This window comes from Prunus mume, linkage group LG8 (assembly GCF_029339155.1).
Source record: "Prunus mume cultivar Tortuosa linkage group LG8, ASM2933915v1, whole genome shotgun sequence".
NCBI lineage: Eukaryota > Viridiplantae > Streptophyta > Magnoliopsida > Rosales > Rosaceae > Prunus > Prunus mume.
The window spans coordinates 22,450,955-22,595,133 of record NC_142705.1 but is presented as its reverse complement, the minus strand read 5'-3'; the positions used below and the strand labels follow the sequence as shown (position 1 = coordinate 22,595,133).

At 39.1% G+C, this 144,179-nt stretch overlaps 7 protein-coding genes, 1 long non-coding RNA gene and 4 pseudogenes across 9 annotated transcripts in view; 9 read left to right on the top strand and 3 right to left on the bottom strand.

The window, feature by feature from the left end:
• Nucleotides 1-4,823: 4,823 nt before the first annotated feature.
• LOC148915078 (uncharacterized) lies at nt 4,824-6,517 on the bottom strand (annotated as a pseudogene).
• A 1,874-nt stretch (nt 6,518-8,391) lies between these two features.
• Nucleotides 8,392-10,954, top strand: LOC103342305 (disease resistance protein RPV1-like). The gene is made up of 2 exons (XM_008245916.3): nt 8,392-8,990; nt 9,925-10,954. The coding sequence occupies exons 1-2, from the start codon at nt 8,533-8,535 to the stop codon at nt 10,706-10,708; spliced, it is 1,242 nt and encodes a 413-aa protein (XP_008244138.2). The 5' UTR covers nt 8,392-8,532; the 3' UTR covers nt 10,709-10,954.
• Nucleotides 10,955-30,352: 19,398 nt separating this feature from the next.
• Nucleotides 30,353-48,579, top strand: LOC148915077 (uncharacterized; annotated as a pseudogene).
• A 15,444-nt stretch (nt 48,580-64,023) lies between these two features.
• Nucleotides 64,024-74,119, top strand: BPM4 (BTB-POZ and MATH domain 4). The gene is made up of 4 exons (XM_008245917.2): nt 64,024-64,637; nt 69,193-69,538; nt 69,677-69,956; nt 73,671-74,119. Exons 1-4 carry the CDS (start codon nt 64,249-64,251, stop codon nt 73,937-73,939), a joined length of 1,284 nt encoding a protein of 427 aa, XP_008244139.1. The 5' UTR covers nt 64,024-64,248; the 3' UTR covers nt 73,940-74,119.
• Nucleotides 74,120-77,457: 3,338 nt separating this feature from the next.
• On the top strand, nt 77,458-86,265 carry LOC103342307 (cationic amino acid transporter 4, vacuolar). Its single transcript, XM_008245918.3, has 14 exons — nt 77,458-78,019; nt 78,832-79,033; nt 79,370-79,454; nt 80,281-80,421; nt 80,522-80,640; nt 80,728-80,824; nt 80,943-81,115; nt 81,222-81,288; nt 82,509-82,667; nt 82,822-83,089; nt 84,221-84,329; nt 85,257-85,369; nt 85,691-85,766; nt 85,899-86,265. The coding sequence occupies exons 1-14, from the start codon at nt 77,866-77,868 to the stop codon at nt 86,053-86,055; spliced, it is 1,920 nt and encodes a 639-aa protein (XP_008244140.1). The 5' UTR covers nt 77,458-77,865; the 3' UTR covers nt 86,056-86,265.
• A 15,695-nt stretch (nt 86,266-101,960) lies between these two features.
• On the top strand, nt 101,961-109,820 carry LOC103342372 (cationic amino acid transporter 2, vacuolar). The gene is made up of 14 exons (XM_089043569.1): nt 101,961-102,554; nt 103,085-103,286; nt 103,459-103,543; nt 104,089-104,229; nt 104,333-104,451; nt 104,540-104,636; nt 104,727-104,899; nt 105,002-105,068; nt 105,275-105,433; nt 105,856-106,129; nt 106,784-106,892; nt 107,153-107,265; nt 108,740-108,815; nt 109,331-109,820. Exons 1-14 carry the CDS (start codon nt 102,383-102,385, stop codon nt 109,485-109,487), a joined length of 1,944 nt encoding a protein of 647 aa, XP_088899695.1. The 5' UTR covers nt 101,961-102,382; the 3' UTR covers nt 109,488-109,820.
• Nucleotides 109,821-116,267: 6,447 nt separating this feature from the next.
• Nucleotides 116,268-118,116, top strand: LOC107881836 (uncharacterized; annotated as a pseudogene). Its single transcript, XR_016122509.1, has 3 exons — nt 116,268-116,384; nt 116,952-117,745; nt 117,856-118,116. The product of XR_016122509.1 is annotated as an uncharacterized LOC107881836 (transcript).
• A 2,092-nt stretch (nt 118,117-120,208) lies between these two features.
• Nucleotides 120,209-120,994, top strand: LOC148915076 (secreted RxLR effector protein 161 pseudogene; annotated as a pseudogene).
• A 2,605-nt stretch (nt 120,995-123,599) lies between these two features.
• LOC103342308 (maltase-glucoamylase, intestinal protein) lies at nt 123,600-126,466 on the bottom strand. The gene is made up of 4 exons (XM_008245919.3): nt 126,298-126,466; nt 125,977-126,211; nt 125,810-125,868; nt 123,600-123,904 (listed from the first exon to the last, which is right to left on the bottom strand). Exons 1-4 carry the CDS (start codon nt 126,328-126,330, stop codon nt 123,734-123,736), a joined length of 498 nt encoding a protein of 165 aa, XP_008244141.1. The 5' UTR covers nt 126,331-126,466; the 3' UTR covers nt 123,600-123,733.
• A 473-nt stretch (nt 126,467-126,939) lies between these two features.
• LOC103342309 (cytochrome c oxidase assembly protein COX11, mitochondrial-like) lies at nt 126,940-132,018 on the top strand. The gene is given in 10 exon segments (XM_008245920.2): nt 126,940-127,147; nt 127,277-127,374; nt 127,827-127,957; nt 128,063-128,381; nt 128,479-128,531; nt 128,885-128,957; nt 129,728-129,832; nt 131,660-131,740; nt 131,816-131,889; nt 131,891-132,018. Coding segments are annotated over 8 exon segments (813 nt in total). The 5' UTR covers nt 126,940-127,147; nt 127,277-127,374; nt 127,827-127,874; the 3' UTR covers nt 131,916-132,018.
• A 559-nt stretch (nt 132,019-132,577) lies between these two features.
• Nucleotides 132,578-137,024, bottom strand: LOC103342311 (axoneme-associated protein MST101(2) protein). The gene is made up of 5 exons (XM_008245922.2): nt 136,888-137,024; nt 136,050-136,264; nt 134,157-134,227; nt 133,203-133,289; nt 132,578-133,123 (listed from the first exon to the last, which is right to left on the bottom strand). Exons 2-5 carry the CDS (start codon nt 136,198-136,200, stop codon nt 132,872-132,874), a joined length of 561 nt encoding a protein of 186 aa, XP_008244144.1. The 5' UTR covers nt 136,201-136,264; nt 136,888-137,024; the 3' UTR covers nt 132,578-132,871.
• Nucleotides 137,025-142,079: 5,055 nt separating this feature from the next.
• Nucleotides 142,080-144,179, top strand: part of LOC103322623 (uncharacterized) — a 2,211-nt gene continuing 111 nt past the window's right edge. Inside the window, exons 1-4 of the long non-coding RNA XR_016122956.1 lie at nt 142,080-142,342; nt 142,619-142,674; nt 143,347-143,691; nt 143,837-144,179. The exon at nt 143,837-144,179 is cut by the window's right edge and continues 111 nt beyond it. This is a non-coding gene — a long non-coding RNA (uncharacterized LOC103322623). The remainder of the gene's footprint in view (nt 142,343-142,618; nt 142,675-143,346; nt 143,692-143,836) is intronic.

Here is a 144,179-nt window from a genome sequence, read left to right as displayed (position 1 = left end):
AATAACATTCCAATTGGATTAGGCCCTCAGTGTTGCCTATGGTAAAGTTTGATATGTTGTATAAAAACCACCCCATAAACTCCAAGTTTCATGTTCGTGCGCTCACACGGTTTTATTATCCAAATTTTGCACATGCAAGTGAAACCCATTGACTACAAGATGAGCCTCTTGACCTCTCCAAATAGCGCACAAGTTGAACAAAAATTCATACAGAGAAAACAAGGAGATGAGTAAAATAAGCCTCCGTAGCGGTGCGGCTGAGTCAGTGAGGTCTCCATGCCACTCTCAACAGTCACCTTCAAGGTATCGGTGGGAAATGGAAGACGCGAGTTCAGTATGTTCACGGCTGTGCTACTGTGGGAACGTTGTCAAACGCATACATCCTGGACGGTTTCTCATCCTGGAAGGAGGTTTCAAGTATGTGCAAGGGTAAGTTTATTTCTCTGTAAGTTTGACCTAAAATTTGGCATTTTCGTGGATTCCAATTGTGATGTTGCTCCTCTTTGTAACGGAAATATTGTTTCCGTTTATGCAGAGGAATGGATGTATATTTTGGGAATGGGCTAACCCAGAGATGTGTGATAGATCGAAGCACATAATTCCAGGCTTGCTTAGGAAAATAAACCGCTTGGAAGAAGAAAGAAACGCTGGAAAAGGGAAGATGAAAAACCCATGGTTTTGGGTCTCTGTTTTCATGTTTGGAATGGTCATTTATTTGTTGTGTTCCAAATGTAATAGGAGGTTTGTTCATCTACAGTTGGCAGGTTAAAGGTGGTTAGGTTATGGATGTAATGGAAGAGGTTTGATGAATATGGTGTTAATACTTTGTTCTATACTATACTTCAACATTTTAGTGGAACCCATACTCATACTAATGCTAGAATACATGATCAACTGAGTAATCTGAAATGTTCTAAGCTGTCTGATTTTAGATGGTATACAGATATTTTAATTTGTAGAGTCATGATTCGTGAAGATAGTAATCAACCGTTTTGGAAACAAAAATTCATTACCGCGCTTCCAAACTTATTCGGCCATAAAAGAAGAACTGAGTTCAGCAATGAGAAAGGTGAAATTGATTGGAATAATTTAACCTATGGAAATATAATTAGTACAATTAACCAAGTTGGTATGAAAATGTGGGTACCTATGAAAATTGGTCGACAAATACAATCTAAGCACAAATCTGCTAAATATGAGTTAGGAAACTTCTGTCAACAATATGGTCTTACGTGAGTACCTCCGTCTAGGAAAAATAAGTCCACTTACCCGAGTCACATTAGGAAAAGTCGTCAGTACTCGCGAAGAAAACAAGCCTTTGAACGGAATAAAGATAAAGTAATATTGGGATTACCCTTTATAGGTTTAGTATATCCGCTCTAGGTTGAACATGATGGTGTTAGTTCTATTTATGTAGGAGAAAGACTCAAATTTGATTTTTTGAACTAAGCTTGAGTTACCTAACTTCAGAATCCTTGGAAAAAATATAGTTGCAAAAACAGTTAGTATAATTCAAAACAAAGATCGATAGTTGAAATCTCTTCAAGAAGAAGTTAAGTTTAAAATAATATACATTCGAACATTTGAAGAACAAATGAAGTCTGATATTTGTTGTGATCTTCCTAATGCTTTTTGGCATAGTCATTTCTCTATAGTCTACATTGATGCTGTTGTTATCTTCTCTGAGTCCATAGAACATCACTGGAAACATTTGCATAAGTTGCTTCAGATAGTTAGCCAAAATGGTGTAGTTGTCTCTGCTAAGAAAATGAAGTTGTTTGAAACCAATGTTAGATTTCTTGGTTTTAACATAAGCCACTCCCAAATTCATCAAATTGACAGAGTCATCCAATTTGCTGACAAATTCCCTGATCAAATCATTGATCAAATGTCCTAATCAAATCTTATAATACTTTGTAATTGCCCCAGCCGAGGGTTAGGGATATTGTTTCGGCTAACGAACCCAAACATTTCCGTCCAGATCGGATGAAAATAATTAATATACGAAAGTAAGTATTACACCGAACCACATAAAACAAAACGGCTACAATGTGGGTGCCCCACAAAAAATTGATATGGTTGCAACTTTGGCCAAATGAAGGATATTTTGTTATATGCATGTACAAAACATGTCAAGTACAGAAGGTCAATAACCGCATTGTCAGAAAGGAAACGTGAGTACAGCCCTTCTATTATGGAATACAAGTATCTTGGCGAATTACGCTGAAATGAACACCCTGCAACATACTACAAAATCACCACCCTTTATCGCCATCTGTACACAAAGTCGAAAATGGTGCCATGTAAGGCTAAACATCACATTCATTTTCAGGATTGACAAAACGACCAAACAGCCTGCAACTTCGTGACATACATGTACGGAATCTGTGATGTGAATATGAGTATGAACCTGGAAGGACCACCTGCATAAGAAGGCCAAATGTGCCGAGAGTTAGCATTCATAGAAAGGGAAACTTGAACGTCTTGATAATTGGAGCAATTTTAATAAGTAATTCTTTTAACCTTTCATAAACAACATGATACAAGTTTTGGATGATACACAGTCGGAGTTCAGAACATATGCCATACTTAAATCAGATGCCAGTTGCAAAACATGTACATTACCATCTACGGTGTTGAAATCCCCTAATACCCTAAACTTTGATTAACAACAGTAGGCATTCGTATTCATAAAACTTGGAAAAGTTGCCAACATACTGTAAGTTGTCTGAAATGAAGATTGAAAGCACAACTCTGTACGTACGACATAATTCAAAGTAGGTAAAGAACTAGGCAATTCAAGGCGGTCCTTAATAGTGAATTGATATGAGGTCAGATATGGACTTTTACCTCATACATAGGCCTCTCCCCTGAGAGCCTCGATTGCAAGCTTCAATCGGTAGTAGCCAAACTTGGCTGGGTCAATGGTATTAAAAGGAATGCCAGCACTGAGATACTCAATAAATTTGACGGTCATAATGCCACATGAGGTACTGTCCACCCGAGAAGTATGAAGTTAGAAGTGCACATACTGACAACATGCACAAAGTGCTTTAAATGAACACAGCTTACCCATCACTTTGCTGAGGAACATCGGAAATTCTGCAAAGTGTGAATGGGTTAAACGTTGACATGTCAATCCCCTTTCTCTTCACCGCTTCAACCTCCGATTTCTCATAAAACCTCATGTCATACAACACCTTTGCAAGCGTCTGGGTAATAGGCTCCATATGTCGAACAGCATTGTGTTGGAGGTAAAAATAGTATACGAGTCATAGACAAGTGGCGGATGTCCGACAAAGTCAATTTCTACAGCCACCCAATGGGACTGTCGAACATTATACGGGAGATAGACCTTGCGCACTTTCGTCCATGCTTATGCATAACCATGTAGCCATGACCCGCAGACAAAGTGGTGTATATTTCTGAGGTAGTTAGGGAGTGTCAACAAATGCGTTGAAGCAAGTTGTTTCCTCAGTAACTTGTTTCGAATTGGCGGTGTAAATGGCTGTAAAAATTGCTGCAAACAATTGTGAAAGACACGTTACATGAACAGGATCCAATGCACCAAACACAGCCAACAACATTACTCCTACCAATGCAACAAATTCAATGACACATAATATGAATACAATAATACCTGCAGACAAAACTCGGCAGTTGTCCACTCCGTTCCAAATACTTGAGGATGAGAGAGTTGTCTTTTGCGTATTAGAAACATGGCCATGTCAAGGTGCTGACATTTCACAACACAACAACGACCTCAATATTAAAAAAAAATGGACACATACTCAAAGTGATCAATTAAGAAATTTATCGAAATAAAGCACGGTTCAAAATTATTACCCTCGAGCTCATCCATGCAGTTTCATCTACAAGTGTGTAAAAAAAATCTGCCCCAACTTCAAATGGTTCGAGCTCCAGCTCCGCACTACAAAAAAATAAACTTGCAAAGGTAAATTCAACAAAAAAACTAATGGATACCTTGCATAATATGACAATGACACACACACGAACAATTAGCTACGTAGATATTGTTATTGTACATGACTGCATACATCAAAAAACATGTATATTGGTTGTGCCAAGTTACAAATCCTAACCTGATGTCACTTTTCCAAGCCTTGCAAACTTGTATCATAGCCTTCACATCGTCCATGGCCACGGGTTGTGTTGGATCAAAACGGGCCTCAGTGTCTGTGCATGAAAACCGAGTCGGCCTCTTTTCCCGGGAGGATCGTGAATGGACTCAACAACGCGTTTTGCGGGCCGCTTCACCTTGATGCATCCTTGCCTTCGTGATCGATTTATACTAGTTTCCATGGGAGGCCTCGCCTTGCGTCCCACCCCCTGAATTTCTTTCTTATTCCAATCCTCTAACAAATTTAACATTGTTTTACAAATAACTCTGTACCCTTCCCTATCTTCCGGACTAGGAAGGAGGGGATCTTCAAGACTAGGAACATTCACATCTTCAGAAGTAGGAACCTTGTGAGGTTGTTGGTCCACTTGTTTGTCACCAACTGAAGTGTCAATTTCAGCGGCTTCGACTTCCATGGCTGGGAAGCCTTCCACAATATTAGCAGGACTTCCGCTTCCCTTTCAGCCCCTTGTATATGCATGGCTGGAAAAGCTTCCACTCCATCAGCAGGACTTCCGCTTCCCTTTCAGCCCCTTCCACTCCACCATAGACTATTGCTTCCATTTCAGCCCGTTCATGTATGCATGCCGAAGGCTTCCACTCCATCACCTGCAACTTGTGCGTCCATTTTAGGCCCTGCTGAAGTCGGAGTAGTAAGTTCATTCAAGGGTGACATTTCATTCTACCCTCCTTCATTCATCTGAGCAGTACACACTTCCTCATGCCTTTCTCCACCACATAATTTTTTTAACTCCTCCATCTCCAATTTAAAATAATGTTCCACTGAAGCAATTGTTAGGGTCAAATCCCGAATAGCCTTTTTATTTCTGTCACACTCCTTCTCATGCTTCAAACAGTTCTTGTTGACAATAGCTTCCAAGTCACGAACTCTGTTCCTAAGGCCCCGATTTGAACTACGTAGCTTTGCCAACTCATCCTTAGTGCTTTCTAATTGATGCTTCAACCTGCCAAAGTCATTAAAAGACCCTTTGCCCTGCATAAAGTTATAATGCAACAGTTAGAAAGCTTACAAAAAATAAGAAAACTATTTCCACTTATTTCGTATCGCATTGTCTACATTTTCACAACATTGGAAAAAGGTCATGCTCACCTTAGAAGAGGAGGGAAGGGTAGTCATTTCCTTAACATCCGCCTCTTTTTCTTCACTAGAAGTGCTGGTTTTGTCTTCGCCCTCATCCCCAAACAATTGAACAATTTCTTCATTGTTCTCATCATCACCCCAACTCCAGTAAGGTTGTTGCTTCTCAATATCAGTCGGCCTGAGAAGTTGCACATCAACCTCCATTTGAAACACATCTAATAAATCAGTGAACTTTTTACTTGTTCCTAATCATAACATGAGTAATACAAACTGAACTAACCTCAAAGTTTTCATAAACCTAACTCATAACCTCCCGAAAACGGGCCACCGTGTTGCTTCTCCAATGTAATATTCGAGGGATGTGTGTATTGTCTTCATGGACCGTGAAATGCAATGCTTCCAATGCTGGGAAGACTTCAAAAGCCCAAATCTGTTGACAACAATCAAACATCAAAATCTGTACATGTATTTAAATGAACTAAAACATTGTTGGATATGTGTTCACCTAAAGAGCGAAGCCAAACTCCCTTATGATGTACTCTCTGGCTCTACTGCATTCCATTCTTGTCTGCGCTCTCTTCTTCCCACGTTTGTTGGGCTTTTTTCTATTTTGAGGCACCTTCACTCGTTGGTAATCAGGAGAAACTGCCCTCAAAAGTGAAGCATTTGTCATCGCATATGACACGGCACCCCATGGATACTTGTCAAACTCTTCTAAGTCTTCGGCCAACTTCAAATAGCGCATGTCAATAAGCACATGCTTTTCAGTACCCAATAGCACAAAAATGGCAAAATAGACCATTCCAAGCTTTAACGCATCGTCATCATCTGTGCACTCGATGAAGGCAGTGTGTAGGTCCAAAAGGGTGGGAGGTTTATTGCTACTTGAAGTATTTTCGCTTCAAGGAGCAGTTTTCATTTGTCGCCTTCGGAATGAAAGGGAGCTTTCCGAACCTTAGGCCCGTGATGAGGCAAAAGTGTTGGGCTGTGAATTGTATCAACTTGTTACCCACAATGAATTTTATCCCGTTCACCTGTGTAACTGTCTTAGGATCAGCCTTCCTCATCAACAGCCCGTGGACAACTTTTGAATTCCACTTCAGGTCCTCTATCAGTAATAGATGACCAAAACAACTCCCCTCGAACCTCTGTAATTGCTGCGTATTGAACTTCGCCTTTATTGTTGTAATGGCGGTCCTTGCGTGTGAAAGGGCAAATAGCTTTCCTTCGTACTTCTCATCCTCAGGAATCATAAGCTTTGCTTTACAAGCCATTATAGAGTTCCCTGCACAACAACATCATACATATGGATCATTGGTTACCCATATTTCATACGTACATTACTCAAACTAATACTTTCAAGCCATTTAATATATGTATATACGTATGACAAAACCAGAAATGTTTTGAAGCCTCTTTTCTACTCTCCAACTCTCTCCACACTCTGCTGTTATCTACATTCCCTTCTACAAAATCTATATTCGATTCCATCCAAAAACCAAATACCACCCAAGTGTGAAAACAATTTCATGAACCACGGATCCACTTTATACAAGGTTTTGGCGAAATGGCTACAACAATTACTCCAAATGCATCAATGCGTACTAAAATCTACTCATTACCATAGTCATATACATGTCTACTCATATGCAATACAGTAGCACACATGGAACATCAGTATTGACAGTTATGGACTCTGTGTACAAACTAGACACGTCAAAATGTTACTGCAACTGCAATTGCTAAACCTAGCTGAATGAACATGAAATTTCTAAACAGATACTAAAGCCCAAAAAAAATACCATTTTCAGACATATATGAAAAGCTGCAAGCAAGGAATAACAACAAAATTTAGTAGGTTTTATAGCACAGGGAAAAGAAACATCCCACGCCAACTTACATTAGTATTTCAAATTCACATAATTAACCATTAAGACTGGAAGGGTGCAAACTATGCTACTAGGTGCTGAAACAGCAATGATACCAACAAATTTACTTATGCATTATTTCTCAAGAGCTAATTTAGGGCCTAGTGAGGTAAACCTGTGTTATAATGGAATAGCCATTGCCACCAGAATAAATTCCCACACTAAATATGCATCATCAAATGGAATTGAAAACACGCATCACAAACGAACCAATCCCAGATGACAAATACCAACTTGAGGCACTTCATCGTCCACAGAGCAAAATCAATACACCAATACAAGTTTCATCCAAGCATGAAATAATTCACAGTTAAAATAGATTATTATTGCAATCTCTGTAATTACTAAACTTCACAACATCAGTCATAGGTTACTGAAATTATCCTTCTCAAATGAAAATTATACAAATGCACAAACTAGTCAATAACAAATACAAAACCAACCTTAGAATCACTCGTTTTGTGCACAGAATCGAATTAAATCCCAGCAACACCTACTGAGAAAATCGCGATTTTTGTCTCTGACAGGATTGAGCAGGAGGAGGAAGTATGTGAACAAAGTCTGAATCGAAACCAAGATTTAGGGTTTTTTGAGGCTCTAAAGGAGCAGAGGAGAAGAGAAAGACGTTGATTTAAGACATGAAAAGAGAGGGAACTAAGAAATCGTTTAAGGGAGAGAACATTTAACGAAGAAACCCTCTCTTTCACCGTCAAGAACCGCCTCACCAAACCCTAACATTGACTGCAGAGAGAGAACGAGAGAGTCTTTAGGTTTTAGGGACAGAGAGGAGACATAGAGTGGTGGTGGCGGCTGAGAGAGAAAGCGCTGACAGAGGAAGAGACGACCGTCACAGAGGCCTGAGAAAGACGGAGAAGCCACAAGTGTTAGGTCGCCAATCCATGGCCAATAACTCCCCAATAGATATGTTTTTATATGGAGGGCACTATGGTCATTTCACGTCTCCAAGAGATTATATTAGAATACAATTTGTAGCCTGATTATTTCAGCACACTATTTTTGAATTGTGATGACACCAGCTTATTTCCCTAACTATTTAAAAAGTCAACGGTCTAACCTAGTGAAAAGTGAAAAATGATATTGGCTTAGAAGTCTTCCCCTGACACTTGGCAATGTTTGTGAAAACCCTCTTCCCCTTCCCCTTCCTAACTTTGGCCGAAAGTTATTGAAAAAGGGCCTTAGGCGGGGTTACGCTTTGTTCTTTTTCCTCGAGAATTCCTTGTAGTTTCCAACCGACGCAAACAAAGAGTCAAGTCAAGTCAATATATATATATATATATATATATATCCCAATTCTCGTTCATCATCTTCCTCAAGCAATTAAGCAGCCTTCATTCAAAGACATGGGAGAAGCTCAAACTGGATGGATGTTCGATGTGTTCGTTAGTTTCAGAACTGAAGACACTGGCAATAACTTCACTGATCATCTATACACTGCTCTGGATCAAAAGGGAATTGTCACCTTCAGACACGACGCACTTGAGAGAGGAAAACCCATTTCCACAGAAATTCAGAAATCGATCAGAGAATCGAGGTTTTCGATCGTTGTCTTCTCAAGAAGCTATGCTTGTTCAAATCGGTGCTTGGATGAGCTTGTGGGGATCCTTGAGTGCATGAAATCAAAGGGTCAGACCGTTTTCCCAGTTTTCTATGACGTGGATCCATCTGATGTGCGCAAACAGAGGGGTTGTTTTGAGAAAGCTTTTTGTGAACATAAGCAATATTTCATGGACAAGGTGGAGAGCTGGAGGGCTGCACTGAAAGCGACAGCTAATCTCTCTGGATGGGATTTGAAGAACAAGTAAGTTGTCAGTTGCAACTATTAATTTAATTATTATTTTATGCGTGTTTTAGTATATCAACTTATCAAACTTTGTACATCTGGGACAGATATTTCTTTTGAATTGTCGATATGAGTCCTTCAAGGATCAAATCAAATTTTCCTCTGTCATATGCAGGCATAACTTCTTCCTGTGTTATTAAACTGAATATCTGAAACAGCATTTGGTGGTTTGAAGTTAGTTGTGTTCATGCGTTGTCATGTAATTAGAAGAGCCAAAATGTCATATTTTAAGAGAGAAAACAGGCAAAATTGTTATTACAAAAAGACAGTATCTTGTGAAGCTCTGTTGAAAGCGGTATACATGGTTTTCAGAAGGCTGTTATGAACATACTATTCCCAACGGATACCATGGCTACATTGAATCAATCAATGGGATGGTTTCAGATGGCTTTTGAGAAATTTATTCAAACAGAGTTTTTGGGTTTTGGACTCAAATTCTGTTTTCAGTTTAAAAATTTGGATTAAAATAGAATACCAAATTGCCCCTTACAATTCCCAACTGATACTATGGTTATGATGAATGAAGCAATGGGACTTCCATCTTTTTGACATCATCAATATGCCCATTCTTGTTTTGTCTCTTGTTATTGAAACCATATGAATTGACAAGACCAGAAGGTCTTGGGTAGAAACTGAGGCCATTTTTGCTTCCCAAGTGCAATTTGAATCCAGCTTTGTTTGCTTTATATACTTTCCTTGAAAAATTACAAAGCTGCTCTCTACAAATCAAAGGGCATACATTATATTTGAAATTGCAGCTCCCTTCTTCCCTTCAAATTTTCAGTCTCAGTGAACAGAACTAAAGAATACTGCATATTGCATACTGTTTCTTTGACAAGTTATGGCTCATTTTTCACTCCTCACACGAACTCCTTGTTCTCCTTTTTTTCAGGTCCGAGTCAAAAGTTATCCAAGAGATTGCTGAAAAGATATTCAATCAATTGAGCCAAGAGGTTTCAAGTGTGCCCAAGGATTTAGTTGGAATAGATTCCCTCGTCAAGGAAATGAATATGTACTTAGATACGGGGGTGGATGATGTTCGCATTACAGGAATCTGTGGGGAGAAAGGAATAGGCAAGACAACTATTGCTCAAGCTGTTTTTGACAGTCTGTCTGTCAAATTTGATGGTAGCAGCTTCCTTGCCAACATAAAAGAAGTTTCTGAAAAACAAGGCCTAGTTCCATTACAGGAACAACTTATTTCAGAAATCCTCATGGCAAGGAATATGAAGATAAGGAATGTTCATAGAGGCGTCAATACAATCAGAAACAGCCTATGCCGTAAGAAGATTCTTCTTGTTCTCGATGGCGTGGATCGATTAGAACAACTAGAAAACTTAGGTGGAAACCGTGATTGGTTTGGTGCGGGAAGTAGAATCATAATAACAACCAGGGACGAAAACTTGCTGAGCAGATATAGAGTGGACAGAATATACAGAGCAGCGAAGCTGAATCATGATGATGCTCTTCTGCTCTTTTGCTGGAAAGCCTTTAAGCAAGGCCGTCCCCCAGAGGATTATGCAGGACTATGCAACCTTGTTTTAGATCATGCTAAGGGCGTCCCTTCAGCACTTGAAGCTTTGGGGTCGTTCTTGTTTGGTAGGAGTTTGCCCGAATGGCAAGGTGCCGTGCATAGACTAGCTCAAGTTCCTTGCACGTGGGATTACTTAAAATGAATTTTACCTTTTTGTTTCTTAGTATTGGATGAACAAAGTTTGTATAATGCAAATAGTAGTCAGTAGTGGATCGTAAGACTTCCAATTGATGAGCCTCTGATATGTTGTTTCATGCATCGTTTCGTAAATGCGGTCTGGAAACTGTTAGCCAAGACATATTTGTAAGCTACCAAAAACATATGTACATTATATTTGTAAATCATTTACTTGGTTTGCTGTATGCTTACAGTACAGCAATTTTAGAGAGATTGTAGAGGCTTGATGGAAAAGACCTACTTAAAGAATTCGTATCAAGGCGTCTGTACAAGAAGAAGATATTCAGCACAACTAGCTATACACAGGCCAAAAACCAGAAATAACCTTGGAATAAATCTACTTGAGGATTTGAAAGAGATAGTCGCATCGCCTGCAGAGTCGGCACAAGTCCGGGTGTGGAACGAATGCCGCCAGTTAGATTATTTCTGTCAAAAATCCTGCATAGACAAAAGTACTGCCAAGGCAATAATCACAGGGGTTTGAACCCCTCCCCTTCCAAGTTCTGTAGCCACTTAACCACCACACTAATAATCACTTGGTGATTAGTACCTATGAAATCTCGTACTTATAATTGTTGCGAGCTGTTTCTCGAAATAGAAATTAACATAATTATTTATAGTTTTATATTGTTGTGCAGTTACTTAATTACTTAATATAATTTATTTCTTTCCTATTTAATCATTTAATGTTATTGATTATTTTATTATTCATTATAAGTACTTACAATACTAAATTCCCCTTCAAATTGTTGCTTAATTACTTAAATTTCTATAATCATTTCTTTATTTCCTATTTAATTCTTCTTTGGATAAATTTATTTTTTAAGCATGGTAAAGTGCCTAATTTTCATGACAAATCAAGTTGGTTTACATCTTTAATTATTTTTTAATTTTTATAAATAATAAATATAAGAACGTGTACCATGTCCTGTGAAATAAGGTTACTCATGTATCTTACCATACAATTTATATAGCGTAAAATATTGTACTAAAAAATGATAAATAAATTACTAGGAGGAGTTTAATTCTCTTTCATTAATTACTCCAGATTTTCTAAGTCACGGAGTTTGTTAGATTGCAATATAATCAACTTAAATCACTCAAACCCACTAGGCAATGCATGTTCTTCCAATTTTTTGTGTCAAAATAATAGATGATTGGCTAAATAAACTTCTTCTAAAGTTTCATTAAAAATTTCCACGTATTTATAACAATTTCCGTGGTTTTTATCTAATTTTTATCGATATCGATATTTTCTTGATATTTCCCTAGATATTTCTGTGTTTTTGAACTACCGATATTTCCGAAACCCTCGATGTTTAAGACCTTGGGAGAGACTATTAGACATTCATTTTTGACACACAACAACTCATACATTTCTTATTGGGTTATCTATTGTAGACATCCCTGAACTTGGCCCTCAGTTGCAATTGGGTATGTGAACTTTTTTTGAGGCAATTACATCCGTTAACTCGATAAATAGTTCCAATTGGGTCATACCATCCAAGTCTGTCAATTTTTCTGTCAAAATGAGGGGTTAAAGCCTCCTTTTGAGTTGCAAAGGTAATTGTTTTAAGGGTTTTTAATTGTAGACGTCCCTGAACTTTGCTCCCAGTTGCAATTGGGTCCATGAACTTCTTTTTGAGGCAATTACATCCTTTAACTTGACAAGTAGTTCCAATTGAGTCCTGCCGTAACAGAGTAAAAAGGCTAAAAACTTAGAAACCACAAAAGACAGGTTTGAGGCAAAAGTCGAAAAGCGACGGCTCGCGAAGAATTTCTCTATCTTCTTCACGCCGGTGGCGGTGGTTTCAAAGGTGTTGTTGGATTTGTCACGTCGACCAATGCCGTGGCGTAGCTGGCTGCTGTGGTGGTTTTCATTTTGGCTCCAAGGGCGCCGCCATAACAAAGGAGAGCTTAAGGGGATGGGGTTGCGGGTGGGTTCTGGATTTTGCAGGTTGGGAGATTGGGGGTGGGTTGCAAGTTGGGTTGGGATATGGGTTTTGAGGGTGTGGGCTAAGGTGGAGGGGGAATGAGCTATAAGAGGGAGGGAGAGACAGAGAGGGAGAGCGAGAGAGAGAGGGACAGATTCTGTTACGGCAGGACTCAATTGGAATTACTTGTCGAGTTAAAGGATGTAATTGCCTAAAAAAAAAAGTTCACGGAACCAATTGCAACTGGGAGCAAAGTTCAGGGACGTCCACATTTAAAAACCCTTAAAACAATTACCTCTGCAGCTCAAAAGGACGCTTTTACTCCTCCTTTTGATAGACAAATTGACAGACTTGGACGGTAGGACCCAATTGGAACTATTTATCGAGTCAACGAATGTAATTGCCTAAAAAAAAAGTTCACGGACCCAATTGAAATTGAGGGCCAAGTTCAGGGACGTCTCAGTAGATAACCCTTTCTTATTCTACTGTGTCATGTAGGTAAACCAAATTGCATGTGTTTTCTCCATATCCTCCAGCTTTACCTTGTAGCAAATAGATGGTTTAATAAAACTTACAGATGTATCCGAACCATATGTGAGCTGAATAGTTGAGGTGAAATTCTGCCTGAGAGCTGATTATTTGAAAAATTACTCTATTTAAAGTAAATAAGGGAATTAGACGGGCATAAAGCGAAGGTAGAAGAAAAAGAAATTGAATCAGCTTAGGATTAACTAGAGTTGACATAAATGCAGAGTTCCACTGAAACTATTGTTCTTCAAAGTCATGCCAGCCGAAATCGGTGAAGCCTCCTACCAAACGGCAAACTTTTCACCCAAAGGCAATGAAGCCCAACTTTCTTTGACCTTGGACTTGGTCGAGGAGCGCCGAATGCAAGCAAACCTGAAGAACGAAGCATACAAACAAATCATTTCCCGATATTATGATTCAAGAGTGAAGCCTTGCTCTTTCTAGATCGGCGACTGGGTCATGCGCAAGATATTGCTTGCGACCAAAAACCCAACAATAGGAAACCTCGGCCCTTCTTGGGAAGGTCCATATGAAATAGTAGGCATACTCCGATCTGGGAAATACTGATTGCGGGACACAAATGGCGAAGACCCTCGGTCACCCATGGAATGTCGAACATCTCAAAATACTATTACAAATAGAAGTACCTTAGTCAACAACAAGTTAAGTTTTCGATGTCCGCTTAAAATGTGTAGTGTATCATCGGTACCAAAGTCATCCATGTAGTCCTACCATTCGGCATATCAAATACCTTTGGTATTTATACCACTAATAGCCTCAACTACCATTAGGCATGTTACTTCGTTTATAATTCGTTATTAACCCTTGGTAATGACCAAATGCAAATACCTTTGGTATTTATACTAATAAAAGCCTCAACTACCGTTAGGCATGTTACTTCGTTTATAATTCGTTATTAACCCTCGGTAATAACCAAATGCAAATACCTTCGGTATTTATACTAGAAAAAGCCTCAACTACCCTTAGGCATGTTACTTCATTTATAATTCATTATTAACCCTCAGTAATAACCAATTATAATTCGTTATTAACCCTTAACTATTGTTAGGCATATTACTTTGTTTCCCTTCGGTATTTATACAAGTAAGGGCCTCAACTACTGTTAGGCATATTACTTCGTTTACAATCGGTCATTAACCCTCAGTAATAACCAATTATTGGCCATTTGGTTATGCCATTCAAACATTCGCGAAATAAATAAATAAATGGTTATAAAACATATAACAACTAAGTAACGAAATTTATAAAGAGAAGCCTTTTGGCAGAGATTACAAATCAGACAACGACATTAATAGGGCCGTCACAAAGATTCGAGGAAACACCTTTGGTAGATGGCTTAGGCAGAGTGTCTTCACCCTCGTAGTCTTCCACCATTTCCTCTGTGATCCCCTTAGGCTAAGGAGGAAAATTAGCAACGAAGTTGAGGTTGAGCTTTTTCCCAGGTTGAAGATCTTGAAATGGTAGATCAAATCCACCATTTCTAAGCCCACCTTTTTGTCAAGCAGGATTGTGAAGTCTTCCGAGGATCAGTACTGGTTGATCTCTTCCTTCACTACGGCCTCGACTTCTGCACCCCTAGACCGTTCATTCTCCTTTAGCACCACCTAGATAGCCTACTTCGCTACCTCAGCCTCCTTAGCTGCCTACATTGCCGCTTCTAGATTCGCCCTCATCTCTGCAAGTTTATCATCAGTTGCCTTCACTTGCGGTTAGGCGACCTCTTTATTTTTGACAAGATTGGCGTGATCCTGTAGCGCCTTCCCAACCTCGGACACTTTGGAGCAGCAATCCTCGTACATCTTCTTAGCTCGCTAGGTAGCCATTATGGCTCGCTTCATACAGAGCCACATGTCCATAGATGCCTACCAAAATAACATATATATATATATGCATCCGAAGAATAGCAAAACGGCAAGAAGAGACTCACTGAGGCTTGGAGATGGAAGTCACGGCCAGCCTTCTCCCAAAGGGACCTCTTCGGCAGCTCCTCAATCTTAGTCAAGTCCATTTGCGAACCAACGATCATATGGTTGGCAAACTGAATCGATTTCAGAGGGCAGCCAATGTTGACCAGATCGACAAGCTGATCGTCATTGTCCTCAGCAACGAAGATGGCCTTCAAGTGGTTCGACACTCGAGGTTTCTTTGGCAACGGAGCCGTATCTATGTCAATAATGGCAGGCCGCTTACCGATGACTTGCTGATAGGCCTCCCGAGTGATAGCCAGCTCCTTGGCCTTCCGATTTTGGCCGTCTAACTATTTGAGACTCTCACCCAGAGTCTAGTTCTCCATCTCAGACTCCGACGGCTCCGCCGCCTTTTTCTTTCGGGCGAGCCACTGCCCTTCGCTAGCGCCCACCTATCGAGCCTTGTTACCCAGAATAAGCTATCTATTTGACAACCCTGGCCTTCGTCATTGCAAAAGAAAACACCATTTGGTAAAGCAGCCCATAGAAAACAAGTTAACTACCGAACGGTAATGACGGAAACTTACTTTCTTCTTCACCAACAAGCTTGGCCTTCACCAAGTTAGGAGTAAGGAGAAGATCGGGATAAACCCGAACTGCAGCTAGTACTTTTGTCCTCGCCCGCTCGACCTTCTTGATGTTCTTCTTGGTGAGGATATGAAACTGAATGGGCTTGTCATGGGGGATTCCCAATCACCGGACATAAGCACTTGCCGATTCCTCTACAACTTCTGAGAAGTCGGTACACTCCTCACAAAATGCCCTTGGACAGAGGCCTGGAGGCATTTGGCTTGAACCCAGCCTCCATGTCCCGTGCACTTGGACTGGGTTGCACTATAAAGGTATAAGAACTGTTCATAAGACGGCTCCCCTTCTTTGGCAAGGTCGAATGCTATAATAGCTCCCAGAAGCTCAACCCAGGGGGTTGCAACGGCAACTGAAGCCCAAGCTTGAGGATGTCCGTGAAGAAGGCTACTTCACCATCCTTGGGGTTACTCAAAAACTCGGTAAGCCCAGGAATTCGACACGGTACTTGGCTAGTTCTACCTCGGTAATCTTATTCGAGTCCAAATAATCAACCCCGAATAAAAGCTCCTTAGGCGGCCTCATTGGCACTCTAGGGTTCCCTTGTTGCATTAGGGTGACTAGGGGCCTCCAGGAAGAATCGGCAGCAGCTTCCCCACAACCTCATATGGAGGCCTCCAAATGATAACTCACATGCCGATCTAGCACTCGCGTATCCCTTATTAGGAATTTGCAGTATTGGCTTGTGCTGGCACAATCAATACTGCACGGAATCGTAGCCAATGGCATCGCCCCCTTCGTTGGGCTTACATTACCCCCATGACGGAAGGTACAGCCTTGGTCCTCTCTTCGATGACCTCAAATTCGGCATCCTCACTTTTGGCACTATCAAGGTCGAGTGCCTCATTATCGATTTCCCACCAGTTGTCCAATGATTCTCCATCCAACGTGTTAGGTTCACTCTCAAGATGTGACTAGCTATTGGACATCTGCAAATGGAAATAAAAGGGAAACTAAATGCCATGCAAAGATCAAACTAAGGAGTCCTATGGCTATCGCTAGCTATGACAACTAGACTATCGAACGTTCATCATGATCACATATGTGCTCATAGTCTAGTTCAGGAGAAAAACTTTCCTGGCACGGTGGTGTCAAGTCAAGCATTACAGCTCAGTATCCCTAGCCAATGAAATGCTGCCAGTTGTGAATTATTTTATTTCCTTTCCATCTTCCCTTACCGCCCTCCCTGGCCCGAAATCCTCCTTGATTTTTTCTCCTTTCCCTTACCTTCCGATTCCTTCTGGCCTGCAACCCTTCTCCTTCTCCTTCTTTTTTTTATTTTTATTTTTATTTTTCTGGTTTTTTACTTCTATTTACATCTTACCTTGCATTCTACCTAGCCTGCAACCCTCGTTTTTTTTTTTCTGGTCTAAAACGTCAACACTCCCCTCCCTTTTTAATCTCAATTCTTAAGTCACTATTCCAACTAGTGTTGTGCGGTTGGACCGCTAATACCGCAAACCGTAGGTTTCCGACCGATATTTCTGGTCGGTAAACCGTTGACTTTTTCGGTCAATGACCGGTTGCGATTGGGCGACCGAGCCGAAATGCTGCGGATGCGGATGCGATTGCAGGATACCAAAGCCGTCGACAACCGTAACCGACCGATATATATATATATATTAATACACATGCTGAAGAAACTAGAGGTTGAGATCGACTCTCCCTCATTTCATTTCATTCTCTTCGAATTAGAACCCTAGTCGTCTCTGAATTTCCTCTTCTTGTCTTCCCTTGAATCTGAGAAAAATAGAGGCCAAAAACCCCACCAAGCCAGGCCAAAAAAAGGAGAAGAAGAGAAACAGAAAGAGAAGAGAGAAGGAACGAAAGAGGAAGAATAATAAAAAAAAGAAAGGAAAGAGAGAAATGCAGAACAAAAAAAAAAAAAAGAGAAACAGAGAGAAAAGAGAATGAAAGAAAAGGAAGAAGGAAAAAAGAAAAAGGAGAGAAATGTTTCTTTCTGCCTTTACGTTTTCTTCTCCCTCTCTTGATATTCTATACAATATTTTAATATTCTAGTGGGGAAATAGGGAAATGGGTTGATGTAATTAATTTTAAATTCTAAATATTAACAACTTTTGATGTTCAAGGGATTTTTTAATATTTTAAATGGATGTTAATATATCCCCAAGGTTTCCTGTCAACTTTCACTGCCCAAGGCAACAAAAAACCACGAGCCTTCTTCCCTATCTTCTTCTTCCTCTCTCTCTCTCCCCTCCCTTTTCTCTATTTCCTCTCTGGTTCTTAGGTTAATAACTAAGTTTGGTTTTATTTTTTAAATTTCTCTCTCCCTCATTCTCTGTGTTTGTGATGAATCAAAGTTATTTCTCTCTCTCTCTTTCTCTCTCTCTCTCTCTCTCTCTCCCCCTTATTTTTTTGCAGTTTTGTTATACCAGGTTTGGTAATCGATCGATACCGCAGCTACCGACGATAACCGGCACCTCCGTAACGTCTTTGTGCGGTGCGGCGTTGGTTTAGATTTTGGCTAAACCGCGGGTAGTCTGGTCAAGATAGTTTCTTTGTTTCAGTGCGGTTACCGCACCGAAAACACCCCTACTTCCAACTCACAACGGTAAGTGAACTCTCAACTAATTGAGAATGGGGAAGAAAGCCACAAAAAGAAAACCAATTTCAAGAGTGAATCATTACCCAGTAAAATAAACCATAAAAAATACAGACATAAGAAATATGAGGAGAGAACTATGATTTTGGGGGAAGGGATACTATTTTTTCATATGAAAAGAAGAAATTACAAACAAAAGCCCCAAAAACGTGGATGGCCAACACAATCAAAACGCAAGAGCAACAGTTTGGCATATAATATTTTGTATTTTACTTTTAAGCTTGGGGTTTTGTGTTTTTGGGTTACAAAAAGCTTTGGATTTTACAACCCAAATTTGTATTCCATAACAAAAGAGGAGAGTGGCAGAGGTATTGCTGAGAAGGGAGAAGAGCTTAGTCTGGACGAAGGAGAGAGAGAATTTAAAGGGGGAGGACGTTGAAAGTTCAGACGAGAACAAAGGGAAAAAAAACAACAAAGGAAGAAGATTGTGCGATAGGGCGAGTGGAAGGGGAGAGGGAAGGAAATAAAAATTATTCACAGCTGGGCATTTCATTGGCTAGGGATACTGAGTAATCTTGACTGACACCATCGTGCGGAAAGTTTTTCTTCTAGTTCGAGGCCAAAAAAAGGTACATTTAATCGAAAAAAGGAAGCAAAAGAGCAACATACCTTGTTTTTCGCGATGGATTCAGTCACCAAAAATAGCTCCGCCATATGCTCAGTCGCCAGAAATTTCTTTATCACTGAGGAGTGCTCATCGAAAATCGCCTCTTCACAAATTCGCAAATGGCTCTCAAAACACAAGTGATCCCAAAATTCGAACCACCTCCTTTTATACTGAAGGCCCAACTGGTTGCCTCGATAACCCCAACCGAGGCCATCATTACTTCATTCATCACGCGTGCTACTGACACGCCACAGACGGAAGACTAGGCATCATGTTATCACGATTTCATTTCTCAACGCGCACGACGAACGCAGAAGACTAAGGGTCATGCTACCTACATATGTAACACCCCAACCAACTTTATCTCTGTATGTGTGCAGCAGCAAATTTCTGGCTGCGATTTCATCGCCGTCCAGTGTCTGATTCAAACGAAATTGGTTACAAAAGTTTTGTATCGATGTCCTCTATCTAACCCACCCATTTTCCCAACTCAGAAACCCAAGGAAATTAAGCTGGAACGACTGGAAGTTCAGATGATTTTCTAAGTTTTCGTTGCTATTTCCATTCAATATACCCATTTTAGCCAACGATTTTGGCTTCGATTCGGCTAGTCTCTGACTAGTTTTTGGTTGTGGTCTAAGAACAAAACTTGTTCCCTATGTTAGTCTGAACGGGTTGGTATAGGTTTTGTCCGTTTTGGTTGAGATTTTCCCTTGCTGAAATTTTCTCAAGACACCCAATCAGTGGTGGCAGGTGGCGATGCATGTGCCTTGTTTCGGTGATTGTTTTTAGACCTAGAATGATCCCCACGTCGTCCTAAGCACAACGGTATGCTTGGATTTAAATTTGATTACTATTTGACTATCGAACGAATATCACGCCTATTGTTCTATATTTTGGTTCGATAGGTTCGGATCCTTCGATCAGTTCCAATTTCAAGTATGTTATTGCATGTACCTCTAGGATCATGTAGGAACTTTTGAATCGAAATCGGAGGTCGTGGGCCCCGCTGGCCCTATTGACCAATATGGAAAGTTTGACCATTCAGTTGACCATGAGTCTTCCGAGACTGTCTCATTTTTCGGGAAGTGCTAGAATGACTTTATAAATCTTCTTAAGGGCACACTTTGAGACCCGAGAACTAGAGTTTTGAGTTGAAGTTCGTTGTTGGGTACGTTTAATAATTAAGTCCGTTTAATTTCTTGAATAGGTACCACACTTCGCGTACTCCAGAGCAAGAGCCCTCTAAGAGTTGAGCAACATTGGACTTGTTGTGAGTTGACTTTGTTTTCAAATGAATATTATTTTTATATTGGCAAGTGTATGCACAACTGTGTTTTGGTCGGGTTTGAAATGTGATTTGATTGGAAATTGGTTTATTTGGGGTTAATGAGATTATGGGATTTCCAAGGGTTATTATTTATTTATTATTATTATTATTATTATTATTATTATTATTGAAGTATATGGATTTGGGTTTCGGACTGTGGTGATGTTGGATTTGGGATTTTGGTTATGTTTATGAAATTTGATATATTTTGGGATATGGGATTTATGTGGTTACACAACATTTGTTGTACCTTCCCCTGGTTCGTTATGGAAAGGACGATGGAATTATGGAAAAGAATTAAAGTTGGTCTTTGGGACCCATCAATGCACACATATAATTTTTGGGAGTTGTGTCAGGATGTTAGTCTACGTTTATGACTGGATTCAGCCGTATGTGCGATGTAGGTCCTGTCGTGCTTGCTGGGGGGCAATAATCCCCTAGTTGGACTACTCATCCCTAGCCACATGTATGATGCAGGATCTTGACGTGTGGTTGAGAACAAACAATCCCCGAGTTAGATCATTTTCCCTAGTACATATCTTGTTGTGGTGAATGTGTGTACGTGTCTATATGTATATATTGGTATATATGGATTTATTTTTAGGTTGAGGTTTCTTGGGCATGTGCATTGAGAGTAATCTACACAGGGATGAACATTTGAAATGAATTTCAGAATTGAGATGAGATATTTGGAAATTACTTGGCTCATTGTATTTTTACAATTGTTGCGGGAAAAAGGATTTTGAGTTTTGAGGATTATATTTCATATTAACTAGTTTACTTTGGTAATGTTGAATTTACAGTTTTACAATAAGGATTAAATTAACAAGTTTACATTATTATTTTTTTAAAACAGAGGGGTTATTTATGTTGAATATAAATGGTGTTTAATGCTTGTTATCGTCCACTCACATTTTCTGTTTTACTTCCCCCCAGGTTCTAGATAGCTGAGGTCAAGACCACCACGTCGAGGCATCATCGATATCTGCTCCGTAGGAGTGCTATTATCACTATGTACATTATTTTTCCCCAAGTTGTAAACTTAATCTTTAGTTGCTCTGTTTGCTCGTTTGAGTTTGGATAGAGGGCATAAAGCCCATTTGAATAGTATTAACTGTTGTGTGTGCCTTTACTTTGTGCATGCTGGAAGTTGGGTTTATTCTGGCACTTGTTTGCAGTTACTATAAGTTGGGAAATATTCCAGTTATAAGGGAGACTCTGCCGAAATTTTGGTAGAAGTCGAATAGTATATCAGTTTAAATTGGGGCTAATGAGCTTTTTAGTAAAGTGGGTCCGACATCTTCCGGATGTCGGATAGGAAGCAGGGTTCGCCACGGTTCGGAGGGAAAATCAGGGTCCTGTCAATATAACCATTTGGGAGTTTTTAACCACTACCGTTTGGCACCGGATATCTATCACCTTAGAAAGCGGGCTCGGACGCAGATACCGTTCGAGCATCGTCACTACCGTACGTCACACATACTTGTATGGCCCATCTATAGCCAAGCATTCGATGACGTACGAAACACCAGCATTGTTGATAAAGCATTCATATGTCCTACCCCGTAGGGAGCACTGGTCAGAATACCAAAGTTATCATAGCGCCCTACACCAAGTAACTTCTCTTAGCAAGCTTTCAATTGGTCAGGATACTGAAGATTAGAGCAAGGCCCCAACTAAGAAGATTCTCTCATATGGGAACTTGGGGAACTCTTGTTTGCACCATATATGACCGATCAATAAGAAGATCACACATGGAAAATAGGGGCCATGGAGAGAATCGATGAGAGAATCAATTAAACTGCGCCTTGTAGATACCATCGGTAGGAAGAGCGTTCGACACCCCTGATTGTCGAATGCAATGCAAGAGACCCATTTTATCTATCATTTCTCGCTGGAACATGTGGAGCCACCACAAACAATATCCACAATCTCACATCGAAATTTCACTCAAGATGCATACCTCCCAAGATCTATAAAAGTGGGCACAAGTCCCAAAAAGGAGGTAACTGCTATATTCAACATTGGTAAAACTAGTTAACCATGTCATAGGCTCAGCCTTTGTCATACTGCTTGTTTAGGTGTCTAAAGTAAATTTATGCTACTAGCTAGCTGAAGGCAAGACACTATAGAAGGTGCTGTAAGTTCTGAGTTCTTATTGTAGTCGTGTACTGAATGTGAATATGGAAAGGATTTCATGCTTCTGTATATCTTCTTGAAAGGATTTCATGTTTCCCTACTTCATACCCATCTTCTATTTATTTATTTTTTTACCCTTTTATCATGGAAGACATGGATTTAGAACTATTGAAAAAGCCAACGTGGTTTAACCTAGTGAAAAAGACATTGACTTAGAAGTCTCTCCCTGACACTTTGGCATTGTGTGTGAAAAACCACTGCCCCTTCCCTTTCCTAACTTTGGCAGAAGTCTCTAACTCATTGAGCTGAAAGTAATAAGAGGCAACAACATTTAGTTCTAGATATTCTCAACAGCAAAAACTACTCATTTTTTTATCAAATGAACTGTCGCTTCCCTTTGTTTTTCCAAGGAAAGACTTGAAAAAGTATCAACATCGCTACCTTGATGGATATGATCAACCATTTTGACACAAGCCAGACAGGCTTGGTAGGAAGTTCATCTTTAGTAGATCAGACACGCCTACATCCCCTCAAGACTAGACTTGTCTACCTTGGGATCAACTATTGGCATTGCAGAGGAACCCTTCGCCTCAGCAGATGACTCTCTCACCTTCTTAGCCGCCGCCATCCTCACCTCTGATGGAGTTAACGAGGATGAATCAACTCCATGCTTGACTGCTCATCACTTAACAGCTCGATTGTGATGGTTGGGCTGATGAGCGACCTCGATTCAATCTCCATCCCTTGCCGGTGTACACAACTCGAACTTCAGTGATGAATTCTAGCATCTCTTTGCCTCTCAGCAGGTGAACTAGTTCTCAAGCGGACCACTTCACGGAGCAGATCATGGTTTCCAAGCTTGTCAGCAGGAGGCTTGAATGGAACGTCCTGAACGTCCCGAATGTTTAGTAGATGAAAGGGGAGCAGCTCTTACTCGTGTCTTCACACAGAAGGAGCCTTAGTTCCTTCCTCAACGGAGACACATCCTTCGCCCGCGAAGTCGCAGCTCCATTTCTTGAAGACTTGACATCGACCTTCCTTTTTTAGGGCGGTTTGGCATAACACTCCTCCTATTCAATAGGCAGATGATCAAAGTCTGGACAGTTTTGCATCCATGTTGCATCCATGTCTTAACATCCTAAGCAAGGGGTAGACCACCAACTTCCTCTCGATACTCGCTCAGCAGCCACCGCCGCTCCAACCTTCTCCAGCTGCTAGTCACGATGGCAACCAGTGGGGTCCCACCCAATTGGTTCTCGCTGAGAAAAAGAAAAGATGAAAGACAAAAAATAACATACGTGCTCGACTTACCTTGGGATGCAAGGCAACTCGTCTCTTCGACAAGTAGTTCAAATTCTCCAAGATCTCTTTCAGGCTAGAAAGTAGAGAAGTTAAGTTTGCGATGTGAAGAAGAGCGAAGAGAAGCCATGTATTTATACAGGTTTAGCATCCTAGGTCCAGAAGGAATCCCAAGCCCATTCCTACTGGGAACCCAACTCCAAGAAAAGTCAGAAGCCCACTCCAATTGGGAACCCAATTTGCAAAAGAAGTCCAACTTACTGAAGAGAGCGTAGACACAGGTGGAGAGCTCGAAAAATAATTTCATCTCCTATATGCTACACAAGGGCCATGTAGAAGCTGGGAGGCTTTTGTGGGAACAAATATTTTCGTCTCTAATCACAAGATGCCATGTGGATAAGAAGAATATCCCTTAGGTTAATTAATTGAGCCATTTGGCCAATTAATTAATACTAAAAGTAGGGATAATATCTTAAATATGGGACATTATCTTTATTTAATAAGATAATACCACCAATTTAGATATTATCCTAATTAAGAGATATTATCATCATCAAATTACGAGATTTGATCCCAATCAAATCCCTAATGGACTCAATCTCTACAATTTGGGGAAAGAATAAACTCTTTCCTAATAAGAGTTTTATTCTCTACCCTAGCCTTCGATTCTTCTATAAATGCATGGCTTCATTTATCATTCAAGGTAACTCTAAACCTAGCTCCAAAACCCTGCAAAAATACCAGAGATCTCCCTCCCCTCTCTCTCCTAGCCGACGACAGCTCTATTGCCGCCGGCCATATTGCTCTCATCTCTCTACTTTTGTCTCTCCACATGGCTCCGGCCACCCACCTTAGAGAAATCTCCGTACCCTTTTTAGCTATTGTTTCACCTAGAGTCAATCGAACTAACTTAGGCATCGGAGGGCCTTTAGCCAACACCCCCCGGGTGTGGTCTATTTACTCCCTTTTTTTTTACAGGAATCAAGGAAGAGGGAGAAGGAAGATCAAAGGGTAAAGGATCTAGAAGCGAATATTCTCCTGAGAGATTATTTGCACAAACAACAAACATTTTGTTTTGTTTTGTTTTTTTTACTAGTATTGGTTATATGTTAGTGTTTTAACATTATGAATGGATAATTTTTGACAAAAAAAAATGATTGGATGATTATGATGTGGCATCCTCATCATATTAAAAGTCAAACATATTGAAGCACAAAAAATTCAAAGCAGAGGATCTAAGACCTTAAACCAATTACCAAGAAATTACAATTTTTATTATAAAAGAAACTCAAATTAAGTAGAAATATTTTATGGGAAGGAAAATACAATTCTTTTTAAACAAATTGAAAGGACAATCATGTCAAAGAAGGAAAATAGAATGCGCTTCACGCGCTCGGCTCCTTCTATTCCTTTTTCACGTTTTTCTTGCTGCTTCTCTTTGTGACCGTTACCACCGCTCAAGGTGGAGTCTGTGATGCTAGAGTTTTGTCTTCTCTGCCAGTGTGGGTGGCTCCGTCAAGAAGGGCCCAGAGTTGCTTTGGTGAGAAGAGAGCTCGTACTCAGGAGATGATGGATGTTGGTGGATTAGATTCAAATGACCCTTCTCCCCTTTTGCCTCCAATTTCGATGAGCTTCAAAGATAAGGTTTCTGGGGATTTTGGCATGGCTGAGGATCAATTGGTGATTGGTGATGATGATTTTCTCATCAAGCAAAGGGAGATTACTTCAATCCAATTTTTAAAAAAGTTAAGAGCTACCTGTATCGGCCATGGCGCATGCTGTAATTTTAAGCTCATGGGTCGGCCTCTGTCTTATGTTTTCTTGAGGACTCGTCTTCTTCAGAAGTGGGATCTTAAGGGTCCGATGAGCCTAATCGATTTGGAGAATAATTATTTCATTGCTATGTTCTTGTTAGTGGAAGATATGCGGTATGTTTTCTCGGGTGGTACTTGGAAAATTGCTGGGTAGTATGTGGTGACCCAACAATGGAAGCCTGGGTTTAATGCCAAAGAGGAAAAAATCACTCATATGACTGCTTGGGTCCAGATTAATGGCTTGAATGTGGAGTATTTTCGCTCTGATGTTATGGAGAAGATTGGGAATCTTATTGGTGCCACTGTAAAGGTAGATGCTCGTACCATGAATCAAGCTCGAGGTAAATTTGCTAGAGTCTGTGTTGAACTTGATTTAGCTAAACCTCTACCCCTTTCATTGAGGTGGAAGGTCATTCTTATCGGGTTGTGTATGAGGGAATTCCATTAGTCTGTAATGTGGGTGTTATGGTCATGGTAGAGACTCTTGCCCTGTTATATTGCAAGCCAAAAAACAGGAGTCAAATTTAGGTCGTGCTAAGAATATGGAGGTTAATATTTCAGATAAGAGTGGTGATCTCAATGTTAATAATCCTATTACTAAAGATGTCGAGATTCCAGCTAAGATGCATGGACAATGGATGTTAATGAAACCAAGAAGTTTTAATCCAAAGAAGGTGGTGAGTGATTTAGGAAGGCTTCTGAGTTAGGTAAGTTGAACTCAAAGGAATCTAGGTCTAAGGATGCTAATATCTTCTCTGGGTCCAGGTTCAATGTTCTTTTTTAGGAGGATAGTGGAAAGGATGATATGTTACTCCTGTTAGCACAATGGGGAATGTGAAGTTTGCCATTCCTTCTGGTTTTGGTTCATCTTATAAGGCTAAATCTTATGGAAAACAACCTTCTCATCCTCGTGAGTCTTCACCTTGGGTTTTTAAAAAGCCTTTGAAAGACATCACTAATGCTTTAGTGTCCAAAGTGGGAGGTGTTGCGGTTAAGGGTGGCCCTAATTTGAGGAAGCCTTGTAGGAATGAAGTGGGGGTTAAACTTGTTAATGCTCAAGGGTTTGATACTGTGAGGCTGCAAATCAATGGTTCTAAGGTTCAAAATGACGTTCGTGGGGTTTTCTCGTTCAATGTTATTGGTTCTCCTTTTGATGATTCTTCTTTAGGCCAGGCTAGCCTGGTTAATAGTCATGACCCACCTGATATTAGCCAAACAAAGTTGTATGAAGCTAAGTCTTCTAGTGTGAGTATTGCCTATAATGATATGGATCAACATGGGATTTCACTGGTTTTGGTGTGTCTGATGTTGGCCTGCCTACTGGTATGGCTTGTGAGCATGATGTCTATGCTCTTGAGGCAGAGCTATTGCATATTTAGGATTTTCCTTGAGTTCTTCCCTTCTTCCTTATTTTATTATGATGATTGTGTCTTGGAATGTGAGGGGTGCTAGTAAGGATAGATGTACTAGTACTATTAAGGATCTTAAGAATATTTATGCCATTGATATTTTTGTTGGGCTTGAGCCTATGATTAGTGGGCCTATGGCTCTCAGAGTAGCTAAGATTTTGGGGTTTTCTCATTACCATATTGTGGATGTTGTTGGGTTTTCGGGGGGTGTTTGGCTTTTGTTGAATGGGAGTTATGTCATTCTTAATGTCATTGCCCACTCTAGCCAATCCATTACTGCTCTTGTTTGTTTAGGGACTCATTGGTGGTTGCTCACTGTGGTTTATGCTAATCCTTGTCCTCGGATTCAAGAGTCTCTTTGGCATTATTTTGATGGTCTTGCTCAAGCTTCTAACCTTCCATGGCTTGTCCTTAAAGATTTTAATGACATTGTGTGTGCTAAGAAGAAATGTGGTGGTAATTTGGATAATGGTGGGCAAAGTTTCATTGATTGGATTGATCATAATCATCTTGTTGACTTAGGCTTCTTTGGAGCCAATTTCACTTGGTGTAACAAAAGGAATTATGAGGGTATTATTTGGAAAAGACTTGATAGAGGTTTATGTAACATTGAGTGGCGGCTTTTGTTTCATGAAGCTCATTTATCTCATCTTCCTAGGGTTAATTCGGATAATTGCCCTCTTTGGTGAAGTTATTGTCTAATCATGCCTCAGCCAGAGCTTTTTGCCTTTTAGGTTCCAAGCTATGTGGTTCATCTTGATTTCTCTAAGTTCATTTATGATATTTGGAGTTCTAGTGAGGGCCATGCTACTCATAAATCTATCAGTATTATTCATTCTCTCTATCATTGGAATAAGCATGTTTTTTGCTGTCTTTTTCAAAAGAAAAAGAGACTTTTAGCCAGGCTTGCTGGTATTCAACGAAAGTTGTGTTTGTAGTTTAGTCGTTATCTCCGTAATCTTGAGGTTGGGTTGACTAAAGAGTATAATCTCATTCTTGATCAGGAAGAGATGCTTTGGCTGCAAAAATCTTGAAATACTTGGCTGAGGAAAAGAGATCGAAAAACTAAGTTTTTTTCATCTTTCTACTATCATCAGAAGGAGAAGGAATAAATTGGAAGGGTTGAATAATGTTGAGGGAGTGTGAGTGACTGAGAAAAATGGTATGAAGCAAATTGTTTGTGAGTATTTTCAAGGATTGTTTAATGTTTCTGTTTTGACTGGTGAGTATTCTTTGCTTCCTCAATTGTTTTCTCAGCTTGGTTGTGAGGATTTAGCTATTGGAGGTCTTAAAACCCCTAGGCTAGATGGTTTCCTTGCTATTTTTTATCAGAATTTTTGGGATCTTTGGTCTAGTGATATCATCTCAGTTGTTGAAGATTGTTTTATAACTGCTTCTCTTCCTGAGCATCTCAATGATACCTTGATTGCTTTGGTTCCTAAGGCTGAAAGGCCTACTTCTGTGCCTCAATTAAGGCCTATTAGTTTGTGTAACACTCTTTACAAGGTGGTTTCTAAGATCCTTGTTGCAAGACTTAGACCTCTTATGTCTAAGCTTGTTAGTCCCACTCAAGTGAGTTTTGTGCTAGGCAGACGTATTACTGATAATATTGTTGTGGCTCAGGAACTGTTGCATAAATTTAAGATTTCAAAAGGGAAAAAAGTTGCTTGGAAAATTGATCTATCTAAGGCCTATGATCATCTGAGTTGGAATTTTATTAGGGAAGTGTTTTGGGAAGTTGGCATTAGAGGCAGGATTCTTGAGCTTCTTATGATTTGTATTAGTTATGTCCAGTATAAAGCTATTCTTAATGGTGAGTTAACTGAGACTTTTATTCCTAATGTGGGATTAGGCAAGGTAATCCTCTTTCCCCTTATATTTTGTCTTGTGCATGGAGAAAGTTTCTCATCTTACTCATCAAAGAGTTCAAGATAAAATCTGGAAGCCTGTTCAGATTTGTCAAGGGGGTCCTATGGTGTCGCATTTATTTTTTGTCGATGATCTTATCCTTTTTGGTAAAGCTTCATTACTCAAGCTAAAGTTATGAAGCAGTGCTTAGATGACTTCTGTAATCTCTCTGGTCAAAGGGTTAGTTTTGAGAAATCTATGATTTGTGTTTCCCCAAATACCTGCTCTGATTTAGCTCGTCAACTTGCTTTTATTAGTGGTTCTTCTCTTACTGATTGTCTTGGTAAATACCTTGGGGTTCCTTTGATTCATAAAAGAGTTACTAAGGCTACTTATTTTGAGATCGTTGATAAGGTTCAAAGAAGGTTGTCCCCAAATACCTGCACAATTTCCTGTCTCTATTTGTGATAAACTTGATCAGTTAAATAGGAATTTTTGTTGGGGCCATATTGCAGATAAGAATAAGGTTCATCTTTTTAATTGGGATACTGTTTGTCAACCTAAGACTGTTTGTGGTTTGGGAATCAAGAAAACTGCTTGGATGAATCAAGCTTTATTGGCTAAGACTGGTTGGAGATTGCTTCAGAATGATCAAGGCCTTTTGTCTCAGATTTTGAATGCTAAGTATTTGAGTTCAGTTCTAGTGTTTGGAGGGGTGTTTTATATGGTGCTAAGCTTCTCCCTCATGGCCTTTAATGGAGGGTAGGTTCTGGTGATTATATTTTATTTTGGACTGATTCTTGGTTAAGCTGTGGTCCTCTGTAGAGTCATGCTCTAATTGATTTATTTGAGGAAATGCTCCAACTTAACGTAAGTGATTTTTTGGAAGATGGTTGTTGGGATATGAACTGTTTGCAAGAATGTTTGCCTGATGAGATTGTCCAGATGATTTTAAGCATTCATGCTGGGTTCTTTAGGAGTGGTCTGGGTAAAATAATTTGGAAGTGTACTCCAAATGATGATTTATCTGTTAAGTCAGTTTAGAATAACATTTTCTTAAAGAGCTTCTGTGGCAGTGAGGTTTTCTTTGGAAGCTTAAAATTCATCCTAAGATTAAAACTTTTCTTTGGCTGTTGTGCCATAAGAAGTTGCTTATCAATTATCAAAGACAAAAAAGGGCCTTGCTTCCTGTGCTCCTTGTCCCAGGTACATTTACCCTATAGAATCTATTGAGCATTTAGTTAGAGGTTGTTGTTGCGATATGGATATTTGGAGTGGCTTTGGGTGTAGTGATGAGTTGGTTAACTGCCATGTGAGTGATTTTGATGTTTGGCTTTTGCACAATCTATAGTTTAAACGAGTTGTTTGTGATAATTTGCTTTGGTCCTTAGCTTTTGTTGTATGTCACTGGTTCATCTGGAAGTGGTGCTGTAAAGTTTTTTTTTTTTTTTTAGGCTAGTTTTGTTATGTCTTCTGAGCCTCATAAGTTGATTCTGCAATATGCTATGGACTGGTTTATAGCTTGTAAGCCTATGCTTAGCTCCCTTAAGAAGTGTGTCGTACAGGTGCATTGTCATGCCCCTCTACCTAGTTTTGTTAAGCTCAACACTAATAGGAGTGGGAAATCTGATTCTGGTGCTATTGGAACAGGTGGCTTGATTAGAAATTCTACAGGGGATTGTATTACGGGCTTTGTTGTTAATCAGGGTGTTGGTTCTACCCTTGAGGCTGAGTTTTGGGGTATTTTTTGGGGGCTTTATTTGGCTTGGGATAGTGGTTGCAGACATGTTGAGGTGGAATGTGATTATAACTCTGTGGTGTCTCTTCTTACTGGTTCCATTGCCTCCACTCATCCACTTTTTAGCTTGATAGATTGTTGCAAATTGAAGATGCAGCAGGATGTTTAATCTTTTTTATTCTGGCTTTCTTGGCCCCATCTCACCAAAAAAAGGACAATCATGTCTGTTTCATTTATTTAGGCACATAGTTTGGTTATTATAATGATCTACCGAAAGGTTTCCAAAACCAAATAGTAATACTATGACTCTTAGATATATGGTTCAAAACCTAGCACATCAATTAGTTTAAGAGAAAGCTAACTACCTATAGCTATCGCGCCTTGTGAGTTTGTTGCTCATCTACGTGTGGGTTTCAAGTTTCGTCTGATGAGTTATTGGGATATTATCTTCTTAACAAGGTTCGTGGCACATCCTTTATGTTTGAAATGTTATTCCATAAGTAGATCTGTATGGTAAGATAGAGCCACGGGATATATGGAATGATTATGGTGGACACAAATTAGCAATAGGTGAAGACCTTTATTTCTTCACCAAATTGAAGAGCGTGAAAAACAAGGATTCCTGTGTGGCTCGTACCATAAGGTCCGACACATGGAAAGGTGAGAACTATTTAGGTGTGTGGAAACAGTTTCATTATGAAAACCCTAAGGGCTTGTTTGGTACACTGTATTAGACGCTGGATATGAGTAAATAGTCCATGTCAAGTGTTTGGTGTCAACTTGTATTATTTAATTACCTGACTATTTTATACGGGTTGAGCTTTTAATACTCGCCTTACCTTACTAACTAATACAACTCACACACCCTAATTTAGATAATACATGCTTAATTATACAGCTAGGGAAAAAGAACACACACGTTCACATCTTCTCTTCTCCCTAGGGTTCTTTTCTACTATCTTCTCCAGGGTCATTCTCTTTACTTTTCTCTAGGTATCCATCTCTCCCTCTCTCTCATACTCTCTCCAATATGCGTCTTCTCTCTTCTCTTTCTTTATATATTTCCTATTTTATTAATTTTTTGTGGAAATTAGGTTATGAGTTTTTCCTTTTTGAACTTTTTTTTCTTGCTATATTGGAACAATACATGCGGCTATGTATCCAACTCAATAATCAAATAATTATCATGTGTGTTTGTACCATATCTGACCCGCCACTCACGTCATTACACGTGGAAAGTAAACGAGGTTCAGATTAGCTCAGTGAGCCATGCCGAAAGGTCAATCGGCATACTCCACCGATTCATACGTGGTCGTCAAGTCAGTAAGTGACATTGACCGACTCACCGACACCAACCTTCGGACGCGATGCCGGCGACGATCGGCACATCGGACCGATTTTGACAGATAACCTCGGAACTCCTGCGGAACACAGCCGGGCACGCGTGTCGACCGTCGAAGACACTCCCATGAGTCCCACATCGAAACTAAGTACTAAGAGCATCACAAATGCTCTCTATAAATAGAGCCCCTTGGCTCAGCCAAAAGGTAAGACTGTTTACTTGACTTGTGCTTTCACACTGTCAATAAGAATTGCTCTAGGTCACTAACTTTGGCATCAGAGGGTCTTCAGCCGGCGCCACACCGGTGTCTTAGGTTTCACCTGCCGTTTCTTTCTCCAGACCGATTCCAGCATTGCATCTCAAGGAAAGACATCACGGATTGAAGGTTTCTCGGGTCCAAACCATCCACATCACCTGTAAGTTAGCTTTATTTCTATCTGTTTAGTTTTAGTGTGAACAGATTTGCACCGTCTGTGGGAATTTCTATTGACAATCAGCCCATATCTCATTTTCCACCTCATTATGGACCCACCTTCGCCCCTTGCGACCGATGGTCTTATCCTTGGCCTCGCCAGCAAAGCAAACCCCAGCATCACCCAAAGCCACACCACGAGTGGAAATGCCAGGTCGATAGAACACCTTGGAGGATAAGATAGAAGCCCTGCAGCGGGAAATGACAAAAATGCAGGAACACAACGACATCCTTTCCTCCAAATGGATGACACCGAAATAGCTTCACGAGCAAGCAATCACACTCGCCCAACCGCAAGACGGTTTGGAGCAGACCTGCGGCTTTGCGAGAGCAATCACTCAAAAGCGTGCAAACCCTAGCGGTTAGGAGAGAGAAAACAACCGGTCATGGCGGGCCATCGGTCTCGAAGGCTGTTTGTGCCCTCTCCGCAGGAACGCCACCGGGAATATCGAGTTTACTCGACCGTCGCATAGCAGACTCAAGCGATCGGCGTAGAGGAACGGTGGAGTTCCCGATTTCGATCCAAGCGAAACTCAACGATCGACACCTAGACTTACTCGGACCGAAATCTCCTCTTCGTCGATATGCTATGACACGATCGGTCAGAAGAAATAGACAAATCCGACTACATTCCAACCTCTCTGGAGCAGACGATCTCATGCCAATCGATGACATCAAGATCATCCCGACGAGAACACCGATCGGCTAAAGAAAGCAATCGGTGAAAGTAGGTCTGTCGAAACTCCGACCAAGTGACGGGCTGCGAAACACAAAGACACGGCGTTAAGCCTTCCAAGCGGCCCCGGGCGTGAACCTTACGCAACAACCTCCCTTCTACCGATCCTACCATCGCCTTCTTCTTGAGAAAGTCACCGGATCGAGGAAGAAGCGAACCATATTTGGACACCAACACGGGAAGGTATAACCAGGGCCGTTCACGGCCGAATCCGAATCTACCGACATGAGAAGGAGGTCCGGGCACTCGAATATCATTCTGCACAGGAGTAGAAGATCTTGTGACACACATTCCATACCTTCCAATTGGCCCTGGGTTGCAAAGGGCTCACCGATGAAGGCCGGTGTCTACTATTTCCATCCACCTTGGTGGGCGGCCCAGAATTAGTTCTATCAGTGGAGCCAGTGCAGTAGACTTTTCCGATCAATTAAAACAAACTTTCCTCATTCATTTTATGATACAGACCGATCACCTTTACTCTGCCGATGACCTTTACATCATTCGGTAAAGAGACGACGAGCCTCTTTGGGAGTCGCAGTCAGATTCAGCCATGAATACTCTTGGTGTCCAGAGACCGACGATCGAGCAGCCATCGACGCTTTCAAAAGTGGCCTCAGAGCATCTCAATTTCGCTATTTGGTCCACAGCAGCAATTGGACCACCTATGGCGAATTGATGAAATAGGCAGCCATTCACGCCAAGGTGGAACAATTCAACTCCAAAGGAGTGCCTTAGGCACCTCCCTGCCCAACAATGAACATAGGTCAAGCCCCATCACTAACCTATGACCGTTTCCCGCCACACCAAATTACAAATCAAGCTCCCTACTGAACGGTACCTACCTTGTCTGCTCCTTACACAACAGGAGACAAGCGAAGGATGATTTCAAGGTCGGCAAGATAGAGGCAAACTCAATAAGGAGCCGAGGATCGAGTCAATTTTCGAAGCCCAAAAAGGGCCCGACTGAAGAAGTCTTTACCTCGATCAACTCAACTTACGAACATGTCCTCATGGCCGAAAACCAGATGATTCCGAAGCCAAACAGCCGGAACTCCCTCGGCATGTCGACAAAGATATCTGGAGTATTCTGCCGCTACCACCAATACAATGGCCACGATACTGAGTCATGCATCACCCTCCGAAAAATTGTTGAAAGGCTGATCAATGAAGGCAAACTAGACCAGTATCTAAATGCACATCCGGCCCCCGAGCAGCTGGGCAATTGGCAAATCAACATGATCAGCGGCGGTACACCGATGGCTGATTCTAGCAACGATCCGTCAAAATTAGGTACGCGCCGTTCGCTCCCGCAGATCCTCAACTTCTGAAGGCGCAATAGCAAAATCTGGCTAGTCGGATAGGAACCCATAACCTTCTCCGAGGAAGAGGAGAAGGGCATCATTTTTCCCCACTCTGATCCCATGATTGTTCGGGCCGACATTGTCGATTTTGACGTAGGTCGAATCCTCGTTGACGTTGGAAGTTTGGTCAACGTACTCTTTGCCGATGCCTTCGTAGGCCTCGGAATCAAACACCAAAGCCTCAACAGGGATATCACCCATCTTCTAAGCCTCTCAGGTGATGTTGTGGGTGTCAGCGACCTTATAACGCCATCATCGGTGAGGTCCGCCCTCACCCAAATAAAGGCCATATTGTCACCGCATATGTTCTTGCTAAAATTCCTAACGACTCGTATCGGCCAAGTCGAGGGGACCAAGCGAGCGCCGCATATGTTATGTGTCATCTACAAGGGAATCGGTAACCGGGTATCGGGACGAAAAACACCGAATCCTGGTGCGTCTCGGTTGACCATGCCGAATGGCTAGGAAGGGAATCTGAGCGTCTGATGACTCTCGGGGACGAAGCGTCACGCCACAAGCTCTACCTATCGAAGAACTAGAAAGCGATATCCATTTTTGACACGCAGAGGACGGCGGTCGGGATCAGTACCTCCCTTAGTCCGTCTCTTGGACCAAGTTCATAGCCTTCTGCAGGCCAATTCGGAAGTTTTTTCCTGGTCCTACGACGACATGCTTGGCATCTCCCCGGATGTCATCTGCCACAAACTCAACACCTCCTCTTCTTTCAAACCGATTCGATAGAAGAGACGGTCGTATGATATCGAACAGTATGAAGCAATGAAGATCGAAGTCGACAAACTTCAAGCAATCGGCTTCATCCGTGAGGTAACTTACCCTATCTGGCTCGCTATTTCGATTTTAGTAAAAAAATCTGATGGAGCTTGGCGAATGTGCCAAGATTATTGTAACACTCCGACTCCAAATTATTCCCTATTTTAATTTAATTAAGTGAATTTACGGAATTGCCCTTAAGGTGAGGGTAATTTGGTCATTTTCTTATCCGAAAGGATTTTGGGACCACGGGTGATTTGGTTGCGTAGGTGGTTCTGAGATGAATTCGTAGACAGGCTGTAGGCTTGAATCGGTGTTATAACGAAGTTTTGGCGATCAAATTACTCTCGGTGGCAAAACCGTAAATAATTCAAAAAGGGTATTAGTAAAAATCAGATTTTTCAATTTCACCTCACTTTTTCTCTCTCTCCCTCGTGCGTCTTTTCTCTCTCCCACGAACTCTCTCCCCTGTCACTGTTCACTCGAATGGAAACCACCCGCCGCCACATTCGGCCACCCCCCTCGAGACCGGTCCCGTTTGACTCGTAGTGAAGTCCGGACTGAACCACCCGATTCCCCACCGGACTGGTGAGGTTCTTCCTCTTTTCCTTGTTCTAGCTGGCTATTGCATAGGAATTGATCGAATTGCTGTTTTGAATCTCGATTTTGGAAGCTAGGTTTTGGCCGGATTTCAATGCGAAATTCGGCCGGTTGCCTTCCGAATTGGGCTTAGCCATAGTTGAAAAAGATGCTCCATTCGTCGAGTAGTACCTATGGTAGGAAGGGTGAGCAGTGGTGTGGAGTTTTTCCGTCGCCGAAAATTTCTCTACACACCCACGCATTGCCGACGCGTGGGCAAGAGTGGGGGAGCTGAATTTTGTCCTGATGAGATTCTTAGGTTGTCACGAGCACGTAGGATTTCGCGGCTCTCAACTCCGAGGTCGTTTGACTATTAAACAAATTATCGCATATTGTGCATTATCCGGGTTCAATATATTCTGACCGTTGGATCGTTTCCAAATTGAAGTATATTGCTCTAGATCTTCCTAAGATCATGTAGGAATTCGCGGATCGTGAATCGGAGTCCCGGATGTTCCGCTTCAATAACTTAAAGTTTACGTTTTACGATAACCGTCCGATCGTGCGATCGTAAGCAACCTAACCGTCCGTTTCGGACCAAACTTGCAGGACGTGCATTTTAGGCCTTCTAAAACCTTTAGGAACTCCCGGATTGAAAAACGGAGGTCGTGGGTCTCGTGGGCCCGGTTGACCCGATTTGAGAAGTTTGACCGCCCGGTTGACCGAATGTCTCCCGAGGCTTTTCCATCGTCCGGTTTGGGTAGTTGGACCTTGGAACGTCTCTTTCCGCGTACACTCACTAGAAACCCGGCAAAACTAGGTTTTTAATTCAAATATTCTATTTCAAAGCGCTTGATGTTAATCGCGTGTTCGTTTTCTGAAATAAGTACTCCAACCACGCATACGCAGCAGGAGCCCTCTCAGGGTCAAGCAGCATGGGACTACTTGTGAGTGGACTTTGTTTTTAACTAATGTGCATGGTTTTATGATGGGAACATTTATTCATATTGTTTAATGGTATATTTGGATATATTATTATTTATTCAATGGTGGAAATTGATATTTTTATGAAGTATTTGCTATGTATGGGGCACTTGGGGTACTTGGGTTGTTCAAATGAGTTTGTGGGAAGGTTTGAGTTTTGAAATATCTATTTGGAGTGCTTTAAGCACTACCCTATGTACCTGCCCGGATTTGGAACTTGGTTACGGATACTTGGACTTGTCGGAACCCCGGACACCCTTGATGGGATGTTGTTGTAGACCCTGGAATTGGGGTAGTCGCGCGTAGGGTGGTTTTTCAGGCATACAAGCTTTGAGTATCTCACCTGTACGTCTGGTGAGAGTTAGTCCCCAATTGGACGGCTCGTTCCCTAGTCACATGGTGAATTGAGGAATGGCTCTGTCATGTTGACTAGTCAAACAATCCCCCGGTTGGATTGTTTCCCCGATACAACTAAATGTTGGTTATAATTATATATATCTTATTATACATATTTATACATATGAATATTCATTCGTTCTTATTTCTCGGTAAGGATACTTCCTCGCCTGTCGTGCCAGTGGGTATGTTTTCGAGAGTTTAATCTTTTGGGACTTTTAAGTTTTGAATGGTGGGTTTGTGAAGTGTTGTTCACGGATTTCGGACTTGGTATCCGGTATTATTTTAGTATATGTTCATATACTTGCTTATGATGATTTTAAGATGCATTTGGAATTCTTGCATGATTTTCTAACGGTGGGGGTTATATTACGTTGATTTATTTGAACTGAACTTTATTTTTGTCCACTCACAATTTTCTGTTTGCGCCTGACCAAGATGGTAGTGAGCTCCGAGGCCAGATCGGGTGCTTCCAGACCTTGAGTCTTTGTAGGGACTCCTTCATCTTTCTTTTCTAGTGGAACTCTGTTTATGTTGTATTTGAATTTCTTAGATATGCTCTGTATCGCCCGCTTAGGGTTTGAATTGTGAGGCCGGAGGCCTTTGTTTATAAATGATTTAACTACTTTTAAAGCATCTTTGCTGGTTGCGTTTATTAGCTTGTAAATTTTGAGCGAGGTTGAAGTTTGGGAAATGTTCAATTTACAGGGGAGACTCTGCCAAATTTTTGGTAGAAAGTCTTGGTCTTTAGTAAGTGGGCCGGCATCGGAGTAATGTCGGTAATTAGGCGAGTCCGTCCGGTTTCTAAGGAAATTCGGGCGGGTCTTGTCAATTATACGAATCTAAGCAAGGCATGTCCAAAGGATAGTTTCCCACATCCAAGAATTGAACAACTAGTGGACGCCACGGCCGGCCATGAGCTCCTCAGCTTTATGGTAGCCTATTCGGGCTACAACCAGATCTTCATGCATCACGCCGATCGAAAACATACGGCATTTATCACCGATAGAGGTCTCTCTGCTACAATGTTATGCCGTTCAGCCTGAAGAATGCGGGGCAACATATCAACGCTGGTCAACAAAATATTACCCGAACTCATTGGCGCTTCGATGGAAGTCTCGTAGAGGACATGCTAGTCAAAGCGGGGCGCCAGCGATCATCTTGAACCTCCCCTCATGTTCGGCACCTAAAAAGTACAACATGCACAACCCAAACAAGTGCGCCTTCAGCGTCTCTTGGCCGTCCACAGGCTTCATGATAAACCAGCGAGGCATCGAAGCTAACCCGAGAAAATTCAGGAGTTACTAGGCGTGTAGGTCGAAGCGAAGAAGGATGTTGAGCTTCCTTGGTGAGTCGCCGCCTTGGCCCGTTTCATATCCAAAGCCACCGACCGATGTGCCCCATACTTCAAAGCTCTCAAAGGGAGTAAAGCGGGGTAATTTGGACTTCCGAGTGTGACTGAGCGTTCGAGGATCTTAAAGCCTACATGAGTAGAGCCCTTCTCTTTGTCCAAGCCTCTTCCAAGAGATAACCTCGTCATCTACCTCTCGATGTCGGCAACGGCATTGAGTTCCGTACTCATTCGTAGACCGAACGGCATTGAGCTGCCCATCTTCTATAGAAGCCATGCGCTGCAGGACGCGGAGCAACGGTACCCCCAACTTGAAAAATTGGCCTACGCTCTCGTTCTCTCCACGCGCAAGCTTCGACCCTACTTCTAGGCTCACACCGTCGAGTATTAACCAACCTGCCCCTACGGCAAGTCTGCGGCGGAGACATCGGGATGACTAATCAAATAGGCCATTGAGCTCGGTGAATTTGACATACGTTATCATCCCCAGCTTGCTGAAAAAGGACAAGTTGTGGCCGATTTCATTTTGGAACTCACACTTTCTTCTGAAACCGATCGACCCTACCACGGAACCACCCTCGACATCCATGGAGACACATTCGGCTGACCATACATTCGATCCCCACAATTCTTCCTTTGGACATTATCGTTGTGACTCATCCAATCAACAAGGCAGTGGCGCAGGCCTAGTCCTCAAGACACCAGACGACACCACGATCGAATATGCCATCTGTTTTCAATTTCACACTTCCAATAATGAAGCCCTCATGGCAGGCCTCCGGCTCGCTAAGACCTTAGTTGCCCAACGGCTGACGATATGTAGCGACTCCCAATTAGTCGTCAACCAAGTGATTACCGAATTCGAGGCAAAAGACGAATCCATGGCGGCCTATCTCGCACAGACCGCCGATTGCTCGATCGAGTTCACGCATACCAAATCCGGCATATCCCCATATCCGAGAATAATTATGTCGATGCTCTCTCAAGGCTTGCTTCGCAATCGGCGACCGCGGGCGACGCCAGCCGGTCGAAGTCCTTGCTCGAAAGAGCACTACCGAAGCCGAGGTAAAGCGTCGTCGGTAGAACCCTAGTTGGATGGATCCAATCCACACCCACCTCGCTGATGGCACGCTTCCGACTGACAAAATTAAGGCCAAAGCTATTCAACACCGATCAACACGATACATTCTCTTTCAAAACAACCTCTACCGACGCGGCCACTCCTTACGTTTACTACGATGTGTTACTCCACAACTGGCGGGGACTATATCCTGCGAGAAATTCACGAAGGCGCGTGTGGTGACCATTCGAGATCCCGATCTTTGGCCTTCAAAGTTGTTCGGCAAGGCTACTATTGGCCAACTCTCCACTTTGACGCTGTCAGGATTGCAAAAATGAGACCAGTGCCAACGCTTTGTCTCCATTCCAAAGCTACCGGCCGAACCACTTACCCCAATAATAAGCCCTTGGCCATACGCGCAATCGGGACTCAATCTCATCGGCCTAATGCCCCAAGGCAAGGGACAACTCAAATTTGCAATCGTAGCTGTCGATTAATTTACAAAATGGACTGAAGCCGAGGTGCTAGCAATAGTCACGGTTGATAAAATCAAACATTTCATATGGAAGACCATCATATGCTAGTTCGGCCTACCAAACGCAATCGTCATAGACAATGGCAAGCAATTCAACTACTCCTGTTTCTGGCATCTGTGCTCTCGATTCAACATCAACATATTCTTTGCATCTCCGGCACATCCACAATCCAATGGATAAGTAGAGGCCATCAACAAAATTATCAAAAAGACGTTGAAAAAGAAGCTCGGAGCAGCCAAAGGCGATTGGCTTGTAATACTACCGGAAGCACTATGGGCCATCAATGCCTCATACCGAAGGTCAACAGGCGAGATCCCATTCTCACTTGACTTCAGTACCAAAGCTGTGGTACCAGTGAAGGTGCATGCACCCACATGTCCAATGGCATCTTACGATCCCAAGCAAAATGGGCACCAGCTCACCTTAAATCTAGATCTCATCGATGAACACCGATCACAAGCATAGCTTCTGAGACACCACCTACAAGCGTGACGGCTCGGTATTATGACTCACGCGTCAAACATCGATCGTTCAAGGTGGGGGACTGTGTTCTGCGTAAAGTCTCTCCAGCAACGAGAGACCCTACCAAAGGCATTCTTGGCCCCTCATGAGAAGGACACCTATCGATTACGTGGTTCTGATGGTCAAACCCTTGGCCACCCCTGGAATGTTGATCATTTAAAATATTATTACAAATAAACCCACATTCGGTTAAAATTGTGGACCCTTTTTTTCCTTCGACATCATTATTTACTTTTCTATCCTATGCATTCGATTACGCCTTAACGATACCGACCCACATACACTATCTACGACAAGCATGCACTTCTGTGACTACGATGGAAATACCAAACCGATCGTAAATTAACTACAATAAGAAGCCACAGATGGGCAATTGTCTTAACAAAATTGGCCAAAACGGCCGAATTGTTCAAACATGACTTATATTACCCAAAAAAAAAAAATTGTATCAAGGCGTCGGAGGATCAGCGGGCATGGTCTCAGGCGATAGCCGAAGGATCTGGCACCTCGGCATCGCGATCGGTCGACGGCTTGGCAGGAGGAGTGTTTTCTTCCTCCTCACTACTTGAATCCGACCCACTCGAAGAATCGGCGTCCACGTCCTCATCAAGAAGACCATGTTTAAGGCGAAGCCCATGTTTGAAGGCATTGGTGAAGACCACCTCACCATCCAGATTGCCGAAGGACAGGCGCCTTGTGGTCGAGTTCTCACTCACCTCGTGCGAGCAGCGGCGCCAAAGTGGTCGAGTTCTCACTCACATCTCGTGCGAGCAGCAGGCGCACAGTGGTTGAGTTCTCACTCACCTCTCGTACCAACTGGTTCGGCTCTTGCTGTAGTTTACTTCCACTCTTCAACCTCCCCTTGGCTTGGGGACTTGGGGGACTACATGATCACCACCATCGGCATCGACGGAAGATGCTCGTGCCCGAGTCGAGAATGCCAAAGCTCAAGGACACAAGCAAGCCCCTAACCAAGAAGTCCATTATCGATTGGAAACATTGGGGACTCTTGTTTGTATCATATATGTCCTGCCACTCACGTCATAACACGTGGAAATGCGCGAGGCTTAGACCAGCTCGATTAGCCATGTCGAAGGTCAATCGGCATACTCCACCGATTAATACGTGGTCGTCAAGTCGGTAAGTGACATTGCCGACTCACCCACACCAACCTTCGGCACGCAATGTCAAGCAACAGTTAGCACATCCGGCCGATTCGGCGAGATAACCTCGGAACTCCCTCGAGAACATGTCAGGGCACATGTCGACCGTCGAAGACACTCCCATGAGTACCACATCGAAACTAAGTACTAAGAGCATCACAAATGCTCTCTATAAATAGAGCCTCTTGGCCCAGCCAAGAGGTAAGACTGTTTACTTGACTTGTGCTTTCACATTATCAATAAGAATTGCTCTTAGTCACTAACTTTGGCATCGGGGGGTCTTCGACCTGCGCCACATCGGTGTCGTAGGCTTCACCTGCCGTTTCTTTCTTCAGACCGAATCCGAGCATTGCATCTCAAGGAAAGATATCACGGACCAACTTCTCGAGTCAAACCATCCAGGTCACCTGTAAGTTAGCTTTATTTCTATCTGTTTAGTTCTAGTGCGAACAATGTGGCTCTGTATCCAACTCAATAATCAATTAATCAGTTAATGTAATAATTAAGTAATCATCACGCGGCTGTGTATCCAACTCAATACAGGTTGCTGAGTTTTTCTTGCGTTTTTTTCTTTATGTATTTCATCTTCTCCAGGTATCCAACTCAATAATCAAATTATCATCCTAAGTCAGGGATTAGAACGGCTCTATGTTTTCTTGCTGTATTTTTTTCTTTCCTACTTTTGGTGCTTTGTTGGTTGTTTTCTGGTTATTTCCGTGTTTCTATTGTTGGCTGTTGATTCTCTTATTGCCTACTTTTGTTGGGCTTCAATATATTCTTTAAAAACAAATTATATATATCCAAATTATATTGTCTATATTGTCTATATTTCCACTTAAATTATCAAAGATGTTGATGCCTAAAATTGGTTCAACAGAAAGATGACCTCTTCGAGATCAAGGTCGGGCAATTCTTCCAAACGAGGTCGGCGTGACCAACCAAGTCGTCCTCCAGAACCTGCGAAACAAGATAGCTTCAGTGGGTGACACCGGTGTGGTGCCGGCCAAGGACCCTCTGATGCTTAAGTCAGTCGAGTGTTTGAGAGTAAAATTGCACAATAGGTTATAGTGCTTAGAATTGCATACTTTTTACGGAGGATGGCCTTAGCCTTTTATATCATCCCAGACGACCTAATCCTTCTCGGAGTGGGACTCTAGAGCAAACCAGCTCTCCTCGAACTAGGACTCTAGAACTCTATTTAGATTGGCGTCTTGGTGATCCCAAAACATCCCAACTTCCTTGGGATTAGAAGTCCTTTGAGTGAACACCACGTAAATCAAACTCATGTGCACCAAGGCTGAGCTCAAATGGGCCCACGAGTCCACACGGGTCAGGGTGGAAAAATATATGGTGACCAGGCTCAAGCCCAGCCCGACCACTAACACCTTGGTCTAGCCCAACTCGACCACTAACACCGTGGTTTGGCCCAGCTCGACCAATAACACCGTGGTGTAGCCTAGCTCGGCCTAGAGGTATTTTACCTTTTGTTTAGACCAAAATTGACTTTAGACCTTTCGTCTATATGAGTTCGATAGAAATATAGCTCGGACCTTTTGTCCATCTAAGCTTAGCAAAAACTGAGCTTAGACCTTTCGTTTATATGAGCTTGATAGAAATATAGCTCGAACCTTTCGTCCATCTGAGCTTGGTGAAAACTGAGCTTAGACCTTTCGTCTATATGAGCTCGATAAAAATATAGCTCGGACCTTTCGTCCACATGAGCTTGATAACAAATATAGCTCGGACCTTTCGTCCATCTGAGCTTGGTGAAAACTGAGCTTAGACCTTTCGTCTATATGAGCTCAATAGAAATATAGCTCGGACCTTTCGTCCACATAAGCTTGATAACAAATATAGCTCGAACCTTTCGTCCATCTGAGCTAGGCGAAAACTGAGCTTAGACCTTTCGTCTATATGAGCTCGATAGAAATATAGCTCGGACCTTTCGTCTATATGAGCTTGGCAAAAACTGAGCTTAGACCTTTCGTTTATATGAGCTCGATAGAAATATAGCTCAGACCTTTCGTTTATCTAAGTTTGGCAAAAACTGAGCTTGGACCTTTCACCTATATGAGCTCAATAGAAATATAGCTCAGACCTTTCATCTATCTGAGCTTGGCAAAAACTGAACTTAGACCTTTCGTCTATATGAGCTCGATATAAATATAGCTCGGACCTTTCGTCCACATGAGCTTGATAAAAAATATAGCTCGGACCTTTCATGCATCTGAGCTTGGCAAAACTATGGAGCTAGATTCCTTCCTGACTTGAATGTGGCGCTTTGAGTTCCCTTATTAAGGCTTGGAGAGACAATACGTTGGAAAAGAAATCCAAATTTTATTCACTATCGAAAAGTTGAAAACATACCAAGAGCGAGCTTGAACGTTGGCTGACTAAGTTAAAAAACTAAAAAATACCTCATTAACCATCATAACAGGATAGTTCCCATGAGCCACACCGAATGAAAAGCAATATAATGAAAAATCTAAACCTCAAACTGATGATTTAACTCTGATAGCATGTAGATGATGATGAAGTCATTGGTAATACTTCTTTATATGCTCTGCATTACAAGGATAAGGCAAATTTACTCCCCGGAGATCCCTTAGTCGATAGGCGCCAGGGAGTACAATGTCAATGACACGGTAAGGCCCTTTCCAAGTTGGTCCTGAGCTTCCATTTGCGGGTTTGCGAGTAGGAAGCATGACCTTGCGGAGTACTAGGTCACCAACCTAGAAAGCTCGTTGTTTGACATGAGAGTTGTAGTAGTGAACTACATGTGGCTGGTATAAGGCATTGTACAATTGAGCCTGATCATGTCATTCGTCTACTAAGTCCCCTTCTGGCATTGCTTTTTTTTACTTGTACCTTTTCGTGGGTTGATCTCGACCCTACGATCTATCCCATCTCGTTCGATGGCATACATCTCCATCTTTTTCTTCCCTTTTTGCTTGGACGCCACGACGTAACACTCCCTAGCTTTTTGTTGGTCACCCTTTGCATATCACACACAGCTTTGGTTGGGAATTTCATCAAAAGCATATGGCTGGCAATGAAGGCTTGGAGAGAGCATAAGGCTGGCAGACCTAAAATGACATTATAAGCAGAAGAGAATTCAACTATTAGAAAAGTTGTGTAAACCATTGTCTGTTGGGGTGCTGTCCTAAGTGATAGAGGTAGTGTGACGCTTCCAATGGAGTTGATGTTGTCCCCAATGAATCCAAGCAAGGGAGTGACCACTGGCTTGAGCTATTCTCGTGATATCTCCATCTATTCGAAAGCTAATTTAAAGAGGATATTAACCGAACTGCCTGTGTCAATGTAAACCCATTTCACACAAAAATTTGCGATCTCAACTTCGATTATGAATGGGTCATCATGTGGATGAATTATACCTCTTTCCTCTTCCTTGTTAAAGGTGATCACTGAGTACCAAAGCTTAGGTGACTTCGGAGTCCAATAGCCTGGACCAATAGAGAAGGCCTCAAGTCTGCCTTGGGTACGTCGCACATACTCATTTTGTGCTTTGTTGGAGTCTCTAGCTAGAGTTGCTCCACCTGAGATAACATTGATGTCTTTCATAGCACGTGGTTGCTTATCTCGTGCGTTGTCATGTTGCTCTACTTGCTTCTTCTCACCCACAAATTGGCTTAGACGACCTCGCCTAATTAATGCTTCAATCTCATCTTGGAGTTCATAACATTGGTCCGTCGTATGACCGTTCTCGCGGTGATATCTGCAATATTGATTTGGATCCTTTCGCCCCTTGGAAAACCTTGAAGGTCCGGGTTTCGGCAACTCAGTTTGGATATGGAAGAAGACCTCCTCTCGATTAATATTCAATGGGGTGTAGTTGTCGAACCGTGGTCGAAATAGATTTTGTGGTCGATCTCGGTCTCTCCTACCTAGTTTAGAATTCTCAAATCTTCCTTTCTTGTAGTCTGGCTTCTCGCATACATCATTCTGATCTTCTCACTATTTATCTCCTACACCAGGCTGCGACGGGTCCCTTCCTTCTAGTGTATCATATGTCATCTCCTCAACTATGGCATTGCGATACGCCTCGGACACCAGGTCCTCATAACTCTTAGGTGAAAACTTGTTGACATGGAACAGGAAAGGTCCTCTTCGGAACCCAGCCAGAAAGGCGTATAGGCCGTATCCTGGGAGCAACTAGGGATGCTAATTACTTCTCGATTGAAAGGGTTAATATAGTTCCGCAACTTCTTCTTAGGGCCCTGCCTGATACTGAGGAAGTAGTTAGGTGGGTATCTCTTCTTTGAGGCAGATTGAATTCAAGGATGTCCCTAGTGAATGTAGGGTGTCAATTGTCATGACTAGGTCGAGAAGTCTTGGACCCCATTCACGCTCGAGGGCTGTTAGGCGGAGTTCCAGCTTCCGATCCATCTCATCTTGCATTCACTTCATGGCCTCCAAAATTCTACTTTCCCCAGCTTGCTTATCTCTATTAGGGCGGACTTGGACTGATCCACTTCCCGATCACAATCGACCTCACGATCACGACCATGATTGACTTCACGATCGCGATTAGACATACTGAGCTTTCTTTGCCTCAAGCAAATCCCTTAAGTCAAGGTATTCCCTATGGCCTTCAGTCGGCATGCGAGAGAAACCAGAGAATGAGCTGTGAAGGCTAGGCTCCAAAGTTTGCAACTTCTCACGGTCCGTTCCATTAGGAGATCGGGGATGGCTCTCACCCTCTTCATCATTCTGTCCTTCAGTTGAAGTTTGCCTCGGTGCTTGGGTCCGCCTTGTTGACTATCTCCATGTCCTTGACGCTACTCTTCTAGCTTTCGCTGCCTTCCTGTGTAGGTCTTCTCAGCTCCTCCTCCGACCTCCTTATTCTGGTCACAGAGTTCATTAATGTCTTTCCTCATCTCCTTTAGGTAGGTCTCGATGTTAGTTAAGCGATTGGATTTCTTCCTCCCTTTGATAGGCGCAGTAGGGGTTAAGCAAGTGTCGATTCCCACAGACAGTGGTTGTTGTGGCTGGACTCTTGACTCATGGTGTCAAGCAAGTGGTTGTTGTCATAGATGGAAATCAACAAGATGTCGATTCCCACAGACAGCACCAAACTGTTGATGCCTAAAATTGGTTCAACAGAAGATGACCTCTTCGAGATCAAGGTCGGGCAATTCTTCCAAACGAGGTTGGCGTGACCAACCAAGTCGTCCTCCAGAACCTGCGAAACAAGATTGCTTCAGTGGGTGACACCAGTGTGGTGCCGGCCAAGGACCATTCAATGCTTAAGTCAGTCGAGTGTTTAAGAGTAAAATTGCACAATAGGTTCTAGTGCTTAGAATTGCATACCTTTTTACGGAGGATGGCCTTAGTCTTTTATATCATCCCAGACGACCTAATCCTTCTCAGATTGGGACTCTAGAGCAAACCAGCTCTCCTCGAACTAGGACTCCATAACAACCTAATCCTCCTCGAACTAGGACTCCATTTAGATTGGCGTCTTGGTGATCCCGAAACATCCTAACTTCCTTGGGATTACAAGTCCTTTGAGTGAACACCACGTAAATCAAACTCATGTGCACCAAGGCTGAGCTTAAATGGGCCCACGAGTCCACACGGGTCAGGGTGGAAAAATATATGGTGACTAGGCTCAAGCCCAGCCCGACCACTAGCACTGTGGTCTAGCCCAACTCGACCACTAACACCGTGGTTTGGCCCAGCTCGACCAATAACACCGTGGTGTAGCCTAGCTCAGCCTAGAGGTATTTTACCTCACAAACAAAAGAATTTTTTGTAAAACAATAGTCTAATCCAATGTTATCCGGAACAACACAAAACACAATACAACTTAGTCAGACTATTTATCTAGAACAATACCAAACGCCTTATAATATTATGGATAAACAGTCAGTACTCTTCGGAACAGATTAATACTATCTGACAGAAATTAGTCAGTATAGTTCGATGTACCAAACCTTAAATCTGATCAAGACTGTTGTTGCATTATGCATGAGTATAGCTTTTAGCCATCGTTCAAGCCCCAACAAAACTCAACCAGTGATGATCATCAGTTTGTGTTGTGCCGGATTCGAAAGAATGACAAGAGGAAGAGAAAGTTAAGAGATGTTGAAACTCAGGTGACTAGCTTTGACGAATTAATTGGGAATACACTCCCATGCTCGAGGTTATTGGAGTTGGTGGGAGTGTTTCATATTTGCCAACGGCCTCACTGAATCTCAGCCAGACTACTCTCTTGCATACCCAACAAATACGGTCTCTTCCCTAGCTAGGGCAAACTATATTGATGACGTTAGCAAATTTCATGGTGGTGATGCTAATTGTGATGCCCTAAGCAGAGATTTGGACAATGTGCAAGCATTCACTAAACAAGTGTTGGGATCATATGTTGTTTATAACGAAGAGAGGACAACGGCATATGTTGAATTTGATGAGAGTCATTATACCTCAACAAGGCCTCAATGAGAATAACATTGAAAATACCCAAGTCAATGTGCTCGATATCTCGATTGATTATGATTTGCCCCTCCATTTGATTGATAATGATGATGATGATCCGCTGCAATCTTCCACAACACAATTTAGGGGAATGGGAATGGAGAAGAACACTACTACTGCGAGTACTGAAGCTACTTGGTACTGCGAGTATTGCTACATATTGTTAAAAAGTTGGCACATACATGTGGATGCATTAACTCATCTACTTGGTAATGCAAGATAACTAATTAATCAACCTCAAACTTAAAGCTTTTGTTGGTGTTCTTCTAGCAATTTAATTCACAATCATTTTATGTGCAATACAAAGTTGAGGCTGTCTTTCTGTCACCAATTTAAATTTCCCATAAAGTGTCAATTAGATCCAGTTCCTTGGCAAACCTTAGGTTACCTAATTAGTTCAAATTGGTATTTTGAGAATTAAAGTGAAAAAAAGGTTCATTCGTAATATTGCAGTTTATTATCAAAAGATGGTTGTCATTAAGCTAGTAATATAGCTTTGATGACATGTAAAAGGAACAGTTAGAATGTGTAATTTCACTTCAGTGTGATGCTATTGATTTCTATGCATATAATCTATTCACTTTTGTAATCTTGATACTCCTTGAAGAAGAAAATCAAAATCTATTTCATAGTACTAGTGCTTTATTTGATGGTCATCATTAAGTTTGTGAAGGGAAGATGTCTTCAATTAGCATGTAGAGATGTCAATGGGGTTTAAGCTCGTGTAAAAAAGACCTTGAATTACAGACCAGTTGTCTCAGGTTTGAAACCCTATAGTTTGCAAGGGTGACTAAAAATTTTAGAGGTGACTCTAAGATTTTAAGGGCCCTATGCTAAATGAGCAATGGGGCCTCTGAAATGAGGTTTTCAACAAAAATATTCAAATTGGATCATAAATATTGATTATAAATTTGCAACTTTTTTTTTTTGTTACATTGGGGTTCGAACAAGGGTGCCATGGGGGAGGGGGAAGCTACCACCATCGTGTAGATTTACAACTTAAACTCACCAGAAGATAGTAATATACAAAAAATATAACATGAATCTTGCCAATGTTGGGTTGGTTTAGTGTCGATGAATCTTGCCATGAGAAGTTACTTTATTAGATATTGACTCACAAAACCACAAAAGTTGCAAAATTTAATTCAATCAAGCTATCAAAATTTAAACTACAAAATTCATCATTATTTATCTCAATTTGTCTTCGCCTTATGAGAATGGACTCATTGATTATGAATTTTCTACAATATTTATGATGAGAGAGAGAGAGAGAGAGAGAGTTTAGTGTGAAAGTTGTAACTTGTAAAGAATTACCCTACAGGGGCTTATGGCTGCTAGGCAAAATTTAAAAAACATTGCAATAGAGGTGGGCATTCAAATTGAAAAATAGAAAGACCGAGCTGAACCAGGATGAAAAAAAGGGAAAAACCCGTGTTAACCAAAAATCTGACTTAGTTGACCAAAAATCGAACCAGATCAGTTTGGTCGATTCTAGTTCCAGTTCTTGTGGTGAAAAAACCGGACCAGCTATTTAAGCCCCAAAAAAATAAAATTTTAGTTGGATTTAAAAAAATAAAAATAAAAAAATTTAAACATATTCCGGTCCAAAACTAAAAAAATCGGGAACAAAAACAGGTTTTAGGCAAACCAGATTAGACGGTTTTATAAATTTTTTTCGTCAAAACTGGACTAGATGAATAGTGTCAATTTCGGTTCCGATTTGAGGTGTGAACCAAACCTTTGCGCCCACCCCTAAAATGTAGTACTTGTATATAGGCTGAACTATGTTAGAGTTCTTAATTTATAAGGTTAAGTTTTTTATTTTTATTTTTTAAGGCTAAACTCGTTCACAGAAAGCCACAACCTTGGAGCAAGCACTCAACATAAACGGAAATATGAACTTATCGGGCAAAATACCCTTCACCACCATCTGAACATAAAGCAAGATTGGTTCATCACTAAAGTCCAGCCCCGGAGAGGGAGAAGGGAGAGATAGGGTGCGAGCCACCGGTGGGTATGGTGGCTGGGTTGAGGTGACGATGGAGGTGTAAGGAGGGTGGGGAAGTGGTGGGGCTAGCAGGGAGGTAGGCAAATTGCGGAGAGGGGTTAGTTTTATTTTTACTTTTAAAAAAATATATTCAATTTATAATTTATAATTAGTATTTTATTTTAACTAAGCCAAAAAAGTGGGCCATACAAAAGACACATCATCACTTAATGGATTTTCTGACAGTCAACTTAACAAAAAGCGTAAATTGGTCAGATTTGAAAACAATATGGTGTAAATTGATGAAATTGAAACTCGAGGGCCCATATTGAGAATGACCTCAAACCTTGACAGAGGTCTTTTGATGTTAGCCTTTTTTTAAATAATGATTTCGTGTAAATGATATAATATTTAGAGGCCCTGTTGGCTAATTGGCTAGCCACAAAATTAGCTACAAAATTACATGAATGAGATTGATGTTGTGAGGATACAAATGCGAAACGAAAGAGTAATTCTTTCACTTCCTCCATCAACTCTCCTTCCATGCTCATGTCAAATTCAGTTCAATTCACAACCTTAATCAGCTCTAACGAATCACTTTCAATGATTAGCCTTGTGAATCTTGCATCTATTGCCATATGACAACCAATCATAGCCAAAACTTTAAAAACCTTAGGGGAAAGACAACAAATTATAGGTTTAGCCATGAGTCATGACACCCCTTAATTCTCCATTGGCATTTCAAACTACTGCTATCAACCCCATCTTTCTATCAGCCACACAACATGCCCCATCAACATTTAAATTCAGCAAATCCCCTCAGGAGGTTTCCAATGACAAGAAACTACATTTCAAGATAGCATAGGAGATGTATATATATAGATCAACGAAGTCCTTACTGGTGAGAGGCTTTTTTCCTTTTTCACCATGTATGCACTCTTTTGGATAACTACTACTCAATTTACTATCTCAAAATAATGGTAAAAAAAACTTTTTGGTCATTGGAGTTGAGCTAAAAAACAATTTCAATTACCCGTAATTCCAATTTTCTCAATTTCGTCATGTAATTTGCCATTGTTAACAAATTAAGTCACATATCTCAATTCCACAGTTTGAGTGCACATGTTGCGTGCGTGCCATCATCATCATCATCATCACAAATCCCCTTTTCATTTCCCCCTTACCATAAGTTCCTAGACATGACGAACATAAAGGGATTTAACACATTTTCTTATTTGCTCTTGGACTTGGAAAATAGAGAGATTTTTCTTGTAGTTTTTCAACCTTTATCGCTTTGGATATGTGTCAGGTCTGTTTCATCTTAAAACAATTAGAGAAAATTATTGTTCGTACCCTACCCTTGAAGTTTAGTGGCTCATGTTCACTATGAGTGAGAGAGAGAGAGAGAGAGAGAGAGAGAGGAGGAGCATGATGGGGTGCGGATTTTGGGGTGGTTGTGATGAGCGGCTGTTGAAGTCTAGCGGATGGGTTCAGGGCAAAGCCAGAATTTAATGTATGGATCGTCATAAACTGAAATTTTATCATTGTTCCTTATTATCCACCTCCATTTACTATACGTATACTAAAGGGATGTATCCGCTTCCACTTCTGGCCTAGGCATCCCCCCGCCTCACTGTGTTCCTTAGATAGGCTTTAGTTTTTTTTAATTTTTTATTTATAACTTTTAAATTTTTTTTCCTTACAGTTTTATTGAAAGTTAACAAAGTAAGTCTCCATTAAGTGAAAGGAGGAAGTACAATTTTGCCCGTGCACGTAAGCAATACAAGCACTCAAACCGACAGAATTGAGGGATGTAACTTTTTTTATAGAGTAAGTGATAATTGTATTCATAACTTAGGCACCAAAACCATCAGCCACAATGGCATAAACTAACTAAAAAAGGTTTATGCAAATGTGGAAGCACAGTAATCACACAGGGTTATTCCAGATACAGAAAAATACACCACAAGGTATATGCCCACTAATAATGGCATAAATCCAAACAAATATCATGTTTAATCGAATGCCAACATTTTTTGAAGAAAGATATCATGAAAGCAATCGGAGGTTTAAGAAATCCAATTTGTACAATGAGTGAGTCAATTTCTTTAGTAGAAAAGGGAGCAATTAATTTGACATTATATTCCATGGAAATACAAAGAGAAATGATATTGAGAGGGTTTTGGGGGAAAAAAATATGGCGACTAGGATTTCACTAGTTTTTGTCTTCTTTCTTTTCTGTGTTAGGCACATTGGTAAGCAGGGTGTCTCTTAGTTCATGTGTGGTGGTGGTAACAAGATTCACTCTTATTCGGCTTAATTTCCACAAGTTATGAACATTTTGTTCTACAAGTTGTTTAGGCTATGGAGGCCGTTGAAGAGATTTGCCATGAGTTGACCAGAAATATGGCGATATTTGAGGTGGATGCAGTGGAGGTAATTAGAGTTCAGGAGTTAGGGATGACTGCTTCGAGATTGAAGTTGGGCAATGCGCCTAGACTAGGTTAGTGTGACTAACCAAGTCGTCCCACAACTTGAAAAAATAGAAGAGCTTACGGGGGTGACACTAATGTGGTGTCGGGCAAAGACCCTTTGATGCTTTAGTCAATCGAGTGCTTGAGAGAAAAGTGCATAACAAATTATGTTGCTTTAATTTGCATACCTTTGAGGAAGCTGATCTTCTGATTAGGCAAACAATTGTGGCACTCCATTAGTAGCTTTGTGTCCTTTTCTTGTTGGTTTTTATTTATTTATTTATTTATTTTGGGTATAAACCCTGCCTTGTGCATGCCTTCAAGTACTGTCATGATAGAATTAAATGTTTGTGCACGTCAACTGCGAATGAGAAGTAGAAGAGCTTATCCCAACTTATTGACTGAGTTGAGGTCTAAAAGAAGGCAACCTCGCCATTTAAGTTGGGTAAGTCCCCATTTCGAAGCACGACCTAGCATATAACATACTAAATAAATATCGGAATCATAGAGTTCACAGCTTGAGGTGTGGAGGATTTCGTTATGGACTAGGACCCAAAAGATGAGAGGTGAGATGGGTGATGAGAATGAGGAGGCCGAGTTAGTACAAGGAGATGATGGTCTAGTTGACGATAAAGAAGATACGGCAGATGAAGCGATGACAAAGAAAATATTAACATTACCTAGAGAGGATGAGAGGCTAGCCAGCCACTAGTTAGGTCGATCTTAATGCACCATGGATTTTTTTTAGTGTGGGTTGAGGGTGTCACTTCATGCATACGCTCATAAGTTCCTTATTCTTTTAGGCTTAGTTCCCATGCAAATTAATCCCAATGTCTATTTGCATAGTTGAGCATGTATGTATCATGGAGGCAGTTAGAGCTTAGTGAGCCCAGCTTTGCTCAGTTTGCCTACTAATATTGTTTTACAAAAAAACTCAGCAACAGGGGGTGGTGGTACATTTGTGAGTTTATGAATATTGGTGGTGTATTTGTATGTCATGAGGTCAAACTTTTATGTTGTATCCACCTTAGTGTAATTGGTCGAAGATCTAATACACGATGTATGTGTGGTTTTGCAAATAGGTGGGCAAGACCTTCCCTTTGAGGTTGGAAATTGGAGTAGATTGTGAGAGTCTTTGTGAGAGTCTGAGCTGAGAAGAACAACCTCAAGAAGTTGAGCAAAAAACTGATTACTCCAACCAGGCTTAGAGAGTTCAAACGTGCATCTCCAAAGAAAAGATTTGAGGTTCTTCTTGCTTTTATTGTTATAGAAGTTTGCTTAATTTGGGTTCTATCATGAACCAATAAATGCTAAATAAAGAAAGGGCGATGGTGGGAGTAAGGTTGGATAGTCTTCCATGCCAGTGGAGGGTGACTTGGTCTCTTCCAGGTTGTTCCCCCCACCACACTATTTTCACAACAAACCATCGTACTTGATGGAGATGATTCCATGAAGACAAACAGAGGTGTGGACAATATGACGATCATGTCAGTTTACACAAATGATGGCTTCCAATGCTACATGAAAGTCATGAAAAAGTGCTATCCCATTCTTGACTAGATGATCTTAGAGGATGCTCTTGCATGAGATGAGCTTGAAACATGTGGCAATGGAGACGATGGTACCCCCAGCTAGGATAAGAAGGGTTCGATTTTGAGTAAGGTGGAGATGGGCACCTTGGAGGTTGGCATGCATAGTGAGACCGTGACCGGAGGTGATGATGGACGTGGCGCCTCTTTGACATGATCAAGCTATCCATCCTATCAATAATTTGTTTGTAGGTGCAACTTAATGAGAAGACAACGTCTCAAACTGAATCGAAAAAGTTATTCTCATCTTTAAAAACAAGATAATAAACAAGAAAAAATTTGTAAAACTCTATGCAAATTTGGGTACTTAGAGCATCTCCACCCACAAGGGCTAAGTCTAGGGCAAGGGCAAGCAAGGGCTGCCACTATTCATGTGAATAGTCTCAGCCTTGCCATTTGTGGTTCCACCCATGAGAGCTAAGTCTAAGGCAAGTCTAAGGCAAATACTATTCATTGTACTTTATTTCCTATTTTTTTATACTTTAAACCATTAATTTTGATAAGCTTTTTAGATTATATTTTCGGTTGTCACGTGTCACTATTTATTATAAAATTTTCACTTAAAATTTAAGATAACATTTTTCGGATAAAATTTTCGGTTACCACGTATCCATATTTATTATAAAATTCACATCTCACTCATCATACAATTGAAATACCTACTCACTCATCATACGATTGAAATATTCTTGGTCCTCATAGTCCGACACAATGGAATACAAGGACAACTCCATCATTGGCGGAGGCGGTTCCACTTGATCACGACGTGGGGGAGTATTTTCCTTCGGATGACGTAATAGTGCCATTATTTCTGACACGAAACGCACCACTAGAACTGACTGCGGGCATTGTTCACTTAAGGAGCCATGTGTAATGGTTTTCCTCTTTTTTGTTTTGCCTTGACTAATCTATTAAAAAAAAGAAATTGGAAATGCAAGAAATATATATATATATATATATATATATAAAGACATTAAATTGAATAAAACGGAAATTTTTTTTTTTTTACCTCATTGCCAAGATTTTGACCTCTTCGAACATTTGTCCACGACCCTCCGGCTTCGATGGAAGATAACATTTGTTTTTTTGCACAAATGAAATTTTGTAGTAGAAAATTTGGTGTGGAAAGTGAAAAACATTGGAAGGAAATGAGTTTGTATGAAGATTTGGTGTGGAAAGTGAATAAAATTGTTAGGTATTTATATGGAAAAAATCTAGAATTTTTTGGTATTTTTTTAAAAAAAATTTGAATTTTTTTCGATTTTTTTGCAATTTTTAAGCCAAAAAATCAAGGCCGTCAAATTTCTGGAAAAATTGCATCGGAGCATCCGAAGCACCATGTCGCATATTCTCGTTGGGGCCGTCGGCAATGACGTCACGCGTCGACAGCGAAAATCAAATTTTTTACTGTTGGCATGTGAAATTCATGCTCCAACAAAAAAAATTTGAATTGTCTTTGTGGCGTCAGCGGACGCCAACGCCGACGCCCTCGGGTTGAAGCCCAGCGGAACTTGCCCTTGGGCTTGCCCGGCCTAGTGAGACCCGGCTCTTGCGAGGCTTCTTCTCTCTCATTGAGGCGCTTGGGCTGGCGGGGCCTTTCCCGCTTGGGTATGGCTCGAGATGCTCTTAGAGCAACTCCACCCATTTGCCCTTAGCCATGGCAAAGGGGGGAGCTAGGGCAGCCATTATTCACGTGAATAGTGGTTGCTCTTACAAATCAGAATTTTGTGTTTTCACCCGTTGCCCTTGCTAAGGGCAGTTACCATTCATTTTTTTGTTTTGTTCACAACTTTTTTTACCTCAATAATTAATTTGAATAATATTTTCGGATAAGATTTACGGGTTCCTACGTGTCAAGACTATTCATAATCGGATAAAATTTCGGGATAAGATTTTTGGGATCAAATTTCGGATGAATTTCAAAATTCAAATTTCAGATAAATTTTTAGTTCAAATTTCGGATGAATTTCAAAATTCAAAATTCAGATAAATTTGGGTTCAAATTTCGGATGAATTTCAAATTTCAGATAAGATTTTCATCCAATCAAATCAAGCCACGTGGCATCTCTATCTTGCCAAATTTTTCTATAAAACCAGAGGCTCACCTCATACCTCTCACACCACATTTTCAATATTTTCATTTCTTAGAGTTTAGAATTCATACTCCATTCATTCTCAATGGAAGAATATAGGAGATGCTTGGAGAGGCAAGAGAGAGAAAGAAAGGAGAGAAACCATAGAGCCGATGAAATCAATGAGTTGCAGAGGCAAGTCGATAAACAAGTTCTCATAGCAGTGGCAATGGAAGAGGAAGAGAACCAAGGTCGCCGCCGTGGTTCACAAGTCGGCTATCGCCGGAATGTGGACAGACATAGGCATTCGCGGGGTAAGAATCTTTTGGAAAATTATTTTATCCCAACTGCTTTGTACTCTGATGTTGATTTTCGAAGGCGATTTAGAATGCAACCTCATTTGTTCAATAAAGTCATGCATGATATTTGCAATTATGATGCATACTTTGTTCAAAAGTGTGATGCTACTGGGGTTTTGGGCCTTCTTCCGGAGCAAAAGCTTACATCTGTTATACGAATGTTGGCATATGGAGCATCTGCTGATCAGGTGGATGAGGTTGCCCGAATGGGGAAGTCCACTACGTTAGAGGCTTTGGTAAGATTTTGTGATGCAGTTGAAAATCTGTACACTAGGGACTACCTGCGTAGACCTACTCGAGGACCTCCAACGGTTTCTACAAAAAGCCGAAGCTCAAGGATTTCCAGGAATGATTGGTAGCATCGACTGCATGCATTGGCAATGGAAGAATTGCCCAACTACCTGGCAAGGTGATTACGGAAATAGAAAAGGCACAAAAAGTATCATCCGAAGCCGTTGCTGGCTTCGACACATGGGTTTGGCATGCTTTCTTCGGAGTTGCCGGAGCCCAAAATGACCTCAACGTCCTGGGTCAATCTCCGGTCTTCAACGATGTTTTGAGCGGCCAAGACCCCAATATTACCTATCAAGTCAACAATACAGTCTACCAGACGGGGTATTATCTAGCTGACGGTATCTACTCAAGGTGGACCACATTTGTCAAATCCATTCCGAATCAACGATCCCATAAGCAAAAATTATTTGCTACCTATCAAGAAGGATACAGGAAAGATGTCGAAAGGTGTTTTGGCATCCTTCAAGCTCAATGGTTAATTGTTCGAGGTGCGGCCCGTATGTTTGATGAGGAGATCCTCCGAGCATTATGATGACTTGCATCATCCTCCATAATATAATTGTGGAGGATGAGTACGATTATGATGCTGGAGAGGTCTATGAACCGGATCTAATAAACATGGCCTTGACCCGGATTTATGAAAGGCCCATGGGGCCAAATGGAGAACCGTTTGAGCCGGAACCGTTGGTGAGGGACGATTGTATGATGACCCGGATGATAGATCGATATACAAAGATGCAATCTTCGTATATTCATGAAAGCCGTCAACTTGACTTGATAGAGCATATATGGGCAGTGAAAGGGAATGAAGATGAATGATGGAGCATAAATGCTTTGGTTATGTTTTATTTACTTATGGTTTGGTTGTGTTGTTTACTATTGCTTATGGTTTTGTTGTGTTGTTTTTTATTTATGATTGTGCCTTGTTTGTAGTTTTTTTAAAATTTTGAATTATGTTTTATTTGATGTATGGAATATGTTGAATAAAATGGTCTTTTATTGAATAATTTGTTTATTAAATAAAGAAATTCAATACAAGTCATTAAGAATTACTACTACTAAAATAGAATACATAAAGTACACCAACTTTAATACAAAACATGATAAATAAAAATACATAAAAGGTATGCCAACTAATTTAATGGTTTTGATCATTTAACCAATCCGTGTTGCTAGGCCAATCATCCTGGAAAAGTCTTCTTCTCATAACATCCCTTCGTTCTAGCTTCCAATATTGTTTTGTTTCAGGGGACATATGGCTTGTATTCATCGCCATAGTTTCCCGATCCGTCTTCTCCATATCTTTTTTGCGCAAATACTCCTTTTCTCGTGCACACTCGGCTTGAATTGCCACCTTCATATCTTGGCGTTTCTGCTTCATTTCAATTCTTATGGCGTTTTGCCTTGCAATTTCCTCCAAAAACTTTGAATTATGATTGCTTGAATTACCTGCTTTCTTTGCCTTCGCAGCCTTTCGGCCAATGGGCCTCGGTTCCTTTTGGATGGGTGAGTCTTCATTCATAGGGGAATCGATAGGTGAATCCGATGTCGTTGAATCATGGAGAAGCGTCTCGTTTAACACAACGTCGGGACCCGTGGGAATAATTATGAAGTGTTTACAATATTTCACCACCTCCCAACATTCATGATGGGTGAAACTTTTTTTGCCACCCCCGGTTGCACCGAACCACATCTGTGCTTGAATGAGCTATTTAACAAAAAAATAGATATGCAATAAATATTTAAAATATATTAGATATGCAAGTAACAAAATAAAAATAATGAAAATGCAATTAACCTTACAAATAAATTGGAAGTGCAAGAAATATGAAGAAACAATTGGAAATGCAATAAATATTAACAAAATATTGAAAATGCAAGAAATATTAACAAAATATTTGAAATGCAAGAAATATTAACAAAATATTGAAAATGCAAGAAATATTAACAAAATATTTGAAATGCAAGAAATATTAACAAAATATTGAAAATGCAATAAATATTAACAACATATATATATTAGGACATTAAACTTAATAAAACGAAAATTACAAAATACTTACCTCGTTAGTACGATTTTCCCCACTTCTATACAAGTTCATCACTTTTGCCAAGACATCTCTCTATTTTGCCATCTCTTTGTTGAGAAGTTTCCACCTACTCGACAATGCCATTTCCGTACGAGACGAGTCCGAATTTTTTGCAAAATTCGGCATGAATTTTTTTCCACATATGAAAAAATGTCATCTCATTGCCTGTCACGGGACAATGACAAACTCGGAGCCAAGCCTCACACAAAGAAACATCTTCCATGATGCTTCATGCCCCTCCGGTTTCAATAGAAGAAGCCATAAAAATAAAAAATAAAATTACAAGGTGAAAGAGATGAAAATGTTGAGTGAAGAGTGAAAAAAATGTTGAGTAATTGTAGAAGTAGAATAAAATGTATGAGAATTAGTGTTGAAAGTGAAGGGTATTTATAGGAAAAAAAAAATCAGAATTTTTTAGTAATTTTTTTTTTTAAATTTCGATTTTTTTTCATAATTTTATTCTTTGGAAAATCGCCGATCGTTGGATGAAGGTGTGGAATCAAATCGGAGCTGGGGCATGCTACGTGGCTTCGGTAGTTGGGCTTGCGTCGTCTTGGCGTCGACGCATGTTAGTTCAAATTTTTTACCATTGGCGCGTGCATTGCGCGCAAAGGTAAAAAATTTGATTATCGATGTCGGCGTCGGCTGGCGTCACCCGCGTTTTGGACCTCGGCGGAACTTGCCTTGGGCGGCCGGGTTGGTGGGTCCCACCCGGGCTGCTCATTGAACGCAAATTTTTTTCCCTAGCCTCATTTGGGCTCATCATTGGAGGGCTCTTAGAGCTATTCGACCATGCAGCCCGGGAGGGGGAAAAAACAAAATCTCGTTCGACCATGCCAGGGGTGTGGACCCATCAACCCAAGGCAACTTTCGCCAGTCCAAAACGCGATGGAGGTGACGTCATGCGACGTCGGTGGCGTCGTCGCGCGGTTTTCAAATTTTTAACGTTGGCGCGTGCAATGCACGCGCCAACGCTAAAAATTTGAACCGCGCGTCGACGTCGTAGCGACGCCACCACAAGCGGGTGGAAGCCACGTGGCACTCCGATTTGATTCCAAATGTTAATCCAGCGGTGGCGATTTTGACAATAAAATTATGAAAAAATCTAAATTTTAAAAAAATACTAAAAATCCTAAAAATTCTGATTTTTTCCTATAAATACCTATAAATACCATTCACTTTCAACACCAATTCTCATACGTTTTATTCTACTTCTACAATTACTCAACATATTTTCACTCTTCACTCAACATTTTCTTCACTCTTCACTCAACATTTTCATCTCTTTCACCTTGTAATTTTAGTTTTTATTTTTATGGCTTCTTCTATTGAAACCGGAGGGGCGTGGAGCACCATGGAAGATGTTTCTTTGTGTGAGGCTTGGCTCGAGTTTGTCATTGTCCCTTGTCGGCAATGAGATGAAATTTTTCCATATGTGGAAAAAATTCATGCCGAATTTTAAAAATTCGGACTCCACTCAGACGGAAATGGCATTGTCGAGTAGGTGGAAACTTCTCAACAAAGAGATGGCAAAATGGAGAGATGCCTTGGCAAAAGCGATAAACTTGTATAGAAGTGGGGAAAATCGTACTAACAAGTAAGTATTTTGTAATTTTCGTAATCATTAAGTTTAATGTCCTAATATATATATGTTGTTAATATTTATTGCATTGTCAATATTTTGTTAATATTTCTTGCATTTCAAATATTTTGTTAATATTTCTTGCATTTGAAATATTTTGTTAATATTTCTTGCATTTTCAATATGTTGTTAATATTTATTGCATTTCAAATATTTTGTTAATATTTCTTGCATTTTCAATATGTTGTTAATATTTATTGCATTTCCAATTGTTTCTTCATATTTCTTGCACTTCCAATTTATTTGTAAGGTTAATTGCATTTCCATTATTTTTATTTTGTTACTTGCATATCCAATATATTTTAAATAGTTATTGCATTTCCATTTTTTTGTTAAATAGCTCATTCAAGCACAGATGTGGTTCGGTGCAACCGGTGGCAAAAATTCACCCATCATGAATGTTGGGAGATGGTGAAATCAAACGCTTCAATATTATTCCAACGGGTCCCGACGTTGTGTTAAACGAGACGTCTCCGTGATGCAACGACATCGGATTCACCTCTCGATTCCCCTATGAGTGAAGACTCACCCATCCAAAAGGAACCGAGGCCCATTGGCCGAAAGGCTGCGAAGGCAAAGAAAACGGGTAATTCAAGCAATCATAATTCAAAGTTTCGGAGGAAATTGCAAGGCAAAACGGCATAAGAATTGAATTGGAGCAAAACGCCAAGATATGGAGGTGGCAATTCAAGCCGAGTGTGCACGAGAAAAGGAGTATTTGCACAAAAAGATATGGAGAAGACGGATCGGGAAACTATGGCGATGGATACAAGCCATATGTCCCCTGATACAAAACAATATTGGAAGCTAGAACGAAGGATGTTATAAGAAGAAGACTTTTCAGGATGATGGGCCTAGCAACACGGATTGGTTAAATGATCAAAACCATTAAATTAGTTGGCATACCTTTTATGTATTTTTAATTTTCTTGTTTTGTATTAAAGTTGGTGTACTTCATGTTTTTTATTTTAGTAGTAGTAATTCTTAATGACTTGTATTGGATTTCTTTATTTCATAAACAAAGCCTTCAATAAAAGACAATTTTATTCAACATATTCCATACATCAAACACAACATAATTCAAATCAAAACAAAAACTACAAACAAGGCACAATAATAAATAAAAAAACAACACAACCAAACCATAAGAAATACTAAACAACACAACCAAAACATAAGGCCTAAAACATAACCAAAGCATCTATGCTCCATCATTCATCTTCATTCCCTTTCACCGTCCATAAATGCTCTATCAAGTCAAGTTGACGGCTTTCATGAATATAAGAAGATTGCATCTCTGTATATCGATCTATCATCCGGGTCATCATACGATCGTCCCTCACCAACGGTTCCGCTCAAACGGTTCTCCATTTGGCCCCATGGGCCTTTCATAAATCCGGGTCAAGGCCGTGTTTATTGGATCCGATTCATAGACCTCTCCAGCATCATAATCGTACTCATCCTCCACAATCATATTATGGAGGATGATGCAAGTCATCATAATGCTCCGGAGGATCTCCTCATCAAACATACGAGCCGCACCTCGAACAATCAACCATCGAGCTTGAAGGATGCCAAAACACCTTTCGACATCTTTCCTGTATCCTTCTTGATAAGTAGCAAATAATTTTTGCTTATGGGATCGGGGATTCGAATGGATTTGACAAATGTGGTCCACCTTGGGTAGATACCGTCACTAGATAATACCCCGTCGTAGACTGTATTGTTCACTTCATAGGTAATATTGGGGCCTTGGCCGCTCAAAACATCGTTGAAGACCGGAGATTGACCCAGGACGTTGAGGTCATTTTGGGCTCCGGCAACTCCAAAGAAAGCATGCCAAACCCATGTGTCGAAGCCAAGAACGGCTTCCGGATGATACTTTTGTGCCTTTCCTATTTCCGTAATCACCTTGCCGGCAGTTGGGCAATTCTTCCATTGCCAATGCATGCAATCGATGCTACCAATCATTCCTGAAATCCTCGAGCTTCGGCTTTTTGTAGAAGCCGTTGGAGGTCCCTGGGAGTAGGTCTACGCGGTAGTCCCTAGTGTACAGGTTTTCAACTGCATCACAAAATCTTACCAAAGCCTCCAACGTAGTGGACTTCCCATTCGGGCAACCTCATCCACTGATCAGATGCTCCATATGCCAACATGCGTATAACATTGTAAGCTTTGCTCAGAAGGCCCAAAACCCCAGATAGCATCACACTTTTGAACAAAATATGCATCATAATTGCAAATATCATGCATGATTTTATTGAATAAGTGGGGTTGCATTCTAAATCGCCTTCGAAAATCAACATCATTGTACAAAGCAGTTGGGATAAAATAATCTTCCAAAAGATTCTTACTCGAGAATGCCTATGTCTGTCACATTCCGGCGACGGCGACTTGTGAACCGCGGCGACCTTGGTTCTCTTCCTCTTCCATTGCCACTGCTATGAGAACTTGTTCATCAACTTGCCTCTCGCAACTCATTGATTTCATCGGCTCTATTTCTCTCCTTTCTTTCTCTCTCATGCCTCTCCAAGCATCTCCTATATTCTTCCATTGAGAATGAATGGAGTATGAATGCTAAACTCTAAGAAATGAAAATATTGAAAGATGTGGTGTGAGAGGTATGAGGTGAGCCTTTGGTTTTATAGAAAAATTTGGCAAGATAAAGATGCCACGTGGCTTGATTTGATTGGATGAAAATCTTATCGAATTTGAAATTCATCCAAATTTGAACCCAATTTTATCTGAAATTTGAATTTTGAAATTCATCCAAATTTGAACCCAAATGTATCTGAAATTTGATTTTGAAATTCATCCAAATTTGAATTTTGAAATTCATTCAAATTTGAACCCAAAAATTTATCTGAAATTTGAATTTTGAAATTCATCAGAAATTTGAACAAAAATCTTATCCGAAATTTTATCGATTATGAATAGTCTTGTAGTAGGAACCGTAAATCTTATCAGAAAATATTATCCACATTAATTATTAAGGTAAATAAAATTGTGAATAAAACAAAAAAATGAATAGTAATTTTTAGAGCGATGGGTAAACACAAAATTCTAAAACCAAATCCCTCAATGCAAGCCCCAGATGGCAATAAATTTAGAATCCAGGGGCATTCAAGACAATATATTTCATTTTCAGGTCCCTGGGAAATAGGCGAATTCATATCCCTTTCTCTCACCTGGAACTTCGCTCTTTCGAGAAAACAGACCTGCAAATGAAAAGAAAATCATATACCAGCAAACAACAAAAACCATCAAATTTCTTCTCTGCAAAAGTCGATCGAACAAATTGATGTCTTCCATCTCCAAACTGACCTAACTTGACCTTCAAATTGCAAACCCTATTCTTCTTATTCTTCTTCTTCCCTAACCCCAAATGTTCTCACACAGACACAAGAGCCCTCTGGTCTCTCCCTCCAGCTCGCGCTTCGTCACGGAGACCGTCAACGGCTCCCATAACTTCGTCATCAAAGGCTATTCGTTGGCCAAAGGAATTGGCGTCGGCAAACACATTGCCAGTGAGACTTTCACCGTCGGAGGCTTCCAATGGGCCATCTATTTCTACCCAGACGGGAAGAACCCGGAGGATAACTCCGCCTATGTCTCCGTCTTCATTGCTCTAGCTAGCGAAGGTACCGACGTGCGAGCTCTCTTCGAGCTCACTCTGGTTGATCAGGGTACTCATGGCAAGCACAAGGTCCATAGCCATTTCGATCGCTCTCTGGAAAGCGGGCCCTACACGCTCAAGTATAGAGGTAGCATGTGGTGAGTATCAAATGTATTTTTTTTTGGGTAGTTTTTTATGGTTTAATTTTGAATTTTTGCTTTTCCTTTTGTTCATAATTCGATTGGTTCTGGGTTTTGTTTGGAATTTTTAAATATGAAGCTTGTTTCTGATAGTAGTGATTGTTGGATGTTATTACTTACAAGAAATAGAGGAATTTAAGCATTTTGTTACATAAATGTAGCAATTGCTAATTTAAACTCAGCTCAGCTCTAGAACCCTCATCCTATCTTTGCAAGTCCAACTTTCATCGATTTGGAGATCTCCATAAGAGAAAAATTCTGAAGCTTTTGCAAACTGTACCAGGGGGAGGACCACCTGATACGGAATGATAGAACCATTACCATACCATATATTGTTTTATTTTCTTTAGCGGTCTTGTTCATCCCCTATACTATAAGATCCAAAGACTGGGCCCTCTAGTTCCGTTCATGTCAAAACCTCCAAAGGAACAGCATTACTAGTAGGCTCATTATTACACCGGTTTATCCAGCCCACACCATTGAGACTTTTTATTTATTCCACTAGACCACTTCCTGAACGTATCAACTGTTGAGAAGGAGAATTCAAAGACATCCAAACTTTGCATCTTGAAGTAGGTTAGGACTTAGAACTAATGTGCTCACATACGCTTCGAAATAATTGAATTGGTATTGCAACTTACAAATCATATGAATTTAGTCTTTGAACCCCGTGTTCCCTATAGTATATGCAGGGTGAGATGGATTTGGTGACAATGAGCTGAAAAGGTGAATTTGTGATTGTATTTTTTAGTATGTAGTAGTTGGATGGGTGGAATGTGTGTCTAGGTAAAATAATGCGTGTGGAGCACACTTCATATCTGATGTTTTGAGTTTTTTTTTTTTTTTTGTTTCTGTTTTCTCTGTGTGTGTGTGTGTGTGGATATGGACCAGAACAAGTTTTTTGTAGCTTTTAATGATGCTGTTCATACTTATTTGGTAGGTAGAAGTTGAAGAAGATATATTAAAAATTGAAATCAGTAGAAGGATTGTGAATGATTTAAGACTTGGGCAAAATGTGCCGCACTTCAGCCTTTAAATAATACAAGTGTCCATAACCTCCACTTTAATAGCTTCACAAAATAATCTTGTTGAAAACAAATCCAACACAACCAATTCCTAATTAATACAACCAACTGCCAGCTCACCACATATGGGTACAATCACCTAGTGCTACACAGTACATCTCCTCTGACACATTGGAGTGAGGCTTCAATTTCTTTTCCTCTTTAGGTAACAAAGGGGGCAGGGTACTTAATTGGTTCTTATTTAATGATTTATAAGAGTAGGGGGGAGGTTGGTAAAAGAGTTTTAAATAGGGGGCAACGGGCATGGTGCTTTAAGTGATATAAGTGAAATGTAAAATAGTTGAGCAATTTTTTCATAAATTGAAGAAATAGGAGGATTGATTGGCTGTTTCTCAATTTTCTTTGCTGCCATTGTTCCGTCGCAAATGAAAGAGTCAAAGGGTTTAGGGAGTGAGAGAGGGGCTTGATCTTCTAAACAAGGAAATTGGAGAGGAGATAAGTTGTGTAATCAATCGAGAACCTAATATCAGAATACAAAATTTTAATGTAATTAACAAATCTGGTGTATGCAATGGGGAAGATTGAGGGTAGCAGGCTTGTATTATTCAATTAAGGTGAAGTCACACGTCAGGCCTTGACAGTTTTTAGGCTAATGAGGTTCACCTATCTTACATGCTTCACTAAAGGAAGAAGATAATGATTATGGAATGACTGAAAGGGCAATTCTATTTCATTCAATATTCTTATTATCATTAGAATTACAAATAAATTTTCACTAATTTTTCATTAATTGGATTCAGGATTTTACATTTAATTTAAAGGTTTTTCTAGCTACTATGATAATTAAAATCAAGAATCAAAACGTCACTACCAGCAGTTCATAATCATATTGATAAAAATATTAGTGGAAGTGTCTATTTTGATTGACATATTGGTAAAATTTAGGGTAACAATGGAAATTAATTTGACAACATTAAGGTTTTGTATAAACTTTTAGAGGGAAGATATTTTGCTTGAAACTTAAGGCAATGCTAAACAAATCAATAATGCATAAATTAAATTAGTAAATTTCATATAATACTACTACATCCATGATTATATATATACAGAGTTTCTCCTATGTGGATGTCCAGACGTTATTACTGTGCAGACGTCATGTATTTTCTACTACCTCTCCTTGCTTTCCTCCCTGTTTACAATGGTGTCCGCACGGTAATAACGTCCAGACACATTAGGTTCTCCAAATTTGAATCAATGTGCAAAAACTTATTAGTTTCATGATGCATTCTATTGTGTACAATTGCTATTTTTTATTTACGCCACACAAACCTTGACAATTTATTTACAAATTAAGTCAAGATTAGAGTACATGGCTAGCATTCCTACTACCAAATTTGCTTATTAAGGGTGGCTCTTTTGAAAGGCTTTTCACTAAGCCATAGCTAGAATAGTATCCAGAACAGAAACTATTGAGAATATCTTAAAAGTTCACACAATGTGCTTAAATCCATTGACATCTCAGTCACATATATCAAGATGTGGGTGATCTCATTCCACCACTTATTGATATCAGTGGCATCAAAACATGGAATTTTGATGGAAGCTCCGTATATCAATGGATATTTTACACATTGATTGTAATGATTAATTTTGTTTATACCAACTAATTTTATACAAGTTTAATTTCGTTTAATAAGTATCTATAATTCTATACGATAATCATAAGGTAGAACTTCAAGTTTGGTGAAATTTTAAAAATAATCCTTTGTTTAAGAAAACCATTGAAGGAAAATCACATTAAAGAGGATAAAATAGTACAGAATCAAAAATTAAAATATTTCTGTTTTAGAAAAAAACAGCTGAAGTATCTCACCCCATATTATCTCTCACATCTCACTCTTTCTCTCTTTGTATTATAACTTTCACCACACTACAACAACTTCCATTATATTGCACATAAATTACATGCTTGCTGCCTTTAGTATGGATAAATTAGTAAATATTATAATTATTTCATATTTGATAAGTCAACCAATTAGCTTAGGTAATAATGTTCTGTTTGAAGTCCACAACACGGATTTCTTTCACTTTACATGCCATATATTTGTTGTAGATAGATTTTTTTTGGTCGAAAATTTGTTGTAGATAGATTAGTTATTAAGTTTACATATTTAATTGGTGCTTTTCTTAAAAAAATGAAAAGATGAAATTTTATTTCATAAGAGATTCTGTACAGTAAAGTAGACAAGTATTCCACCAGGAATAGAAGAGGAAAGAACATTAATTCGACAAATTACATCTAAGAAACCAAAAATAATCAAGACACTACAACTTTCCAATCTAGAATGATATCATATAGAGATGTATTCTGAAAAACAGGTGAAACGGATGCCCAAATCGCTGCCCAATACTTGACCTTCTCCCACACCTCCTCCATTTCCATCTCCTTAACATCTTCAAAGATCCCACTGATTCCTTTCTGACTAGATAACCCAAATGATAGCCATCACCATGCACCTCCCATATAATTTAGCCTTTTTTTCCACCACCCAATATTTTAAACTTCTCACCCAACAAAGAGAAACAGTCTTTTGGCACAACGCAACAAATATTAATCTCATTAAATAAAAAGAACCATATCCTCCAGCGGAAAGGGCAAGCTAAGAAACCATGATCCACACTCTCCCCCGAATTCTTCCATAAAATACACCAATGTGGTAATGAAGATGATGCTGGCCTACGTCTTTGGAGTAATCACAGGTGTTAACCTTCCCTTGTACCAGCAACTAAGCCAAAACCGTAACCTTGGGAGGAACCTTAGATTTCCAAATCAGACTTTGAGGGAGAAAAGGTGGACTTCCTGGTATGTTTCTCAATTGATTTAAGTAGGATTTACAAGAAAATTGCCCTGAAGGCTCTAAGGACCATCTTCTTGCATCTTCTTTGTATGGAAATAATCTCACCTGCTTCAGCAGCCTCAACAAGTTTGTTATCTCCTCCATCAATAATGCCCCTATTAAATACCATATTTAATAGGTGCATTATTGAATAGTTTCACGTTTCCTGAAAGTTTTACTTCAAAATTTCCATATTCTCATGATTTATATAGATATTTTCACCAATATTCCATAGATTTTGAGTATCATTATTTCCAGTGTCATAAACAATTTTTTAACCTTGCATGCATCATAGGTTTTCTAGTTCCACATTGTGGCTTAACATGGAATTTTCTGGCCTCTACATATTTAAATATTGTAGTATTTTAAACATCTGAATGCATATTTGCAATATTCCTTCACTCTACTGTGCACTTTTTGGAGAATGCGTGTAACATCTGCATTGTCATGTATTTGGTCATCATCACTGTTATCTAAAACATGCAAGACTTCCAGAAATGATCTAAAGGATTTTTCATAAGATTCCTTAAACTCGTTTCTTGTATATGTTTTTTCCCCTTCAAAAAGCTTATTTGCATATGTTTCATTTAGGGGCTACAAACGTTTTTTCAGACGTACTATGCTTGAGTCATCGACATTCCTTAAGGACGATTGCTTGAAGCTTAATTGCACTGTTGGTGTTGTGGTTTCTGCAATAGACAGTTCAAGATTGCACTCCATAGATGTCCCTGAGTCTGATATTGGAGCTCATTTTGGTATGTTATTGGAGAATGAGGAAGGTTCAGATGTAACTTTCAATGTGCGTGGCGTAAAGTTTCATGCTCACAAGCTAGTATTGGCTGCTCGGTCTCCCGAGTTTGAAAGTGAATTTCTGAATGGAATGGAAGAGGATAATCACGAAATAGTTGTTGTGGATATGGAACCCAAGGTCTTTAAGGTAGCACTTCTCAGAAATTAGTTCTTTTTCTTTAAAATAAAGCCTTCCGAGAATAAATAACCAAGGTTTATTTAAGTTGATGTAATTTACCAATTTATCCTGGTTTTCTTTGTAATTTATTTCATATTTGCCGAGCAGGCTTTGCTGCACTTCATTTATACAGACAATCTTATTGAAGATGAAGAGTTCTCAGTAACAAGTTCATCTTGCTTGCCATCTTTATCGGACAAATTAGCTGCAAAGTTGCTAGCTGCAGCAGACAAATATGGCTTAGCTAGGCTTGCCCTGATGTGTGAATCTGTTCTCTGCAAGGATATATCTGTCAATTCCGTTGCCAATATTCTGGCCTTGGCTGATCGTTTTTCTGCTATGGATCTAAAATCCGTTTGCCTGAAATTTGCTGCTGAAAATCTAGTGGGTACGTATGTCCCTTTTGTTTTTGCATGTTTTCTATTAATGTATTAGAATAAGCAGTTCTGTTTAGCATATACACTTTCAAATGCCATTGGTTTGCTATTTTTTCCTTTTAAGTCCCCTTCAGGGGTTCAGCTTTACCACTTGCAGTTGTATTAGAGGTAAGTAGACTTTTAAGCGAGATGATTTTCTGCTCCGTCTACAGATCAGTCTAAGCAAATATTTATACTTAAATAGAGTAGGTGGCTTATATCTCCGTCTCGAAAGAGAATTTCTGAATGGAATGGAAGAGGATAATCATGAAATAGTTGTTGTGGATATGGAACCCAAGGTTTTTAAGGTAGCACTTCTCAGAAATTAGTTCTTTTTCTTTAGAAGCTTGTACTCACAACTTATTTATGTGGTGCTTCTTACTCATGACTTGGGAGGTTGACTGTTAAGATGTCTATTTGAGTGGTCCTTGAGGATATTGTTTCTTTTTATTTTCTGCATTTGTTTCTTCTCTTAATTAGGTCTTGTATACTTCGTGTTCTTGGGTTGTGTCCCCATGGTCCTAAAAAAGGTTCCGAAAAAACTATTCACAAATAGTAATACTGCTAGATACTGTAATTGGACTCTGGCAGTTGCAAAAAGTTCGGACTTTTGCCTCTTTTTGGGTTATATACTCTTACAAGTTACAAATAGGATTATATTGATTTTGAAGACTGTGATTTAACTCTTTTGTTAGTACTTTAGGGTTCCCATCCTCTTACAAGTATTAGCCAAAACTGAACTTGCAGTTGGCTCCTACCTCATCAAAAGTAGTACTAGACTCTTGATTTCACTTTTTTTTTTCTTGTACAGAAAAGACAGGGAGGATTTTTTACTTACCATTAATGTAACCTTTGGATTTCCAAGTTCCTTTTGAGTCAAATCAAAGAGTTTCAAAATGAGGTTTTCTTTTGTTTCCCACCAGAGGTGTATTGGAATTACTCCAATACAGAAATTAAAAAAGTTCCATGTCACACCAGCCTTTGGAATCACACTAAAAGTGTCTGGGAATCACTCCTAGTTAACTCATGCTTCACATATTTTTTTTGAATAGAAACTTTATAAATTCAAAGAGATAAATGAAGAAACAAGCAAGTGGATTAGGAATCCACAGGAGCAAAACAAAAGTAAACAGCAACCTCAAGACCAAAACAAACAGAGGACAAGAGGACAAAAGCAAACAAAAAGGCCACCCGCAACACACCACTTCACAACCGCTAACAAATCTTGCATAATAGAAGAGAGCCAAATCCTTAAAAACAGGAGTAACCGAAGCCCATAAAGCCGCCCAAAACTTCACTCTATACCACATCTCAGCCACCCCCACACCCTTGGTAGTCCTAAAAAATTCTTTTGTTACACTCCAACCATAAGTTCCAAAACACTGCATGCACCAAGCAACCCAACAGAACTTTAGCTTTCTTCCCCCTACCCAGTGCATCAATCTTGTAGGATAACAGCTGAAAGCAGCCTTTAGGAATAACCCAAGCAGCATTAACTACCCGCAGAAGTAACCACCACACCTTTAAGGAGTAGGGACAGTGAATGAACAGATGATCCGCGCTTTCCCTATCCATATTGCAAAGAGTGCACCAGTGAGGGGATAAGCACATAAAGGGGCGATGCCTCTGCAAAGTGTCACAAGTATTTACTTTTCCAATGGCAACCTGCCATAGAAGAATTTTAACCTTTGGGGGGTTCTTAGCCTTCCAAATTTGAGGATAAGGAGGGAACTCCTCTGCAGAACCATTGGGAGAATGAAGGAACAAAAAGAGTGGCACGAGTATAACCCAGAGTGATCCAACTTACACCTGTTGTCCCTCCTAGAGGGAATCAATCTAACGCCATCCAGGGTAACCAGTAACCTAGTCACCTCATCAATCTCCCCCACAGTAAGGTGCCTTCTAAATCCGAAATCCCAATTGTGGGGATACACCCCGGAACTCACAACAGAAGAAATACTGGAAGCTGCTTACTGGACAGAATGAAGAGTCCAGGGACAACCTCTTTGAGCACACCTCCCCTACACCAATCATCCTCCCAAAATCTCACCCTATCTCTTCCACCCACCACAAACTCACAGCCTTGAAGAAACGCAGGATAACCACTAGAGATGCCCTTCCACGGTTTGTGACAAGAGCCACTAGATAAAACATTAGCATCCCAGCCATTAGCACTCACCCGATAAATACTCTTCACTTATGAGTGAGAGCTTTAATTTCTTTCACCGTAAACTTACTTTCAAACCCTACAAAGTAGTTCCTTTTGTAGTCATTGATACAGAATCATTTAAAAGACCCAAATTAATACACCTAAAAATGTGGAAAGAGAGAATCATGCAACCTAAAACATTAATCGTTTTACATAGAAAGACTCAAAGATAATGAACCTAAAATACGTAGTAAATTATTTGTTAGGGTTAACTGCATAAACCCTACAAACTTTGATAGTCATTTCAAATTGGATCCCAAACCTGTAGGACTCTACAAATTCATACACAAACTCATGAAAAACGTACATATAGGTACATCTGCTACTCTTACTGTTAACAAGTCCGTTAAATGTTGACATGGCAACATAGGTCCCATTTTTATAGCTGATGTGGCCTCCAGTTAATAAAAAAAAGTTCTTTATTTTTAAATTAATTAAAAAAATTTAAAATCCTATATATAAAAGAATAAAATAACATAAAATTAAAAGTTGGAACAAAAAATTAACCCAGCCCCACCATACCTCGCAACCTCCCCCACCCCCAACGCTCCTCCGCTTCCCTCAGCTGGTATTTCTCAAGCGAAGACAAATCTTGGACTAGTTTCTGAAGATAAGGATTTGATGTAGGCCACCCTCTCTTCCCATGAATTTAAATACCTAGTCATCTGCCAAGTTGGTGCTCTAGTTCTTGATAAATATACCAGCGTCTTCATCTATTGCTAGACCACATTATTAAATGTGTTGTTGGTATGGTTAGCTAGTTCGTACATGCTTCCTGCACAATCCATTTGGATGTTGTCCTCATGTCTTACGGGACTTGAAGTCATGTCCAGGACTTTAAGTGAATGAATGCGTGCTTGTCTCCAAGCTGGTGTGTTATGTCTCTTTGCTGCCACATTGACTTATTCATAAAAAAAAAAATTATCTGATGCTCACTAAATTTTGTGATTTTTGACTTGAGTAGGTTCATGTGTCCCTTATTATTCGGGAGAACTTTTGTTTACTTGTATGTGCATCATGCTTCATCTAATCTTTAAGGTTGCACTCCACAAGGATGAGAGGGTTTGGGGGAACTGCCTGATTATTCAATTTTTAGCATTTTGCCTTAATGAGTAGTGTCTGTCTACTTTTTTTGGGGGTAAACTCATGTGTATTTTGTTGATATCGCATGCCAAAACAGGTGATTTAGTTCTCTGCAATGATTCCTTATTTATAGCCATCGGCACTCCCTCCCTTTCTGCCCATTCAATACAATAAATCAATAATTTCTTTGTGTTTTTTGTCCAACTGTAATCTATGAATTTAGTAATTCAAATCTCAACTGCATAAATTAATGTCAAAATTATTCTTCTCTTCAGGAGGTTCTGAAGATCCAAATCTGGAATTAGCAAAGGAATCTAAAGTTTCCCTTTTACATGCTATAGTCCTCTGTTTACAATTACTATAACCACATTCTTAATTATTATTTTTTATGCAGCCGTCATGGAAACAGATGGTTTTGAGTTGCTCAAGGAGAACTGCCCACTGTTGCAGTCAGAGCTTTTGAAGACAGTTGCAGGAACTGAGGAGGAACTCAGCGGAGGCGGAAAGAGTCGAAGCGTTTGGGCCCAGTTTTCTGATGGTGGGGATACAACTGATAGGCGTAGACATAACTGGGAAGATGTAGGAGAGAGAGGTCAAAGCCTCTGGGTCCAGTCTTCTGATGGTGGTGATGCAAGAGGTATGAGTCCTGGGCAAGAAGGTTGATATGGTAAATGTGTTGAATTGGTGTTTTCATTACACATATGGAATGAAAGGGAATAGAAAACCGTGATAGGATTGTACAAAGAGGGAAAAAGAACCCAAAACAAAAACTCGTATTTTGAAATCTGTATTCTATTGTATGTTGAATCAGTGATGAAATGTGATGCAGTGGACTGAGGTATATATGTCTAAAGTGCAAACATTGGCATGAACAATTTTTAGTTCTCGGATTGTTATGGAAGAAAAAGAGAACTAGGCTTGATTTTGATGCAATCAACCAAATGCACACACCAACAAATTGATGAACCTCAACGATTCGAGAGACACTTATTAATGAATTATCTAATAGTCCTCAGATGGGGACAAGATGCTAAAACCAGCAATGGAACAACAGAATAGGTTTAAGCAAAACCTATCAGTTGGCAAAGAGGTCAAATTTGGGACGTAGTTTGTTTGGTGTTACAAAACAAGGGACATTGGACGGCAAACAGATTAGTGGATCAAAGGAAGAGGAAAGATAATGAATCAAGGATGAGTTCAACCCAAGCAAGTCGAATGGTTCCAATTGTTGCCCAACCTCCTAAGTTTTTGCACTCCTAAACTTATGTATTCAATTTGGACTTTTTAAGGGATTCTAAACGACTTTAAAAATCTAGGGGTATTTTCAGGATTTTAAAGGAGTATAAAAGTTCCGGTGTATTCAATTTAGACTTTAATGGAATTTTATAAAGTCCATACAAATATGGGTGTATTCAATCCAAATTTTTAAAGACATGATGTATTCAAAATGTCATAGACTTTGAAGGACATACATCAAGTAATAGAGTTTGGTGGATTTTGATGGAATTTAAAGGGGATTTCAAGCCAAAACAATCCTAGCCACCAAAAAATAAGTATAGTTGCCTTTTGAATTTAAAGGGTGGCTTAAATGTTAAAATAGTCCTGTGTAATTGTGTTTTATCCATTTGGCTAATTTAGTCCCCCTGTTTTTAATTTGGTTGATTTAGTCCTTGTGTTTTACTCCGTTAGTCAATATTGCCCATTTCGTTAAATTGCTGTTTAAAGAAGAGGGTTTAGAGTTTGGGTTTCCAAATTTTTTTTATTTATTTAAAATTTTCTTATTTTGTTAATTTTTTTTTAAGAGAAAAAAAAATAAGCACAAGGCAGTGCAACAGTAGGCTAGCGGGTAAGCTTGATAAGATAAAGGATAAGCATGATTGCAAGTAGGGGTGGCATTTTAAACCGAAAAACCGAAAAACCACAAAAACCAACCGACAATTTACCGCAATGAAACGCAATCGCGGTAAACCGAACCGCATTTGCGGTATTAAGAACCGAACCGCATTTGCGGTTGCGGTTGCGGTATTTGATTTTCAAAACTTGCGGTTACCGCAAACCGCAAAATATAGCCACACGGATGATGGAGTTGAATTTTACAAGGAAATGGAACATATGACAACTTATAAGTAATTAGTTTATTTATACTAATGTTATTTATGCTTCTTCTTATAATAAAATGTACTACACTATGTTGTTTTATTTGTAAATAACATTGGTGCTCAAACAACACAACGGGGTTCTTCAAATCCACTCACCACCAACACTTGAGTTTGTAACTTTAGTTTGTAACATTGGTGCATTGCATTTTCCTTTTAGTTTGTAACTTTAATTAACTTTGAATTGAATTTTTCTTTTTTGTTGTAACTTTAATTCATTTTGCTTTGCATTTTCCTTTTGGTTTATAACTTTAAAGGATTTGGAATTGGAATGCTTGAGAAGTTTAACTTTAATTGGAATGCTTGGAATTGTAACTTTAATTTTCTTAGGTTGTGAATGCTTGAGAAGTTGATGAGATTGTGAATTTATATATGTTTGAGAAATTGAGGTTGTGTATTTATTTATTTAGGTTGTGAATTTATATTTTTGTGAATGCTTGAGAACTCGCGGTTTTAAACCGCTAATTGTAACCGACCGCATTTTGCGGTTTACATAATCGTAAACCGCAAAACGCGGTCGGTTTCGGTTTCAAAAATCACTAAACCGCAAATAGTCGGTCGGTTTGCGGTTTGAGTAAAAATTCGCGGTTACCGAACCGCAACCACCCCTAATTGCAAGAGCCAGCAATCCATTTGTTTTTGTTCATCCTTCTTTTCATGGCTGTCAGGACCCTTTTGCTCTTGCTAATGTTTTCATCCACCCCATGGATTGTATTATGGGCATGTAGAAGAGACTGGCGGCGTTGATGCAAATTGGATAAGTTTTTTTATTAGAGGGTTTGAATCGGTGGTGATCAATCGGAGAATTTGTGGCTTGCAGGCCTTTATTTTGTTTATCATTAAAGGGAACTTGTAATTTCTTTATTTATTCAAAACAATTACAGTTTTTTTCTTTTAACAATAATTTAACGGAATGAACAACATTAGCTAATGGAGTAAAACATAAGGACTAAATCGACCAAATTAAAAACGTTGAGACTAAATTGGCCAAATTGTTAAAACACAGGGTTTATTTTTTTGAGACCTTTCCTATTGAGAGGTGTGATAACATATTAAACTCACACACAAAACACGGATGCTAGGATTTGAACCTAGAACTTTGCCTAAAGGAGTAAAGATTCCAAACCACTACATTAGTGGGTCCTTTGCAATACAGAGTCTATTTTGATATTTAAGCATTTCAAATATGTCCGCGGTGCACATTCAAAAAACAACTATACTTATTTTTTTTATACAAATTTATAAATAAACCCAATCCTAGACATGTATTTATAAAAAAAAACCCAAGCACTATTTAAACATAGAAACACACCCAAAATTAACCCCAAAGTCAACTTTTTGGGTGTGTTTATAAATGGGTTTTGAGTGTGTGTAATGATGGATTTTGGGTGTGTTTATATGTTTAAATAGTGCTTGGGTTTTTTTATAATTTCAACCCCCATTTTGAGTGTTTTAGTGAAACTCCCTCTTTTTTATCCTTTTATTTTAAAATGCAAGAAATTAAATAAATAAATAAAAGAGTCCTATTTTGATGAAATACAAGCATCATTTTCTCCCTTTCAATACTAAAAAAACAAAAATAGAAAATAACAAATTGACACAAGCCTGAGCCAAGGGATTTTGGTTCTAATAATGAAAGGAAAAACTAAAAATTGCTTTAAATGGCGTTTAGATTTGAGTTTCAGTCTTATCGATTCTCAATCGTTTGTCATGTTCCTTCTATGATTCTATCTCTCCCATTTATCTCATCTTTCTCTTCTCTGTTTTTTTGCCAAAATCTTTCTCTAATCTTTCATTAAAAATATAAAAAATCAATAGATTTTTACAGGGCATTTGATATTTTGACGCCAACTTTTCGCTCGGTGGCCGAATAAAAAGCGGGTAAATTTTGTATTGGATTGGATTTCTTTTCTTTTTTCTTTCAGTGAGTAAACTGGATTTTCCATTTTTCATTTCTGTAAATAAATAATTAGAGCATAAGATTTTGTATCTATATATATATATATATATATATAATTTTTGACTGGTTCCCTGGGAGATTGCTTTTGTCCCAGGTCCGTTGAAGATTGGAACTTTGGCTACCCTTCCAAAAATGCAAATAACTTTGTTTCTCTTTCTCTGTCTCTTTCACTTGTTTTGGACTTCCTATTCCTACCAAAAGCTAATAGAAGCATTCACCAAAGAAATCACTTTACAACTCTGCGTTGCAGTAATATCTATTTTTACTTTTCAATCACTATTATCAACTATCACAAAGAGTCGTTGTCTTGGACCCAACAATCCAAACCCAGTGCCATCATTCTCTCTTATCACGAAATTGTTTAAAAGACCCAGATTGATTTCCTTTTTCTTTCTCTGTTTCAATGATATAGTAATTCTGACATAGAAGAAACAGAGTATTTGTGTGTTTGGTTTGTGGGTGTGCTTGTTGATATGCAAAGCTCTGGTAATGTTGGTGGTGGAAGGAAGTGTTTTTGGGGGTTTAGAAGCTTGATTCAGAGGAAGCAAGTTGATTCAGTTCATGTGAGGAGCGAAGGGCATCATCAGTTGGCTAGGAAATTATCTGTCACTGACCTCATTGCCATTGGTAATTACATTAACTTGTTTCTCACGTGTTGTTTTGAAATGGGTTTTGCTTTGTTTTTCTTATTAGCTTGTTCTAAGTTCATTTAAGTTTATGGTATCGGCTAATGTGGCTAATTCAGTTATGTTTTCTTTTGCTGTTCTCTTTAAAGTGAAAGTATTTTGTTCCTGCAGTCACTGTTTAATGGTTTGCTAGCAATTTCTCTTTGTTTTTCAAATGTATAATGGGTTTGCTGCATTTGGTCTTTTGCAATTGCTTGGAAAAAATTTCTCTTAGGCTATTCCTCCCTGTATTAAATGAATTTTCTTGTATTAAATATAAAACAAAAACCATGTGAAAGCGTTCTGCCTCATGATAGGTTCATTGTTTGTTTCATTGGTTGTTTAGAACTATTTATCATCAAGAAATACTAGGATCATTTTTGCAATGTCTTTGTCTACACCAAACACAGGATAGTACTCTTTTCATTATCCAGCTTCTTAGTCCGACATTACACCAAACGCAGGACAAGTCTTATCCAGCTTAGACCAAGCCAAGCCAATCCAGGACAGTCCCTAAGCATAGTCCATACCAAGACAGTCCGGTGTACCAAACAGGGCCTTAGGCCTTTAGATAAAACCTATCTGGAATACGATGCTCTTTGATGTTTAAGTGAGATATATATTATTTCTCTGATTTTCATTATTACATTGATCTGTTCCAACTTATGCTTAAAACCTATGCCCTTTTATTTTTCCCTGTGGTTTTCATTTCCCTACAATCATAGAGATAATTCAAGCATAGAGATCATTCTTTTAAAACTTCCTTTCAATCAGGAGTTGGAGCTACTATAGGTGCCGGAGTATATGTTCTTGTTGGCACAGTTGCTAGAGAGCATGCAGGACCTGCACTTACTATTTCATTTTTAATTGCTGGGATAGCTGCTGCACTCTCAGCATTTTGTTATGCGGAGCTTGCATGTCGTTGCCCATCTGCTGGAAGTGCCTATCATTATTCCTACATATGCGTTGGAGAAGGGTACTATAGAATCTTTTTAATCATTTGAATGTCAACAGAAGTCTCAACCTCAGTGCACTTTAATTTGTTTGATGAATCCACTTCTTGATGTAGGCAAATCATAAAATAACTTGTTAGTAGATCAGTTCAAGGCATACTGGTTGAAAATTTTCCGACTTAAGTGAAAAGGAAATTTCTTTATTAGAAATAATTTTTGTAATTTTGAGAAAATGGTTCAACTATCCAGCAAATTGCTAAGTTCTTAATTTTTGTAATTCATGACAATTTTTCTTTTTATTTATGTGTATGAAACCTTCTCTTAGTGACTAACACAATAACATCTTGTGGTTGCCTTAGTGTTGCTTGGTTGGTAGGTTGGGCTCTGATTCTAGAATATACTATTGGTGGTGCAGCTGTTGCTCGTGGCATAACCCCAAATCTGGTAGTGTATTTTTGTGTCTTCGCTTGGCATCATCATATGCAATTGTGCTTATTTTGCAAATCTGGTATATATATATGTGTGTGTGTGTGCGCGTGCGTGTGTGTGTGCGTGTGTGTTGTTGTGTTAGAATGTTAGAATGTTAGAATGCATTAAAAAATATGTACGTGTAGAATGCATTGAAAAGAATAATGATAAATAATATGTACCTGTGAGGATCAGTTGTGAGTATCATTTGACCAGTTTTGCTTTTCGCTTTGCAATATTTGTAAAACAAGCCTTCTTTCTGACAATATATCTTGGCACATGACTGTGGAATGCCTAAAATACTTAAGTTATTGTATTAGCCCTGTGCTGCTCAAAACTTCCTCCTTTTTGTTATAATCAGTTCTTGTTGTGTTGAAAAAGATGTCATCCCTCAGCCTTCCAAGGTCTATAAGACTTCTCCAGCTGCTTTCCATCAAGAAAACACTTGTCTCACTCAAACTGACTTTTTTTTATAGAACAATTGGAACAGAAATGTACTTTTTCTATGAGTTACAATATCTCTGATTGGGTTAGAGTGAAATAACCATATCTTTCCATCAATGAGTTAGAGTGTTAGTACAACTTTAAAAAAAATATTCTACTAAAGAATAGAGGGCAGAGGTATGTGATGTTAGCAGCAGAGAAGTCTCCATCTGTTTTAATTCATCGTCATTCTTACAAGTTGTCATTGATTATTTTTTAAGTAATTTGTCTCTTCAAATTTAGTAGTTTTTATAGAAAACAATGGGGGAGATCCTCAGTGTTAATAGATACTTTATGGTTCTTCTGTTTCTTTATTCAGGCCTTGTTTTTTGGAGGTGTGGATAAGTTGCCTGCAATCTTGGGCCCTCATACCATCCCTGTGTTTGGTATTGTGGTTGATCCGTGTGCAGCGGTATTAGTTCTTATCGTCACTTTTCTCTTGTGCACAGGGATAAAGGAGGTATTTTTTTTCCTAAACAATCATTCAATCTTTTTCATCTATTCAAGTTTTCTTTTTCTTTGTTGCATTTCTTACTAAAGCAAATAATTCAATTTCTCAGAGTTCATTGGTACAAATGATTGTTACATCAGTAAACGTGTCTGTCATGCTTTTCATCATAATAGCCGGTGGATATTTGGGTTTCAAAACTGGATGGGTTGGATATGAACTTCCCAGCGGGTAATGGGGGTCTTCTTGTCTACACTTTGTTATATGATAATCTCACTAGACTACTGGTCTACCTCACATTGCACTTTAATTTTTTAGGTACTTTCCCTTTGGAATAAATGGGATGTTTGCTGGGTCTGCTGTGGTCTTCTTTTCATATATTGGTTTTGATTCAGTTACCAGCACAGTTGAGGAGGTAAGAATTTTGTGTAGCAGATTATCGTGATGCGTGATTTAATGGTCAAATAAAATTGTATAAAAATGTTATTGTTGGGCTCCTGTTCAAGAATTTAAGAACATATTATTTATGACAGGTGAAGAATCCTCAACGAGATTTGCCCCTCGGTATTGGAATAGCATTGTTTATATGTTGCATCTTGTATATGTTTGTATCTTTTGTTATTACAGGCTTAGTACCATACTATGCCTTAGATCCAGACACTCCCATCTCCTCAGTATTTGCGAGCTATGGGCTACAATGGGCAGTGTAAGCATATTTGCTTCCTGGTTCTGTTGTTACTCTGTTCTCCACGATCGTGATATGCCTTCCATTTAAAATGAATTATTTTAGGATTCATATGCATATATTTCAGGTATATTATAACAACTGGAGCAATTACTGCTCTCTTTGCAAGTTTGTTGGGTTCACTTCTTGCCCAGGTGTGTTAATAGTACCTTCATTATTTTTGTATATTTTTTTATTTAGCATAGTTATGAGCCTCTTTGCAGTGGAGTTCTACTAATGCAGACTGGAGTTTTATGAAGTTTTTTCATTTACTCCTGCTTATTCAATTACATATTGGTCGATTCTTTTGGACTTTCCTGACAGTTTTAAAGAATTCTTCTTGAAAATTCTGTGTCAATGCCTGAAGAGTTTGCTGTTTTGTTTGCATTGCATTCCCATACTGAGAAAGGACTACAAGACTTTTTTTAAGTCCAAAAAATCTTTAGGTTACCAATCAAAATTTAGGAGGTAGCACTGATAGAATTTCTTTCACGAATTGGCTCATTCCATGGCTTTGTCCTTACTAATAGATTCTGAGTCTGATTTGCACCCAGACAAATGCTGTGCCTTAGTTTTTATTATATATTGGTACAGTCAGCCTTCAGATTAAGTATTCCTGTTATCATACGGCCATACCATGTTATAAGATAAGAGATGATAGAACTAGATAGAGTGAGACATCAGCCCTAGCGTGAATTTGTGCGCACTGATTTTACTAAGAAAATTGATAGTATTTAATTAATCTTTTGCTAGTTGCTGTTACAATGTATCAACTGGGTTTAATATTTTGTGTCAAAAGTGACAACACATTATACTCCCATATTAATATCAGTATCTCCACACCCTAAAACTCCAATATATTGATCTGACGTAGATATATGTTTTTCTTTTGCATGTGCATAATATTTGGTCTCTGTTTGCTTGGATGTATTCGGCAGGAAATGGAGTTATGTGATCCAGAATGCTATTTTAAACATTATGTGACAAGTAGAACTACCTTTAACAGGAGATGATTATTGCTGAACATTATATAAGTGTTAACCGGATTCTAAAGATAACAAAACATAAAAAACAAACCCATTGCAAAAATAATCTAAAAACTGTCGTTTATTTTTAACTATTCAGCAGCATATCATAGACTAATCTATCTTTAGTTGAAAAGGTATTTTGGGGAAGATAATGGATATGTTCAATGGCCTACTATAAGTTTGTGCCACCAAAACCTTAATGGTGGTGTATCATCAATAGGTTTTTATATCTGCTATGCTTCTTAATGATTACCTTAGTTTCCATATATTTGGAGGCACTTATTATCGCAAATCAGAGATCTGTTCTGCCTAATAATTGGAAATATCTCATGTGTTTGATTTTCCAGCCACGGATACTGATGGCAATGGCTAGAGATGGATTGTTGCCGTCATTTTTTTCAGACATTAATAAAAACACCCAAGTTCCTGTGAAGAGCACGGTTACAACTGGTATCTTTGCAGCAGTTCTGGCATTCTTTATGGATGTTTCACAATTGGCGGGAATGGTAAGTTAACCAAAGTTTGGGACTGGAGATTTTAAGGAGGATCACATTGTCTAAATAAATAATGAATTTAAAGATATTGATCTATAGAGAGATGAATCTTTATTGTTTTCTTGTTTTCACTCTTACATGTATGGTATATATTCTGTGGATACAGGTTAGTGTTGGTACACTATTTGCATTTACAACTGCTGCAGTTTCAGTTTTGATACTCAGATATGTTCCACCAGATGAGGTGCCACTTTCATCATCACTTCAAGAGTCTATTAAGTCAGTATCATTTCGGTTTGGTCCTAATATTCAGGAAAGTGACAGCAAAAACCTTCAAAATCCTTCTGGCTCATCTGCGAATAATAGTCGATATTTACATGAAATTGGGGAGGCATCACTTGGCTATCCTCTGATTCAGAAAAGCATATCACAGGGTAATATTGTCTTAAATTATTTGAAGTATGGGAAAACAAATATTTGACTTGAAATGTACTTAAATCATGATGCTTTTGTTTTGGAGGGGGCAGAGACCCTCACTAAACATGGGGGACTAAGAATAAGGAAAATGACTGATCACTGTAGTTTGGGTGCTTTTTCAATCAGATTTGTGTAGTTTTAATTTTTTCAATCAGGTTCTAGTTAATTTTCTTATACAATCAAGGAAAATTTAAGAACCGTCAATTAGTTAGACGATTTTTTATTTTTATTTTTATCATATCAATATAGTTAGTTCATTCTCAATCTGGTCCCCGCCTTAACCTCCCACTTGCACCTGAGGCGCACTACATTTCTGTCTAACTAATTGATGGATTCTTTAATTTTCCCTTGAATGTAAATGAAGCCTATGACAACCTGATTGAAAAATAATTAAAACTACAGAAACCTAAAAACACCCAAACTAAGGGACCAAATTGGTCATATTCTCTTAAAGTTAGGATAGTCTCATTTGCACTAGCCACTAAGATCTCATCCCATGTAAAATGAAGATTGCTTCAATTTAAATTGACTAAGTTTTTATCCTAGACAATTGGTGTAGGATCCATGTTTTTCAACTTATTGTGATCTTCAAAATAAAATTTCTTTTTCTGCCACATTATCGCATTTATGCTGATGTATAGTCTCATTAAAATTTTATAGCATTCTTCTTCACCATTTCTGAACTCATTGTGTCTTGACTTTCCCTTGCAAGATGAAACATTAAACAATAATACATATATATATATATATATGTATATATATATACTTCGAACTCAAATTCCAAATTAGAACTTTTCTGTTGGGTTGCGGGGAGGACACAGGTTTGGCTATTATGATCTTTGGTTTTTCTTTTCATAATATTGTACCTAGTGTGTATTTTTACATAATGGTACCTGGTATGTATGGTTGAAATTTCTACCTAGGATGCACCTCAGGCTTGTTTTCATTTTGAGATAAGGTTGAATAGTTTCATGATAGTCCATTCATAATTCTTTCTGCTTTTAAAAGTGCAAACTTTTTCTCAATTTTTCATCTACAACATATTAGGACCATGATGTTCCTCTTTTTGACTCATAATAATCATACAGAGAATCAAAATGAACAAACAAGACGGAAAATTTCTGCGTGGACCATAACTTTTCTCTGTATAGGGGTCTTTATCTTTGCATTTGCAGCTTCAGCTCAAGGCCTTTCCAGGTTTGTCATTTTTCCAAAGTACATTTTAAGCATGTTGAATTTTGATTAATGGCCTTTTTTGTTTTTGACCAGAATTTTGACTCTAGATAGGTTTTTTGGTTTTTTTGACAAGAAACTTTGGTTAGCTTGATCTATATTGTGGGCCCATTCCTCAACAACTTAAGATTTTTGGATTTGTTGTGCTATAAAATCATATTGGATCACTGGTTTCCATAGATCCTGGCTCAAAAACTCTCATCCCCATTCCCCATTGGTTTGTTAGTTTGCAAGTTCCAGGATGGGGTTGTGCCAATATAGTTATAAGTTATATCTGTGTGGGGTTGTACCAATGTACTCATCAAAAGTGTACTGTATTGGGTGCACATTCCCATCAAACTTTATGGTGATTCCTTTTCGTCATTGTTATTTTTTTTGTTAATTGTACAATGTTTAATGTTTGATAATCCTTGGCATGTTACGTGCATATTGTAACCTATGTGGTAAAAGAAAATATTAGTCCATATGTCAAATATCACCTGGAATCTCCATTTCCTTCATAGTTCGATTCAATCCATGAAAATTTGCTTATCTGGCATTTGTCCATGCAGCCGAAATGCTTCTTAGCACACACATATAGTTTACAAGACAACATTACACTGGGCTTAGCTTATTAGTATAGAGAAAACAAGCCTGAATTTCACAAATCCAGAATCCAACAAGAGGAAATCTATTTTGAAAAACTCTTAACATTAGATTTGACCAGCATTCTATTAAATATCTGGGCTCTTTATGCTTTAGGTGTATTCCATAATAAACATATGCAGTTTTTTCTCTGTAAATCATATGTGAATAGGGATGAGATCAGAGATTCGCACATGCATATCTTACAATTTCATCGGATTTAGTTTAATGCATAATAACTTTGTCCCAACTTATTGATTGTGCCAGCATTCTTCGCTTCACTGTGTGTGGAGTATGTGGAGCTCTCCTGTTGTGCTGCTTAATTGTGCTGACCTGTACAGATCAAGATGACGGAAGGCACAGCTTTGGACACACTGGAGGTACAAGTAATTTCTATCATTAGTCAGTGTTGATGGGTCCATACACTAGAAATTTTGGTCTCTAAGTTTTCTGCCAGTGCTGAGAATGGACTTCATCCTCGGAATTTAAGCAAACTATTTATTAAACTCAATGTAGTTTAGTAATCCGTAACCTTCTACATTGCAACCTTCAAAAGTTAAACCCAATCTTTAGAATTAGTTGGGAGGGGTAAAATGCAGTTGATGAATTCAGAAGTCTGGTGTGGTTGTACGTGTAGGCGAAAGCCATAGATATTTCTCAATAACTGCTGAAGTAACAAACGTTTTTTTTCCCCTCTCCAGGTTTCACTTGTCCATTTGTTCCATTCTTACCTGCTGCTTGCATTCTCATAAATACCTACTTGCTAATTGATCTTGGGTGAGTGCTCCCTTCCCCTCTAAACACACAAATAATCAAGTTCACGTTCAAACACAATATCTGAATATATTTATCTATAACTTTCCAAGTATGTTATATTCACTGGTTATTTGTTTCCTGTTTAACTCACAGAGCTGCCACATGGATCCGCATCTCTGTATGGTTTGCCATAGGAGCAGTGGTATACTTGTTTTACGGCCGGAGCCATAGTGCACTTTTCAATGCAGTTTATGTACCCTCCGCTTATGCTGATGAGATGTATCGTTCCTCATCAGACAATCTGTCCTAGTCTTTATGCAGGACAAGAACCACTCACCCCAAGTTAGGTGACAAATGTGTTATCACTTTTCAAGTTTTATCATGTAAATTTTTAAAATGGAACTTCCGAACAGAATCGTTCATCTCATTGTAAAATAATCTTCTTCGGGTGGTTCGGGAAGTGTTGTGGAAAAACATGTAAATAGTTTAATTTAATTAACGTATCTCAATCTGTTCTAAATTCACAGTAGGTAGGTCTTGAACGAAAGGATAAAATTCAGAGAAAATCAAGCTCTGTTTTCTTCAACTATGGAACTATAACTGCTTTTACGCATGCATATAACTCTTCTTGGACAACCCTTCAAATGTTGCAACGTTCTGTTGACAAAATTCATATGAAAAGCACCTGTGTAGGCCAACCTTTTTTGTACACTCAGATGAACTTCATCTTCAAGTTCACTATGAAGAAACTTATTTCGAACAAAAAATATCTTTTCTTTTCTTTTCTTCAGTTTTCTTACAACAAAATTCAATCTTCAGAATCCTGAATCCCACGGAAAAGAAGTGGTGAAAACATAAAGAAACAACAACAACAAAATCTTCCAGTAAGCATTTATTGCAACTTCAAAGGATTTTAATCATTTTACTTTTTGATCTAGATCTATTGATAGACACACTCAGTAGCTAAATGCTACACCAACATATTCTTGCTAGAACCTTTAGGGAACATTGTCTTGCTAGAAGTTTTTTTGTTGGGGTAATTACATTTTTGGTCACTCGGGTTAGGGTTGAATTTAATTTTGGTCACCAAACTTTTAATTTTCCAATTTTGGTCATTATACTTTAGGTTGTCACAAATCAAGTCCAATTTGTTAATTACAAATTTATAAATAAACCCAATCCTAGACATGTATTTATAAAAAAAACCCAAGCACTATTTAAACATAGAAACGCACCCAAAATCAATCCCAAAGTCAACTTTTTGGGTGTGTTTATAAATGGGTTTTGAGTGTGTGTAATGATGGGTTTTGGGTGTGTTTATATGTTTAAATAGTGCTTGGGTTTTTTTTATAATTTCAATCCCCATTTTGGGTGTTTTAGTGAAACTATTTCTATTTCGCCCCAACCAAACTCTCTCTCTCTCCTTCTCTTTGCAATCGTATGAGCTCTCTCTCTCTCTCTCTGTGTGCATCTTCTCCACCCATCCAAACCCCTTAAAGAAATACCACCAGAGAGAGAGCTCTTTGTCTCTCCTCTCTCTCTGCCTCTTCCCTTTTTGTCTCTTGCCCTTCTCTCTTTGATTTGAATTTGGATGAACCCAAGCCACCATTCTTATCAACGAGAGGTTGAAAGAGAGTAGAATTACCGGACTAAATTATGAGGTTATTTGCTCAAAAATCGACATGCAATTTCAGAAATCGAGTGTGTAATACATGCAAGTCAAACAATATAGGGTAGAATATTTTCTGATATATTTTCATTCTCCAAAAAGATGTATTTATAATACAAGTGTGTAAACTGTAGTAGGGTTATACAAGGAAACAAATAAAATCCTAATTACACAAGATTGTACAAAAAAGAGAGAAATAAAATCATAATATATAATAGGAAATAAATCTCCTAATAGAATTAGGATCTCGCCAACACTCCCCCTCAAGTTGGAGCAAAGATGTCACATATGCCCAACTTGTCAAGTGAGTTGAAAAAGATAGTAGTAAACATAGCTTTCATAAGAACATCTGCTGGTTAATACTCGAATGATATGAACAAAAAAGAAATAATCTTAGCATCCAAAACAAGATAAGCCAATGGAGTTACATTGTAATAACAAGTCAGCTATTGATATTGCTCATAATCCAGTTCAGCATGATCAAACTCAACATGTTGAGGTGGATAGACATTTCATCAAAGAAAAAATTGAGAACATGATCATCTGTCTACCTTTTGTAAAATTAGAAGATCAATTAGCGGATGTCTTAACAAAAGCTATCTGTGGATGAGTGTTTTATGACTCACTTACCAAGTTGGGCATTAGTGACGTATATGCACCAACTTGAGGAGGAGTGTTGACGTGAGCTATCCTAATGAAATGCCGATCAAGGCACAAAAGGTATAGTAATTAACTTGTGCTTTATCTTCTCCTTAATGAAATGCCGATCAACTTCTACATGCCTAGTTCGATCATGTTGCACCGGATTATTAGCAATTTCAAATGCAGACTGACTATCATAGTGGAGCTTTGTAGCAGTGTTTGGCCTAAACCCAATTTTAGTAAGCCTCAACCATAGTATTTCACAAACCCCTTGGGCAATCCCTCTATTCTCAGACTCTGCAGAAGACCGTGATATAATATTTTGTTTCTTGTTATGCCATGTAATTAGGTTACCACCAACAAAGGTGAAGTAATTTTATGTAGAACATCTATTTGTAACATTTCCTGCATAATCTACATTAGTGTAACCTTTTAGATCCAAGTGACCATGTTTTTTTAAATAATAAACCTCTACTAGGAGCCATATGATCCTCACTAGGTGAATGCATAAATTGGCTAGTAGCACTTACCGCATAGGCAATGTCGGGGCATGTCAGTGACAAATAGATAAATCTCCCAACCAACTTCTGGTATCTCAAGTTTATGATTCTCCAAAATAGCTGTCTCAGTTGGTTTACAATCAAGCATCTCAGTATCTGCTAGCAAGTCCATGACATACTTCCTTTGTGAAAGAAATAAGCCATACTAGATCAAGTGACTTCCACTCTTAGAAAATATTTTAGATTGCCCAAATTTTTCATTTCAAATTCAAATGCTAAATGCTTTTGCAACTCCTTAATTTCTACAATATCATCACCAGTCACAATCATATCATCAACATAAATAATCAACAGACTCACCTTATCAACCTTATGTTTAATAAACAGTGTATGATCATTATTGACATTTGGTAAGGACAGCAACACTCTGACTGTATTCATCTTAGCCATAGGTGCAAAAGTATCATGATAATCAACTCCATACATCTAAGTAAACATTATAGCTACTAATCTTGCCTTGTACCTTCCATAGTACCATATGCATTATATTTCACTGTGAACACTCATCTACATCCCACAGGCTTCGTTCCCTTTGGTAGATCAACAATATCCCATGTATTATTTTCTGCAACTCCTTTATCTCAATATTCATGGTTTCAGCCCACTTTGGATTGCTAAATGCCTCCTCAACACAGGTTGAAATTTTAATACTATCCATTGTGGTCACAAACACCTTGCACTCATGAGATAACTTGTGATGAGACACATAATGGGCAATAGCATATCTTGCTTTGCCTTTTGGTGAGTAACGATCAGGTGGAACCCCACGGTTCCATCTAGGTGGTAAAATATAAAATTTTTCTGCAGTAGGATAAAAGTGCTTACCTCATGAATATCTAGAGGAGCTTGATTGGGTACTATTTGAGAAGTAGGGGGCGGAATCGATTTAGCACCATCAATAAAACTAGCAGGTTCAAATTTGGCCAAAGTAGTGGTTTTGGCCAAGGTAGGATTTTCTTCCAAATCAGTAGTTTCGTCCAACACAGTAGGCTTAACTGGTTCCACTGTTGCTCCCCCTTGTATCAAACCATCCACAACAACTTCTCCTTGTAAATCTAGTCAGTCATGTCATGCACTACTAGTTTTCCCTTGAAGGACATGCTCGGATGTATCGGAGAAGAACATCTTATCCTCAATGAAAGTAATATCTATAAAGACATACAGACGTCAAGTAGGAGGATGATAACACCGATAGCCTTTTTGGTGAGGAGAGAAACCCAAAAAGACACAATGAAGGGCACAAGGGTACAACTTACTCCTTTGATTCTTATGGAGGTAAACATAGGCGACACATCCAAATACTTTTGGAGATAGAGTCAGCATAGAAGAGATCGAAACATGATGAGTTAGTACTTGCATGGGAATTTGGAAATCTAGAACTCGTGAAGGTAGACAGTTCAAGAGATAGATTGTATAGGTAACATTATTCATCCATAACCGCTTTGGAATTGACACATCAAGCAGCAAAGCACGGGCAGCGGCAATGATCTACCCATTTTTACATTTAGCAACCTCATTATGTTGTGGTGTTTGAGGACAAATAGTCTCATGGAGAACACCCTGAATATGGAAAAACTGACATAAAGTTGAATTTACAAATTCTCCACCATTATATCGGATCAAAAAACTTTAATAGGGAAGATAAATTGAGTGTGAATAATTTGATAAAAACCCGGAAAGATAGTGACCACACCACTTTTATGTAACACCCCGACCCCAAATTTATCCCATGTTTAATTAATTTAAGTGGAATTGAGAAATTACCCGTGGGATAAGGGTATTTTGGTCATTTTCTTACCCGGAAGGAATTTGGGAATTCCGGTTGTACCGTTGCGTAGAGCACGGTGAGATGAGTTCGTAGACACGTAGTGGGCTCGAATCGGAGTTGTAACGAGAGAGATATGATCAGAAGAAGCTCAGTGGCATAATCGTAAATATTTGGAAATTGGATTTTTGGTTAAAAGACGGAATTGCCCCGTCTGTCTCTCTCTCTGCGTCCCTCTCTCCCTCCGCTGGTTCGCGACAGCAATGGAGGCCGCCACGCTTTGGCCGGCCGTGCTCTCGTCCGACCACCAAAGTCGACGGCCGGTACCAAAATGACCGGTCGCCGTCCTCTTCCTACCCCGGGTCTCGCCACCATGTGTTTCGCGAAACGAGGAGAAAGCGCCGGTTTTGACAGAAACCGCGGCCGTTCTCCGTCGTCCGGCCGCCATTTTTGGCAATCAAGGTATGGAAATTCATCCCTTCTGCATGATCTAGCTGATGGTTGGGTAGGATTTCATAAATTTTGAGGCTAAGTAGCTCGATCTACGGATTGAAATTCGGCCGGTTTTGCGATCGCGATTCCGGCCACTTCCGGTCAGTTTTTGGGGTATGTCCAAGAACAAAAGTGACTCCAAATTAGGTGTATTACCTAGGGTAGGAGTCTTGGCTCACGATTGGGAGGATTTCCGGCGATGCGATATCGCTTTAGACACCCACGCGGCGCGTGCGTGTGGCGGCGCGTGGGCATGTAGCTGAGGGACATTTCTGTCCCATTGTGATCCTCTCGATGTCACGAGCGCGTAGGTGTGCTCGGATCTCATTTTGGATACCGTTAGGGTTCCGAACGGATATCGCATATTGCGTATTTTCCGGGTTCGCTAGGTTTGGACCGTTGGATGGTCCTGAAGTTATAATATGTCGATCTAGGTATTACAAGGATCGTGTAGGATTCGACGGATCATAAAATGGAGTCCCGGATACTCCGAAAATGCCAACCCTAGGGTTAGGGTTTTAGTAACCGTCCGATCGTGCGATCGTGAGCGATCCGACCGTCCGATCTGGACCAAACTTGCAGGACGTGTGTCCTAGACCTTGTAGAACCTATAGGAACTGTCGGATCATGATTTGGAGGTCGTGGGCCCCGCGGGCCTGTTTGACCAAGTTGGGTAGTTTGACCCCGGGTTGACCTCTAGACTTTCGTTGTGTAGTTCTATCATCCCAGGAGGGCTAGAATGACCTTAGTGACAGGTCTCGAGCGTTGTTGAGTGAAACGGAGACCGTGAGCTTAAGATATAAATTAGTGAATTTTAAATGGGGGAGTTTATGGTATGCTTTATTGGTTGAGGTTTTTATAAGATTAGAAATGATACTTATTCTTTATAAAATTGTGTGGATGTTTAAAAGTAAATAAAGCGATTGAATGTTAGCTTACAGTGATATACGCACTACCCCACGTACCCCCATATTGTGATCATTTTGAGGGTGGTGAGAATGTAGCCAGGCCTAGTGTGAGGTCTCACGCGTCTTTGGATTAGCCGGCGTGTTGGACCCCATACGTGGCGGGTGCGTCCCGATGTATGAGGGGAGATATGGTTGTGTGAGGGTGGTGAGAATGTAGCAGCCCGGTGTGAGGTCGCACGCGCGTCTTTGGATTAGCCGGCGTGTTGCGGACCCCATACGTGGCGGGTGCGTCCGACGTATGAGGAGATATGGTTGTGTGAGGGTGGTGAGAATGTAGTCAGGCCTAGTGTGAGGTCGCCGCGCGTCTTTGGATTAGCCGGCGTGTTGATGCGGACCCCATACGTGGCGGGTCGTCCGGACGTATGAGGAGATGTGATTGTGTGATGGTGGTGAGAATGTAGCCGTGCCGGTGGTGAGAATGTAGCCAGCCAAGTGTGAGGTCGCACGCGTCTTTGGATTAGCCGGCGTGTTGCGGACCCCATACGTGGCGGGTGTGTCCCGGCGTATGAGGGAGATGTGATTGTGTGATGGTGGTGAGAATGTAGCCGGCTGGTGAGAATGTAGCCAGGCCCAGGAGGTCGCACGCGTCTTTGGATTAGCCGGCGTGTTGGCGGACCCCATACGTGGCGGGTGCGTCCCGCGTATGAGGGGAGATATGGTTGTGTGAGGGTGGTGAGAATGTAGCGGGCCCGGTGTGAGGTCGCACGCGTCTTTGGATTAGCCGCGTGTTGGAGGCCCCATACGAGGTCGGGTGCGCCCGTCGTATGAGGGGTGATACTGTGATTGTGTTTGATGGGTTGTGATGGATAAATATTTGAATGTATGTAATTGTGTGGTGGTAATGGTTTATTTGATATTAGGAGCCAGGATAGATATGAAAGAGCTACGTGTGGCTTGATCCCTTAGTAGGGCGTAGGCAGCCTGAAGTTACTAGGTGCAGCCACAGATTAGACCCCACTTAGGTGGTCTTATTGAGATTGGGTTGGACCTCGTTGTTGGTCCCAAAACTTGGTTGAATTGAGACTCGTCCTGTGGACTGAGCAAGTGAAGGTGTGCGTTTTTAGATTTTGAAGTTGTTATATGCATGTTGGATGCATTAAGTTATTTTAAGAACTTTGTGGGCAGTTCTGCTAGAATCATTTGAAGGCCGGAGGCCATTTTTGTAAATTGCATGAGATTATATTGTGCATGCTGGCATTTGGGTTATAAATGTGTTTTATGCAGGTGGAAATTTTGGGGAAATGTTCAATTTACAGGGGAGACTCTGCGAAATTTGGCAGGAGGTCTCGTGCCCCTAATCCTCTCGTACGAGGACATAGATTTAAGGAGTGAACCCGGCATGGGGTGATGCGGGGTCTCCACAGGTTCGTCTCGGGTTACGGGAAATTCGGGACGGGTCCTGTCGACAATATCGAGCTTAGGTTCACTTTCTTGTGGACCCCGCACCTTGTGTGTGCATCCTTAAGTTGTGGGATTATGATGGGTTCCGTCACGGGGCGTCATCGTTCTGACGCGGAGGACTGTTGGATATGGATGGATTTAGGATATTGATGAGTACACTGAAGGGTGTCATTTTCCTAGAAACGTGTCTATCCAAATTGTCATATCTCAATATCCTATGTATAAGGAAAATGGAAGGGCTGAAAGTATTGAATCCGCTGAGACGAGATGAAATCGTCAGAGGAAGGTGATAAGACGAGTTACAAGGGAGTGAAGGAGTTGTGAGTCCGACCAAGGAGGGTCGTGACATATTAAAGTGAGAAGTAGTAGTGTTGGGTGGAGTATCATCTCACTCGCGTGGACTTGAATGTCGCAATTGACAGGAGTGGAACCTCATGGTTCTTCTTCCTTGCTCTCTCACGCAGTGAATATGAACTCCAAAATTTCTTGGAAGTCCGGCCATTGGGAGTTTGACCGGCGACTTGGATCACTTCTGTCTACCCATCTGGAAAGGGAACCAATAGGGGAAAGAGAAAGAAGAAAGGTACAAAGGCCGTTGAGGCAGAAGTAGAGCTAGAGCTTTACCACAGACAGAGGTTGTTGAGTTCTTATGGGCAGGAGGGCATGAAGTTGATAAACTCGTTTCTAGAGATCCTCCATTGCCTAAACATGTTGCTAATTCTCGATTGTGTGCAGTGAGCACGAAGTCGAAGATATTAAGAGCTCAACCTTTCCTTGAGAAGAGTGAATTCTTGAAGATTGAATCACTAGATTCATGATCTGAAGAACGGCTTTAGTATAATCGAAACCACAAGTGTGGAAAAAGATTTAGATAGCCGTATTCCTCTTATAGAAGGAGGCTCGTGTGTGGTGGGAATACTCCAGTCAAATCCACGGATGAGACCCAGATGGATTGGGTGAACTTACCGTGGAGATGGAGAGAATGCTTTGGGGTCTCACCTCATGTGAGCACGTTTGAGCAGAAATCTTTCATCGGAATCAGAAATGGGTCATGGTAGAGAGAGGAAGATGATGATTACAATTCGGTAAAAATGACCCTTTCTGACATCCCTTTCAAATAATCGTGTTGGCAATATTGCTTATCGATTCTAAAGAAAGAAGGGAGATAGCAACCAGTCAAAGAGTTTGGATTCTCTTCATGGGAGAGATGGAAGAGAATCAAATCACAAATGGAAGCGTTTAGCTTTCAGAGGAAGATTAAGCATTACAGCAGCTATTAAAGGATAGTCCTAGTGGAAGAAGGAGACTTCTCTTCCTCTGCTGGTTTGGATAGAGCTAATGGCTTGGCTGCCAACCTGGTTGTGGAGGATGAAGCATGGGAACCCGAGTAGTAGATGCGGGCCCAGTACCCACACCCTTTGGAATGACAGGTATGAAATTTCGGGGACGAAATTTTGATAAGGGGGGTAGTATGTAACACCCCGACCCCAAATTTATCCGATGTTTAATTAATTTAAGTGGAATTGAGAAATTACCCGTGAGATAAGGGTATTTTGGTCATTTTCTTACCCGGAAGGAATTTGGGAATTCGGTTGTACTGTTGCGTAGAGCACGGTGAGATGAGTTCGTAGACACGTAGTGGGCTCGAATCGGAGTTGTAACGAGAGAGATATGATCAGAAGAAGCTCAGTGGCATAATCGTAAATATTTGGAAATTGGATTTTTGGTTAAAAGACGGAATTGCCCCGTTTGTCTCTCTCTCTCGCGCGTCCCTCTCTCCCTCCGCTGGTTCGCGACAAGAATGGAGGCGCCACGTTTGGCCGGCCGTGCTCTCGTCCGCCACCAAAGTCGACGGGCGGTACCAAAATGACGCCGTCCTCTTCCTACCCCGGGTCTCGCCAGATGTGTTTAAAACGAGGAGAAAGCGCCGGTTTTGACAGAAACCGTCGGCCGTTCTCCGTCGTCCGGCCGCCATTTTTGGCAATCAAGGTATGGAAATTCATCCCTTCTGCATGATCTAGCTGATGGTTGGGTAGGATTTCATAAATTTTGAGGCTAAGTAGCTCGATCTACGGATTGAAATTCGGCCGATTTTGCGATCGCGATTCCGGCCACTTCCGTTCAGTTTTTGGGGTATGTCCATGAACAAAAGTGACTCCAAATTAGGTGTATTACCTAGGGTAGGAGTCTTGGCTCACGATTGGGAGGATTTCCGGCGATGAGATATCGCTTTAGACACCCACGCACCGCCGGCGCGTGTGGCGGCGCGTGGGCATCAGAAATGAGGACATTTCTGTCCCATTGTGATCCTCTCGATGTCACGAGCGCGTAGGTGTGCTCGGATCTCATTTTGGATACCGTTAGGTTCCGAACGGATATCGCATATTGCGTATTTTCCGGGTTCGCTAGGTTTGGACCGTTGGATGGTCCTGAAGTTATAATATGTCGATCTAGGTATTACCAGGATCGTGTAGGATTCGACGGATCATAAAATGGAGTCCCGGATACTCCGAAAATGCCAACCCTAGGGTTAGGGTTTTAGTAACCGTCCGATCGTGCGATCGTGAGCGATCCGACCGTCCGATCTGGACCAAACTTGCAGGACGTGTGTCCTAGACCTTGTAGAACCTATAGGAACTGTTGGATCATGATTTGGAGGTCGTGGGCCCCGCGGGCCTATTTGACCAAGTTGGGTAGTTTAACCCCGGGTTGACCTCTAGACTTTCGTTGTGTAGTTCTATCATCCCAGGAGGGCTAGAATGACCTTAGTGACAGGTCTCGAGCGTTGTTGAGTGAAACGGAGACCGTGAGCTTAAGATATAAATTAGTGAATTTTAAATGGGGGAGTTTATGGTATGCTTTATTGGTTAAGGTTTTTATAAGATTAGAAATGATACTTATTCTTTATAAAATTGTGTGGATGTTTAAAAGTAAATAAAGCAATTGAATGTTAGCTTACAGTGCTATACGCACTACCCCACGTACCCCCTATATTGTGATCATGTTGAGGGTGGTGAGAATGTAGCCGCCTAGTGTGAGGTCGCACGCGTCTTTGGATTAGCCGGCGTGTTGCACTTACACGTGGCGGGTGCGTCCCGGACGTATGAGGGATATATGGTTGTGTGAGGGTGGTGAGAATGTAGCCGTGCCCGGTGAGGTCGCACGCGCCTTTGGATTAGCCGGCGTGTTGCGGACTCCCATACGTGGCGGGTGCGTCCCGGACGTATGAGAGGAGATATGGTTGTGTGAGGGTGGTGAGAATGTAGTCGCCTAGTGTGAGGTCGCACGCGTCTTTGGATTAGCCGGCGTGTTGCAGACTCCCATACGTGGCGGTGCGTCCCGGACGATGAGGAGATGTGATTGTGTGATGGTGGTGAGAATGTAGCCGGGCTGGTGAGAATGTAGCCGTGCCCAGTGAGGTCGCACGCGTCTTTGGATTAGCGGCGTGTTGGCGGACCCACACGTGGCGAGTGCGTCCCGACGTATGAGGAGATGTGATTGTGTGATGGCTGGTGAGAATGTAGCCGGGCTGGTGAGAATGTAGTCAGGCCCAATGTGAGGTCGCACGCGTCTTTGGATTAGCCGGCGTGTTGATGACCCATACACGTGGCGGGTGCGTCCCGACGTATGAGGAGATGTGATTGTGTGATGGTGGTGAGAATGTAGCCGTGCCGGTCGTGAGAATGTAGCCAGCCCCAGAGGTCGCGCGCGTCTTTGGATTAGCCGGCGTGTTGATGCGGACCCATACGTGGCGGGTGCGCCCGACGTATGAGGAGATGTGATTGTGTGATGGCTGGTGAGAATGTAGCCGTGCCGGTGGTGAGAATGTAGTCGGCCCGGTGAGGTCGCACGCGTCTTTGGATTAGCCGGCGTGTTGCGGACCCGTGACGTGGCGGGTGCGTCCCGACGTATGAGGGGAGATATGGTTGTGTGAGGGCTGGTGAGAATGTAGCCTGCCCGGTGTGAGGTCGCACGCGTCTTTGGATTAGCCGGCGTGTTGACGGGCCCCATACGAGGCCGGGTGCGCCCCGTCGTATGAGGGGTGATACTGTGATTGTGTTTGATGGGTTGTGATGGATAAATATTTGAATGTATGTAATTGTGTGGTGGTAATGGTTTATTTGATATTAGGAGCCAGGATAGATACGAAAGAGCTACGTGTGGCTTGATCCCTTAGTAGGGTACGTAGGCAGCCTGAAGTTACTAGGTGCAGCCACAGATTAGACCCCACTTAGGTGGTCTTATTGAGATTGGGTTGGACCTCGTTGTTGGTCCCAAAACTTGGTTGAATTGAGACTCGTCCTGTGGACTGAGCAAGTGAAGGTGTGCGTTTTTAGATTTTGAAGTTGTTATATGCATGTTGGATGCATTAAGTTATTTTAAGAACTTTGTGGGCAGTTCTGCTAGAATCATTTGAAGGCCGGAGGCCATTTTTGTAAATTGCATGAGATTATATTGTGCATGCTGGCATTTGGGTTATAAATGTGTTTTATGCAGGTGGAAATTTTGGGGAAATGTTCAATTTACAGGGGAGACTCTCACGAAATTTCGCAGGAGGTCTCGTGCCCCTAATCCTCTCTGTAAACGAGGACATAGATTTAAGGAGTGAACCCGGCATGGGGTGATGCCGGGTCTCCGCAGGTTTCGCCTCGGGTTGGGAAATTCGGGACGGGTCCTGTCATTTATGTTTCATCCCATATAATCACGTCATATGAGTGCAATAATCCACAAATAACACAAACCAGCAAAGAACCAAGGTAGTAGAAATAGGGGAAGGACCCCAAACATCAAAATGAACTATATCAAATAGCATTAGGTGTTTATTACAACTTAGAGGGTAGAATACCCGATGACTCTTAGCTAAAATACAAGTTTGACATTGGAAGGCAGACTCAAAGACGCCACTAAATAATGCAAGAAACAAATGTCGCAAATAACCAAAGGAGACATAACAAAAACGGTAATGTAGCAACTGAATCCAGCAATGATGAGAAGTTTCGGCGGTACTAGTACAAAGAACCCGACTAGTTGCCACATCATCCACATAATGAACCCCAACCATTTTAGTACCACGACCAAAGATCTATTGAGTCTGGATATCCTATAGTAAAACAACAGATGGATACATCAGTACAACACAATTTAATTGCTCAGTAACTTGTGGCACATATAATAGATTGCTAGACAAAGATAGAACCAGTAACACTTTGTCTAATGGTAAAATAGGTGTCCAAAGTACAGATCCAGCCCTTGTGACAGGAGTAGTAGCATTATTAGCAATTAGAACATGATCACGATGAGGCAGGAGAATAGTAGAGAATAAATCAGAATTATATGTCATATGGTCGGTAGCACCAGAGTCAATAATCCAACCTGTATTGAGTGCATCATGAGCAAGGAAAGCCTTGCCAAAGTTCCTAGAGATGACGGAGGTGCAAGAGATGTTAGAGTACCCAAGGCCGTGGGCATAGTTGAAGTAGAGGCGGCGGCCAGGTGGCAGTGTCAAGTAGAGATGTCGGCTGCAGGGACAATGGCTTCGATCACATGAGCTTTGCCACCCAGTTGTTCCTTTTTCAAGTGCCTCCGTGATTTTTCCCACTCTATGAGCCCATGCAACTCCCAGCATGTGTCTATAGTATGCCTTCGATCACCACAGTGATCACACTTCAGTTTGTTTTTTTCTGCAGAAGTTAGGTGATGAGGCTGAGTAGAGGAAGAGTTAGATCATGAAGGCCAAGAAACCAGAGCAATGTTTTTGGAAGCAAACACAACAACAAGTTCCCCAGGCTGGTTACTGAATCCAAACATAGGAATATGACATTGAGCCTCATGACGGACCATAAAAAATGCATTCTCAATAGTCGAAACCTTATCACTCTATAGAATATCACTGTACACATCCTCATAAAATCTAGCCTTCACTACGTTGGCTGAAGCCATGAAAATCCGTGAGTCGACCTAAACCAGTTCCACGCTCCCATCCTCATGCCAAAATTGTAGCGTTTGATAAAGCAAGGAAGGGACACACATACTTTTGTGGATCCAATCTCGACCCAACAATGCACTAAAGTGAGCCGTTGTTTCCACATGAAGAAGGCTATCTTCTTGACCTTTTTCCCTACTTTGACTTGGAGTAGGATGATTCCCTTTGATCTTATGGTATCTCCCACAAAGCCACTGACCGTTGTCTCGGTTGGGATTAGTTCATCTAAACTTTTCTTCAATTTCTTCATCACCGAGGCGAGAAAGATGTTCACCATGGCTCCTGTGTCAACTAGAATTGTTCTTCATTTCATGGTCATCATTCTCTTTATTCTCATCGACCTTGAGTGGTAATACCACCTTCTCGTACTTCATAGGAATGATCATAAGGCTTATCTTCTTGGGGGCCTAGTCTCACGTAAACACTTCTCTGAGGGCATAGTCGGGCGTGAACATTGGGTTGTGGGCCCAACCAGGCATTGATCCTTGGACTTTATCTCGATCGGAGACTCAATCTGCTTTAAGCGTGGCTTGTAGATGCTTGCGACATGCCAATGTGTTGAGCATTCTCTTATCCTTCTCCTTGTCTACTTGCCCTTACTCGACCTACATGGGACCTCTCGAACTGCCTGTGGGTACGTTTATCCATCCTTCTATCTTTGTCTTGTGCTCCAAGGCCAAGTTCTTGGACCAATTCAATCTAGCTGAGGAGCTGTCCAACCAAGTTGTCTTGGTCGTCCACTCTTTGAGTCAGCTGGTCAACTTTAAGATTGAGGTATGCTTAGCTTTGTGGATTAGGAGGAGAGAATTGTGTGGAGCTCAATTGCACATGAGCTAGGGTTTCGTTGGAGGTGTACATGAGACCGTACGCCACGTGAGTGCTGGGATATTGGGCCACGGCCTCGACAGCGGAAAGTGGCGGCACGGATCCATCACGGATTGACTTGTTGCTGCGGTCTTGCTTCTCGTGCACCTGTTTCCAACCATGGTCATTTAGAAGACTTTGGTTGAGTGATGAATAGGAGGAAACAGATTCCTTTGTTTCAAGAGCACGCATTGAGTATAACTTGCGCTCTTAATGAAAGCACCAAAATGTTTGTGAAAATTTCTCACGGGAGCATATTCGCTAGTTGATTCCTCGACATTCGATCTTCATTCTCTCTCTTTCTTAATTGTTGCGAAATATATAGGAGTCAATAGATCACACCGGGGGAGTGTTGGTCAAAGGTTATTTGATGTCTAAGTTAGTTCAATTGGATCTTTGATAAAAGATACGCTAAAATGGATGAAGTTTTCTCTCATAGGGAGAGCCGAGTGGCCAAAGCCGTATGTTGTGGCACTTAACCATGTTGGAGAGAGGAGAGCGAGAGTGGCGACAGCAAGGATAAAGAGAGAGGGTTTTTTCAGGAGAGAAAGCGTTACCTCAAATGTCTTGTATGACTGTATTTATAGCCTCCTTGTGTACTAGAGTTTTAGGAGAATAATCCTTATTTGGTTAGGATTATTTTTCCCATGATAGGAATTACTTCAAAAGATTTGGTGGAGTTTGATTCCTTGATTTAGAGAGATATTCCTATCTTACATTAAAGATAATTTTCTTACTTATATAGAAATTAATTAGGGTAATTAATTTGACCTAAGAATTTTTTTTTTTTCATTTGTCATCTTCTTATTGGCCAGTATAATATATGTTCCCGCAATGTGTATCAAATGAAGTTATTACAATTATTTTGGTTGTTTTGCTGCCAATAAATGTGCTAGCATTTTCATATGAGTCATCATCACGATTGTCAATTGATTGACTTTCATTTTACACATTTTTTTAATGTTCATTTTAAAAGTTAAATAGTATAGGTGATTCAAATTTGGTCAGTTTCTCAATAAAGTTAAGTAGCAATTCCATTCGTACACGCATTAATATTTACTCCGAACGATAAGATATTTTATTCCACAACCATTTTTCAAAAAATAATAAATACATCATGATTCATGAAGCAACCAAAAAGGGAGTGGGAGTGCTTTCCAGGTGGTGGTGTAGTAGGATTCATTTAAGTTTATGGGTTGCTTTAGTGTTTTGCTCATGTTGGGTTTATAGGTTTTGTTTGGATTTATGGTTAATTGTAGTGATGTCGACTAGTAGTTTTAGTCTCCTTTTTTTTTTTTTTTACTTAGTTTTGTTTTTCACATGTTAATTGGCTGCCTTCTTAAAATTGTTATTTTAGATGTCATGTTCTGATTGCATTGTTGCATTTTATCTAATGAAGTTTATATTTTATATAAATAAAAAATAAAAAAAGGGGAGTCCGAGAGCAGCCAGCAACTCTGAGCTGCATGATTGCGATTCCTTGGCCCTTTTTCTTTTTACCAAATATAATCTCATCTTCTATTCCATGCCAATTATTTAACGTAATAATTAACTAACTAATGTAATTAAAAAATATAAATTTGAACTGTTCACACGGCATCATCACATCGTGATGAGTAATTATGCATCATATTAACTTACTATTTGGTTCACCTCCAATAATTCAAGATTTTCTTTCACCGACGACGTCACCCCAATATGAAGCCATACGAGCCAGAGCCAAATGGAGAACTTTGGGCGCGTGTGGCCCCACTAGAATGGATCTAGTAAGGCCTTTTTCCCCTCCAATAGGACCAATCAAAATCATTACGTACGCAATCCTAATTCCGGTTTATTCTTTATTGGTATTTTTTGGACTGCTTCAATTACCTATATTAGCAAAACAGAATAAAATAACAGAAAAAGAAAAAGAAAGAAAAAACACCAACTTCAGATTATTTTGGGTTGTTATCTGAACGAGCAATCCACCACCAACCCAAAGGGAAAAAGGGGAAAATCCACCCTTTCTTTCCTTGATCTGCCCGCTTCCCGTTTTGGTACAGAGGCCTCAAAAATCTATATCAGATTGTGTATACGGGAGGGCAGGCAGGTTGAATTGGATTTAGTGTATATATGTTCTAATTTTTTTGTAATTTGTTTTTCTTTTAGATGAAATAATTGAAGTTATCATTAGTATCAAATCAAAACAAAGAAACCCATTTTGTATCTTTTGCTTAGGACGCCAAAAGGCCGTCTTGGAAGATAAAATTTGTTAGCTTTCTTGGAGAAAAATTGAGTTTGTGGGTATTGTGTGATGGGTTTATTAGTTGATTCGAAAGAGGGTGGTGGAGGGGGAAGCGGAAAACAGGGTTCATGGGGTGGTCTGAATAGTTTGATAAGGAGGAAACAGGTGGACTCGGTTCACGTGAAGTCTGGGGGTCAACAGTTGGCCAAGGAGTTGACTATTCCCCATCTTGTTGCAATTGGTAAACTTTTCCCTCTTAATCATTTTCTGATACATGTGTTTTGTGTTTGCATATGCGTTTGGATAATCCCATATTAAACTGTTCATGTTAATTTGTTTTTGTATTTAAGATGATCAAGTGTTTGTTCCTCGCTATATTCTTGTAATTGGTATTAGATTTTGCTCTCCTGTGTTTATTCCTTTTTCCTTTCAACTTTATCTTCCTGCTCTGTGCCTCGCTTTGAAGTTCAGATATATGGTATGCTTAAGTTTTTCTTTATTCATGCACCCTTCATCATAAAATTACTCATTTACTACTAATCCCTTGCGTATGATTTAGTTGATTATTGTTCTTACTAAGTTTTAACAGCATAATTTATATTGATGGCCTATTGTGTATTATGCACATCCACCCACTCATGCACTCAAATATCAGCACCACTTTAAATTTTTGACTTAAATAATGAAACAAGCTACTTCCGTTTATTGGACATCACGGTTTATTTGTCTTTCACAAATAGCTTATCGTTAGTTCTCATATAACTTGATTAGGAGTTGGCTCGACGATCGGAGCAGGAGTCTATATTCTTGTTGGAACAGTGGCTAGGGAGCACTCTGGACCAGCCCTGGCAATTTCCTTTCTAATTGCTGGAATAGCTGCAGCTCTTTCAGCCTTTTGTTATGCCGAGCTTGCAAGTCGCTGCCCTTCTGCTGGGAGCGCCTATCACTATACGTACATATGCATTGGAGAAGGGTAATTTCTCAGTGATTCTCTGTCACTAAAGTGTCGTGCATGGCAATTTTAAAAGAAAAGGAAGAGTAAAGTTTAGCATTCTTGTTCAAGAAAAGATTCTTGTACTGACCTATTTACATTGAAACTTTTCATTTGCATCGGTTAGTGATATCAGAACTATCATTGTTTGCAGTGTTGCTTGGTTGGTCGGTTGGGCTTTGATTCTAGAATATACAATTGGTGGTTCAGCAGTTGCTCGTGGCATATCCCCTAATCTGGTACAGTTGATTTACTTTTAAGTATCTAATTTATGTATCACGCAAAACAAGACTTCTTGTAACTTTTCCTTCCGTGAAGCTCAGAGCATATTCTGCTGAGCTGGAACTGGTAGAACTTGCAAATTTATCCTAATTATTTTAGAGTGAACCATATCTCTCTCTCTCTCTCGCTCTGTTTCTTTTTTGGGGTAGTTTTATCTGGTTTTAAACATCTAACGGCCATAGTATGTATTTTACTTCCTTTATGTATACAAGTATATGGGCAATTCTTCTGAGATACTAGCTCACAATAAAGTGAATGCAATATGTGCTCCTGTCTTGGTTGAAATTTGGGCTAGGATTTTAAATTCCTTGAATTAGAATGACCCCTTCATTGGATAGGAACTTCTGATTCTGCTCCAGTTTATCAGTAAGGGAGAACACTGTAATATTTTTTCTTGTTTTAATTTTGAGTTTATTTCCATGATTCTTCCTGCATGCTTTGACAATTTTGAAGAAATAAGTATGTGGAATATGTCCTTATGTATTTGTTTTTCTTCCTCAAGGCATTACTTTTTGGAGGAGAGGGCAGTCTGCCTGCTTTTATAGCCCGGCAATATATTCCTGCGCTCGATATGGTGGTGGACCCCTGTGCAGCAATTTTAGTATTTATTGTCACAGGGCTCTTGTGTGTGGGAATCAAGGAGGTACTTATATATCTTCTTTGTTTTCGTTTTGTAGAAAAAAAATTCTTAAACTTGCCAAATATATTTGTCCTTTTTTGTGTAATTGAACACTTAATTTCTGCAGAGTACGGTGGCACAAGGCATTGTGACGATAGCAAATGTATGTGCAATGATATTTGTCATAGTAGCTGGTACTTACTTGGGCTTCAAGACTGGCTGGGCTGGATATGATCTTCCTACTGGGTATTTGGCATCCCTATTTGTATATCTACTCTTTTACTTTTTATAAAGGAAAATTTTCAATTGTCCTTCCTCTTTATTGATTTAACAGGTACTTTCCCTTTGGGGTGAATGGTATGCTGGCTGGGTCAGCAACTGTCTTTTTTGCATACATTGGTTTTGATACAGTTGCCAGCGCTGCTGAAGAGGTATGCCATCCAAAATATCATTTTTATAAGTACTGTAGAGATGTTTTAACTCGTGTAGAATTTGAATTATGCCTTCATGTATTTCGAAAGGTGAAGAATCCTCAACGAGATTTGCCACTGGGTATTGGTGCTGCCCTATCTATTTGCTGTGCGTTATATATGTTGGTTTCAATAGTCATCGTTGGTTTAGTGCCTTATCATGCAATGGATCCTGACACACCCATCTCTACTGCATTTGCTAGTCATGGGATGCAATGGGCTGCGTAAGTGAATAATTTTATGGTGCTTGTAATTTCTTTACATATCTTTGGGTAATTAAGTTAAGCTTTGGGAATTGAAGGCTAATTTCCTGTTTGTGGTTGAAGGTATGTGATTACTACTGGAGCTGTTACTGCTCTCTGCTCAACATTGATGGGTTCTATTCTGCCTCAGGTATTCTTTGTTGATCTTTTGTCATGTTCCTTTTATCTCTTCCTTTTCAAGAGCTACAAAGTATGGTCTTAGCCCTCTTCTGCTTGTTTATTACAATGAATCTCCTATCACTTGTACCACTGATTAATATATTTTATTTTTCATTATTCTATTTAATTTGATTTTGTTTGATGAAATATTGATGCCTTTCATATTCTTATGCTTAGCCTCGAATCCTGATGGCAATGGCTAGAGATGGATTGCTGCCGTCATTTTTCTCAGATATTAATGAACGCACTCAAGTTCCTGTGAAGAGTACAATCGCAACTGGGATTGGTGCTGCGGTCTTGGCATTCTTTATGGATGTTTCACAGTTGGCAGGAATGGTAAGTTTCATGGAAAGATCTAGTATTGTTGAGGTGGTTAATTTGTTTACTCTTTGCTCTGCTAAAAGGCTTACGAGTATTCTTAATTTTAATGCTATAATTTGTGGTTACCAGACTGTAACTTTATCAAGGGGGTTCCCATTGCATGTGAACTACCTGGGAGGTTTATTTATTTATTTTTTTCCTACAGTAATATTTCTGACCCTTGATAATATCCTGAAACAAATTCTGATGTTGTCAAAGAATTTATATTCTGGATCATGGTAATGACACGTGGAACTCAATACCAGATGGAAATACATGTGTTTAACCCTTTTTTATGTTGACACCCACCTTTTCCTGTAGTAGTGAATGTACATCTTTTAATGGAAACAAAATGTGTGATGTGGAGACTGACTTGTAGGTCTACTTATGTTGTGCAGGTTAGTGTGGGTACGCTTCTTGCATTCACCATGGTAGCGATATGTGTACTGATACTCAGATATGTCCCACCGGATGAGGTGCCTTTGCCTTCATCTCTTCAGGAGTCCATTGATTCAGTGTCGTCGTGGCACGGAAGGAATTCTCATGAGATTAGTGAGGAAGATCCCAAGGCTCATGTTGGTTCTTCCAAGGAAAGTACTAAACCTCTACTTGACAAAGTGGATATCTTGGTTGAACTTCCTCTGATTGAAAAGCAATTGCCTTTTGTTGACTGTAAGTTCCTTATGGATTAGTCTCTTATCTCACCTTATTGTTTTCAACCACTGCAATTGTAGAAAGGTCAAACACACACACACATGTAGATAGAGAGAAGTTTGGCTCACAAGGAGACATTCGCAATGAGAATGTCCTGTGGTGTTTGAACACTCACACACAGACAGAGATATATATATAGAAATGTTTTCTATGGTATGCTCAACCACAAATGCAGATGACCATTTTTGCACTGCTGATCGATCGGCATGTACAGTATCAGGCAATTGGCAAGGCAAAGAAAGGGTTATCTGCACTTGCAGTTAACCGCATTATTGAAAGTACATTTCCCAACTATAAATCAGGAGTGCACATTCAGGCAGGATTCTACACACTCAAAAGGTCTAATTGATAGTCTGACATCATAACAAGTCAGATGGACTGGAAAAAAAATTACTCGATACATATGTATACAGGGGAATACTCTCTTGTCCTACTTATGTTTCCAGAATGAATCTGGGCCACACTTTCAGGAAAGAATCAACCTGATAAATAGTGGATATTTCTGGCGTTATATTTGTATCAAAACATCTGTTTATGAAGTTGTGCTCTGCTTTCATGTCATCTAGATCATTCTGAAATGCTTTTGCATTATTTATGTGTGCCTTATTGCAGACACAATAAGTGAAGATAACAGGCGAAAGATTGCTGGCTGGACCATAATGTTCACATGTGTTGGGGTGCTTCTCCTGACATATTCAGCTTCAGATTTGGGCCTCCCCGGGTGGGTTGATTTTAGTACTAGGTTTAGTTCTGAGAATGATCTTTTCTGGTTGCGTGATTTTAATCATTCATTTTTTAGCTGCAAAAACAAATTCTAGAGGAATGTTTAGTTAGCTAATAGTCTGCCTAGATTCTAAAATTGATTGCCAAGATTTGTGGTTTTTAATATTAGTTTATGTTTCAGTTTTTACTAGTCATATAGGTTATTTCTATATTCCCCATTGATTAATTCTTCAGAAACATTGTTGCTTTCAATTTCAGCTTTCTTCGCTATACATTATGTGGAGCTGGTGGCATTCTTCTTCTATTAGGTCTGGTTGTGCTCACATTTATAGATCAAGATGAGGCAAGACACAACTTTGGGCACACAGGAGGTAAGCTCACTATTTTATGATACTACAAATTTCATTGAAATTATTTCAAGGGGTGCGATATGTAAATACCCAAATAACAAAAGAAGAGAAAAAACTATAAAATATTAAAATGTATGTTATAAAAGAAGTGAGTAAAATAAGTCACGTAAGTTATCCAAAAAGATAATCAATTTCTTGAAATTGGTCCTGATCTATGTTGAGAGAAAATTTTACATATGGTTTTTGAGGCTTGCATCACATTATATAAAATCTCTGGCATCTCAACTCATAGCTATTTGGTTTTGAATTAAATGCTCTAACATTAAAATAGTACCACCGTAGGTTTTACCACGCGACTAGGCCAAGTCCATGAGAGAGGTGACCTAGGTAGATAAGTGAAGATACTCAATAAAAGGACAGGGTTACCAATGATGAGTGGAGCTATGTGAGGAGTGGGCTACTATTGATGTGTGCAACTACCTTAAGAGCTATCATGTGAGTGTCAACGAGGTCGACCTTTGGAAGTATGGTGGAAAAATAGAAAAATAGAACATCTTGGCTTAGTATATGAGTTCTTGGGCACCCTTCCCTTGCAAGCCGGTTTTGCAAGGGTAAGTTTCCAATTGGTACATATTAATTGGTAGCCATGAGAAAAAAAAAAATCGTATGTCAGAGCAAACAGGTGTTCTCATAATTGATTCATGTGTTTGGTTGAGTTTGGACAAACATGAGAGAGTGCATCAAGAATATTAAATTTTTATATCAGGTATTTGAAGCCAACCTTTTTTTTTAGTTGAAACCAGACTTTTGTGTAGTGAAACATGGTCAACTAATTCCACTGATTGCTTATGCATACTGCAAAAAAAGGAATACCAAGAAATAGAATACCCAAAAACAAAAAATGCATGTATATAAGATTTCAAAGAATTTACTAACTGGCAGTTCTTTAATGCCAAGATGCAAACAGCTGCCATAGCACATAAATACCAAATAAAGAAAACACAAACCCCTAAATTTCACAAGCCATAGGATAATGCCAGTAATGCTTGATGAGCTCATTCCACTGCCTGTTTATGCATACACCAAGGGAGTAAGAATATAAAAAACACAAAAACAATAAAACCACTTTGTAAGTTTGCCAGGAAATCTACCGTTACACCATTTAATCCCTAATAGGATGAATATCTATGTGTGTGTATATATATGCACACACACACACACTGGTTGTAGTTGAAGCGGCTAGCTATTTTTTTTTCTTTTTAGAAGAAATAGCCCATGATGGTAGTTATCTAATTTGGTTATGTAGGTTTATTTTACTTATAATTGAAGTGTGATCTCATTTTTAGTGATTGGAATATGAAAACAAATAATAAAGCAACATAATAATGTCTTCATCTCATGTTTAGTTACATTGGATTAAATTGTTAGGTTGCTTTTAAGTGTGGAAACTACTATTTGGCTTCTTAATAACAATGATATCTTGGTTTCCTTTCAGGTTTCATTTGCCCGTTTGTCCCACTGCTACCTATTGTCTGCATTCTCATCAACGTCTATTTACTTATCAATCTTGGGTAACTATCCAATTAAAAAGCCCATTTTATTTTTTCTGTTAATTTGTTGCTTCCCTTCCTGATAGCTTTTCACTATTAAGAGAAAGCCTACATACTGGAAAGGGTTCCGCATGTGCATAAAATTACCTTGTCGTTTTCCTTCCACTTTTCCATCTTATTTTGTTCCAGAGGGATTATATTATTTGGATAAAAAAGGAAGGCTATGGTTTATTTTCAGTCAAGCAGTTTTGTGGAAGACTATGATGCAAGTTTCAATTTAAAAACAGCTAAAACAGTCCTGTTTTATAATTTAGTGTTAAGTCTGAAACTTCATTATTGTTTTGCAACAACACAGAGCTTTGGTTAATTCCTGCAACTTGGAAAGAAAACTATTTATGACCATGACAGTGGAAAAAGTTGTCAATTGCAACTGGAGCTTCTATGATTTTTCCTGAATGCTCTGTTATCTAATCTGTCGTCTGTAAATACTGTTTACTTTGATCCCTAATACAATGCATTAATTGTTTCGTTTTTAGATCTGACACCTGGGCTCGCGTTACCATATGGCTGTTAGTAGGAGTGGTTATTTATGTATTCTATGGCCGAACACACAGCTCTTTGGAGGATGCGATTTATGTGCCAGCAGCCCGTGCAGATGAAATCTTTCGCAGCTCAGAAAATTATGTGTCTTAAGTCTTCGCAAGGAATGCATATATTAAAAGTCTATGGGTCTTTTTTCATCTGGTTATCGTGAAGTTTCCTTTTGTTTGTGTGATTTCTGTTCCGATCGATTATTTATTGTTTGTAATCTTATTGTAGCAAAGGACGGAAATCAGTCCATTGTATAATATCGTGTTATTGGTTATTGCTGCTTTATTGTTTATAATCTTATTGTAGCAAAGGACGGAAATCAGTCCATTGTATAATAGCTTGTTATCGGTTAATGCCGGACGTGTTCGATTAATGTAAATAAGTTGCAATTAATGAAAGTTTCCACTTTCCTTTCTTAGGACAGTGGCATGGAAACCTTCCCTCTTATCATTCATTGGAAATTTTAGACTGATGTAACAGTTATGAAGCTTTGCCGGCTGGCATTGGCCTGAAGGCTGAAGGCTGAGTAGCCGAATTTGATAAAAATGCCAATTTGCATTTTGGCTTGAATTTGGAACATTCAAGCTGAGTCGAATCAGATGGAAGCCTGGCCTGGCCGGGCATAATTGTGTGCCAAGCATGGCAACAATAACTGCCAATTATGAATCAAATCAGCCACTCGGAAATGCAGAACTCCATATGTATTGTAAGTTGAAGCTAATGAACTCTAAGATCCTCTCAAGCCGATGGTAATGCCAGAAGCTGATAATAGCTCAGAAGACAATAATCAAAACCTATTATGCCTGAGTAGAGAAACCAATTGACATCCGTAAAAAATTCTTCGCAACCACTTAAAAACCTGAACTGGTCATGTCGTAAATTTTGGCAGTGCTGAACCTAAGGGTGAGAACGAGTTAAATCTAATGAATTCTCTACAAGGTACTCTGCCCAGGGATGGTTATGTATCCCACATTACAATCTCAAGTTTCCACTCATCTCCACGACCATTATTTACACCCTTCAATAGAAAGGAGCAACCACACTTCTTTGTACCATGGGCCTTGCAACGCGTTTTCTTCCGATGATTCGTTATCTGCATCGGAATTCATTGCTTGGCACGGGTAATCTGAATCTACATCAAGACTGCTTAGTACAATAGTATCCACGTCCACCTCTACCACAACAAATATTAATTCTAGCTCGTTTCAATCTATTTTGTCCAAAGCATCAGACCTCTTAATCACAACTCCGTCCTTGTGCACGAGTCCAATTGATCAACTCGTTTCAACTCTTGAACACATGCAAACAAAGCATGGTTTTAATCAATCAACATAGACCACCAGACCACTTATATGTTACAACCACAAAGCAAAAGTTGTGTTACCTCATCATGTTATATTCCTATTTAGATTGGTGCACTAGATATTAAGTTATATCAGGTTTGATAAGAGTTTAAATTAAGTTATACCTCGAGGCCCAAAACCTTGTGAAATAAGGAAAGTTTTAAAGCCAATTAAAGGAGTCCTATTTATTTCCTTTTGCGTGAACCATTGTTTGATGGGCTTAGAATGTTAGTCAAGTCGGGCCTTGATGATGAGTAGAAACGACTGAACCTGGCCCTATATAAGCTTAAGGCCCTGCTATCATTAAACACATTATCTAAACCTAATCTTATCATAAAGAGATAGCTGAAACAGTTTCTGAGAGATAGCAAAAGTCTTGAGCCCTTCGTGTCTTTTGCTAGAGTTATTACTGGTGCAATTGAATAAGTTTAGAGATCGTGTACTCAAGGAAGATGGCACCAGGTATTTCTTCTATGTATTTCAGGTTGTGTGAAAGATCATGGACATTATATAGAAATCTAATAGTTGGTATCAGAGTCGTGTTACTACACACATTGAAATCGTTTTTAAAACATGCCTATTGCGTTTTCTTTTCTTTGATGCCATGACTATTTTGATTATGTTTAAAGTTTTTTATGACAGATTAAACATGTTTTCTAAATACTATGAATATTAAAAAATCTGGAAAAGCATGTTTCAATTGATTTTTCATATCTTCAAAACTTTATACCCATTTTTGACCTACTAGATGACCTTAAACTAAACATGGCCTATCATAGCAAAGCAATGAGTTTTGTTAGTTACACCATTCCCTATTCAGAAAGATATAATAGGTCAAAAATGGACACCAAAACCCCCTAAAATACTATTCACGGCAATATTAGGGTTTCTCTTAGATAGTGCTTTGTTTGGTAATTTTCTGTGCTAGATAGGAATTGACTTTTGTTATGAGAATCAACAAATTTTTCATAACAAAACCAAATCTAAATACTCATACCCTAAAGAATAACCAAAATTGCATCATACCTAAATTACTTAATAAGTTTCTTCATCAAATAGAATATGTCATGTAATCTGTTTATGATGGCACAAAATAACACGTAATCTCTTGCGCAAAGGTGTGATACTTAATTAAGGAAACTTGCATCTATTACTTGTTAGTTTTGTGGATTAAAGTTAAACTGAAAAATTGTTGTTTTCTCTTAACAAATTAAGAATATGTTTCTTGGAAGTACTTATATTTTCTTTTGCAAATACTTACAACATTGAACACTCTCTCAATCAATTTCTCGCAAATTGAAACACTCATTGGATCAAACTTCAAAAGATGGAAGTTTGATCTTTTGAAGTTATTCTCAAAATGAATGAGATTAATTATGATCTCACTCATGATTTTATTTCATTCAAGCTAGCCATTTCGTTTATGTATTTTGTAGAAGGGCTCCAAAAGCTTAGGAAGAAGGAGAAGCATTTAGGGTGTAATAGGTGCCACTTGTGTCAAGTTATCACGAATGGGATTCTAGTAAAGAATATAAAGGAGCCAAGAAAGCATGAAGTTAAAGTGTTTGTGGGGAATGGAGAGCAAGTAGATGTGGGAGCCATTGGAGTAGTTAACCTAAAGTTGGATTTAGGATTTATTTTAGAGTTGGATGATGTAGTTTTAGTACCCTCACTGAAGAGGAATTTAAATTCTATTTCAAGATTATCAAGACTTGGTTTTGTTTTTGAATTCAATAAAGATGGCAAGGTTATGGCATAAATGTTTAGGGCACATTTCAAAAGAAAGAATGAAAATTCTTGTTAAAGAACATGTCTTGCCTCCATTGACCTTCAGTATTGATGAGATTTGTATTGAATGTGTAAAGGAAAACCCACTAAGACTAAACAGAAAGGTGCAACCCTCAGTAGTGATGTTTTAAAGATCATCTACATATACATTTATGGACCATTCCCTTATCAAACAATTGATGGAAATTGATATTTCATCACTTTAATAGATGATCATTCTCATTTTGATTATCTATACCTCATCGCAGAAGAGTCCCAAGCCTTTGAGATGTTCAAAATTTATCAAACTGAAGTTGAAAGGCAGCTTGAGAAAAAATCAAAATTATGAGGTTAGACAAAGGGGGTGAATATTATAGACGTTTTGATGAAGGAGGAAGATGCGTTGGACCATTTTGCAAGGTATCTACAAGATAATGGCATAGTTGCTTAGTACACAACACCAAGAACTTTGCAACATAATGGTGTGGCTGAGAGAAGAAATTGAACCTTGAAGGACATGGTTCGTAGCATGATTTCCAAAACTGATTTGCCTAAGCATCTTTGGGAAGAGGCGATCAAATAGCAAACTATATACTTAATAGAGTGCTTAGTAAGTCCATGCCTAAGACACCATTTGAAATTTGGACTACCAGAAAGCCTAACCTGCCACATCTTCATGTATGGGGTTGCAAGGATGAAGCTAGAATCTACAACCCTCAAGAGAAGAAGCTTGATCCTAAAATGATTAGCTGCCATTTTATTGGTTATCCTACAAGGTCAAAGGGTTTCAGATTTTACTGTCTAAATTATGTTACATGAACTGTTGAGATTAGCTGTGTAAAGTGTAACATCTCACATTGACCAACGGAGAGGGGGTGATGTGCCTTATATGTACATGCCCACCTCCATCTAGTACGAAGTTTTTTGGGAGTTCACTGGCTTCGGAGTCATGAGAATTCCGAAATTAAGCGAGTTGAGGCTAGAGTAATCCCAGGATGGGTGACCCACTGGGAAGTTGCTCGTGAGTTCCCATAAACAAAACCGTGAGAGCAAAGAAGGGGGCCCAAAGCAGACAAGATCGTGCTATGGCAGAGCCGATCCCAGGATGTGACAATTTGGTATCAGAGCCACTCTGCCATGTGGTGCGAGTGTGCCGACGAGGATGTCAGGCCCCTAACGGGGGTGGATTGTAACATCCCACATCGACCAACGGAGAGGGGTTGATATGCCTTATATGTACATGCCCACCTCCGTCTAGTACGAGGCATTTTGGGAGCTCACTAGCTTGGAAGTCATGGGAACTCCGAAGTTAAGTGAGTTGGGGCTAAAGCAATCCTAGGATGGGTGACCCACTGGAAAGTTGCTTGTGAGTTCCCAGAAACAAAATCGTGATGTGACACAAAGTTCATAGTGTTTGTGCAAATAATCTCGCGGGAGAAGAAGTTTATTCTTTACCCAAATTCGTGGAGATTGAGTCCATTAGGGATTTGATTGGGATCCAAATCTCCTAATTTGATGATGATTATATCTCTTTATTAGGATAATATCTAAATTAATGATATTATCTTATTAAATAAAGATAATATCCTATAATTAAGATTTTATCCCAATTAATTAATTGGCCAAATAAATTGGTTCAATTAATTAATTTAAGGGATATTCTTCTTTTCCACTTGGCGTGCTATGATTGGAGACGAAAATATTTGCTCCCACACATAGAGCATGAGGAGAATGCCACTCAGAATGAAGATTTTATTTTCAAAGAAGAAGGTGGTGTAGCTTTGATCAACAATGATGAACAAGATGTTACACCCTTAATTTCTTTAAGTGATACTGTATTGAAACCTACCAGTTTGAAGAACCAATTGATCAACCACAAGAACAATATGTCAAAAATTCTAAGCTAGATAATCAACCAAAACCAATACAACCAAGGAGATTTGATAGACCAAGAAAATCTACATCAAATTGAGACTATGTGTATTTACAGGAAGCAGATTTTGACATTGGAGATGAAGCTGATCCAACAAGTTTTAAATAAGCTATGAAGAGTCATAATGTAGACAAATGGAAGGAAGCAATATTAAATGAACTCGAAAGCATGAAGAATAATCAAGTATGAGAATTATTTGAACCTCACAAGAACCAGAAATTGGTAGGCTCCAAATAGGTGTTTAAAACAAAAAAGGATAAGGATGGAAAAATCAAAAGATTTAAGGCTAGATTGGTAGCAAAAGGATTCACTCAAAGGGAGGGAATTGACTACACTGAGAAGTTTCCTTTAGTTTTCACCAAAGATTCTTTCCGCATAATTATCGCATTAGTGGTGCATTATGACTTGTTCTTACATCAAATGGATAAACTGCCTTCCGGAATGGTGAATTTAAAGAAGCAAATTACATGAGGCAACCTGAAGGGTTTGCGAAGGAGGAAAAAGAGCATACAGTTTGCAAACTTCACAATGCGATTTATGGACTGAAGCAAGCATGCATGAGGTGGTATTTAAAATTCCATCAAACTATCTCATCTTGCAATTTTGAAGAGAACATTGCTAATCAATGCATTTATCTGAAGAAGTGTGGGAGCTGATTTATTTTTCTGGTGTTGTATGTCAATGATATATTTTTGGCTATAAATGACCACAATTTATTAAAGGGCACTAAGGGGCTACTTTCAAACAATTTTGAGATAAAAGATCTGGGAGAAGCTGCTTTTGTGTTAGGCATTGAGATTCAGAGACACACAGCTTGAGGTCTACTCGGCTTATCGCAAAAAAATACATTGAAAAGGTACTCAAGCGTTTAGACATGAGTATGTGTTCTTGAAAGAAGTTCTGTTAGCTATAGGAGATTTGAAGAAGCATTGCCCTAAGAATAAGGAAAAAGAAGCTGAGATGAGAAACAAGACGTATGCTTCTCCAGTTGGAAGCATTATGTACGTACAAGTATGTACAAGGCCAGACCTAGCCTTGTGCATTAGCAAGATGGGGAGATTTTAGTCAAATCCGGGAACACAACATTGGATAGCTGGAAATAAGATTCTAAGGTATCTACAGAGACCAAAGGATTACACGTTGATTTACAAACGTATTGAGAATTTAGAGCTTGTTGGTTATGCTAATGCGAATCTTGGAAAAGCAGAGGATGATTACATCTATGCTTCAGGTTTTCTTTTCAAGATGGCAGGAGCAGCTGTTGCTTGGAAGAGTGCTAAACAATCTAGTGTTTCAAGTTCAACTATGTTTTCAAAATACATAGCTTGCTATGAAGCCACTTCTCATGCAGTATGGCTAAGGAATTTTATCAAACACATTAAGGTGGTGGACTCGATTTCAAGACCAGTGCAGATATATAATGACAACACTACAATTGTTTTTCACTTCATGAACAACAAGATGACGTCTTGGACTTCAGCACATTGACATAAAGTATTTAATAGTAAGGGAGAAGTAGCAGATAAACTAGTCAGGTTTGTGTAAGAAGGTTTATTACATTAAACCTACTAAAGTGATCTTCTAATCAACTTAGGATTACAAAGAATTATTGTTTATTAGGAACTCAAAACCTATCTCGATTAGGCAAGCCTCAAACAGTGTTCAATAAGGATAATGAAGGCTTAAGGGTTCCTAGTTCTACAAGGATTGGAATGGATTAATCCTATAGCATGAAGGATATCTCTAAGTGTTTCTTGATGGGCAAGACACTTAGAGAGATGCATATAAATAGAAGGCTCCCTCCTAGATCCGAATAACACAACACAGCTAAATAGAAATTCACCCATCAGAGTTATAGCTATAAGGATCGGATTCTCAGGAGAAGAACTTCTATACCTTGCACTGCCAATCTGTTCCAGCATCATCCAATCTGCGCCAGCACCATGTCAGACTCAGGTTAGTGTTAAACATGTTATGGCTTTAAGGAATTAACATGTGGTATCAGAGCTTAAGTTATATCATGTTATACCTAACAAAACTCGTGCAGGAAATAAATAACTGACAGTTTCAAGTTATAAAGTATGATCATGATAACAGTATAAAGTATGAACTTTATCATGTTCTTAAAGTTTTCTACAGATCATTGCTTACAGTTCTTGTGCCGTAATTGAGTAAGCCAAAGCGACTCAACCATTGCATGATCACTATATTCAAGGTTTATGATCAGAATTTGCACCATGATGCAAAACATGTCGAAAGGCTTTCTGTCCAAAGATGTCAGCAGTTTGATATGTCTTGCATCATGGTGGATCGACATGGAACATGGATAGATATGGATTAGTGAAAGGTTTTCTTCTGTCTAAAGATGTAGAAGATCTTTTGCTCAGGAAATCCACATCTACTCGTTTTCCAGTGTCAATAAGCATGCTTGAATCATTGTCCAAAGATGTGATTAAGTATGTTTGATTAAAGTTCTGGGGAAATTTATATATAAAGTGCTTATCTTGTTTTAAACATGTACAGTCAATCATAACTCGATTCGAACTCTCACTGGCTCAAATTATAAGAAATGGAGAGAAGATGTGGAAATTGCTCTTGGACTTCTGGATTATGAGATGGTTCTTACTGATGAAGCTCTATCAGTACCTGCGATTGATGCATCTGCTGAGACTAAGACTAAATATGCAAAGTGGATTAAGGCCAACAAAATGGCAATTCTGATCATGAGGAGGTCTATTTCAGAAGAGGTCAGAGGCGTATTATTGAAACTGAGAGTGCTAAGCTATTCATGGAAGCTATTGCAGAAAACTTCCAAGGATCCAAGAAAGCTGAAATTGGTACACTCATGAGCCAGCTGACAGATATGAAATACAATGGAGAAGGCTGCATAAGAACTCATATTCTGAACATGGTTGAGATAGGAAACAATCTGAAGGCTCCAAAAGTCCATGTGGATGAAACCATGATGGTGCACTTTGCTATTAATTCTCTACCTAGCATTTTTAGACAACTGAAAACTACTTATATTGCTCAGAAGGAGATATGGTCAGTTGCTGATTTGATAGGTATATGTGTGCAGGAAGAACAAAGTATCAGAAAGGACAAAGGAAAAGAACAAGTGTATTTGGTGCAGGATACTAAGTTTAAACCAAAGGAATGGACCAAAAACAAGAACACAGATAAGCAGCAAAGGAAAGATGAGTCTGCAAAGGGCACGGGTCCAGTAGGTTTGAAGTGTTTCTTCTGCAAGAAATTTGGACATTTAAAGAGAGATTGCAGAAGATACAAGCGCTGGTTGGACAAACAAAAGGGAAAAGGTAAGCATGAAAATGTCTCTGTGATTTATGAATCTAATACAGTTGAAGTTTTATCTAATTCATGGTGGTTAGACAGTGGTGCAACAGTTCATGTGACTAACTCTTTGCAGGGATTCAAAACAAAGAGGGTGCCAAACAAGGATGACTTGAAGGTGTTCGTGGGAAATGGAGAAAGAGTTAGAGTAGATTTTGTTGGTTTAGCTAGTCTTGAGTTGGAGTCAGGTTTCATTTTGGAATTAGTTGATGTCGTTTATGTTCCTTCTATGACAAGGAATTTGTTATCAGTTAGCAAGCTTGTAAAATCAAACTTACAGTTTGAGTTTGATGAGTCTGGTTTCTCCATTTTCAGAAGTAAAAGTTTTATTGGTAATGGATTATTGATTGATGGAATGTTTCGTTTGAACTGCAAATTACCAAATCAAAGTACAGAGATGATAAATGTGTTAAGTTCAAAACAGCCTTGTAATGCAGAATCTTTCACACTATGGCATAAGAGACTTGGACATGTCTCAAAAGAAAGAAAGAATCTCCTAAGCAAAGAATCAATTCTCCCACCACTTAATCACCATGAACAAGATAAAACATGCATTGAATGTGCAAAAGGAAAGCTAACAAATCTCAGAAAGAAAGGGGCAATAAGAAGTGAGAAACTACTTGAGATAATACACACAGATATCTGCGGACCTTTTCCAGTTAATACACATGATGGTTTCAGTTATTTTATTACTTTTACAGATGATTTTTCAAGATATGGATATGTGTATCTGATAACAGAAAAATCCAAAGCACTGGAAATGTTTAAAATCTACAAGGCAGAAGTGGAAAATCAGCTGGATTCTAAGATAAAAGTTGTAAGATCAGATAGGGGTGAAGAGTTCTATGGCAAGTTCACAGAAAAAGGAAGAAATCCAGGACCTTTTGCAAACTTCCTACAGCAAGAGGGCATTGTTGCACAATATACAAATCCTGGAACACCGCAGCAGAATGGTGTTTCAGAAAGAAAAAATAGAACCTTAATAGAGATGGTGAGAAGCATGATGTGTTGTGCAAAGCTTCCTACTTTTCTATGGGGAGAAGCTTTAAAAACTGCAAACTACCTTGCCAACAGAATTCCCACCAAAGCTACAAACAACATACCCTACGAAATCTGGTGTAAAAGAAAGCCTAGCTTGGCTCATCTAAGGACCTGGGGATGCAAGGCAGAGGCAAAGCTGTACAATCCTATGCAGAAGAAACTTGATTCCAAAACAGTGAGCTGTTTCTTCATAGGATATCCAGATAGGACAAAAGGTTATAGGTTTTATTGTCCTAAAAATAACACTAGATTTGTGGAAACACAGAGAGCAATTTTTATTGAAGAAGAGGAGGAAGGATTAGATGAAACAGATTTTGTTTTTGATGAAGTTTTGGAAACTAAGGAAACTGCAGCTGAAAACCAAACAAGAGAAGTCACTATCTTACCTTTTGATGCCTTGGAAGAAAACCAGCTAGAACTGGCTCGGATCAGCCAGAATCGCCAGATCAGCCAGAATCGAAGAAATGCGACAGATCAGCCGAATCGCTCAGATCAGAATCGCTCCAGATTTACACTCAGGAGATCACAGAGACCTAAAAGGCCAGCCTTGTCAAATGACTACTTTGTTTACCTGCAAGAATCAGAGCATGACATCAATACTGAGGAAGACCCTGCAACTTTCAAGCAGGCCATGGAAAGTGACAAAAGTTCACAGTGGTCTGCAGCCATGGAATCTGAACTAGAATCAATGAGCAAAAATGGAGTATGGAAACTAGTTAATTTGCCATTAGGATGCAAACCTATAGGATGCAAGTGGGTTTATAAAACCAAAAGGAATGCACAAGGACAAATAGACAGGTATAAAGCCAGATTAGTGGCAAAAGGTTACACACAAGAAGAGGGAGTTGATTACAATGAAACTTTCTCCCCTGTATCAACTAAAGATTCATTTAGAGTCATAATGGCTTTGGTTGCTCATTTTGATCTGCATCTTCATCAGATGGACGTTAAGACAGCTTTCCTAAATGGAGAACTGATTGAAGAAATATATATGAAACAGCCGGATGGTTTTGGCTCAAAAGGGGAAGAGAATTTAGTGTGCAAGCTGCAGAAATCAATATATGGTCTAAAACAGGCATCAAGACAATGGTATCTCAAGTTTGATGAAGTTGTTAAGTCCCAAGGCTTCATTGATAATCCATTGGATGAATGCATCTATATGAAATTCAATGGAAGGAATTTCATCCTCATGCTGCTATATGTGGATGACATTCTGCTAGCAAGTAGCAATCTGTCCATGTTACATGACACTAAAAGGATGTTGTCCGATCACTTTGATATGAGTGATTTGGGAGAGGCAAACTATGTAAATCAGCAGGGACAGAGAAAGGAAAATGATCGGCTTATGTCAGAAGGCATATATTGAGAAAGTGCTTAGAAGGTTCAACATGGGAAACTGTACAGGATGTGATGTTCCCTTCTCAAAAGGGGATAAATTGAGCAGTGAACAATCTCCTAAGACTGAGCAAGAGAGATTGGAGATGAAGGACAAGCCCTATGCATCACTAGTAGGAAGCTTGATGTATGCACAAGTCTGCACTAGACCAGACTTGGCATTCTGCATAAGTGTTCTTGGCAGATTTCAGTCTAATCCAGGTCAAGCACATTGGATTGCAGGCAAGAAAGTATTAAGATATTTGCAGAGAACTAAAGAGTACAAACTGGTCTATAGAAAGGTTGAAAATTTGCAGCTGGAAGGATATGCAGACGCAGACTTTGCAGGATGCCAAGATACTAAGAAATGCACATCAGGAGTTGTTTTTCTATTTGCAGGTGCTGCAGTGGCATGGAAGAGCATGAAACAGCAGTATGTGTCAACCTCCACTATGCAAGCAGAATTCTTAGCAGTTTATGAAGCTACTTCAATGGCAATGTGGCTTAAAAATTTCATGTCTATGCTAAGAATTGTGGATTCAATACAGAAACCGATTCAGTTATGGAATGACAATACTGCGGCAGTATATTTTGCACAAGGAAATAAGAGATCAAATGGAATGAGGCATTTGCATTTAAAGTTCTTATCTGCGAAGGAAAAGATTCGAGATGGAGAGACTGCTCTAAGTCACATTGGCACAGATTTTATGATTGCAGATCCTTTGAATAAAGGGTTGCCTAATCATGTTTTTCACAGGCATGTGGCAAGCATGGGATTGCAATTCAGTTTTGATGCCTAAAGTCAGTGGGAGTCAGTGGGAGCTAGAGTTCTTACAGTTATGTTTTAATTCTGATTTTGTTAACTAGTTTTATCTAGACAGTTTTATTTTGCAGATTTAATTGAATTACTTTTATACAATGTTCTGCATTTGCTATTTATGGATGACAAATAGAACAAAGGCCAAACTGTAATCATGTCAACATTATGTTTACAGTTTGAATCTATGAATGAGTCATTAAAGATTGTTGAAACCTTGGTAGTTTTGAAGGGTGGGCAAAGAACTGTTCAGTTTTGTCACACATACAGTAAAACCAAAAACAGTTCTTGTTTTTCAATCCAGTTGGAAGCCTTATGTGTTTTGCAGATTCATGTATGTGATTATAAAAGTCTTGGATGTTATATATCCATGTACTTCGATAGTCCTTTATGAATTTTTCAAAATGATAGTGGCTTGATAAAAGGAACAAGAGAATTTTGAGTTCCACATGGCCATTAAGTAATGAACAATAAGTCTAAATTGATTATTTGATCAAGTGGGAGAATGTAAGAAGGTTGATTACATTAAACCTACTAAAGTGATCTTCTAATCAACTTAGGATTACAAAGACTTATTGTTTATTAGGAACTCAAAACCTATCTCGATTAGGCAAGCCTCAAACAGTGTTCAATAAGGATAATGAAGGCTTAAGGGTTCCTAGTTCTACAAGGATTGGAATGGATTAATCCTATAGCATGAAGGATATCTCTAAGTGTTTCTTGATGGGCAAGACACTTAGAGAGATGCATATAAATAGAAGGCTCCCTCCTAGATCCGAATAACACAACACAGCTAAACAGAAATTCACCCATCAGAGTTATAGCTATAAGGATCAGATTCTCAGGAGAAGAACTTCTATACCTTGCACGCCAATCTGCTCCAGCATCATCCAATCTGCGCCAGCACCATGTCAGACTCAGGTTAGTGTTAAACATGTTATGGCTTTAAGGAATTAACAGTTTGATCATATCAGAACTCAAGATATGACTGCAGATCCGTTTACAAAGTTTATGCCTTCAAAAAAGTTTCCGAGACATGTTGAGAGCATGAGATTACTTCCTAGCTATGATGCTGCAATCTAGTGGGAGTCTTGTTTCCCATTCTGATAGTTTTCTAGTATGTCTAATTTTGTTGTTTTTTTGGATTAAGGGATTTGCATTTAAGGATGTTAATTTGGTTGGCAGTTTTGATTATTGAATAATTTCTACCATTTTTACTATTTAGGTGTTTAAACTTATTATGCATGTTGTTTATGTATGTGAGTTTATGATCACTTTGAGATACTATTATTTTAATAACATTACGGATCAGTACATGTTAAGGTTCACGTTTGTAGGTGCTTCATGTGTTTTGAGATTGCATTATGTGATTACAGATGACCTGTTTTTGATAAGGGAGAGTAGTGCTTGTCTATAGTTCGTTTTGTCTAATCGCTTTTCACTGTTGCTTGAAGGGAAGGACTTAACTGCTTTAAAGATTATCAAACTTTTGCAATACAGAAGCTTAGTGCTTAATCTAGTAGAAGAATGTTATATTCCTATTTAGATCGGTGTACTAGATACTAAGTTATATCAGGTTTGATAAGAGTTTAAGGGTCCTATTTCCTTTTGCATGAACCGTTGCTTGATGGGCTTAGAGTGTTAGTCAAGTCGGGTCTTGATGATGAGTAGAGATGCCTTGACCTATCCCTATATAAGCTTAAGACCTTGCTCTCATCATACATGTTCTCTAACCTAATCTCATAATTAAGAAAGAGCTGAAACAGTTTTTTAGATAGAGCAAAAGTCTTGAGTTGTTCGTGTCTTTTGCTAGAGTTGCTGCTACTGTTGCAATTGAATGAGTTTAGAGATCGTGTACTCAAGGAATATGTCGTTAGGTATGTCTTCTATGTATTTCAAGTTGTGTGAAAGATCATGGACATTATATAGAAATCTAACACATTAGTTATGAATGCATCTGTGCTGTCCAAAGCGTGTTATCTGTTGCGACACCACTGCTTCTAGTAGAAGTCTCTTGTTTCGGCTGCAAAATACATTTTGCGTTTTTAAAAGTTTTACTATGCGCCAGCTGATAGCTGATGGTTGACGGCTGAATTTAACTGTAAAAGTTTGTGCCACAATGCTCTACGCATTCGGCAGAGAATTGCCGAACACAAGTCAAGGTTCAGAATTCCGCAGCTCCCTGTTTGGTGGTTCTGGGTGAAACTGGTTTTAAAACATTCAGTACGTTGAGTCTGAACACTTTGTCAAAGTGACTTCCAAGAACTGTTAACAAATTTTAGTTCAAGTTTATGAATTTTTTTGGCTCCCTCACTACTTGCAGAAACAAACACATACGTTTGGTAACATGCTGTCGAAACTCAACCGTTCAGCCGAGCATGGGTCCTGGATTTTTCAAGTAGAGTTCATAATAAAGATGATTAGGAGAAATTTTTAACGTTGCTCAAGTTTCCTTTTTTGATGGAGCAATGCTAGACATTTGCGCTTTCTTACTACATTATTTGACCACGTCATGTGAAGGTGTAATTAACAGATGATTATACCCAATAAAAATAATTAACAGTTGTCATAACGACTGATGCAATAAGTACACAAACGATACATCATACATTATGTTGGAGAGCATACAGATTGGAAAGAATTTCTCCTTTCCTGTTTTTCGTTTACATAAGACATTGACATATATTAATTATCTTTTACAGTGTTCAAAGAACAAAATAAATTACATAGATAAACTGAAAAAAGAAATCAGTCTAGGAAGGTTCTCAAGAGCCAACGTGAAAATTGCACCAAGTACAAAAATCAAAATGAAAGCTAATATTATTTTTCCAATGTACAAAAAATTGATTTCTGGTTTCGATACCCTCTTTGCAACATGTAACTTGTCGGAACGCTACAAAAAAAAGGAAAAAAAGAAACAGAAATATAAATTGATACGAGCAAAAATTTTAACAATTGGTAAAGAGAAATTTCAATCTTAGGGAAGGCCAATCTCACCCACTCAAAGGCAATACATTACTGTAAATCAGCAGATATACTTGTTAAAAACATTTTACATTGTAGATTTACTTTTCTTGGAACAAAAAGTTAAAAAGAAAATATAATTAGATCTAGAACAAAACCAACTCATTCCAATGTGCAAGCACATTTTTTACTTTTTATATTTTTTTAGGGTTCTAAGGGAGCCGAAGCTAAAAAACAAAACTACATAAACAAACTTCTGGGTCTAGCAACCCCACTCAAATCTTCCAGTAGATAATGTCCAAAACCTTCAAGCACAATTTTTCACTCATCAACATCACAATCAAGTTTTTCTCCATGAGGAGAAATGTAATAGTAGATTTCATGGCATCATGATCACTTAACAAAAACTTAATCAGTGTTGTCAAAGGCACTCAGTGAGGCTTTGAGGCCTGGTGAGAAAACCATTTGTAGGTAAGATGAGTTTACTAGAGCTTTTATCGCCTAAGCAAAGAGCATAGGAACATGAGGTACTTGTCTGATAAAGTTTGTGTGTTAATGCATGAGATGCAGTTGAAAATAGTCAGTGAAAAATAATAATTTATTAGATTGTAGCAGCCTAGCAGGTCTAACTCTAAAGTGACTTAGTGTTGAAGTCAAAAGTCATGTAATCTACTTCTAAAATGAACTAAATTTGCTAATTAGACATTGCAATACTATCTTTAAGTATCTTCCGCACTAAAAGAGCATGTTTACTTAAAGATTTGCAAACTTGTGTTGTTAGTATAGTGTCTCCAGTCATGTTGTGAAGAAGTCTACTGGAGAAGCTCCGTGAAGGTTTTCAAGTATTGGTGAACACAAGCCTAGTGATTTATATTCATATTGAAGCCTCTAAGTATAGCAATCTTATCTTACATATCCAGGAAGGTAACAGTTATTTAGAAACCTAAAGTTTATACAAACCAGTTGGTAAAACCGTTAAAACATGTTTATGAACATGTTTGGCAGGATATTTTGTCTGCATAAGTCAATGTCATCAATAACTTTTGAACACTGCACCGAAAAGTGGCTAGCTCGGTTTTTATTGACCTAGTCTGCTTTTACTATTGAAAGCCTTCTTCCAATAGATGATTTCTGGAACATAAACAAGATGCTCCTAGAAGAATTTTCCTGTATGAACTCAGTTCTTGCATTTAAATTTTGCTCTGTGACTAATGAACTTTTAAGATGCTTCTAAATCTTCCTTTTTCTTTATTTTTATTATTGCTATTTTTTGCTTGTTCACGATCACAGTTCCAAGCATTTTCTTAGACCAACCAAATAGCAGTTCATTACCATTATAAATGCTCCATAAAAGGATTTTCACACTGCATCTCCTTCCTTGTATTATTTATTTAGGTTTCCTAAGCAACTTTGATGACACTACTGAGCTTGAATTCAAGAGTCAAAACTAATTCGTGGAGATATATCGATTTATCGTTATACTCCTTGTGACATTCCTTATGACCACTCTAATTTTTTCCTTCCTAATGAGCCCTGGAAATTGAGCTTCCAAATAAGACCCACTGGAACTGTCTAATCTTGGTTTTAGTCCCAGGTTTTCTTCCTATGAAATGTCTATCTTGACTAGAAAATTCCATAAAGTCATCACAGGCTTCACTAATCATAATAATAAATCGACTGAATCCATTCATCAATCAATTTTGATTAAGAAAACATTTTCCTTTAGGAACCACTACAAACAAATGTCCAGTTCAAACTCATCTATGCTTTAAATCTCAAAACAAAATTCTCAACCCGCTAAACTTACACAAACAAAACATACAGAAAACTTTACCATTACACCAGGAAGTGGCATTGCCATTGGCCTTCCAACCCCTTGTCCACCTCCAATTCCTATACTTGAACAAAACCCAAAATTCATTACAACTCACAATTCAACCATTTTTAACAAAATCCAATAAAATAACTAAATTTGATTTCAATGATTAAACAACCAATTACCAGAAGAATCCACTTGGGAAACGGTCTGTAACCTCCAGCCATTGCCATAATCGACGAGAGCCGAGCTGGGTCCAAAACTGATGGGCTCTTCTCCTTCTTTAAAGGCTTCAATATGCACAGCAAGTGGGTCCCCCAAACCCAATTTCTTGTTTATCAGTGAGACTGCAAAACCTGCCTCTGTTCCCCTCGCGAAGCGGCGTTTCATGCCTGAACTCTGACATTTGACCTCCAGAAACTATCAAAAATTCAAATGATCAGATTCTCATAAAAATTCGATCGAATTAGGTAATATCTATACCTATAACGAGAGAGAGAGACTACCGGAGGAGGACTTGGAGCTTCTGCTTCGTCCATGAAAGAGAGGACAATTGTTTGCAACTGAAAGCAGGTAATTTGTGAAGCAAGATAATGACACAACTATAATGGTGTTCGGATTGTAATTTGGCCTGGCATTATAATAGTATAGATATTCTATACAAATGTTCGATAGATGGATTTCTCTCTCTAGAGTTTTTAGCATGGTAGGTTGTGATTCAGTTTATTTTTCTTCTTAGTTTTACATTAATACCCCTAGTCATTCTGGTGATTTTTTCTTTCAATTTTATTTCATAAAGACTAGCCCTTGGCACATGCTCGTGCTCGTGCAGGTGCCAATTGGTTATTTTATTTTATTTTTTATTTTATTTTTAGAATTAAGAAAAATTAATATAAGTAGTTATGTTTCATAAAAATAAGACCTATTATTTGATTTTGTTTTTAATTTTAATTTTTTAATATAAAAAATATGAATTTATTATATTATTCTCATTTAATTAATAATTTTAATTCTCTGCCATATATATATATCTTCCAATTAAAATTACCCTATTATTCCTGGGGTTAAAATTGTCAGATAAAACAGTAAGCCAAAACAAAACAAAAGACGGCGTTGCTTTGTTCGAGCGGTTGCAGAACGTTGCGGTCACTGAAGTTCTCCATTTCCCCGCTAGAAGCAACCAGTTTCCCGGCCATTCTTTCTCCTCCATTTTCAATTTCTCCTCAGATACAGTTCTCAAAGAACGTTGCAGTTTCATTTGAAAAGTCATGGCATGGCAATCTTTTACCATTTCAGAGTTTTGACGGATGTCCAAGGACCTTATCAAGTTTCAGCTTTACGGGACACTCTTTTTAGGTTGGGATTTGTTAGGGTTTTTCTCTCGCTCATATATTTTTCCCCCGATGCCTAATTGGATTGTGGGGGGTTTTTTTGGGTGTCAATATTTCTATCTTATTACTATGAATATTTTTACTTTGTGTTTAGGTTTGATTCTTTTTCGGTAAAATTCTTCATTTCGATCCACAACCTCAACAGGGTAGGTGAAGAGGAGGAGCCTGAGCTTGAGACAGGCGTCCCATTTGGTTTGTTATCTTCATTACCTTCTGGTTTTGCTTCTTTTTTTTACTTTCTGTTTGTTTCTGATTGCTTTTTGTTTCACTTCTTTGTTTGTGACTGTGTGAGTAAGGATCCATTGAACTTATTACCTTTTATCAAACTCTCATGCGTTGCCACAGTTACAAGTTTACAAGAAATGATTAAACATCCAGAGAGAGATAAAGGATGAGTTTAATATTGTTTAATTTTCTGTGTAAGGGTATTGATTTTACTAATAACTGCAAACTGTAATAGTAGGAGCCAATGAATTAGCTTAAAGCCTTGAACTTGTTTTCTGAAGTTCTTTGTCATTCCTTCCTAACATAGTCCAATAAATTGCCCTGAAATTATCCTTTTGTCTATTTAATGGTTTTCCTTCTCTTTGGACATGCCATTGAACACAAGATTTTCTTAATGTTTACTTTCTCTTTGTTTGCAGATATGCTGCCAGTAGTGAATATCAAGTGACATCAGGCACTCTTCAAACATGTCGTGGTCAAGGGTTTGTAAAAGAACCCTTCCCTTCTTGCCTTACTTCAAGAACCCACAGCATATCACATGTGAATCCAGGCATGTTGCTTGCTTAGAAAATGTTGTTAGAGCAGAAAACTTGGTGAATTCCATCTACCTTTGGCATGAAAGTTGAATGTTTGTTGTTGATGAATGATGATTCAGATGCATACCTTTCATTGGAGGTTGTAGTACTAGTAGTAGTGCATGTCAGAGGCATTTTAGCCACGGTAGTCCTATTTGGCGCTTCAAGCTAGGCTCATTTGACAAGTGCGGTCAGCTTCCTCCATTTGCTTCTCAATCTTTGTTGAGAATCCAGCGGCCCTATTCTGCTCAGGCTATCACACAACAGAAATCACGCAAGATGCTGTTGTACCTTACGGGTTTGGTGTTTGCAATGGTGGCAAGCAGTTATGCAGCTGTTCCTCTCTACAGAAGATTCTGCCAAGCTACTGGATATGGAGGCACTGTCCAACGTCGTGAGGTCTGAATCTCTTATCTCATTTGGGCTTTAATGTTTGTTTGTTTTTTCTCCAATTTGATTGATTACAACTAAGGCATTGCGGTTTTGCTTTCTGTAGAGTGTTGAGCAGAAGATTGCTCGGCATGCTAAGGATGGCACAGTCACTACAAGGTCTGCTATCTGCTTCTATAGTAGATTGTCTTCTTCTTATGTTTGCACAGTTAATTAAATTGTTATTTGTTATTCTGTTGTTGATTTTTCCTCTCCACCACTAGCCTAAGATATTAATAAATGAATTATTGCTAGGTGATGACCCCTGTCCTAATTATACGCTACTTCCACTCAACTTCAAAAGTTTTTATGTGAACCTTTGTTTTGTTTCTATCTTATGAAAACCTTAGTCTTATACTGGTTTTTTTTTTTTTTCTTTCTGAAAAGATGTTATTCTCCAATATGTATTATTCTATGACTTGGATTAAAGGAAGATCCGAGTATTAATATTTCCATATGATATCCTCCTGCAGGGAGATTGTGGTTCAGTTCAATGCTGACGTGGCTGATGGAATGCAATGGAAGTTTATTCCTACACAAAGAGAGGTTTTTCTCATACAATATGTTTATTCATTAGGTCAATTTCAGTTTAGTACTCTGAACTTTCACCCAAATGGCATGTGACCACTCCAACCCCAACCCTACCTAAACCACAACCCATATAACCATCAGCCAAATTCAAACCCCAACCCTCTCTGTCTGGATGATTCCTTGATTTGGTTGCTGAATAAAAAAATTTGAAACGTTCATCCTCCACTGATCCCAAATTCCCTGAGCCAAAACAAAAGGCTTTTGCCAAATTTTCTGTGTGGTAGTGGATCATGAGAACACCACCATCCCCAATTTTTTCACAAAATTTTTTCAAAATAAAAACAAGAGTGAGATCCAAATTTTTTGATCTAGTCGATGGCGTGCGGGAGGCCAAATCTTCTTGTGGTGGAAAGGAGGGTGGGGGTCGGACCCTGGGGTGGGACGTGCTGAGAAGATACTGGGGTGGGAGTAGGGGAAGAGGTCAGGGGAGAGAGGGTGAGGAGGAGGGGTTGTGATTGGGGTGGGATGGTAGGGGTGAGGATGAGGAGGGGTTGGTGGCTGTGTCGGTTTTATCGTTTAGGTGGGATTGGGGTTGGAGTGGTGTTGGTGAGGGTGGTTTGGGTGGTGGTTGTAGTCCGAGGGTAGAATTAGGGGAGGAGGAGAACCATTTGAGTAAACATTCAGGGTACTAAACTGAAATTGACCCTTATTTATTCATAATGTGCATTATTGTTCTTGCTACAATTTTGATGCTTTACCTAACGTTCTTGCTTTATTTCTGGAAGGTAAGGGTCAAACCTGGAGAAAGTGCACTTGCTTTTTATACTGCTGAAAATCAAAGCTCAACTCCAATAGTTGGTGTCTCTACGTATAATGTTACCCCTATGAAGGTACTGCTCGATATTTTTATTGTCTTGTTATGCGGGTTCTAATGGGATTTCTTGACTCTGAGATGAACAATGTTTCAGTGTGTTATTTTTATTGGTTCCATAAACGATTGATTATCTAGCTCTCATGTAACTAAGTTGCTGATTTATTTTACTTAGATGTTGACTATCTTTGGAGGTTTAATGGTCTAAAATGTTTATTTGAGCATCTTGACTAGAATGTTTATGGCAGTCTGACTTAGATGGCACCTTTGAGCTAAAGATTTTTATTTATATGTTTCTATGCAGACTGTAATATTTATCCACTCTAATTCTCTTTGCACTTCTTCTTTTTGTGGTTCATGTTCGCAAATTAAGATATAAAAATAACAATGTTGACTGAAAGATATGAAAGGGGTTTAGATCCGTCTTTTGTTGTTTCTGAGGGAGTGATGCTAGTATCAGATGAGTTGCTCTTGAAGATATTAATCTCTCTCTCTCTCTCTCTCTCTCTCTCTCTCTCTCGTAATTCAATATACCTATAAATTATCCAGTGGTAAGTTGATGTCACCTTCAGCACCAGTAACCCGAAGGATATGTTTTTCCACTCTTTATCATCTACATTTTTCTCAAAACTGAACAGTACTTTCTCCACTGGGTCATCAAGTTGCATCTTAGTTCCTTTCCCTCCCTCCCTTTTCTTTTGAAAGTTAGAAATATTTGAATTGTAGAATTTGTTTTGTTTCTACCTATCCATTTGAATAGTCAGTGGAGGTGCAGCCACAGCCTTCGTAAATGTTTATATTTGAGGCTTGGCTAAGCATTCTTTCATTGGGGGGTAATTGTCAGGTTGTTGAAACAATGATGTCATTGGAGGGTAAGTGTAAAGTTGCTGCATTATGCTGTCATCTAGTATTTAATTCCTGAAAAATTACAATGCTTATAAGCTTATAACCAGAGACAGGTGGTAACAGAAAATGGAATGTTCGGTCAAGAGAATATGATTATAAGATGAGCTAGAGATTTGTCCTATGTTTAGCAACACTAATTGAGATAACTCTAAACAATGTCGTGAAATTTTTCATTGCCCTCTACTTTTGACTGTAGTTTATAATGTTGCCAAAGAAACAGGTACGAAACCGAGTTCGTGATCAAGACATCAGAAACTCATCCACATGATCCCGATCTTTTGGGACCGTTGTGGTTTCTTGAGATATAGTGTCTGAGGATAATGAAGGAATTTCATAGAAACACTGCATATGAAATCAATGCCAGCCCAAGGAAACATTTGAAAGATGCCTTGACAAATTGTTGGTGTTTTAAGCAGATCATAGGCCTAACTATATCTTGGATTTGAAAACAGATTTGGGCAAGGAAAATGACTAATCATGACCTAGATTTAGGGTTTTGCAAGATTGTAAACACGTGCACGAATATGACCTAGATTTGTTTGACTTCCAAGAAACCCCCATATTTGAGAGTAAAGAATTACTGACCCATCAGCTTGGTCATAAGTTTGCGGTAAAGTTGCTATCTATGAGATTGAGGGAGTGTGTAGCCTAGACATATGTTCACTCTATTGGTTAAAAAGTCATGCCTACTATTTTGGTATTGCATATTTAAATAACCTCAGATTTCAGTAAGTTGTCCAGAGAGATAAGTTTTGTATTGTAGATAGTCTTATAAGTTTTGTATTTTCGAATATAGTATGTTGAAAGCCCTGCTTCTATGAATTTTATGCATTCCACTTTAGAATCCTTGACTAGAGATAATTGTTGATTTCCTTTTTCCAGTAAAGTGTTTCATATCTATTTTCCGGAAGTGATAATTAATTCTTCTTTTTTTCTTCAGGCTGCAGTTTACTTCAATAAAATCCAGTGTTTTTGCTTCGAGGAGCAGCGCCTTCTTCCGGGGGAGCAGATTGACATGCCTGTAAGTAGCGTTGTATGAATCAGTAATTGTTTTAGAGGGAAAATCATTCTACTAAGGGACATCTTTCTTTTGCAGGTGTTCTTTTATATCGACCCTGAGTTTGAAACAGATCCAAGAATGGATGGTATCAATAACATAATTTTGTCCTACATTTTTCAAGGTTTCAGAGGAATAAAGATGATCTGCCATTTCAATAATTGTGAAGATTGTCACAAAGTTACATAAGCGACCGTACTCAATATTTGGTGCTTTTTATTTTAAAATTCATATTTATTTCAGATCACGTGTCCTCAGTAGGTTACACGAGATTTCATGACATGAAAAACTGAGGACAAAATATGCATTGGAAAGATTTAAAGGAAGAGATCTAGATTTTGACAATAACACTACATTGGTTGGAAATACTAGATACAATGTATTTTTTTATCAATTTGAAAATGACTAGAGACAATTAATAATATGTTGATGAATTTTATTCTTCTCATACATAACTTATGCATTGTTCTCAAGTAGCATACACGAGCTTAGTCAAGTTGACTTGAGTAGATGTACTCCCCACTCTACACTTGAGGTTGAACTCCCATGGCATCTTAGTAATGTGTCGGTGTATGAGAACTCTCCTCACCCTTATAGTTTAGACTATCGTTTGCATTAAAAAAGAATCGAAGTCAAAACCAGTTTAATTACTAAAAACTCTCTCTCTCTTTCCCTCTCTCTTTCCTCCGCCTCCCCTAGCGGGCGGGCAGCCCCTGCGGCTCAGGCAGTATTGGATTTTTAACACTATTCATAAAAATAATTTTAGAAAACTATAAAGATAGTTCCCATTCCTCCTCCAAGTTAAGCAACATATCTATATTATGCCTTAGCACATGAAATATAGGCATTTGGCTAGTAGCCTTAAATGGTAGAAAACAAAATTCAGGAACGAATATTGCAAACATTTCTAAGTGCAAGGAAGAAAAACACAGAAAGAAAAGAATTTTTTTCTAACTAGATGCTAATTACTAATGTCAGTATAAGTAGTTGTAGGATGGATCACACATCTGTTTGAGCTCAAATGCTAATAGGAGAACAAACAGAAGCAAAATCTTTCTGCTCTTTTGTTCGAAACGATTTTCCATCTTCATGCATTCAAGGGCCCATACCGATCTTCTTCTTACCTTTGTTCTGCTTTCCATTTCCCTTCTTGTTCTCTCTGAACACATGGGCACCAGAGCTGCGGTCTCTAGATGGAGTTGCATGTAACAAATGCTTCACATCAAGTACACCATTTCTAAAGCGACCTTCACTAGCTTTCAGAACCCTGTTCTCAGGCCTTTGCTTCTCCATTGATCTTTTAGAACCACCACTGAAATTGCCACCAAAACGTCCAAGAACCATATTCTATGCAGATTGATTATTGAGTTAGTAAAAGTTGACCACGCTTCCCCATTCAACAAGGGCAATGGAAGAGAATAATCACCTGTTCCAGCAGTTTTTTCTCCCTTTCCTTTTGATTCTTCATTACCACTCTTGCTATACTTAGAGGAAGTCTCTGCTTCTTTGGAGGCTGTTTCAAGGGCAAGCACACATGAATATTTCTGGAATGCATGCAAATGAATATTTCTGGAAACTGGAAAGCATGCAAATGAATAAATACACAACCATAGTTGAAGGAAGCAGTGCTACTTGGAGCTCAGTGTACAACTGAAGGACACCAATGTCCTATTTCTGTTAATGAGCTGTGTGCTTTACACTGATATTAGCACCATCTGTTTTATTGAACTAAAGTAATAACCTAAACAACGGTATGTCACAGCCAATCACCAGCCCACTGAAAACGCGATTGGAACCACCGCATCCACATTAACAGAACAAAACCATCATCATAACAGGCAACACACCTTAAAAACTAACTGCTATAAGCTACATCAGCCCTTCAATCCACATTAAGCTAAAATGATGGACTATCTCTAAACTCATTTGAACTCTAAGCTTAATATTAATTTCAAGTATGAACTTTTTCCATGGTCAATTATCCAAGCAAGTATTTATACCTTATGAGGTACCTTAGCCTTTCAAATCATCGTTAGCCTTTCAAATCATCGTGGATGGGTTGAATTTAGGAGGAGATGAGTCATCAATAAACTAGCCCGAATAGGATTTACATGCAAAAGATGCTAGAGGATTCAATTGTATCATGATGATTGTGACATGAGATTTTTGATTGAAGGAGGTAATTATCAAACCAGCTACGGGTACATGACAACAAAGCTTGTAAAGTGTAGAAATAATAGGCACTACGGAAATTCTCCCGCTCACTTATCTTTCCAATAGTGAATCCTTTTCCCATTCCCACAACAAACCAGAACTCAAAAGAAAGCAGTGCATAGCTTAATATGTTACTTTTGAATAAGATCAGGGCAAAGGTCCATACCTTTCCACCAAGAGAAATCACTTTCCTATTCTCCAACTCCTTCCTTTGCTTCCATGTCATATGAGAAGAACCTGCAATGCAAAAATTTGAAGTGAAAAAGCAGACTAAAACTAGCTTTAACACAACTGAAAAGGCACACATTCAAACATATGAAGTTGTTCTATCACAATACTTACTTAATAAGTTCAATGCACAAATCAAGAAGATTGATATCTCATTAATACTTTCCTATCTTTTATATATATATATATATATATATATATATATATATATATAGGGGGCGGATCAATGACACTATGTTTTAGACACAAGTTTTGACACAAATAACTTTATTTCCCGGCTCATGAAATGTCTCACACATAACCTAATATGGTTGAATCCAATTTCCCCACATCCTTATTAAGCAAGGTGTAGCAAGTTATTATAGATTAAGACATATTTTACTCATCACATCATGGCTTTTCTACTGTAAGACCTCTTCCTAAGAATCTTCCAAAATATAAATATGATTTTGCAGATATGTACACATTCTCTGAAGAAGGAAAACTTTAGCAATACTATTGTTTCACAAAGATATAAACAAAAATATCTCTTCACTTCCCAGTAATAATATATACCAACAATTAGTATAGATGATTACGAGAAAAAACCTCCATGGTAACAGGTGAACTGGTAAATAGTACCCCTTCACACTGTAAATAAATCTTGATCATTCATAAGGTAAAGGAGTTTTCCCTCATGCTTTAAATTTTGTTAACAACTATATCCATTTTGAACTGAACGACGCAATTGCAGTTTTCTCAACTAACTATTTACTAGAATATAACCATGCCTCAAGTTTAATTGTGGCACCTCAAAGGTTCCAAATCTTCCGTACACCTTGATACCAATGAGACCCATGGATTTCAGAATCCAAATTCAGTTGTTAATGAACCCTAATTAGACAGGACTGTATGTAAATTTAGGAGAATCAAGTTCAAACTCATGAAAGATCCCTCCAACCTTTTGAATTCTAGTGCATCTAACCATGTATGACATCTTCCATAACCTCTTGATTAACAGCTCTTATGAAACATCTTTGGTGCACTCTAACTCTCCAACTAGAGCATCTCGAGTCTAGTCAATTTTTGATTCGTAGTTTGATTAAACTAAGACTTTAAGTCCATCAAATGCCATGATACACTTGAAAAGCAAGAATGCAGTCCTGGACATGCAACAGAACTTGATTAAGCAAGAAACTAGCTCCATATTCACATGCTTAAGAGATTGTTGCCATATAAGCAAACATATACTTCACTCTGTTAGGTGTCAATGCTGATTTCCTGATTCAATGAAAATCTCAAATAAACTCGAATTACAATCCATTCACTTCTAACACATATCCATAATCACAGCACAGAGAACATAAGTTCATCAAGAAGTTTGAAATTGATTTCAAGATACTGCTGAGAATCTAAAACTGGAGCAAATGTACTTTTTGACACTACAGTTTCTTAAATAATTCCGGTCATCCAAGCCCAAAACTGACCAACATAATCACTATATGCCAATCCTTTACAAACTAGCATGTCTGCGTCATGTAGGACCAACCTAGTTTCATTCATCCTTAAGCTATTCATTACAACTATTTTCTCATATTATGCTGGTTGATTTTACAAGAAGGAAGGTGCAAAATAATATCAGTTTATAATAATTCAAATTTTTTATCAGTTTTCACAATATACTTAATATTATCACTGTATCAGCAACAATCACAAAATTAAGAGCATAGTTAAACAAACAGAGCTACCAATAGGGTTACAGGTGCTTTTTTGGGTTGACAACCTTCCATTAAAACAACAAAAGATATTGGATGAATCACGAATGTGAAAAACAAGAGACAAATACACATACCCAAAAGCTCAATCTGTTTCGAAATCTTCCTCATGTCCATTTTTTGGATCTCGGTGGCAATTTCTTGGTTATCAGTGTCCATGTTTTGGTCCTTCCTATCCGTTTGTCTCGTAAAGGGTCTCCCTTTGTTTCTTCCCTTATTCTTGTGCATTTTTGGACTTCTTCGAACAATTTGAAGGAACAAAGTATTGCACAATTTTGTAAAACCCAATAACCTGCCAGGGAGAAACACAGCCCTCAGAGGTTGAGCTCAAACTACATAGCCTTGTGTGTGTGTTTGTGTCTTCACATTTCATTTTCTCAACGGAAAACCACAAATTAAAATTAAAATTAAAATTAAATGAAATACCTCATGCACTTTACGAGCCTATAGGATGAAGCACGAATTTGAAATAAATAAATAGAAAAAATAACCTCAAGCACTTCCACCAAACGAACCACGGAAGGTGAAGCACAATTTTAAAATTTAAAAAAAATATATGAAAGATGACAGAATGTGATTCCACTCTGTATGTTTTGATCAAAACACAACAATCATACAGAAAAACAAAATTAACAAACAAACCCGGGTAAATGACATGAAATTTATACAAAGATATGCATCGATTTCAACGGTAAAACCCAAAAACCTATGCACCTCTCCCTTTTTCCCTTTCTAAGCCTCTTTTTCAAACACTCTGCTTTGCCGCATCAATGGTAAAACCCAAAAACAGTCCAAATTCAATCAAACTAAATTAAAACAATCCAAAAACACGAACTCTGAAACACCCACTTATTCAAACAGTAAAAACAAAGAAATAAAATCAGAAAAAAAAGAAAATTTCAGAAACTTCCATACCTTTAATGGAAAGCCAGTGAGATGAGAGCGGAGGGTGGCAGTACTAGAGAACTGATGCAGTGAAATTGAGAGAGGAGGGAGGAGGCGGAGCAAGAGTTGAGCGAGAGTTTGAATCGGGCGAAAAAGAAAAAAATATGAAAACTGATAATAAAGCCCTCCAACACAAAAAATATAAATAAAAGGAAAAACTCGAAACCATTACCCAATCAAAAATCTTCTAACATAAGGGCCTTTCCATCCATGAGCCTAGCCCAAGGCTAGGGGGAAAAAAAAAAAAATTGTGTTCCAGCGGAGCAGCCCAGGCCCGGGTGTGGGACCCACTAACTCTGGCCTAAAGCAGCTTCACCGGAGATCCAAAATTGGCTGACAGCCTACAAAGACCACTCTGACTCCCACCGATTTGATTTTTTGCCACGTGGCGTCATCCTGCCTCCGATCCGATTTTTTCTCCAATCCAAGCCAATTTTTTTGCAATAAAATACTGGAAAAAATTCAAATTTTTTAAAAATACCCAAAATTAATGAATTTTTTTCTATAAATACCAGCCAATTTTTTTTTAATTTATTTGAAATTTGAAATTGAAAATTTTATCCGATTATGAGATATGAATAGTATTGACATGTAGGAACCCTAAAATCTAATCCTAAAATATTATCCAAATTAATTATTGAGGTTAAAAAAATTGTGAATAAAACAAAAAAATAAATAGTAACTGCCCTTAGCAAGGGCAACGGGTGGAAACACAAAATTTTGATTTGCAAGGACAACCACTATTCACGTGAATAGTAGCTGCCCTAGCTCTCCCCCTTGCCATGGGCAAATGGGTGGAGTTGCTCTAATAATAATAATAAAGTTCACCAACACTATAAAATAAAAAATAAAAAATTAAGTACTAGACATAAGTAACTTTTATTAATTAGTATTCAAGACATTGAATATTTTTGTTTGGGTTTTAAGACTTAAGAAAGAATTGTTATTTTGAATTAGACTAAAGAAGACCAGCTTACAAATAAAAATATAAAAGACAATGCTACCTTGTTCTTAACAAGCCTGGCCCATCTTTAAAACTTAAATGACTCTTTAAACTACGCTCGAGCTACCCTTGCAAAATAGCTGACATGGAAAATCAATCACGGTACCAGCACCTTCTTCTTCTTCTTCTTCTTCCTAAAACCCTCCCGCAGCCGGACCTTTCGCTTCCTCTCTTCGCTCGCCTAACGCCTTCCATCACCATTACAACCAGATGTAGCCCCTAATAGTCATCGAATTCTACTTCTGTTCATCTGATACATATTGCAAGTCGAATATTTGACAAGCAAGATGGTCAAGGACAAGAAGAAAGAAAGCAGTGGCTCAACAAGATTGAGTTCATTGATCAGTTCATGCTTCTTTGTTTCATCATTTGCTGGTAAAGATGAAAATGTAAGGAGGGGAAAATCTGTTACAATAAGTTCTGGGACAGAGGCAACCATGGTTGCTGCAGCAAAGTTTTTCTCTTCAGCACACAAAGTTAGGTTCGATTATTCATGAAACGACCTGACCCAATTTTCACTTTGGAATCCGGATCGAAACCTGTTTAAAACTAACACTTGGTAACCGTGGGTCGTAAATGACCAAAATGCTCAAAACAGTAATATAAACCCCGAGCCCCTAACTCGTGGCTGCACTGATAATCGTAGGCTCGCCTACGCACTTTATTGAGGATCAAGCCACACGTAATTCTTTCCTCGCTCCTCGATCCGCAATCGCTTCGCTTATCAGAATCGGTTTATTTATCCGTAAACTCGCACTAGGGCTGACATTCCCTGGAGCATTCGACTTCGTTTTACGTTTTGTCAACTACTATACGATCCTGGAATTACTCAGATTAACATATCTGAAAATGGTTACGATCCAACGGTTCAAACGTATTGAACCCGGAAATCACACACTAGGCGAGATCCGTTCGGGGTTCAAACGTTATCCGAATTAAGATCCACGAAATCCTACATGCTCGTGGGGACAATGAGATTATTCTAGAGCTGACTATGGTCCCCACCCTGCTGCCCACGCACCACCACACGCGCTGGCAGCGCATGGTGCCTAAAGCGATAACACTCCGCTGGAAAAACTCTAAACCACGGCTCAAGACTCCTACCATAGGTATAACACCCTATTTGGATCCACTTTTGTTCTTGGATCTACCCCAAAAACTAGCCGGAACTGTGCTCTCATAACTGGCTAAAACCTAACTCGTAAATCAAGCTATCTACGCTTGAAATTTCTGAAATCCTATCCAACCAGCAGCTAGGGCTCGAGAAATAGATGAGTTTCCATACCTGGATCACCGGAAATGGTGGCCGGATGACGGAGAACGAGCCGGCGAAAGTTTATGCGGTGGATCGGGCAAAAAAAGGCTGGGGCTGGAAGAGGGAAGTGTGGTGGTTCTAACGAAACTGGTCTTGCTCGAATCGGGGGTCGGAGTTGAGAGAAAACACCTCCCGAAGTCGGCTGCTCCCCCTGCCCGAAATGCAGAATTCTGGGTTTAAAACTACTAAACTTCGCAATATTTACGGTTATGCCACTGAACTTCTTTTAATCCTAACTCCTTCGTTACAACTCCGATTTGAGTCCATTACGTGTCTACGGACTCATCTCACTGCGCTCTACGCAATGGTATAACTGAAATCCCAAAATTCCTTCCCGGTCAAAAAGTCAACTTTTATATTATTAAAATATTCTAAGGGTATAATGGTCTTTTAGTGGAATAAATTAATAATTAAATATTAATTAAGGACCGGGTTGTTACAATTCAAGTGATGAAAGGTTCTTTTTCTTACTTCAGAAGCTCATCAACGGCTCTTGCCCTATGCAGTTGCTTGGAGAAGATGGTGATTGGACCAAAGACCAATTTTAGGCTGCCATCAAATTCGTTAAACATACTTTCAGGTTCAATGAAATTGTTCATGTGCTTTTCTATTTTTTTCTCTCTCTTTATTTCTTGCTTTATTAGATTCCAATAACTCTAGGATTTGCAATTTGGATATTGGGTTTTGGGTTTTGAATTTTGAGGGGTTACCAATGGCATTTTTTTATTTTTTATTTATTTGTGGTCATATTTTTTTTTATAGAGAATTATTTTGGTCATATGATGTGAATTTCTTTAATAAGTTGGGAACTTGTATATTTGGTTGCCAAGAATGCCAGAAAAGTAATGCAAGAAAAAAAATGATTCATATGATTTCTGTTATGATTTCTTTATAGAACTGGGGATTTAGGAAAAAGTTCACTGTGTATTCATATGTTTGATTTTTTTTCATTCTTTCCTTTCGTTGTTTCTTTTTTATTTTCCTGAGCATCTAAACAGAGCATCATGAGAAGTAGTTGTCTATGTTTCTTATTGAAATTGCTACTCTGAGAAGTATCTGTGTTCTCATTGATATGGGACTTGTCACAACATGTCACTACAAAAAAAAGTGTCATTACCGACCAACTTTTTCCGAGGGTCCCGAAACTCCCTCGGTAAAAGTGTTTTTTCCGACCAAAAAATGTTATCCGTTGGAAATATTTCATGGGGCTGAAATTTATTTCCGACAAAGGAACTACCCTCGGAAAAAGTCTATAAGGTCGTCGGAAATGTAATTTATTTGGAGGGAAAACTTGGCGCCAATTTTATTAACGACAAAAACTATTTTTGTCGGAAATAAGACGATTATTTCGAGGGGTTTCTCATTCCGTCGGAATTGTTTGCCTATTTCTAGGAGCTTCTCATTCCCTCGGAATTGTTTGACTATTTCTGAGCAACTTCTCATTCGGTCGGAATTGTTCGACTATTTTTTTAGAGGCTTCTCATTCCGTCGGATTTGTCTATAAACAAAATTGAGTTTTTGTTATTACTTTGTATTTTATAATTCAAAATTAGATTTTTTGAGCTTTAAGGCTAAGAGAATGTCACAAGGAGTTTCTAGGAATTTTCGCTATATTTTTTTATTTTAAATTTATTTATTATGAATCATAAAAGTTAAATCTTAAAGAAATACTATGAAATAGAATGGATTGACATGTGTTAGCCTCTTAAAGGAACTATGTCAGTGTTTCTGATAGGAGGCCTATAATATGGCGACATGTGTTATTTTCTGACTATTTATTGTTTTTATCTTAAACAATTCATAAAAAAAATTAAATAAAAATAGTAAAAATGCACCGAAAATTGCTACAAACTCTTTTATCTTTAGCCTACTATCTCATAGCCACATATATCACTTTTTTTTTTTAATTCTCAGCCAACAGAAAGGGACAAGATCAAACAAACACAACTTACAAAAAGATTTTAAAAAGGAACAGTAAAACATTATGACATTAAAATAACACAACTTACACTTATTTTCATGCTCCATTATTGTTTGTGGTTGGTCAAACTCAAATACAACATCAATATATTAGAACATCATTAAATCAATGGTACTAAGCTCCGAATCTTCCCCAATTTGCATACAATCTAAGGTTATTACCTCACCTTTATTTCTCAAGTTTCTGATCTTTATTCAATGGTTGTTTGTTTGCTAATTAATTGGCTCCAATTTTTAGTTCTATTGATTTGTGTTTTTTTTTTTTGGGTTTGGTTGTACTTATTTGTGTAGTGTTTGGAAAACAAATTTCTAAATTTAACTAAACTATAGTCCTCGTTCGCGTTTAGTTATGCTATTTTCGGGCTTTAGCGTCCTTATCAAAAAATAAATTTATAGACAATTTGAATCATTTTATATTATATTATAGAAGAAGCCAAGAAAAAAGAATATAGTCAGGCCCTATATAAATTCTTGGTTCCACCATTGATTCCACATGTTTCAGTTAATGAGAATCATTGGATCCAATAAACAAGAGTGTTACGTGACATAATGTTTTGATTTGTTTATGAATAAAGTTGAGTTTTGTTATTACTTTGTATTTTTATAATTCAAAAATTAGATTTTTAGAGTTTTAAGGTGAAGAGGATGTCACAAGGAGTTCATAGGATTTTTTAGTGTATTTTTCTTATTTTTCAATTTATTTGTTATGAAATTAAAAGTTAATTACTATATAAAAAAAAGCATATTTGCGACGACGTTTTTCCGAGGGACGCCAAATACCCTCGGTAATAAATTTTGCGCTCGCTTTCCCCCAAATGTTTTTTCTCCTGCCGCCCTTTTTTTTGGCTCCATTTAAATTTTGTGTCTAACACTTTGCCTAAAAAAAAAAAAAAACCAAAGAAACACAAAAAAAACCCTAACTCGCTCTATCTCAAGCTTTTTCTGACCCAAACCCTCACTTCCTCCTTCTCATCTACAAACTCTCCAGTTCTCACAAATATCACTTTGAGTTGAACCCACACCCACCATCGCTCCATTTTTGCCGTCGTTGCTCCAATCGAAGAAGTCACTCGCCATCGCCGTCTCCTCTCATCATCTCGTCGCCGCTGCCTCTATCTCAATTTCAGGTAAGTTCCATCTCGTCTCATCTCACCTCAGTTATTTAGATACAAATTTATGAAAGGTAGAAGGAAGGTCTAGGTAGATCCGCCATCATATGGTATTGTGGGATCGTGAGTTCCATGATAGGTAGAAGGAAGATTTTTATTAGGGTAATTTCTGGAATTGGTCTCTTCTTTGGTTTCCATTATATTTCCTTGATAATAGATGGGTTTTCCATGTCTGCCTTTTGGTTTAGTAATCTTTTTGATCTGATGAAACCAGACCTCATCTTTGGTTTTCAGATTCTCGCTCCTCCCTGCCTTTCAATCTTACAAGGTTGTTTGCTCTTCCAATCAAGGTAATAATCTCAACCTATCCTTGCTCTTTATTTTAATTTTTTTATATAGCAATTTATGATTTCAGATTATACATGGTGGGAACCAGACCTCATCTTTGGTTCCTTCTGTATATTTGTCATCACTCTGTATCTTGTAATTTTGGTCTATATTTGAGAAGAGGAATTGGATCTGAATGCTTCATCAACTATTTAGAGAGGAGTGCTTGCAGAGAACATTATAGCCGTGTTTGCAGAGAACATTATATAGTCTTTATATATTTGATTTTTCATTTTCATTTGGGTCTATTGGTTGATTTTGAGTTATAGACAATAAAAAAAAAAAGAGAGATAAAAAACAGAGAACATAAAAGATTTTATAGAAATAATAAGATTAGAAAGAGAGATCAAAACATAGAATAGAAGCATACATGGTCATCCTACAAGTTAATAATAGTCAAATTGTACATGGTCATCCTATAAGGTAATAATAGGATACAGTAAATTCTTCTGATTTGTTCTTTTTCATTACTGTGTGTTTGATTAGGCATAATGACATATCATGAGTTTAGACTGTTGTATGTGGTCTATTTATGTCAATTGCCTGTGGGTCAATGGAGATTGTTCCATCACTTTTTTTCTCTCTTTCTCTCATATGTAAATGGGGCAAATTAACTTTCTTTTGTGTTTACACAGCATTGAAGATTCTTTTCAGATTGGACATGAGATTGCATCTGAAATTACTGCTATGAAACCAAATCCAATTGTTTGGAAGATGGAAAAAGTTTATAGCCCGTGCTTCCTCCTTATTAAGAAGCGTTATGTTGGTTACAGTTATGAAAGCCCTGAACAGATTGTCCATGACAGTTCGCAGGGATACATGTGGGGCTGTTGCCAAGACAATGGAGCAGTCTTTGAGACTTTTTTTTGAACATCAGGATATGTATGAGGTACAAAAGCATGTGCTATTCCTTTTGATTGTACTTGAACTGGTTTGATAAAATCAAGGGTGAAGAGCAAAAGATAGGACGTCCATTGGTTGTAAGTCAATCCATGTTCCCATGTTACCTCTTTAGTTTCATAGATATCTTGTATTTGCCCTGAGTTTTTTTTCCTTAAAATAGCTTTTACTGGTGGTTGACTTGATTTCCACGGTTAGATGATGACCTTTGTTTTTTTTACACAGGTTAGAGCATACTAACAGCGTCAATGGAAGCGGATTCTATCTGGAAGGGTGTCTCTTCAGGATTTTGTATTTGCAAAGGAGGTTCGCCTAGGCACCTACCGTGCTTGTATCTATTTTTCTGTTCTTATTTCATTACTGTCTGTCATGTATTGCCTTCTTGATATATTTGATTTAACACATTGACTAAAACTTTGTTTTGGAAACAGAACTAGCTCTGTTCTTGTTTTGGCAGGATAAACAAACAATGTTATTATTAATGGGAAGTAGCAGCAGCCCAGCATTAGTGAAGATTCAAAGGAAGCTATGAAGCATGCATTCGAACTCTTTAATGTTCGATTGGAAG

Bases quoted from the DNA above. Each gene is read 5' to 3' on its own strand.
- LOC103342305 (XM_008245916.3), top strand. From the start codon at position 8,533: ATGGGAGAAGCTCAAACTGGATGGATGTTCGATGTGTTCGTTAGTTTC. The intron at 8,991-9,924 runs GTAAGTTGTCAG...CCTTTTTTTCAG, and splicing joins GGATGGGATTTGAAGAACAA to GTCCGAGTCAAAAGTTATCC.
- BPM4 (XM_008245917.2), top strand. From the start codon at position 64,249: ATGTTCTCACACAGACACAAGAGCCCTCTGGTCTCTCCCTCCAGCTCG. The intron at 64,638-69,192 runs GTGAGTATCAAA...TGTTTCATTTAG, and splicing joins AAGTATAGAGGTAGCATGTG to GGGCTACAAACGTTTTTTCA. The intron at 69,957-73,670 runs GTACGTATGTCC...TTTTTTATGCAG, and splicing joins TGCTGCTGAAAATCTAGTGG to CCGTCATGGAAACAGATGGT.
- LOC103342307 (XM_008245918.3), top strand. From the start codon at position 77,866: ATGCAAAGCTCTGGTAATGTTGGTGGTGGAAGGAAGTGTTTTTGGGGG. The intron at 79,034-79,369 runs GTACTATAGAAT...TGGTTGCCTTAG, and splicing joins TACATATGCGTTGGAGAAGG to TGTTGCTTGGTTGGTAGGTT. The intron at 84,330-85,256 runs GTTTGTCATTTT...TGATTGTGCCAG, and splicing joins TCAGCTCAAGGCCTTTCCAG to CATTCTTCGCTTCACTGTGT.
- LOC103342372 (XM_089043569.1), top strand. From the start codon at position 102,383: ATGGGTTTATTAGTTGATTCGAAAGAGGGTGGTGGAGGGGGAAGCGGA. The intron at 104,637-104,726 runs GTATGCCATCCA...GTATTTCGAAAG, and splicing joins TTGCCAGCGCTGCTGAAGAG to GTGAAGAATCCTCAACGAGA. The intron at 107,266-108,739 runs GTAAGCTCACTA...GTTTCCTTTCAG, and splicing joins CAACTTTGGGCACACAGGAG to GTTTCATTTGCCCGTTTGTC.
- LOC103342308 (XM_008245919.3), bottom strand. From the start codon at position 126,330: ATGGACGAAGCAGAAGCTCCAAGTCCTCCTCCG. The intron at 126,212-126,297 runs GTAGTCTCTCTC...AATTTTTGATAG, and splicing joins AAGCTCCAAGTCCTCCTCCG to TTTCTGGAGGTCAAATGTCA. The intron at 125,869-125,976 runs GTAATTGGTTGT...GTTCAAGTATAG, and splicing joins TTCCCAAGTGGATTCTTCTG to GAATTGGAGGTGGACAAGGG.
- LOC103342311 (XM_008245922.2), bottom strand. From the start codon at position 136,200: ATGCACAAGAATAAGGGAAGAAACAAAGGGAGACCCTTTACGAGACAA. The intron at 133,290-134,156 runs GTATGGACCTTT...CCCTTGAAACAG, and splicing joins TGATTTCTCTTGGTGGAAAG to CCTCCAAAGAAGCAGAGACT. The intron at 133,124-133,202 runs GTGATTATTCTC...CAATCTGCATAG, and splicing joins AGAAAAAACTGCTGGAACAG to AATATGGTTCTTGGACGTTT.